At 36.7% G+C, this 144,179-nt stretch overlaps 4 protein-coding genes across 4 annotated transcripts; all 4 read left to right on the top strand.

Moving 5' to 3' along the window:
* Positions 1 to 12,574: 12,574 nt before the first annotated feature.
* On the top strand, positions 12,575 to 17,275 carry LOC139120555 (uncharacterized). Its single transcript, XM_070685029.1, has one exon. The coding sequence runs from the start codon at positions 12,575 to 12,577 to the stop codon at positions 17,273 to 17,275; it is 4,701 nt and encodes a 1,566-aa protein (XP_070541130.1).
* Positions 17,276 to 17,426: 151 nt separating this feature from the next.
* On the top strand, positions 17,427 to 18,236 carry LOC139120554 (uncharacterized). The gene has a single exon (XM_070685028.1). The coding sequence runs from the start codon at positions 17,427 to 17,429 to the stop codon at positions 18,234 to 18,236; it is 810 nt and encodes a 269-aa protein (XP_070541129.1).
* Positions 18,237 to 26,051: 7,815 nt separating this feature from the next.
* On the top strand, positions 26,052 to 46,786 carry LOC139119784 (solute carrier family 4 member 11-like). Its single transcript, XM_070683672.1, has 20 exons — positions 26,052 to 26,135; positions 30,314 to 30,545; positions 30,847 to 30,926; positions 31,557 to 31,758; positions 33,516 to 33,597; positions 34,067 to 34,190; positions 34,870 to 34,980; positions 35,355 to 35,465; positions 36,234 to 36,315; positions 36,542 to 36,664; positions 37,406 to 37,519; positions 38,048 to 38,254; positions 38,586 to 38,781; positions 39,121 to 39,230; positions 39,834 to 40,005; positions 40,821 to 40,994; positions 41,258 to 41,453; positions 41,885 to 42,054; positions 42,341 to 43,174; positions 45,792 to 46,786. The coding sequence occupies exons 2-19, from the start codon at positions 30,335 to 30,337 to the stop codon at positions 42,399 to 42,401; spliced, it is 2,526 nt and encodes an 841-aa protein (XP_070539773.1). The 5' UTR covers positions 26,052 to 26,135; positions 30,314 to 30,334; the 3' UTR covers positions 42,402 to 43,174; positions 45,792 to 46,786.
* Positions 46,787 to 52,798: 6,012 nt separating this feature from the next.
* On the top strand, positions 52,799 to 127,425 carry LOC139119783 (uncharacterized). The gene is made up of 13 exons (XM_070683670.1): positions 52,799 to 53,021; positions 53,324 to 53,780; positions 83,313 to 83,444; positions 86,054 to 86,184; positions 104,063 to 104,172; positions 106,101 to 106,290; positions 116,495 to 116,682; positions 119,383 to 120,458; positions 121,912 to 122,022; positions 122,538 to 122,715; positions 123,520 to 123,632; positions 123,907 to 123,978; positions 124,168 to 127,425. The coding sequence occupies exons 2-13, from the start codon at positions 53,738 to 53,740 to the stop codon at positions 124,470 to 124,472; spliced, it is 2,649 nt and encodes an 882-aa protein (XP_070539771.1). The 5' UTR covers positions 52,799 to 53,021; positions 53,324 to 53,737; the 3' UTR covers positions 124,473 to 127,425.
* The last annotated feature ends 16,754 nt before the right edge of the window (positions 127,426 to 144,179 follow it).

Raw genomic sequence — 144,179 nt, 5'->3', positions numbered from 1 at the left:
TGTACGCGATCTTGCCCTAGTAGATAGTGGACTGTATGTGACCTTGCTAAGACACAGCTTCACTAACGCAATTTTTGAGCAGTCTCTGATAAACCAAGCAGTTTACTCTCGAACTCGGAAGTAATGGTACAATTACCTTCCTTGGTTTTCGTTATTGACTATAGGTTGAGCCGTTTAGTTGGGGTGTATGTTAGCCTATATGCCCGTCCCCGGGTCCACTATTACATAAAAAAACATGGAAATTGCAGGAAATGAAAGTGTCAGAAGTTATACAAAAAGGAATTTTATATTCAATAAATTTTCAAGTCCCCCTTTGCAATGTCATTTTTTCAGACCCCCCCCCCCCATGGCATGTTGTTAATTTTTTATGTCCGCCCACTGAAATTTCCCGGGCCCCCTCCAGAGGTGTTTGTGAATGCAGCCTTAGCTTCAATAATTGTAACCCATGGGCTTGCGTCGGCTTTTTCGGGTAAGCCATTTTCAAGCGCCACGGGTCGCGTGCCACGTGCCAACTTTCACCATTCATAATTTGCAGTTTAAGCTTAAAATAGAGGCATTTTCACTCAAATTCAATTTATTTATTCATCTACACTTTTAAATAACCATTAGGCACCTACTATATGCATGAAGTGGTGAACTGCGATAGTTTTATTAACGAATTCAACATGTGCTGGCCGGTAGGGGACTGGGGAAAAAGTACAGGAAGGGAGGTCGAGTGTTTTTCAAAATGATGCTGCGAGTAAAAAAGTGACTCTTCAAAAGTGTTTGCTAGAAACAAGTGACCCTCCCTAATGTCAAACAAACATTGACCGTCCCTATACGTGTCATAGGCAATATCAATGATATTTTATTTGACAGATAATTAATAATTCATAATGTGACGCCTAATCCTACCAAATATGGGCGCTATTGCACTTGTAGTTGCTAATTTATCGGCAAAGTAGTTAATTTGAGGTCGAAGGTAATCCTGCGCTATTTTTGCAGCAAACTTTCATTTTCTGACTGTCCGGCAAAAATCAGACCTCTAGCCATATTGTCTAGCCCAGAATTAGAGATGTGCATAATTGATAAGGTACAGGATGTGGCGCCTTTTGATGCCGCATGTCCATAAATGTCAACGGTGTAGAACTTGTAGTTACTGATTTATAGGCATATTCGTTAAATCGAGGTTAAAGTTATTCTGGTCACTCGACATTTTAGTAGAAACCTAGGCTAACATAATCATCCCCGTCCACCAAACTTCAGACCTCTACCTCTGTTGGCGAGCCTGTAGTTTTAGATATGCATAATTAAGGTATAGGATGATTTGAGGGTCAAAGGTCAGTGGCCCATACCAGCCACTGTTCAATGGACGCCAGTCTTCTTTGACTCTAATGCAGGATAAGATATAGCCATAGCTTAGCTGTAGAGGTATAAGGCAGATCAAAGATCATGGAAATTCTCAGAAATATTATTTTTTAAATCTTCTTACAATTTAACGTGGCTAAAGACCTTGATATTTGAAATGTAGTACAACGATTTGCACGGTGACCCCCAATTGTTAGGTTCGATTTTGACAAATTATGCTTGAAATATTCCTTGAGCAAAGCTTGAGCAAAAGATGAAGTCTTTCATTGAGACGCATACTACCTTGGAGTTTACCTGCCTTACAACTGCAGTTTGACTTCAAAATATCAGTAAATCTTGGGTAATTTGTAATTTCTCTAGTACAAAAATTTGTACGGTGACCTCCAATATTTAGTTTAGATTTTGACAGAGTATGATTGAAATATTTCTCTAGGAAAGCTTGAGCAAAAGTTGAAGTGTTTCATTGAGGCGCATACTACCTTGGAGTTTACCTGCCTCCGGAGGCTTTTTACCCGATAATTGACCTGCTTGGCTGCTGTATCTTAAGAAGAGGTCAGCTACATGCTGGAATTACAGGCCTAGGTTGATCTTCAAAGCGAGTTTATTTCTTTGATAATCAAGAGAAATATGGGAAAAATTAGGCCGATTTTAGCAGCTTTGACAGCTCCGGCGGACTTCGTTTTTTTGGCCGGTTTGCTTAAAACGCCATCACACGGCCGAGTACTCGACTCTGCTTCATTCACGGGACAGCATTTTCTGAAGCTATCTCGTCACCTGAATTTATACATTCCTAGGACTAAAAAACTGTATACATGGTTTGCAGGTATATCGTGTCGGAGTGTTTAAACAATGGAGGTACCCTATACGTGGTTATCAGGTATAGGGTACAGTAGTGTTTCTAAACTGCTAGAGAAATTGCAAATTACCCAAATTTTAAGGGTATTTTGAATTCAAACTGCTGTTCCAAAGGCAGGTAAACTTTAAGGTAGTATGTGCCTTAACGAATGACTTAAACTTTTGCCCCAGCTTTCCTCAAGGACTATTTCAACCATACTCTGTCAGCATTTCTACGGTGATAACAACTTTTTATTCATAATTCAATTTATTCATTTATTTATTCATAATTCAATTTATATTCTTGATTCTGTCAGAGTATGATTGAACTATATTCGGTGAGGAAAGCTTGAGCAAAAGTTGGTCTTTCATTGAGGCGCATACTACCTTAAAGTTTACATACCTGCCTTTGGAGCTGCAGTTTGAATTCAAAATATCAGGAAATCTTGGGTAATTTGTAATTTCTCTAGTACAAAAATTGCACACTGACCCCGAACTTTTAGTTTATGTTTTTACATAGTATGATTGAAATATTCCTTGAGCAAAGTTTGAGCAAAAAGTTGAATCAACAATAATTTATGTGAAAACAAACAAAAATTTCAATCTGTCCTACAGGATGTTCCTTTACGAAGAAGCTAGCTACGATTTCGGTTTTGGCGTAAACCTGCAGAGAAATCTCCAATTTACGAGAACTTCTCCATGGCACAGATGTATGTACAGCACGCCATTACCTTATTCTGTAAATCACTGTGCAAGATTTCGTATCCTACTCAGTGGTGACATTCAAACAAACCCCGGACTAGTTCAATCTAACCGCACTCGTTCAAATTTGAAGCTGTACTACTAGAACTGTCGCAGTATTGTAAGTAAACTTGATGATTTGTCTGTGCACTTTAGTGAACGCGATGCTGATATGGTTGCACTGACGGAAATCTGGCTTCGAGACGACATTCTCGTCTCTGAAATTTTGGATCATTTTTATTTGATTCATCGGAGAGATAGATCGGCGGATAAAAGCAGAAAGCTAAGAGGTGGTGGTGTACTTTTTGCCATCCGACATGATTTTATCACAACCCGTAGAACGGATCTTGAAACAAACATGGAAATTGTTTGGGTTAAAGTTACACTTAGCAAATTCAACCTGTTTATTGCAACTGTGTACATTCCATAAAACTCTTCATTCGTTTTGTTTGAAGGGTTTGACTAATCACTCGACAAAGTAACGTCAATTTGCAAGCCCGATGATCTGATCTTTATTTGCGGCGACTTCAATTTATCGGATATTTCCTAGACCAAGACGTCTGATCTCTCAAATGCTACCAACCTTTCTTCCTGGAAAAATCGGAACTCCGACCACTTCGTTGAAATGCTGAATGAATGTTATTTATTCCAAGTGAGTACAATTAAGACTTGTAATGAACGTCAGCTGGACTTGGTACTCTGTAATGAGTGTTGTGTAGTTGTCTCTACAACTCAACAGCTGTCTCTTCTGATCATCTGGCGTTGTCGTGTTCCATCAACATACCTTACTTTGTTAATGGTGTGAATTGTCCTGATAGATGGATACACAATTTTCGGAAAGCAGATTTTGATCATCGGAGAAGCCAATGTCAACGAAACCGTGGAGAGGTTCTACGACATGCTGACAGCGTGTATTGATGACTGCTTTCCGAAGATCAAAATCCGCCCAAGGAAATATCCAATCTGGTTCACAACGGATCTCATCTGCCTACTCAAACAGAAAAATGTCGCACATAAACATTACACGGCATCCCAGTCACAAGAATCGTACGCAGTGTTCCAGGAACAACGAAAAGAATTCAAGCAAGCCAAGAAACGCGATTGCAATGAGTACCTTTGTGACATTCAGGACCAAATTATAATTTATGGTAAATGTTTTTGGTCATGTGTAAATAGTAATGTAATAATCGATCTCTGCCTACGTCTCTTACAATGGCAGTAGTGCTATAAAATCACCTGAAATGGCCGAGCTTTTTAACACATATTTTAAGTCACTTTTTAGTGAAGATGCTAGAGATGATTTTCCTGGATGCAAACATTTTATCAATGACTGTTTAAGTAATGTCATCCTTACAATTGAAGAAGTGACAGATAGTTTAGATGATTTAAATCCTAATAAGGCTTTTGGTCCAGATGGGGTTCCCATCCGAGTTGTTCTTACGTGCTCCGAACAACTTGCATTGCCCCTAACTCTGATTTCAACAAGTCACTTCAAACTGGTGTTTTCCCGTCTTTGTTTAACAGGGGCAACGTTGTTCCAAATTTTAAATCTGGGTCTCGAAATGAGGCCAGCAATTACCGTCCAATATCACTACTTCCAGTCTTCAGTAAAGCTTTTGAGAAAGCAATTTTTCCTCACATTTACAATCATGTACAGAATTCACTTGATATCAATCAACACGGTCTTGTAAAATGCCGCTCCACTGTTACTAATCTTGTTTCATACACTGACTATTTATCTACTGTTATCAATAATCGGGGTCAAGTTGACTCAATATATCTAGACTTCAGCAAAGCATTCGACTCAGTTAACCATAAGCTCTTACTTTATAAACTCTCACATTATGGTTTTAATGGCAATATTTTCAACTGGTTTCACTCGTATCTTCCAAACAGAGTTCAGCTGGTAACAATCAATGGTCATTTCTCGTCTTGGTGTAACGTTACCTCTGGTGTGCCCAAGGATCCCAATTACGACCTCTCTTATTTTTATTGTACATAAACTCATCTGTTGCCAACTACATGTCACTGTATGCAGATGATTCAAAATTATACAAGCAAGTTTTCGATACTGAGAATTGTAGGTTATTACAACAAACACATAGAGAGGTGGTGTGTGGTGTGGAAATTGAAACTAAATTGTAAAAAGTGCATGATAATTTCTTTTACCAACAAAAAGTGCCTATTTCATATACACACTTAATGATGAGAATGTAGATAGAGTGACATCAGTTTAAGATCTTGGTGTATATCTCACTCACAATCTCAATTTCTCCACTCACATAAGTGCGACCACTCTCAAAGCTTTTAAATTACCGGGTTTTATTAAACGTACTTCCAGCAAGTATTACAATATTAACACTCTTAAGATTTCATACATAACATTTGTAAGGAGCCAACTTGAGTACGCCAGCCAGGTTTGGTCTCCACACCAACATTACCTTATCAATCGACTTGAAAGGGTTCAGTGTAAATTTGTAAAATACTAGTGTGGCAAAGTTTGCATAGTTTACTCATCAAATAACTACAAGTCATTTTGCACATTTTGTAAACTTCCGCTTTTACAGGAGCGTAGACATTTTTAGATATGACTTTCTTTTATAAGTGTATGTTTTCTTTTTACAATTGTCCTGAAATTTTAGAAACTATATGTTTTAATGTACCTTCCCGTTCTCTACGCTCTGTACAGCTTTTTAAACCAACAGTATCTAAGAATAATGTGCACTCGTTTGCATTCCGACAATGATCAATGAAAATTTCAAATACAATTTTACTGAATCAGACTTTTGATATTTTTAATTGTAGCTATGGTAAATTCCGCAGATTTTTATTTAACTCGATTTAATCGTCTTAATTTTGCAAATTTTGTTCCTCATTTTTTATCAATTGTTTGTTTGTTAGTTATTTGTTTCCTGGTTGTATGTTTTGTACTGTACATATTTTTATATTATTTTATGCTGGAACTGTAATTGGGCGCAAGCTCGTTGTTCCTAGTCAAATAAAATTTTAAAAAAATAAAAAAATAAAAAAAATTTATGGATTGGAAATCTAAATAATTCTACAAAGTATGGGTAAGGCGTGGCAACAGCTTTAAGAAGGCCTGAGAAGTGATAATTTACATTCTTATGCACATTTTTAACGGAAAAATAGCTAAAACTTTCATTTATTATTCAATGTGGTTCACATGTAAATAAAACAAAGACAGCATTTCAAGAAAGTAACAGAAAGTAAACATATCGGGTTGGGCAACGCTTACGGGAGATTCATAATTTCTGTCATTCGAATGGGATAAAGTGGGTGTATTTCAAATCCTTCTAGCTGCCAAATTAATCTGGTGACGTACTGATTTTTTTGTCGTAATCTCATCCTCACATATAAGTCTTACTGTTAGAGAAAATAACGAAAATCGTTGGTAAAAAATTTAGTGGCTTGATCACCCTTAAGAAAGCTTGGGCAAAAGTTTAAGTGTTTTCATTGAGGCGCATACTGCCTTAAAGTTTACCTACCTTTGGAGCTGCAGTTTGAACAGTAAATCTTGGATGATTTGTAATTTCTCTGGTACAAAAATTTGCACAGTGACCCCCAATTTTCAGTTTAGATTTTGACATAGTATGATTGAAATATTCCTTGAGCAAAGCTTGAGCAAAAGTTGAAGTTTTTCATTGAGGCGCATGCTACCTTAAATTTCACCTGCCACCGGAGGCTTTTTACCCAATAATTGACCTGCTGGGCGGCTGTATCTTGAGAAAAGGTCAATTACATGCTATGATTACAGGTAGATCTTCAAAGCGAGTGTATTTCTCTGAATTTCAAGAAAAAAAACCGGAAAAATTTGGCCGATTTTAGCAGCTTAGACCGCTCCAGCAGACCTTGTTTCAGTGTGGCCGGTTTGCCCCAAAACGCCATCACACGGCCGTATACTTGACTCTGCTTCCTTCAGGAGACAGTATTATCTGAATTTACACATCCCTAAGACTTAAAAAAACTGTACAAGGTTTGTAGGTATAGCGTGTCAGAGTGTTTAAACATTGGAGATACCCTATACGTGGTTATCAGCTATAGGGTAAAAGGTACCGTTGAGTTTAAACAATGGAGGTTCTCTATACATGGTTTTCTCCAGCACAAACATTTGCACGGTGACCCCTAATTTGTATTCTATTTTCTGACAGAGTATGGTTGAAATATCCCTGTGGAAAGCTTGAGCAAAATTTGAAGTCTTTCATTGAAAACATGGGAAAATTCGGCAATTTCGCGACTGTTTAGCCGCTCCGTCAGGGCCTTCATTTTTTGATCTCGGTAGCACAAAACGCCCTCACACGGCCAAGCACTCGCCTCTGCTTTCTTGAGAGGGAAATCAGTTTCTGACACTAACTCCTCACCTCACTTCATACATCCCTAGGGGCATGAAACGACTTTTTATCACGTGTCTCTCACATGTTAATCTCCAGTTAAACAAGAATTCCAGCATGTCGGAAAACTAGAACTCAGGTACAACTTACTCTGCCGATTATGGATAACCAAAGTACTCCACATGACAGTGAAAGAACTACACTGTAAAGTGAAGTGTTCAAGGATAGAACACCAATTAAACGCCTTTTTGTAACACTTTTTGAACGCGTCTAGACGTTCAGAAATTTAACACTTACGTGTTCAATCAACGTTCAATTTTTGAACACACGTGTGCAGAATTTGAACACTGTGTGTTCATCAGACATTATATTGAACACCATATGTTCCATATCTGAACACACGTTGCACATGAAATGTGTTCAAAAAATTGAACGCATTTACGCGTTCAAAGGGATGTAACACTTTTTGAACGCATGGACGCCGTTCAACGATAAATGTGTTAAAGGATAGAACACATGATATGCACTTGTTGAACACCTTTAATTTTGGGCGTTCAGGGGGTGTTCAAGCCTGGAAATAACAAAACAGACCACTGATATTCAGTAAAATTATTTTATTCTAAAATTACACATAAATTCCTTGAGTAAAATACAATAATTTAGTGTAAAATGGGATAATAAATATAGCCACGTTGTAAAGTTTGTCAGAGGCAAACGCCAACGATGTTAACACCTTCCTATCGAAAACATAAACAGAAGAAAATTCCCATAAACCCTGTAGATTGTTTTAAATAATACGAACAAAGTAATGACAAAGCAGGTTTTACTTAAATTACGTTTTATGTTCACACTTGTTAAAAACGCACAAAAAAATCTTTTGAAAAAGCTCAAAACTTGGCTTACTTATTGTGTTGAAACACGTATATGAGAAATGAATACTCCACTGATGTAAGATGGTTTCTTAAAGACATTGCCTCTTGTATAAACAGTTGTAAATTTTTGAAAAGTATAGTCAAGGCTTCTCTAGTGCACATGATACATAGTTGTCGACACTAAAGTAAACACAACATGTCAAGTTGTCGATCTGTCACAGTAAGGCACAACATGAACAAATTGGGAGAGTGCGTCCTTGGCAGTGTAAAACCTATTTCCTTGTCCAAAAATGTCCTTCATAAACAAAAGAGTTTGTTTGTTTGTAATATCTTTAAATAAACCCTGCAATAAATCAGTGACATTTCAAAAAATCTACTTTTCGGAATTAAAAACATATTACCTAATTTGACTTTGTTTCATTAGTTTTGTTCTGTGTATCAACAAGCATTTGATGTTGAACCTTGGAATCTCAGTCCTTACTGAAATTGGCTTGTGAAAGGAAAGTGCCGCCTGAAACCAATGGCAACAAACAAAATACTAGCCATTTTCTCACCAATATAGGAATACAAAAAGCGACCTAGCGGTCGAAAGTGCTCGTTGTGTTATGTAGAGAATCTGCGACAGCTCACTTAAGGATTGTCTGACCAAAAATGGTAAAAAGCTGCAAAAATACACAATTGAAGTTTTCATATAATTTGAACTTATCAAATTAAGATCATCCCTAAGAACGTGTGTAGCAAATATCAAAGCTAACAGGCCGGTAAGTTTTGAGATACAAATTTTCTGTCGCTTTCAGCTTTAATTGTTCATTCCAACCTTGCATCTGATAAGTGAGACTACATGTCTGTGAAAGCTTATTCTCTAGCAACATTTAGTTGATCATAGCGTGCTACCAAAGCTTAGATTAATTAAGAACAAAAATACAAAAACTTATCAAAATTCAGTTACTGACCCTTGAAAGTTTGAGTCTATAGGGATGAACTGAGGTTCTCAAGCTTGTTTCCAGATAGCTATCTATACACTCATCTTCTTCAATTTCTGTACCACCAGCTTCTGTATAAACTCTTCGATTTCCAGTTAAATCCAACTTTTCATATCTGAAAATAATGCAACAATAGGTAATATGGCGAGATGAGACTTTAAATGAATGACAAGGGACTGATTAGGTTAAGGAAAGGGGAGAATTCCATATACAGTGCCTCTTTTCAAAACTGTTACAAAATATTGGCTTCTTCTTGTCATCAACTGGTGAAAGGTAAAAAAGCCGACTCTCATATCCTGAAACAATATAGTGTATACTCTGCGAAGTTTAACTGATGTTTTACATGCAATTGTGCCTACTGAAAGACATGTATGTGTTAGCCGTGATTACGTAGTGTTACTGTGCATGGCGTATCGATTGCACTCGGGTCAAGGGTTATCCTCACAGTTCTATTGCGATGACCCTTGACCCGAGTGCGATCGATAGGCGATGATGGCCCAAAGTACCGTTGCCTATTCACAGCTACTATATGGTATACCAGCCACTGAAAGAAAACAGGTTTCTTCGCGTATTTTAGCTATTCCAAGGTACAATGCAATTAATTTCAAAGGATAAAAATACAGATGCTTCAAAATGTAACACATTTGAAAATTTTGGAGAGAAAACTTACCCGTTCTGGTCTTGCTTCCACACGATCATGACTTCAGCGTGCGTTTAGAAGAAAAATGTCCCAACTTCCGTTTTGATGCATGATGGGATAAGAAAAGGCACCAAACTTGAACACAAAGTGTTCAGGAGTAGAACGCCTATTGCACGCCGATGTTAAAATTAAAACGTTCATGGTGGTTATCTGATTTTCTTTTCAAAATTTCAAAATTTCAACCCGTAATAAACGTGTAAAATTATTTTGTATACTTCCTTTTTTAGAAAAAGCATGCTTTCAGCAATTTTAGACCGGAGATATTTTTCACTTAGTGGGAAATTCGTTACATCAAAATCCGTGTACGTTTGCCTGACAGCGAGGCAATAGTAAATTTAATATAGCCACAGTAAAGTGAAAAACACTAAAGATTGTCAATAGTTTCACTGTATTGTAAAATTTCTGTAATGCTGAGTTTTTGAACACTATAAGGAGATGGCTGTTAACACTACGTGTTCAGGTTTAGAACATCATTGTTAATAATATGAACACTAGTGTTAACAATATGAACACTAGCCGTTTAAATTTGAACACCGACATCTACATTTTGAACGCGTAAAGACGCGTCTAGCGTCCGCTATTTTTACAGTGTAGTCTCCACAAAAGTTTCCACTGACATTAAATATGATATTGAGAGGTCAAACTGATTTATACCAACCTTTCAAATCTGAAGCTCAAGTTAGTCAAGTTAGGCAAGAGTATTGCTCAACTTGAAGACAACTGAAAGTCAGCCACTAGTTCCTTTACTGACTAATCCGGTGTTCATACGTCTTACTGCTAGAGCAGTGCATCATGGGCACGGACAGTGCTGGTTAAACAGTTCCTGTATCAAAATAGAGTACAGAGTTTAACGCGTTTCAGTGTCGGTATATAATTTGGAATGTTGTGAAGACTCCGTTAGGATGAAGAAACTCTATTTTTGTCACATTTTGATTCTTGCAGTCACTTTCAGTAACTATTTTGCTTGTATAACGTTCCTTCTATCTTATTGTCATAAAGATATGAGCCGTTGTCCATTTTGCTTTGTAAATGTGTTTCATTGGAGTCTATGAACCATCTGATAGGGTGTCAATTCTGTTGTTGCTCAATCCCTGCTTGCGCATTCTGTCACCGGTACCATAAATCAGTTGTTACAGCCAAATTGCCTTATTACCTTTTGGTGCATTTCAAGCTGGAACAGCTGTATTCTTTGATCTCCAAATTCAACTTTGTTTTTACCTTCTAAGAAATTTGTATATGGCCCTCTAGAGGCCGGGAGTGTGTCTCCTTTGATGCCATTGTCTTTGAGGTTGTGACCTCAATCAATTACATAACAGCTGGAGGTAATTTTGAAATCAGAGTGAAAGCATGCGGTGTGATGTGGCAACTTTGTTCAGAGAGCTGATAAATTTCTAGGTAATGTTTGAATGATGCTGAACCAACAAATGGAATGAAACGTCAACCGCCCGGTGGCTTTAATTATATTGGTAAGCTTTAAGCTGTTTTCAGTTGTGTTTTTTGATACAGAAATTATGAAGCCATGCATTTTGAAATGGACCAGGTTGGAAACATTCTGTATGAGCAACAGAGATTGTTGTGTACGTATTTCTCGTTCCAAAGTTTTTGTATTTCTTTATTTTGGCGTCGGAGCACATTTGACGACATTGGCTATTTGAAATGAATTTTGGTTTTTGCATGAACAGTGGGACATTTCTTCAGTCTTTGATGTACAAAATGGACACGTACAATGGAACAATTATTTGAATATTATGAACATCTTCAAATGCATTTTGGCGCTGATTGTAGGTTTTTTCTACTGTCACTGTGCATGTATTTCCTAATATTTATTGTTCCTTTTAGTTAATGTGTTAGTCCAGAGCAGTGCTGACCCAGAACCTATATAAACAGACTGAGCCAGCCTAGCAGAAATAAAAGAGAAAATAAGTAACGACTGAATGGAATACTGTGTGTCCTTTGAAGATACTCAGGTCAGATTATTTAATTTATTATCATAGAGGACTAACTCAATTAGCAACAGAGTTACAACTGGGTAGTTTTCGTCAGAAGAGGTCACCACTGCAGTACGCAGAAATGGCACCTACATTTCATTAACAATATAAAGCAATTGGTGAAGCAAGTCTGTACTCTGCAGCTGTTGCTGATGGTATTAAATACTGACCAATACAAAATTGATGTTGGAAGATATTCCTACTGTTGACAAGTGAACTTGTTTTTTCTAATAACATGGCAGACCTTAATCCTAATATCATGGAGGACTCTGTCAAACGAAAGAGAACATTGACTGAAAGGGGGCTAGAATACAACCGGGAGCAAAGGAAGCAAAAGAGAAGTTACATAGCTCAGAAACTGAGACGTAAGCAAGATGAAATTACTCGCATGATAGACGAAGTTGAAAACATAGATGTTATTAAGAAAGGGTATTCCGAATGGATGACATTATATGGTAAACTCTTGGATAGTAATCAGGCATATTATGATCTACTTGGTATGGAAGAACGAGATGCTGATTTTTTACAGTGGTTCGAAAAACTTGATGACTCATGTAGGAAATTCAAAGATCTGGTGGCTAGTAAGATTGAATATACCACTGAGAGAGAAATTCATCAACTGCTTCAAGGAATTGCTGACGTAGATATCAAGCCTGAAGATAGTGTATCCCAATTATCAAAACATTCAAGCAAGTCTCGTTCTAGTATTGCTTCTGTGAAAAGCTCCATAACGTTAAGGAGAATAGAGGAAGAGCAAAGAATGGCCCAATTGATAGTACAAGGAGAATCAGCCAAGAGACAGCAAGCCGTATGGAAACAATTAGAAGAATTAAGACATAAAGATAAGATTGAAATGCAGAAGAAGCAACACGAATTAGAAGAATTGAAACGACAAGAGGAGATAGCATTATCAGAAGCTAGAATGAAAGTACTCGAGCAATATGATGATGAGAAATTAACAATCTCTTCTAAAGCTTATCAACATGGAGCAACCCCAAAAATGAGTATACCTGGAGAGACCCTTGGTACAAACCCGATTATCCAGTCATCAGCGACAATATTAGACCAATGTCACCAACTCTTATCACCACCAGTAGCCACTGGTACATACCAGTATTTATCTAAGAATGGTACCTGTGGAGAATCAACATGTACTGGTATGCCCCACAATCAAAGTGCAAGAAGAGCATTGGATGCAGAATTTTCAGCCAATCAAAATGATGATGATATCAGTCCTACATATCCCAGTGGTGCTAACAGATCTTCTTCAGATGTAATTATGGCAGTAGTACAACAGATGAAAAAACCGTATGTTGATATACAAAAATTTGGAGGAAATCCATTGGAATATACGAAGTTTAAACGCCAATTTAATACTAGAATCATTGCAAACACAAATAACGATGACGAAAAAATGAATTACTTGGAACAATATACAACTGGAGAAGCAAATGAAATAGTTAAGGGATACAGCTTCCTGGATGCAAGCACCGGATATGTGGCAGCATTTGAAGAACTTGACCGACGGTATGGAAATAAAGAGCTGATTGCTGCAGAATACATCAAGAAAGCACAGCATTGGCCTAACATCAAAGCTGATGATGCAAAGGGTTTAGACAAGTTCTCCATCTTCCTTGCTGAATGCGAGTATGCGGTGAACAGTATGAAGTCCATGCAAATATTGGATTACTCTGAAAATATGAAAATGCTAGTCTCAAAGCTGCCATATCATATGCATGACAAATGGAGAAGAATGGTGAGACTGACTACAGTGGCTAATACTCAAGTGAAATTTACTCAATTGGTCAAATTTGTTAGAGAAGAAGCTGAAAGTATGAATCATCCAGTGTATGGGAAGGTAGCAATGCAGGCTGATCGATATGACAAGCAAAGAGTGAATACCCGGAGGCAGTCTCAATCCAACCGATTTAAGACCAGTCTTGCCACTGAACTTACCAGCAAGAATGGCGATGTAAAAGATGTAGCACGGTCATCAGAAAACGGCAAAACATATTACCCAAACAGGAAAACTTCCAAGGAACCATGTTTATATTGCAATAAACCTCAACATTCTATTGACAGTTGTGAAAGTTTCGCCAGCAGACCAGTAACAGACAGATACCAGTTTTTAAAGACCAAAGGTATATGCTTTGGATGTCTAAAGAGAGGTCATATGAAGAATGATTGTAGAAATATTGCAACATGTCAGAAATGTCAAGGACGACATCCTACAGTATTACATTATGAAGAGTATAAATCTACTCAGTTTGTTACCAAGAGAGATAGCACAGATATCCAAAATAATGGTATTGGTACAAGGGGTGCATCGGTCAGCAAAGACCAGCAGATGTATAGCCATATGGGGGCCGGTAGTGGTGATTGTACAGCTACAGTCATTCCCGTACTGGTCAAGTCAAAGAATAGCAGCAATGTCGTTGAGACTTATGCGTTTTTAGATCCTGGTAGTAGCATCAGCTTCTGCTCTGAAAGTTTGATGAAACGACTTGGTACTCATGGACAACGGGCCAATATCACATTGAACACAATGGGTAAGCCATATGCAATGGAAACGTCTATTATAAAGGGATTGAAAATAAGTGATTTGTACGGCAGAAACCCTGTGGATCTACCTATAGTGTATTCCAAGGACAAAATACCAGTTACGAGACGTCACATCCCCACTCAAGAAGATATTAATAATTGGCCACATTTGAAAGCCGTGAATATTCCCAAGATTGATGCTGAGGTGGAACTAATGATAGGCAATGCAGTAGCCGACGCTTACACACCACTGCAAACTATAACCGGACCAAGAAATAGTCCATATGTAACTAGAACCCGCATAGGATGGGCGATCTGGAACTTGGTGCGTGGTACACCCAGTGAACAGGAAGAATTTAATGTACATAGAACAGATGTAGCAACGATACAAGAAATGGAAGAACTTAAGAAGTTGGAAAAGATGGTAAAGAGTTACATAGATTTGGACTTTCCAGAACGTGTAATAGATGACAAGCCAGAATTGTCTCAAGAGGACAAAAGATTTCTGGAAAAGGTGAATACGTCAGTAAGGCGAAAGGATGGTCATTATGAAATTGGTTTGCCATTTCGTGAAGATGATGTACAACTGCCAGATAACCGTAGTCAAGCCATGCAACGATTAAGGGCTACAGAAAAAAGAATGAGAAGAGATCCTCAGTTCTACACAGATTACAAAGCTTACATGGAAGGCATATTAGATAAAGGATATGCAGTTAAAGTACCAGACAAGGAGTTATTAGAAAATGGTGGGAAGATTTGGTACATACCCCACCATGGGGTTTATCATCCTAAAAAACCGAAGAAAATACGGGTAGTGTTTGACTGCTCAGCCAAGTATCATGGAGTGTCTTTAAATGACTTACTGTTGCAGGGGCCAGACCTGTCTAATAGTCTCCTTGGAGTATTGTTGAGATTCCGACAGGAGAGGGTAGCTGTGATGTCGGATATTGAAGCCATGTTCCACCAGGTTAAAGTGCCACAAGACGATTGTGATTGTTTAAGATTCTATTGGTGGCCAAATGGAGATTTGAATAGAGATCCAGCAGTATATAAAATGGTAGTGCATTTGTTCGGAGCTGTGTCTTCTCCCAGCTGTGCTAATATGGCATTGCGCAAAACCGCTGAATACAATAGAGGTCAGTCATCACTGGAAATAATCAATACCATACTGAAGAATTTCTATGTTGACGACTGTCTCAAGTCAGTAAACTCAGAAGAGAAAGCAATTAACCTGGTGCAAGAGTTGGTAGATGCTTGCCAGAATGGTGGATTTCATTTAACAAAATGGATAAGTAATAGCAGAGCTGTCATAGAATCTATTCCAATCAATGAAAGAGCCAGTGAGGTAAAGCCATTGAATCTTCTGTATGATGACCTGCCGACTGAACGTGCATTAGGAGTCTATTGGTCAGCAGAAGAGGATACACTAGGATGTAAAACAATCGTACAAGCGCGACCAGTAAATAGAAGAGGTATACTCTCGATTGTAAGCTCTGTATATGATCCACTTGGTCTTGTGGGCCCATTCATACTACCGGCTAAGATATTACTGCAAGATTTGTGTTATCACAAAATTGGATGGGATCAAGCTATATTACCAGCACAAGCAAGAAGATGGCAGCAGTGGTTGTCAGACTTGAAGCAACTAGAGAAATTCAAAGTGGAAAGATGTTACAAACCAGCAGGATTCGGAGAGGTGAAATCATACCAACTACACAATTTTTCTGATGCTAGCGAGAAGGGATATGGTACAGTGACCTATCTACGTATTACCAATGCACAGGGGCAAGTACACTGCTGTTTGGTCATGGGAAAATCTAGAGTCTCTCCGTTGAAGAAAACTACAATTCCAAGAATGGAACTCACTGCAGCAGCACTTGCTGTCCGTATCAACAGAAGATTGCAGCAAGAGTTAGACTACCCCATAGATGAAACTTTCTTTTGGACAGACAGTATGTCGGTTCTCAGATACTGTGCTAATGAGACAACACGCTTCAAGACATTCGTTGCAAATCGTGTAAATGTGATTCGTGAGGGCTCTGAAACAGCACACTTGAGATATATAGATACCAAATCCAATCCTGCGGATTATGTGTCAAGAGGTCTGACAGCACATGAACTCCTACAAAATAGGATATGGACCCAGGGACCAGCGTTTCTATGGAAACATGAAGATGAATGGCCTAAGAATGCAGTTATTTCCAAATGTATTCCCGATGATGACTCAGAAATCAAAGGGAATGTCAATGTATCAATGGTTGATGAGTCTACAACAACTATGAGTAAGTTAATTGCCCACACTTCCAGCTGGATAAAATTACGGAAAATGGTAGGATGGATTCTAATTGGTATGAAGAATCTACAATCCTGGGCTTCACAGCGTAAAGAGTTCCGAGAAAATATGAAAAAATTGGAGCCAGATGCAATAAAACGAGAGATATTAGTAAATGAAAGAATGAAACAGACGAAGTACAAGGCTATGCTACAATCAAAGAAGAACATCAAAATAAATACCTTTCTACCAGCAGAAGTACTTGAAAAAGCAGAACGAGCAATCATAGGTTATGTACAGCGCCAACACTTTGCCCAAGAGATTGAAAGTGTACAGAATAATCAACCAATCAAGAAATCTAGTCCAATATATAGATTAGATCCAATTATGAAAGACGGCCTTCTGCGTATTGGTGGACGATTAAGCCATGCTATGCTGCCATATGAAGTCAAACATCCTATGCTCCTACCAAGAGGATCCCTAGTTTCCACTTTGATTCTACAAGATATACACAGACAGGTTGGACACCTGGGACGAAATTCAATGCTGGACAAACTTCGGCAGAAATACTGGATACTACAAGCAAATACAGCGTTAGACAGATTATTTCCAGATGTACCATCTGCAGACGTTATCGCGCACAAGTAGGTGAACAAATGATGGCAGACCTACCGAAAGATAGACTAACTCCAAATGAACCACCTTTAGTCGAACAGGAGTAGACTATTTTGGACCCATTGAAGTTAAACGTGGCAGAACCACAGTAAAGCGGTATGGTGTTGTATTCACCTGTTTGAATATGCGAGCTATTCACCTGGAGGTTGCCTACTCGCTGGATACAAATTCCTTTATTAATTCACTACGAAGGTTTATTGCCAGAAGAGGACAAGTAAAAGTTCTCAGATCTGATAATGGTACAAATTTGGTTGGTGCTGAAAGAGAATTGCGAGAAGCAATAAATAATTGGAATCAAGTGAAAATTGGAACAGCGCTTGGCCAGAAGAATATAACTTGGCAATTCAATCCTCCTTCTGGCTCACATTTTGGTGGCATATGGGAGCGTCAAATCCGTACAATTAGAAAGGTACTGTTCTCACTACTAAAAGAACAAATGGTACATCTAAATGACGAAGCTCTCCAGACCTTATTCTGTGAAATAGAAGCTATTGTAAATGGTCGTCCTATTACTAAAGTCTCAGATGACCCAAATGACCTTGGAGCGCTTACTCCCAACCATTTGCTGATGCTACAAGCAAATCAAACATCACCTCCTGATGTATTCAGTAAAGATGACTGCTACGTACGACGTCAGTGGCGACAAATACAATATCTAACAGACGTATTCTGGAGAAGATGGATAAGAGAATACCTACCAATGCTGCAGGAGCGACAGAAATGGACAAAGCCAAGAAGAAATCTACAAGTCGGAGATATTGTTCTCGTGATTGACAACAGTATACCAAGAAACTCATGGCCTATGGCAAAAATCACTGAAATCATGCAGGATCACAGAGGTCTTGTCAGAGTTGCTCGAGTGAAGACCAGAATGAATACACTTGTACGACCAGTGGACAAATTATGCATGATTTTAGAAGCTGAAGACACTTAAATCAGCTTGTGTAAGAACAATTTGAAAGTAGTTAAAAAAAAATAGCTGTTTTCAATGTCGTTTGGCTGTTTAGATAATTTGTTTGTAAATGTTCAAAAGTTTATTTTGCAACATTTAGAGGGCCGGGATGTTACAGCCAAATTGCCTTATTACCTTTTGGTGCATTTCAAGCTGGAACAGCTGTATTCTTTGATCTCCAAATTCAACTTTGTTTTTACCTTCTAAGAAATTTGTATATGGCCCTCTAGAGGCCGGGAGTGTGTCTCCTTTGATGCCATTGTCTTTGAGGTTGTGACCTCAATCAATTACATAACAGCTGGAGGTAATTTTGAAATCAGAGTGAAAGCATGCGGTGTGATGTGGCAACTTTGTTCAGAGAGCTGATAAATTTCTAGGTAATGTTTGAATGATGCTGAACCAACAAATGGAATGAAACGTCAACCGCCCGGTGGCTTTAATTATATTGGTAAGCTTTAAGCTGTTTTCAGTTGTGTTTTTTGATACAGAAATTATGAAGCCATGCATTTTGAAATGGACCAGGTTGGAAACATTCTGTATGAGCAACAGAGATTGTTGTGTACGTATTTCTCGTTCCAAAGTTTTTGTATTTCTTTATTTTGGCGTCGGAGCACATTTGACGACATTGGCTATTTGAAATGAATTTTGGTTTTTGCATGAACAGTGGGACATATGAATTTTGGTTTTTGCATGAACAGTGGGACATTTCTTCAGTCTTTGATGTACAAAATGGACACGTACAATGGAACAATTATTTGAATATTATGAACATCTTCAAATGCATTTTGGCGCTGATTGTAGGTTTTTTCTACTGTCACTGTGCATGTATTTCCTAATATTTATTGTTCCTTTTAGTTAATGTGTTAGTCCAGAGCAGTGCTGACCCAGAACCTATATAAACAGACTGAGCCAGCCTAGCAGAAATAAAAGAGAAAATAAGTAACGACTGAATGGAATACTGTGTGTCCTTTGAAGATACTCAGGTCAGATTATTTAATTTATTATCATAGAGGACTAACTCAATTAGCAACAGAGTTACAACTGGGTAGTTTTCGTCAGAAGAGGTCACCACTGCAGTACGCAGAAATGGCACCTACATCAGTATTCTGTCGTCTTTCGATTGATGATGGCCATACAAGTTACCCACTTCATCTCCGAACGATATGTTTCGAAAAACACTGTGGTCTGTCAAGATGCGATAGATTAAAGCGATTGTCGCTAATATGAGAACGCATTTCAGACTTTAATGCGCAGTGCGCAATCAAGTGGACACGGCTTCGACGGACAGAGTTATCAGAAGAGATGGCGGCGGGTTATAGATGACGGGGCTCACCAATTTCACGAAAGAGATAGGTTGATCACCATCATATTTCATGCACGACCGGGTTACAGGGTTACACAAGACTACACAAGCTTAATATTATGAATAGATTAATGGTAGAACATCATACTAAGATAAAGTTCCACATTTTTCAGGTCATTTCAGGTGACTAGTCCTCTGTAGCTTATTGTCGAGTCACCTTACGACAGAAATCTAAATGCTGTAACGTTTGATGTCCAGATTCTCCGCTGAAACGGAACACACCTGTGAACATACAGAAGTTGGAATAAAAACGTGTTGATTTTCATGGGTTTACACTTGTGGTGTTCGTTTCATGAGAGTTACCTCCCTTTTTCGTGACTGGATGTCGTCGCTTTTTGAATTCGTTCGAGAAAGGTATCTTAACTCTCTCTCTCGTGTCAGAGTACCATTGTGGAACTCATGTCACCAAAGTAATATTATACTTTCACAAAAACATTTTTGGTTGATTTTACAGAAATCTTCCCAACAGTCCTATGTGATGTCACAACTCAGTAATCCTTTAACTTTTTGTTTCTTACGAAAAATAAATTTAAATGGTCTTTAGCAAAAATATTTGACCCTAGCTCTTCAAATAAATTATTTTGTCGCACTAATTAATCAGACTTTGCTTTGCCAGCAGACGTGCACCTCAACCGCGGCTAAACTTCATATGTTGCTGGGGTCTTTGAACTGACAAAGCACTGTCAGAGGGTCTTAAGGAGGGATGCCATCAACGTCAGCTTTTTCAAAATTACATGATGCAACTACTTTGTCACAAAAGCATGTTTATTTTTCCGTAATCTTGTATCATTTGATCAGATATATATTATTTTTCCATAATTTCCTAGCTCCTGATCAGATATTTTATGTCGGTATTTCTACTGAGGGCCAATTCCCTCTCATGGTTCAACACTCTTGAAGTCAGCATACTGTCACATTTCACTGTGTAGCAAGTCTAATCGGCGTAAACCCGATGGTTCTGATTTTAATGTTTGTCAGAAAACAACAACAAATTGCAAGAAATAACCGAAATGTTTTCGATTATAAATGGCCTGAAATAATTCCATAGATATCAACGGCAAGATGCAGCTTGTGAATTTATGTCCAACTAAGTTGAAGGTCCTTTCATATTTGAACGCCAGACTTCGATGCACTACTAATGCGATGCTAAGATTTTATTGAATGATAGTTTATGAAAGCTCAGAACTAGGCTAACCACATTCTTGGTTAGTAATGTCACTCTTTGTATACATAAAGCATTCTGGATGTTGACTTAAGAGTTCTTCGTGCTATTACTTGGTGAACGACGAATGAAGTTATTTTGATAAAATGTCCATTTTAACGTCTCCAAAGTCCAGCAGGTCATCGACAGCACGACATACTTATCCATCGATTTCAATTTTCATTTACACAATGATTATCAATCATTTATACTTGAAATGTTCATTTCAGGGTTGACCTTGCCAAATACATGGTGTTGCTCATTTAAAATAACCCAGTCAAAGTGTTTCGGGTACACACCTTGTGTCCTCCAGAAGTTAAGTCGTAAATATGGCAAGTGGTTTTCTAAGAACTGGCTTATGCTGCAATCATCCTAAATTTTCGTAGAAACAAATGCTGGACAGTGGTTATACGAATGATTCGTAGTATATTTATCGAGTCGATACATAATTACGATTGCTCTTGAATATCATTTAATTCGTCATTCATTACAATCTGACAATGGATGCATTCATACATGCTGTATTGTTTGTTGTCTTATCTTTTGAAAATTATCTATCGTAACATCATCATAAATTAAACGTACCTCTGCCTTACGGCAACAGCGTTGGCCGTGTAACTAGGGCATAGGGTATTGAGTTTCACAGGGGAGCGAATGGAAGATACCCGACTCGCGATAATAATAAGCATTTTGTGGAATTGTGATGACTCTAGATACATGCATCACCATTAATAAGTCTACTCATTTTCGCTGCATCGGTATGTACAGCTATTAAGAGCATCATTTATCAAATAATTTGATAACTAAATGATTAAATATGTAACCGATTGTAGACATCACATCATGGGTAATATAAACACAGCGTAAAATGAAATATTTGCCATTTGAACTTCAGTAAATGTCGATCATTATGCTGGCTGCGGTGTTTCCGTAGTGAGTTGTCCAGCGTCCTCTATTCTCAGCCATTCGGTGCAAAGGAGAAGTGTGACGCATGGTAACTTTCCAAACATTCATCACTGAAAAGAGCAAAGAGCAACACTGAGGGTGGATATTCACGACCAATACACCTACAGGTTACTTGCGACACCTAAAACCAACATATGAAAGCTAAGAAAGCATAAAAATTATTGGTAACACCACTGCAAATGGATAGGATATGTAGAAACTATTAAATATTGATAACATGTATGGTTCAAGATCAAGGACATAGGTATCATGTACAGGGGACGCTCGTCAGGGTAAGGACTTACATAACAGTGTCTGCTCGTCGATCGAACCCAGAACACTATACGTGAGACCAGGCGAATATTTAAGAGAGGGTGTGTTCATTCGGTCTAATACGTCGTTTTTATCTCATCCTATTTAGGTACGATATGAGATTATATATTTTCGATTCTATTCTGTACGATTTAGACATGGATGTATTCAACGGTCAGCGCGTTGTTGTTATCGCGCTGGGGTCACTCGTTTTCAATGATATAAATATCGGGTTTATCAATCCTAAGTGCTTTATTTTTCTCTTTGAAGATGCCGCGCTGAGGGTCAATATCTGTTCAGCTATATCAAAATCGCTATTGTGTTCATAAAGCTTCATTTGTAACCTGAAAGACACGATACATGAGTTTAATACAAGGCCATTTAATATCCCAGGGACGAGCCATTACACCGTGGGAGGAGGAATGGTCAAAACGCCTTTGCAACGAAATATATATTCCCATTTTGAAACTAAAAATTGTGTCACTCAGAAAATAAAATAATAATGAGTTTCTACCTGCTCCGAAAAAATACATATGAAATCTTTGGGGAAGAAACAGGATCTTAAATATTTTAATGTCCTCTTCCTGACCACTAATTCCCCGAGATGCAATTGTGCATAATTTGACCATAGTGACTCAAATATGTATACGCAATGATGCCCGAGACACAGCAATGTAATGTAGCCGTTAGGCTGCCATAGAAATTCCACTCTTCTTGAACTGTCGTTGCACAAACAACAATATTCATTGAACACATAGAAAATAAATATCAATATTTTAGTCTAGACATAGGTCACACACCACTTTCAGCACGTATTCGACTGACAATAAATCCATAATCGATTGAGGGTGCAAACAATGTATCAATTTTTTATCGCTCACCTGGGCAAGGGTGGATTTTCTGATGAAGAACTTTAAAAGAAAGTAAATAAAGCTCGTAGATTCGTAAATTGTCATGTTAAATGGCATTCTAAATCTACAGCATTAGAGATTGATACAATAAAGGCTTTAGAATATGTATGGCTATCAGAGAATAAATAGGATTTTGGTCAAATCTCAAGAAACCGTGAAGTTTTCTCGATTAGTTCGTCTGCTTTGACTGTGCATTTCCGAAACTAATTTCTATCTTAGAGGCAGTCCTCGGCTAATGGACTGATTTTGCTGGTGTAAAAAAAAAAAATTGAAGCGATACGACATTTCATTACCCTTAATCCAAACTCAAGACACAGCTACAGTTGCCAGGAGTTCCGATCTATCTCAGGGCTCGAAATTAGCGGTAGTCCCGCGTCCACAGACTACAAAACTTTTCCCTGGGCCTGCCAAAGCCCACACGGACTACCGAAGCCTGGGACACGAAATTACTTAGTGGGCGACATGATGTTGATTTCTGTGAGATGACCGATGCTCATACAGTCAGCGCAGCTGGACACAGAACGGACAGACTATGTCGAATTTGTTGCGACAAACTTTCAATAACATATCATTATCTGAACTGATGCACTTGGATGACAGGCTCGGGAAATGATGACCAATGAAAATTCATTTTCATAGTTATTTAATCACAATGTATCAATCACAATTAAACAAAAAATTATTCAAACTGCAAAAAAAGTTGTCGGGCCATCCACAAATTACGCATTCCAAAGTGTACGAGATCATCCAATGACAGTGTACCATGGTGGAAAAATATAGTCAAAATTGGCACGAAAGTATTAGGAACGTAACTGTACCAAGTTGTCATCCTGAAATTCATAGCCGACTTACGTTGTGTTTACACGTGCTGAGTGGAGTGTCATGTCATGGCGAACATCAAAATTTGCGTATAAGCTCTGAGTATGTGTGGATAGGTCGTCAAACTTTGAGGCGTCACCGTTCTCCTAAGGCTATTATGATCTGCTGGTATCGATGTTAAATGACTAGAAAATTCACTTCCTGAATAGACTCATAAAAAATAAATCTTTCATTGTCTAGATATAAATAAAATATCCTTTCCAAAAAAAATCTTCATTCATGCACGGGCTACCAGACCTTGTCACTGGGCTACCAACTTCAGAAAATGGTAGCCCAATGGGACTACCAAGGAAAAAAGTTAATTTCGAGCCCTGTATCTGATGTCGTTTCGATGGAATTGAGTTGCAACTTCGAGGCGACGGATAGAACTGTGATCAGAGGTGACTCTATTTAGTCTTGACAAACAATGCGCTGTTTGATAAGCACGACAGTTGTGAACAATCCTTATCGTCCAGAATATGCTAAAGGTTAGGTCATAGATATGAAAACTTAAAACACATTTGCTTGCTGGTATCGATCATACCGCGAACTTGATTTGTTTTTACTGGCGATGATTTTCAATTTAGGGGTATTCTAGTGTTATTGGAAAGCATGACTAATTCCCTAATTTTGCATTAGAATTGAAATATTCTTGATCGTATCAGTCGTCTTCTCGCCAACATACATGAATTGTAATCTATTAAACACGTAAATCCCACTGTCCCCTGGTCTAGGTCGAACTACATCACGATCGTAATCGGCTGTGAAAGCGGCGACTGTCCTACTGATCGTAGCCCAGTTAGAGTTGTTCGTGACGCTGCTTCCAGGCTGTCATAGTTATACAAGCATCTGTACGAGCACAGTGAACTGATTCAGTGAGGTTGGCATGATTGTTGGCACGAGATACACGGCTATAAATATCAGCAAAGTCTCTTTAGGTCACAGACGGCGAGAAATTCGAGCTGACGTCGGCACTGCAACCATCCCTGGTCTGTCTTGTCACACATTCACCCGATACAGTCTCCAACAACTAACGCTGGCGATGTATACCGAAGATAAAACATCAAATGATTCGATCCAAGAATATACTTTAAGATCATTGCCGTTGTGCACCTTGCCATCTTCCTTGGACTTGAAAATACGTAGAGAAACCTAACGTGTACGTGTGTTCAATCCTGATTCACTTGAACTCTGAGGCACACAGAGCATAACAATACGTTCCCCTCTACCAGAACGAAACGACTCCTTCTAATGTAAATACTTTTTAAAAATCTGAAAACTTTTAGGATTTGTTGAGTCATACTGATTGACCAATTGCATCTTGTACTCATTCGTCATGTCACGTGATCAGAACCAAAAAGTCATGGAGAAGTTAGGAGTGGGCTGTCCTTGGAATAACTTTTGGTGTACTTTTCTACAGTAGGTCATTTAGTAACTAGCTTGTACCTTTTGAAGTAATAGGAACGTTGCCATGCCAACAGAGGCAGAGATTTTTAAAGTATTGCAACAACCCGGTGGTTCTGAAAATAATTTCTAACAGAGTGCGTTCAAAGGTCAAGCCGTGGGTAATCAAAGTTTTCGGAGATGCCGGAACATGCAAGACATTGAGTTCCACAGAACAACTCCCTGCTTGCCCATCAAAATAAATAACGCATATTTTCGACAAGTCTAGAATGAAATGTGCCATCGGTTTGTTGTAATTATATATATCTTAATTGCTGCTATTGAATTTGCGCCACATAGCAGCTATACATTAAAGTTACAAATCCATTTTAATCTGAATTGAATGATACGGAATGTATCAGACAATTTTGATATACTGATTTGCCGAGATGTAGTTAGACGAATGTAAAACCAGTGTACACTTAATAAGCAGTAGTGACTTACCCACTAACCTAGATAACAAAAGTTATTTTTAACGACTTAAGAATAGCTGCAAGGCTAAATTTTTAATTATCAAACAAGAAGTTATTAATTCGCTGTGTTAAGTTCACCTTATGGCGATACTAATGATATCGTTATGTCAGGCCAAGTTGTGAAGGCGAGTGTAGGAAATGTGACCAAAGGTGATTTCTTTTGTGACGTCAAACATAATAATATGATAATGGCGACAGTCGCAAAGAGCATTATCGCTGAAAAACAAGGCAAAGGTGAACTGCTGTGTATGGCGCAGTCGCACATTTTCAGCTTGGCGGACATTTCTCACTCATTTGGTCTGAGATCGGCCTACGGACTGCTTCTCTGTCTCCGCTGCTGTATCGCTTGGAAACAATATTCTGTTCTGAGAGAAGGTAAGCTTAATCTTTATTATTAGAAATCAATTGGAAGCAGCATTGTTGAGATTTGTACACGTTTACGTGAAAGAACATAGATTTTATCCAGAAAGTTTGGCCATCAATTTGTCTAAAAACATTTTTACTGCTTAGAAGGTACATCATGAAAGTGGTTGGTATTTCGCCAACGCTGAGAAAATTAAGGAATAGACGGAGCAGGCCCCCAACAAAATTTTAAGGATCCCCACTTTATACTAGGAAATATTAGCACGCAGTTAATAAGATTGGAAGATTTTGTTAGCCCGCTTCTGTATCATATGTATTATATTTCTTTAAAGCGGCTCACTTGTGTTTCTTTAGAATGCTTGCAACATTTAGTGATCAGCATTGCCAATAATTGCCGGTAGGATCTTGATACACATCATACAGTCAAGTCATGGGTCACATCTCAAAGCTTACACTTTGATGACTGCTTGAATGCCACTAAGACGTCGGTGTCTGAATATTAAATGAAAGTTACTATGTAGAGCGACTGACCAAACCTTCATGTCTCCCCATCCCGATTATTTCTTGTCAGTGGAATCTACCGGATATATAGGCAGTGCTAGTTATCTGTGTCTCCCTACATAAAGTTTGAGAAAGAGGGGTTGCGATTCTTAGAGTTCAGTCCCACGAACACTTTTTTCAACCTAGCTGCAGTAATTCATTCTCAGGTGATTAATCTCATCTTAATAGTAACTTTATATTTTCTGGTCTTTTACTTCAAATATATTTTTATTTCAAGTATATATTTTAACGATTAAACACAGTCGATCGACATAAACCGGGATGTTACGTCAAAGCCGACATTAACAAAGATGGCCACTGAACTGCACGTCAGTGTCTACCTGTCCCACAATGCAATGTGTGGCCATCAAGTTTGATGCCAAACTAATATTTCAGTTCGGATTATTATCAGTACGCAAGGAATCAGTCATGAGTTCGTGAACGTAAGAAATGTATGCCTTATCTTCATGAATTTAAAGCACCTACCCAGAATTTCTCCGGCAGAATCCCGATAAGATAACCGACTTGTGTGTCCTTGAAAACAAACTTAATGCAAAGTACATGTATCCACGTGGTTGGAAAAACAGGACAGTAAAGCTTTGTGTTAAACCAAAAAATTGAATATCTATTCCGTATTGAATTCAAATACTAACTTTTGAATAAATGATCAAGAGAAGTGTACCTACATTATAAATACGCATTATTAAATATTAATATTAAAATATTAGAAGAAGCAAATCTTTAAAATTTTATCATTAAGCGTTGTATAAAATTTCCTCGTTTCACACATGACCCTTGGCCTAAGGTATGTGTGCAGAACATGAACAACACGCGTCTCCGTGGGTTTCACATAACAGTTCGTTCATACTTCGTGGTATCGTTGATCCAAGATACTCTTGCTTTTACCTTGGTTTTGCGGATCTCCGAAAACTGTGCGAATTGCCGAGCAAACAGCTGCTTATATACAGAACAGAGCGGAACCCTTAGCCTGATAGACAATGGAATTTGAGTCCCACGTATTACATGTTCTAAGACTCGAACTCAATGACATCAATTCAGATATATTAATATACAGTTATACCTTGTCTTTGACTAGCCTTGTTTCTCAATTTGCTCCTTCCAAGATGTCCTGAGTAAGATATGCCACTGGTCATAATGTCACTATGTAAATATTGTACGTTGTAGGTTAACAAATCGTTTATTAAAATGTCCAGGGTTTAAAATTAAAATTTACATTTTCATTCTCTGTACTTCCGATTTCTGTGTGTAGATCATATTCTTAATCATGTACATGTCGAAGCAAGAACAATACAAACGACCAAGACAAAGGATGAAGTATGTGTCAACTTCAGTTTGGTAGGAATTCTCCTCATACTGACAGTTATGCTCGAAATAAGTTTAAAGTTTTTACAGTTTCCTTCCGGACAGGCGTTCGTTGAACAACTCCCTCTCTCACGTTGACGTAGAACACACAATCGTCTTACATTGCGATAGAATACGTTTCATATTCTGACGATGTGGGTTTTGTCAGCCAAACTATGACGATATTAACCTATTTATGTGGTTTATGCATTAGCAGATAAAGATTTAGAGTCGTATTCAGGTGGCAAGCTACGACCGCTCTCAATTCAAGGTTTCTGAGAGCGACACTTGAACAAATTTTCATATTTAAATCTCTCTTCTATCTAGTTTCTCCGGGGTATTATCTTTTGCCGGAGCCTGTTTCCTTGATTACATTTGAAATGGATACAGGCTAAAACTTCTTTGATTTTTGATTGTTTACCTGCTATAAAGACATTCCTTTCAAGCATTTGCTAGTGCCAGTGTATAAAGTTCTTTTTGATTCCCATATGTATACCTCAGCGGCTGTCTACAGAATGTAAAATTATAAGGCACAAACGAATGTCGATAGATTTCATAGAGTCTACCATGTGATCAACATCGCACCATTTTAATAATCAAAGCAGTTTTAATAGAACATTATAAATCGATACTGATTCTATTCAAGTTACAAACAACTTTGCTGTTCTACGTCACATTTATCGTTTTTTACCTGTAAACTTTTCTAAAAATCGATTACTCCGTTAACGTATTTCTGAAATGTATTTCCAAACCTGCCATACTGAATATCTCATGCCATACTGAATATCTCATGCCATACTGAATATCTCATGCCATCTGTGACGTAGGCTGTCATTTATCAACTATGTTTTCATCAGTAACTTTGCTACAGCAGGTTCTAAATAATTAACTAAGCAGTGATGTTTTCAGTCATTGAATGGCGACGCTTGTATGCTCCGAGTGTTGGATTAATGAACTTGTTTCTTCGACAACGTATGGGCAGTTCAAGTACGGTCTTTCAATAACAGATATCATATTGAGATTTAGATACACATTTTTGACCATATTCTGTCTGGGTACTTTGATTGTTACATTATTAGTACTTGTCTTCTAAACTCAAGCTAAATTTTTACAGTCCAAATAAGTTATCCATACCTAGAGCAACCCACCAGTTAGTTGATGCTTGTCTTTATGTCGATCATTTAATGAACGGTTTAAATTCTATCGGTCAGCAAGCTGATGGGTGTAAGAGGAAGTTAGTCGCTAACCAATGTTTCGCTATTACACTGACAAGACACTGTCAAGGCGACAGAGCCCGTTGAAATTTAGTCCTCAGTGCGATTTGCTAGACTTCGAGGAAGTATAGCGAATGCTGTAAGATATACTACTAAGCAACACCACCCTGGAAAGTTGAAAGTGAAAATTCATCTGCATTTCGTTTCAAAGTGTAACTATATAACAAAACGCTCATCTGTAACTATGGGCTACTTTATGAAATTGGTGGATTGAACTTAACTTGAAATTAAAATTGGTGGATATTTAAGAAATATTTACCGTTTTTACAATATTATTTTGGGGAAAGGTCACCTCACATTTAAGTGGGGTGATGGTGAAAGTTTGCATGACCCCTAAAATATCCTTTGACCGAGCTATGTGAAAAGGTTACATAGGACACTGATATAAGAGGAAATATTTTATATAATCAAAGCAAATCCTTCAGGACAAGACAAACGTCTACGATGTTATACCTTTTCAAAGTCCTTTATTATCCGTGATGTTAAAACCCCGTAAAATTTTATATTTGATGATGTATCCTTTTTCACTATTTTTGTTTTAATGTCAAATGCACGTTCTTATTGTACCCCTGAGAATGTTAAAAAACCAACTGTAGCTTGTCAAACAGTACCTATATATATACGTATAAGGAATTGTTCTTGTGTACGTTTGAATTCTAGTCGGGATCAGAATTCACTTGTCAACAATAACAATGCAGTCTGATGTATAGGCTGAGTTGACAAGCTGAATACTGAATACTGTGCATCTCAGTATGCTTTTGGAAGTAGGACAAGAAACAGTAATTTGCATAAAAGACAAAAGCAGTGAAAAAAATTATCAAACTTACTGCTGCTAGCACTTCAAATTAGAGATTCGACTGTCAGGTCAGATACCATACACAGAGTATTGTAAGTCATGGTCCCCAGAAAACAGTTACTTAAACACCCATCCTATTTTTCTCATTGTGAACGCGATGGGGTGCTTTGAAAGGAAGATTATATATTAAGTGAGGCGCTGCTTTTTCTTTTTGCTAGACATTGTCTGGAGTTACAACAATGGCTGATTCATCTGGAGGTATCGACAACAAAGGACTGCAAATCGAAATGGATGACGTCACCGACGAAGTTGCTCCCTATCCTACAGGAAATGACGTCACACTAAACTTCCAAGGTAGCCGTTCGCGGAACCCTTCCATCACAGACTTGGCTTTCTACGCATCGCAAGTCCAGACCAAACGAGAAAGAGAAAATAACGGCGACAAGCTGCGTAAGTATATAGTTTTTACTGAAAGAAATTTCGTTATATTATCCACTCAATTTTTATCGTCAGTAATGTACATTTTTAGTGGCGGCGTATGAATTTTTTGAGTGGCCCCCAAGTGAAAATGTATGATTTGTTAATTTAATACAAGTGACCGAACTCAGAGTACAACTGCAACCCTAATATAAATCCCCAGATATGGACTTACACAGCACACAATCATTAGGTGTCGTGAAACTGCCATCGAGTCTTGGTCAGAAATCAACGCAGTATATATAATATCATATTGTTCTCTTGACGCTTCCAGGAGGATGGGACCTGTTGAGAGAAATTGTCGATGGAATGAGAGTGATAAAGAGATCAACACTGATATACACTAAAAGAGAGGTAAGACCAACGCCGCGATTCGTGTAGTACTTCAATATAAAGTTAGTAATGATGTAAACGTTGAGTTGACGTACATGATAGTCGTAATTTACCACGGTAAATGTAATGATTTATGTCACCTAATGCAACGTTATGATAACCTTTTTGTTGGTAGCGATAAGCAGATAATATATAGAGCAAAAAACAATCAGGCATTATCCTTCAAATTTTCGAATACTGGAAGTATTCGCAGAATTAAGATTTGAAAAGAAACGAATTTTAACCTTCATACACTCGAAAAAGACGGTAGATAAACCACACAATGCCGGTGAGAGATTGTGAGATTTCGAGTGATCTGAATATCCGTCCCGAGGCGCATCTTGCCTTCAAAAGTTTAGCACCTATTCAATTGCACCATTTAAATGAGATTTTCAGTCATAAATGCAAAAGTTACACGAATGGAATGACCCTGAGAAAATAATGAACATTCATCAGGTGAATCATGTTTAGTGCCAAAATCGAAGAACACTTGAAAGTAATGTACTCCAAATATATTATGAATGTAATGATATCTAGTCGTCATCTCCCTTTCAGTTCAACCACACATTTCTTATCTCACCTGACCAGTTTTTACAATATTCGTATCCATAGAAACTGAGAATGAAAGACTTTGCCAAGGAACGTCGAACAGGACAGGATGTCACGAATTTACTCAACGATGCAGAGATATTCCTTGATTTGCCGGAAACAAACTTACATGACGTCATCAAAAACATGCTCAATTCGATGCTGCCAGAGGACAGCGAAGTGAGCACAAGTGACTGTATCAAGAAGTTATTTGCCGATGATCTCTGTAAGTAAATCTCCGTAAACGATCAATCAGTTTTCTTTTGAAAACGGGAACTCCAACCATATCAATTACACTACTGATTACATGAGGACAGCAGGGGTTGGGGGTGGGGATTGGGGCAGTACGTGAACTTCCCAATGCACATACAAAAAGCACATTGAATTTAAATGCTCTATATTAAAATATATAATATATATATATATATATATATATATAATATATATTATATACATCTCTCTCTCCTTATATCTCGATGCTGTTGTCGTTTTGTTCTGTTGTAGTCGTTGGACCTTTATTGTATTCAATCAAGTAACTTCACTTTACAGTTGCGTGGAAGGGTAAGGAATTCATGATAAGGGCAAGACGCGAGACGAAACATTGTCTCGTTAGGCAGAATGCGGCTATGCATAGAATCATCATTGAACCTATTTCTCGGTGTGAATAGAGCCACTCCAGTTAGAATAGCGTTGATCGCGATTTCGGATTTGTTACTAAATATAGCTGCACGCGCGCGACTTTAGGACAAATATGCTGAAATTCGGACAAATTTGGTCGTTGTATGCATGGCTGTTGTTGCAGCTTGTAGTCTCAGTCATCAATTCATACGAATAAGTGTGACGCTAAATAGCCATTCTAACACTCGCAGGTACTATTTTCGTCGTTTATGCGGAAAATGCGGAGAAATGTTTATTTATGCATATTAATGAAGAGAACAGTGACGTCATTTGCGATCAGCGCTATTGAAACCTAGCAATATTTTATGAGCCATGACTTTTACAAATTGTCGTTTTCAATAAACTCACCTTCGTTCCTCAGCCGAATCCTGAGAAAGGTGGTCCCGGAAATTGTGGACCTCTATAACCTGACTTTTGACATCAATTTTGGCATACAGTTTAGCCGACGTGGCACTCTTTCAGTTATGATGACTGAATTCACTTGACTTGTGTAAGAGAGCCTTCGCGGGGGACTAGGGGTGACTTTTACAAAACGGTTGCGGAGGGGGTTCAACTTTTACAAATGAATTATGAAAATATATGAAATTTTTAAATAGAACCGAAAATTCAAAAGAATGGAATAGAATATGGTCTACTCTGCATAAAGTCTGGAACGAAATAAGTAGGATTCTATTAGCAACAGTGCTGGTTGTAATAGTAAGTAAACCCCCAACAAACTGAAGAAATCCCGGCTTGTAGCATAATGGAGATAAAGAATACTGACTCCTTGTATCACTATGACACTTCTGGCCTGGAAAACAGAGTAAATACCCTACAATTTAAAAAATAAAGAAGGTTTTGAAAAGGCAATATGTGTGCAAGTAGTGTTTGTTAGTATCCAAATAGCATTAGGACTTGCATTAATTTGTCAACAACTATGGTCTCGTTACATGTGGAAGCTTTGTTTACTAGAAGTATACTGAATATTTTAGGATTCTGTGGTGAATAGAACAAGAAACTGGGGTTAACTACACTGGTAGTGTCCAGAGTGTAAAGTTAACTAATTGTGCTATTCGACGCTACATCTCGATGGCACATCATGGCTACATTATACACCAAATCAATAATTTTGATCGAGGGTCACATTTTACAATCGAATTCAGGGGTCATATTTTAGTCGAATGAAGTCTTTGAGGGAGTCAACTTTTACACTTCTTCCGTTTCTTAAATTCCACTGGCCCCCTCCACGTAAATACTTGTGGCTTATTAACATAATACCTGCTTTCATGTGTATAATGTTTCTTATGATGTGTGATTTCTTTGTAGGTTTACTACCTTCAAACATGGTACAGGGAAATGTGTACCACGGCGATAATGTCTACTGGGAAGAAACATGGATGTGTATCTTGTAAGTATTACAAGTCTTACAAAGCTCAGTACAGATATGGATAATGCATTGTGCCATAAATATTCTGACCTTTCAGTGTCTTTTATAGTATGATCGATTCAGCGATAGGCACTTTGTTATGTTCCAGCTGTGTTTAGGATTTAAACGTGGTTGAATGTCTTAGGTCTACCAATGGAATGACAAGTTTGGCGTCTTTTTCTTATCCATGACAGTAAAGATAAAGAAAGAGTGTATGAATGGAGCGCATCATATTCCCCTTAGAGGTACTCGATGGTTTGTTTGTTCTCTTTGTATGGGTCTTATCAATATATGACGTAGATACCGCAGGATAGTTTTCTCCCAAGCATAGTGCGAGGATAATTATAAAACCCAAGATGGTCGGCCAAAAATATGGCGTCAACTTGACGATGGCTGGTATCCTATTCCGAACGAAATCTCACGGTTTTGTGTCTCGTTCATTGATTTGCAGCACAAGCATTAACACACTCACTAGGCACCGCTATGCAATAGCTCGACTCAGGCAGCATGTTAATCTTGGCCCAGGAGCTTCCGAAATTAAGTTCGTTGTCCTCGTGGTAGCACCGTCAGAAGAGGTGGGTAGGCTACTAATCTTAGACGATTTTACATCTTGTAGGTTTTTTCTTCACTGGGTGAAAATCACCGTTACGGTCGGCAGGCGGACGAGCCACTTGCCCACGTTATTTGAAAATAGCACATGGGAGGACGGTTGAGGAACGCTGGTGGTTATGTTAAACTGAAAGATCCGTCGCTCGAGGACGCTCCCTCCGCTCCCAGAGGGGTGCGCCCTCGGGCGACGGATTTTCCAGTCGAGTGGTTACGTATATATACTCCACATATTTGCGAATATCGCGTTGGTTTACATAATCCAGTGTCAGGTGCAATTTTGTACTTTACAAGCATACTTGTTTACCAAATGCAAAATTCGTGAACAGAATGGCATTTGTCACTGCACTGTAGGATAGTCGACAGTGGCTGCAAGCTAATAAGTATAAATTTATTTTTCATGTGGTGTTCTGTTGTAAATGTTTAAGTGATCAAAACATTATATTATTATATTTTCATGCTAAAAAGTCACATGACAATTTTGAAAAGAAATGATGGAAATTGAACGCTTCAGATGTTTGTTCGTGTAAATTTAAGAGAAACGATATCAGCATAGAGATGAGAACGGTCATTGTGTATTGGTGTGATTCGTTTATCAAGCCTCTGTGGATTCACAGTTTTTGCAATATTCTCAATTCAAACTTTCAGAAAGAAACCAAAAGTGCCAAGGAGACATCGCTGACCTTCGCCACTCTCTTCTCCGACATTGAGTTCCGATGGAAACTCAGCGAAGCGAAAAACCAAAAACAGTTCAAAATGGTAAAACAATATCATTGGCTCTATAATCCCTTTAATACTGTCTCTATGATAATATCCAATATCATACTCGATAATGTTAGCCTTTCAGATGTTCTTGAAGCAATGAATCACTATTCATGGCTGCGAGAAAGCGACAAAGTCCAAACTGAATTAATAAACTGGGACAATAAAGATTATATTGTATTGAAAAAGATAATTTGCAATTGTTCATGCATAGAGTCGCAATTGTTGCGTAAACTAAAGTCTTGTGAATGCAGCAGTCCAAAACCTTTGCACATTTTGTTATATTTTATTTTATTTTAGTTCCTACGTTTTATGAGTCCATCGCACGTTTAAACCCTACCTATTAGAACATGGTCCTATAAAATTTTCAGGCAATAGATGAAAGGTATTCCGACTTAGCAGACCATAAAGTAAGGAATCTACTGATGCGTAAAATTAGTATGGATGCAGCTGGAGCCAGTCCCTTCCTTGAAGCCGACCCGGTAAGTGAGCTTAAGGTATAGAACGCGCCTCGGTGAGATATTCGGACTCTCAAATTTCTACAATTCTTTACTGACATACCACTTGTGGGGGTTCATTTTAAAGTTCTTGGAGAAACTTTCACCGCCTTAGTTTTTCGAAAATCGAAAATTTTATTTTTCCTCATAGAGTTAACACAGGGACAGCGGCCATTTTGAATTTCAAATATCGGGAACCAAAGATTGCACGGTGACCCCTGATTTTTATTCTTACTTTGGTAAGAGAATGGTCGAAATTTTCATCAAGGAAAGTTTGAGCAAAAGTTTAAGTCTTTCACTTTCGAGGCGTATACTAGCTTAATGTGTAATCATTACAAACAAAAGAAAACCGTAAACTCGATATAGAAATTACATGTATGTGAACACATTCATGAATTTATCCCTTCTGATTGTTTGTTCTTGATACGAATGTATTTATTTTCTGACCGCACATGTCAGGAACAAATGTTATTTGTTCTGTAAAAATTACTACACGAAGAGGAGGACAAGAAAGGTATCACATAATATACATGTAATGTACATCATTCAACACAAAAAGGAAAGCGTGGAACAGTGGAACGAATGTACATACTCAAGTTAAAAGTACATTTTGTTGTACAACTTAATCTTATATTCTGAAAGTATAATTAAAGGATAGAGAGAGCATAAGACAGTAGCGTTCAAACCATTTCCATTTATGCTCGATGCTACTTTCCAAACATGTACAACTGACAGTATTTTCTTTTCGTCTAGGGTCCCGGATGTGGTTTCGCAAGAGGAATCAGAGGTGATATCAAACGGAGACTGCCTCATTACTTCAGTGATTACATCGACGGTAAGAAATCTGCGAACACATTACATGTACTTCCGAAGACAAATAAAATATAATGGCTCTAGTATGGGGATATTCTGAATGATGGATTTAAACGGTTCGTCTAAATACTTTTCACAGTGACTGAGCCCAGAGTGGATACGCGTGAGGACGACACGTTTTGATAAAACTAACATGTTTGCAAGTTATGGTAGAGTGATTAAAATGATATAATTCTTTTTTCTTTCAGGTTTCAGAAACGCCAATGAAATTAAAAAACTCATCACAACTATTGTCTTTCTCTATTTCTGCTGTTTGCTGAACACTCTCGCCCTGGGTGCCCTCAACGACAAGAACACTGAGGGCGCTTTTGGTAAGAAAAAACTTGCTTTTCAAAAGTAACCACACATTTCTCATTGTATTAATCTAGATTTGTCAAAAACAAATGGTTGTCATGCCTGTTCGGTCCACGTACATGTAACTTTCTTATAATTTAATTCTAAACATAAAAAATTGAAGTTATTGTCCATGGGATCTTGTGAGACGGTGGTCAAAAAAAAAAAATCTGCAATGCCAAAAAATAGCTTTGTGGCTTTTGCAGAAATATATTGATAGGCTGTCGGTCGAAAAATGTGTGAAATTGCAGATATAGTATTCTAAAAATGAAACTCCCAAGAACTGGCCGATCTTGGAACCAGAACAAACGCATTTCTGACTTCTAACATTCGGTACTTTCCGAGATTCAATGTACGATCCCTGAGGTCTCGAGATTGCAAACAATCCCAAAGGCCGCTTTACTATACATGCTGTCTATTGATTAATTAACATATTTTCTGCTGAGCAATTCAGCTTTAAGGGATATGAATGTACTGAAGCAATTTCTCACTTGGAATACATTAAATGTCACATGATTTAACAGCAAACCCCTTATATTGAACGGAAAAGTTGTTGCTAACACGCTTGAAAAGCTTAAAACAGTTTAAAATGTGAATTCTCATAATTTCTCTAAATCTTACCCGAAAGTAAACTTAAACCAGTATTAGAAAACGCACTGATAGCTCAAAAATACTGGACTATCAGTTGATGAAATTTTGACTGTTTTTTATTCAACCAGGTGTAAAAGAAGCAATGGTGAGTCTTGCAATAGCTGGTCTTGTCTACGCCGTGATAGGAGGCCAAATTATGGTCATTTTATTGACCTCAGCTCCGCTGGCCATCTACGCAAAGCGTAAGTTTATTTAATATCAAAAGTATCTGTTCATCCATTGAATCATACACTCTAGATTCGTACTGTCATTGTACCTCAGTTTCTCCCGTGTTTAAATATTCACCTTAAGCGATTTTGTAGTATCAAGGTGCCCCTCCGGAAACTAACCTGTCTTCTCGTCATTGAGATTGCATAGCTATCATTATTACTTGTCACTGAAAAATTTTTTAAAAGACCTGTCCTTCGATTATACCATTAAAAAGAGAAGAGACGAGGTTTCTTTACACGACAACTTGAAAAAAGGTGTACGATTTTTGGACTTTTAAACAATTATTATCAACTTTTGAAATAGAGGTAACCATCCTTACTTACAAAAGAGATAAAACATTAAGTAAAGTATCGAACATTGGCTTGGGTCTTGGTACAATTATCCCGAGTCCGTTTATTTGTCTTTTCATATTAATGCATCTACGGTATCAAATCAGTCACACAAGATGAAACGTCACTCAACAGATCAGTAGAAGTTGTTTTGATATTTGTATTTTGCAGTTATTAAAGAGATGTCTGTTGATGGTGGATATGAATTCTTCAGCTTTTATGCAATCGTCGGATTCATCAGTTCGGGCCTTGTTTTCCTATTCGCCTTGTTTGATGTGAGCAAATACATGAAGTATTCAACCAGAATGGTGGATGAAGTTTTTGCCCTTTTCATCTCAGCCTCCTTCCTGAAGGACGCCATATTGGATACTGCTGACGGTTAGTCAATGATGCAAATTTCTCGTTGACATGTTTTTCAATCATTGAAGTAAGGCAGTGCTCCACCCGAAGGGTTTTGTTAAGATTACTTTGGAAATGGAGGTCTTAATTTCAGTCTATTTGATTTCGTTAATATTTATTCCCTGCTATGCCACGTGATGTTTTTCACAGATATTGATGTTGCACAGCATCAAACTGGATTTTTCCCCTTTTAATTTATGCGTTTTTACCGTTATGTTTTATTGTATCGCCCACCAGCGTCGGTGCCCATGAAATATAAGCGTCACCAATCACCTGACGACCCCACTAACGGGTTTCCTTCTTCCCACAGACTTCACGGAGAACTACAACTGTCTATGGGACGGTACGCTGGACGAACCTTGCATAGTTTTCAATGACACTATGGCTAACCTCACCGGCAGTGCCTGCGAATGTGTACCATGTGCGCCCGAAGAGTCTATTCTATTCTTGTTCATGGTCCTTGCTGTGCCAACACTTGGATTGATTTTGCATTATTTCAGAAACAGGTGAGTAACCCGATATTTGTTGTATGTTGAGAGAGAGAGAGAGAGAGAGAGAGAGAGAGAGAGAGAGAGAGAGAGAGAGAGAGAGAGAGAGAGAGAGAGAGAGAGAGAGAGAGAGAGAGAGAGATTTGATTTGCGTTGAAAATTGACCAACTGCGCCCGGCGGTATGTAACGTCGTGGATTATACTCATCAAAAATGTAAGATAAAAACCAATGTGTAGTTGCAACATGCTACTCAATTGCCCAAGTTCACTGTCCTCGGAATTGGAAGTATCGACGCTCAGTTGTAACCACGATGTTCTTATGCATCTGTTGTACCTTTTCCGTCCATTTTCTTCAAGTCCATACCTTGGGAAGACCGTCCGCGTGGTGCTTTTGGCCGACCAAGCTTTAGCCATTACCACAATTTGGTGGGCGTTCGTGCACTCCTTCTTCTTCAGACATATCGAAGGTAGGTCATCAAAGCAATCATTTCCTTCAACAACTTAAAAGAGGAACCGTAACCATTGAAATTTCTCTGAAAAAGATGTCAACTGTAAAACCTAATAAGCAGGAAGGTTGCCAATGGGGAGGTTGGTGGGCAGTTCCCCCTTGGAATTGTCCACACTGACAATATGTAAATGTATCTAAGTTAGTCTAATCGTAGCTGAGTCTGGTCCCCCCCCCCGGCAATTTGGTCAGGCTACAGCCCTGACAAGAGCGACCGACGAAAAATACCGATATGAGAGAAATCATACTCACGAAAAATTTCACATTTTAATAGTCAGCTTACGGAACTGGAATTCAAATTGCAAAGCGATATTTTGAATTGTCACTTAGACAGAGATATTTCTTCGATATATCAAAACATGGAATTACGAGGAGTTCACGTCAATTGTTCCTTGCGATTTCCTTTTTAGAAAAGCCGGATAGTAGATAACGTATCGCAGACTGATATCATTATGCGTTATTCTACAATCGAAGTTCAAGAAACTGGACATTGAGGAGCAATTACACGTTTCTAGTTTACGTTCTATGCTTTCATGTCCCTGACTTAACCTGTGTTTCTCTGTAGTCGAACCATGGAGCTACACTGAAGCAGGTGTGTTTCGTGTTCCCGACTTCGCAAACAGTGGCTTGGACGCATCCGGATATATTACTGCAGCCTTGCTTGGCTTTTTCCATTCTCTCCTTATCTTCGTGGATCACAGCATTGCTGAATCAGTAGCATCTGCACCAGAAAATAAGTGAGTAAGGCCAGAAAGAAAAATAAATTGTTCATCGATATTGCCGCTTCTACTTTGCCCGATTTGGATTTTTTTTGATTTCGGCAAATTCATACTTCTGCATTGCAAATGATTTAGTACCGCCGCTGGCGGCGCCCTACACTTCGCCGGGTTTTCGCGGGCATGTTGGATTCTGAATGACACTGCTGTGCAAAAACCGACTGAATATGTAATTCCCTATGTTGTTGTTGAGAAACATACTGTTGAATTCAATAACCAGTATCAGTGTATCTTGTCTTAGATATTTCTGGTTAGCCTAAAAAGGGAAAAGATTATTTGCCTTGTCCGCGGTTACCTTTGGCGTAAAAAAAAAAAAAAAAAAAAAAAAAAAAATCGCTCGCCATAAAATCCGATGAACACATTTTTTTTCTCTAGCCTAAGACTATGGTAAACTTGTTGCATTTTAACCACATGGCATGTCTGTGCTGTCCGTGTGTGGGAATGTGATCAATGCGAGATCCAAATGGTATACTGGGAATCTGCTTCTCTGAGAGGCAATAAGTTTTGCCAACTGACAAGTTATGAACTACTGGAAACAAAAAAAAGGTATTTTATGTTAATCCAAGAACGAAGATGTGTTTTGCTCCGTCTTTTAAACTCGTAAACTTTGTTTGAGTAATTTTCACACCATGAAATAGTTGTGTAGACTGAAAGATCCGTCGCTCGAGGGCGCTCTCTACGCTCCCCCTACGGATCTTTCAGTCTAATAGTTATGCAGAGCAATGCAATTTTCAAGACGATGCGGTAAAAATTTCTACAACCTTTTTTTCTCGCAGACTGAAGAAAGGTAGTGCTTTCCATTGGGATCTGGTAGTGGTTGCTCTCCTTAATGCACTGTCGTCGCTGTGTGGCTGGCCAATGGTACACGGTAAACTCCCTCACACACCTATGCATGTGAAGAATCTGGCCGACACTGAAGAACGTGTGGTGCAAGGATATGTCGTTACTACGTAAGACCACTCAGCATTTTAAAATATTTTTGGGATAATTTACGCAGACAATCGACATTCTATCACCATTCTTCTAAAGAAACTCGTAACTTGAAACACAAAAGTATATACTTCGATCTTCTCAACGATCTGGTCCATGTACACTAATATCATAAGCGAATTACTTTAATTTTATTGCCTTTGTTTAATATAGTTTAATTACTGATGGTGATATTTCTGATTTCTCTTTCAACGTGCTTATGATTCTTGTTTCGAATTTTCAGAATCGTGAGGACCACTGAGACGAGACAGTCTACTTTGATTTCCCATATTCTGTTGGCGCTGTCATTGTTGATGTTGCCGTATCCACTGCAGTACATTCCCCAGTCTGTCTTGGATGGCATTTACGTATTCTTGGCAATTCGGGCTTTCAGTGACAACCAATTCTTTGAGAGAATGCTGCTGCTGATCACCGACCAAGTACGTGCCTGACACTGTGAATCAGTGTAACTTACTCTCTAGTCCATCTTTGCTAGTTGCTGATCAATATACATGTTTCCCAATACGTCTTTCACTGACACGTTTTCTCGAGAATGATCGTCTCCATTGATGAGATTTTTGTCCAACTGTCTCGAGATCTTTGTGTGTGTGTGTGTGTGTGTCTGTCTGTCTGTCTGTCTGTCTGTCTGTTTACAGAGTAACTGTCACGTTTAATTCGATGGTTAGTAAACACAGGCTGAAACGAAAATCCATTTTCCCCTGTTACATTTTTGTTATTGCAACGATATGAGAGAGGGAGAGAACTACGTTTTTCGTTCTTGCAAAGGGACCAACTTCTTCCTTCCGTGAACCAATAAAAGCTGCCTTTCTTTTCTTTATCTTTACTTTGATTTCCTTTTTTCCAACAACAGACAGCATATCCGCCAAATCACTACGTCAGAAGAGTTCCACAGAAGCAGATGCATTTCTTCACTTTCTTGGAGATGCTCTGCCTTATCATTGTCTGCGTGATCGGTCTTGCCTATGAACCGTTGGTGAAAATGTGGTTCCCGATTGTCCTTCTCCTTCTAATACCCCTCAGGTAACGACCGCATTATAATATACTATAACTAGCGTATGCGTGCACAATGGGCTGCAAAGGGTGATATGTCAATATCTAGCTATGTTCCGACGTTTGGCATGGGTTTTACGGCTTCAGTATTTACAAGAATACGACTTTAGTTTTACTGTTCTCAAGACTCAGTTGTAATAAAATGCCATTCATGAAAATGTTAGAAGATTAGTTAGAAACACGGCTTTCCTAGCAAGAGAAAATCGACTTCGGAGTTGACTAATGACTCAATATTTACACTTTCGTTTTTCTCCAGGCAACTTCTCTTCCCGAAGCTCATCGATGACGACTACCTACACGTACTCGACGCTCATTGATCGATCTACGGTCACATGATGGAAGTTTCCGTACAGAAGAGGCGATCCCGCCAAAAATTTGTTGTACATAGAATTTCTTGTAAAATGTTGCCGCCAATCTCACAAAAATCATCTCTTTACTTTGGATTCAATAATTGTGTAATATCAGAACATGTCTGTTGTAATTAGAAGATCATTTTAAAATGATGATCGATTGCCGAGCTACACATGTATGCAGATCACCGTCTGCATCATCAGAACTGCACATCTTGTCAGTGATTGTCACAAATTCAAAGTTCAAACGGCGCCATATAAAGAAGTCAACTGATCGTTTTCCTGTGGCGGGTAGAGATTGTTTTGAAGCGCCTTTGGGCGAAACGTTTTGATATCCAAGGGCAAATATTTCGACCGTAGGGTAATTTGTAGGGAGAAACTCATTCTAGGCCATACAGCCGATACACGATCTCAACACGTCTTCATCACGTGATTCATGTCATAATGTAAACAGAACTTCTCCGTATTTATGAGCACCAGGTGCCGAACGACTGTCTGTTGATTCGTCCAACTAAAAACAAAGAGACCCTAAGGTTTCAAATCTTCCGCTCACCCTCGTCAATATTTTTCCTCGCGTGTTTTGTCGTTATATTTATATTCCATGGCAACAAGGACTATTTGTTCCTATTGTTTAAGTGCCAACTTTTTGTCTTTCGCGTAAATTTGCCGAAGTAATGATATCAAGTATATCGTGACACCGGTTTCATTTTCACAAGATGGCTTTCCTGTGCAGACTTGAAGTCCCATTTGATCGCTTGTTACATGAAAAGCTATAATTGTGATTGAAAAACCAGTATGACCCAACGATTTTCCCGATATTTCATGTACAATACTTGTAAATGGAGGCAAAAATAAAAACGCAAAATTAAAAATATGAAATAATGATTGATTCTCAGCAGGCACACTGTACCTTACTGCATTATGCCTTTATGTTTTTACATGTAAATATGTATCACTTCTCTACTGGATTGTTGTATAGAGAGATCTGGAGTATCCAATTAGGGCGTTGCTATCAGACTTTATTAAGCCAATGTTCTATTTCTGAGATCTTCCTTGATTGCTTTACTTAAGTTTTGTTGTCAATGACCACTTTCTTTCAATAAATATATCTGCTATATTAACAACAGTCTGGGCTAAGATCAACGCAATATATTATATAGGGTTATTCACAAAATACGGCCCTGTATTGACGAGGGCTCAGTGCACGTGAGTGACGTTCGGCTCGTCCAATACGTCACTCACTGAGCCCTCGTCCATACAGGGCCGTATTTTGTGTATAACCCTATTATTAGACACCGCCCTCCATTAATCGTCCATATAAACTAATTCTATGGTAAATTTTGAGGGACACGAATGCGTGTATGTAGCGTCCAACCAATTTATTGAAAATTGAAAATTCAAATGAGTCGTCTTTCGACCATTTTCAAAAAAATGAAAAAGGTTGAAACTTACAATTTTCAATTTTCAATTTCTAATTTTCGCAAAGTAAAATTGCAAATTCCTCTTAAATCGGTAAGACATGATTTTATTACAAAGAGTTTCCGTTCTCTTCATTTCGTTTTTCATAAAATACGTACAATGTCCCGTAATAAATTTTACGAATCTTGAAAATAGTACTATTTTTTTATTTTAAGATTAGGTAATATTTTGTTACTGGTAATGATTTTTTTTTGCTTTGTTGAAAATGAAAACATCATTTTAGGATACAAATTATAATATGAAAACAAGCAACTTTCCTTAAAAATAATCCAGAACACGTGATTTTGAAATTTAAGAAATAAAATAGAATTAGGCCTAATAGATTAAATTTTATTTTGTTTTCACTGATAATTGCATTTCGGATTCAAAATATGAAAAAGGCGAAACAGAGTTATGTTTCATTAATAACCAAATAATAGAAGCTTTATTAAAATTGGTCTGTCAATTGGTATTTTCAATTAAGATGAATATGAAAAATAAAATTCTATTTCAATCATTTAAGTAACGCTTTTTGTGCTAAAATGCATTTTAATATTTTTGAGAATTGATTGGCCACGGAAACCGTACCAAAAAATCGGTAAAATAAAAATTTTGTCTGAAAAAACGAATATTAAAAATTGGTTGTTATTTCATTAAAATGAAAATTGCATTTTGAAGGTGATTTCAATTTTCAATTTTCAATAAATTGGTTGGACGCTACGTACACGCATTGACGCGGCACGCGCGATATGAGTGGAACGCGCGCGATTGTTGAAATAATAATAAATTCTACAAACCCCTGAAAATTTGCATATTACACCTAAAAATAGAACGTCCCAGCGCGTTGCGCGTCTCCCGTATTCGGGACTCCGCGTACTATACAAAATACGGAAAGTTATTGGACGGTCAAACTCCCATAGGTTACGTTAGTAGGTGTATAATATGCTTATTATATATGGGCATTACGAGGTTATTACGAAAATACCGCAAAGGATGCACGAGGACATTGACGCAGCGTATCGCGCGTCGGGCGATGCGCTGCGCCAATGTCAGAGTGCATCCTTTGCGGTATTTTCGTGATAACCTTATTATTATACATCTTACATTCCTGACTGGGGCATCAAATTATCAGAGTAGTGACCGTTTTCGTGCAATGTTAACGATTTTTCTTCTGATTTATACAAATTATAGCGCAAGAGTGCAACGCTATCTCGGACGCGCTTCTGCAAGATAGTAGGAGTGTGACAGTTTTCGGACAGGGTAGTGAACAAAGCCGTTTCATAAGTGACGAGCAGTACGAAATCTTATTACCATACCTTTCGAAACTTTGTGTTTAGGCCAAGAAAAATAAAAAAAGTTTGTTTCTCATCCTAGACATATTTCAAAAATGATGCGGTGACGCGGTTTTTTTACTCAATTTTTTATATTGTTCAATCAACAAGAACACGCAAAAACATGAAAACAGCATAGGAATGCACGCAGAGATAAATGAACAGCAGCGTTACTTTAGTTTTTTTGTATAGCAATAGTTCTGCGGTTTGACTTTTAGTGAAGCAATGCACAGTTTTGACAGCATAATATAAGTGACATGTGTACAGTATTGAATGGAATCATTTATTAGTGTCAGTTATTTTGTTTACAGTTCTGCCTTATACAACACTGTGTTATGCACTTTCTTTGCGTATTTTTTACGTTTATCTTTTTATTTTATTTACTTTTGAGCAGAAAAAAAAGGTTGACGCGGCGGGTCTGAATTGACGCGCGAGGATGAGAAACAAACTTTTTATTTTTCTTGGCCTTATCCTCAAACTGTTAAAACGACGGAAGTGGTATTTAGGGGGTCAAAGTTGCAAAATTTTTGACCCCATTTTGAGGGCGTAGTACTTGGAATGTGATTAGGGGCTAAATATTGATAATTTGAAACTTCAAACCCCCGATTTTCAATTCCGATATGTTTGGAAAACTATATATGAATATTTCGTGATAATTAGTTACGTTTAATCCATGGACGACTCAACCATATTTCGACGTGTGTGGCGCTCTACCGCACATGGGCTAAGTAAGCAAGGGTAAATTACTAATTTGTGGACAGTGTTACCAGATTATCACCAGATTAACTTTGACAAAGTCAACAACGAACGCACCAGCAAGGTATAACTGAAGTATATATATATATGTATAACTGAATCCGGTGATAATCTGGTGACAGCGTCCACAGATTAGTAATTTACCCTTGCTTACTTTGGCAAATAAGGCACTCAAACTCATCAGATAATAGACTAAATTACTACCTTGCTTGCTTGGCGAATTAGGCAATCAAACTGGTCAGATAATAGATGCAGCATGCTGATAAAACGTTTACGCAAGATTGTCAAGGGCATTGCAAGACAGAAACACCAAAGTTTACTAGAATAAACCTTTATTAGCAATACAACAAAACACCTACCCACCCTTGGGGACGGACACGTAGGCGACCCCTATGTATGTACAGAGCGCGCGAGAGACATGTTCTGGCACTCGTCCAATGAGTGCCTTGAAACCGTTCGACAGTGAACGCGCAGATACAGCCGCAGGGAATGGGGCCGGCGCACGCAAAATTCTATTGTTGTCGATGGTAGATGTATAATAACCGGTCATTCATGCTTTCAACATATCTATTCTAGGAAGTGCATTGCTCCTTGCACAGATGGCTTCGATAGGATGGAACTCTTTTGAAAGTTACGTTCCATGGAGCGACTGCAAGTGTTTTACGTTCAGTTAGGCTCAATAGGTTTCTTAAGGGATACTTACCAGTGGATTTGACAGTTTTTGCCATACATTTGAATATCCTTATGCAAGGAACTTTGAACAAATTGCAGGCAATTTTGAGAGTGAAATAAATGTTTTTTCGGAACGATCATTTGCTGTGTAAGTCTATTGACATCCCTTCCTACCTAATGCCAGTGAGACCATGATTACAAATATTACCAACACCGTTCTCGCAGATGACTTTGCTCGATAATTACGGGATGTTATTTGCTCATTTGTTATTTATTTGATAAATCATATTGAGCTGATGTATGACTTCAAAATACTGTTTCATCGAACATGCGTACGTTATTAGGTTTGTTTTCCGCAGGATCTGTGTAACTCTTCAACTTTACGTATAGGGTCTAGTGCCAGTAATTTTTAGGCTTGTTCCTCGGGTTATATTTGAACTATCACAAACTTTTTCAATTCTTTTCCGATCTACCACTTGTGGGGGTTCATTATGAAGCCCTTTGAATGAGAAAAACTGTCACCGTCTTATTTTTTTTAATCGAAAAACTTTGCTTTTCTAGCTATACAGAGTTAACACAGGGATGGCGGCCATTTTGAATTTCAAATATCGGTAAATCATGGTTAATTTTCTTCTCTAGTGCCAAAATTTGCACGATGACCCCCGATTTTTATTATTGATTTTGACAGAGAATGTTGAATGATTCCTTGAGGAAAATTTGATCAACAGTTTAAGTCTTTCACTTTCGAGGCGGATACTACCTTAATAGAACTGCAAATGTGATTAGTTTCCCTTGGTTTCCACACCTGCAAGTTGTTTACGAGTTTATAAACAAGTCTTATTCATTCATGCATGGAGTTAGTAGATTTTGCACACCTGTGGCTGGTTAAAAATTGCCGGAAAGGTAATCTTGCGTCTACTTCTTGGTGTACGTGAGTCCTAGGTCCCAAATGAGTGCGCACCTTAGTTATCATGGTAGCGAAACACGTCTTTATTAGGCCTACACATCAGTGGAGTCGGGAGTGGTTATACTACAGATCTTTTCACTTTGTCCGTATTTCCCGCCGAAAACCGGTGATTTCTTGTTTGTGGCCATTCCACTTTTTTAAATACAGGTCTTTTTTCGGTAGAATTTCATGTCGAAGCCAAGCTGTTGCCGTGCGGTAAGTGGTAAACGACAATTTGTGAAACGAAGAAATGGTGAGCAGTGTGCGCCAAATGCAAATGCTCCTTTTTTGCGCAAGTATGCGGAGCTCATAACGTAAGATTGGGTTAACGTTGTTCACCGTTTTGATATGCCAGAGTACATTGTACAGCGGAATTACTCATAGGGGAAAATACCAAGCTGAGGACACAAATCCATGTATTTTTTGTCGCCTTTTCTAGTCGAATTTTGTTCTGATGAGAATGTCGTACAATGCGTCCCGCTATGTCGAGCAGACTGGGGAACTCGTTTAGCGCGTCCGCTCGCCAGCACGAAGGCGCAGTGCATGTGCAGTGCACCGGCAGCACAGGTTTTGGACCGACCACCATTTACTGCTTGATTTTACGATTGTTAGATGTGTATTTTTTATAGATATAGTAAAGTTTTGTTTTGTTTTCTCGTGCTTACATACAGCTGTCAAGAGGTCTAAGTTCAAAGTTAACGTACTCCGCGACATAAAAGTTTTTGGACTCCGCGTCCTTCATACCGGAACTTTACTGTACGATGAAACTTCAGAGGTTACGGGTGTACGCATGGTAATAATAATCATAACTTGAAATAAACAGGGAGATTCTCTGAAATTCGAATGTTTAATCGTCCTTCCGACCATATTCTGACTCCATAAGGTGCATGGTGTGTCACGTCACCGTGCATGATGGAGTCACAGCTTTGCGGCAAATGATGCCGGAGAATTGACATTTCAAATAGTTATGAAGGCATATCATACATCCCCTGTTATTAGATAAGGGAGCATTTGTTTTTCTTACGGGGAGGGGGTCGACTTGTACAAAAGAGTTTTTTTTAGGGGGGGGGGGTTAAATTTTACAATCAAGGGTATTTTGGTTTTTTTGCGTGGGTCAAATTTTACAAAGGTTTGTATAGAATTATGGCAAAAACACCACAATTGACCTAAAATATACACAACAGAATGTGAACATGGCTTTATTCTATCTTAACGGGAGATTAAAAGTAGAAAAGAGCACTTTTGTTCACAAAAATAAAATGTTCAAGTTGATTAAGAGAAACACGCGTCATGGTAATGTTCACGATATAACTTTTTTTTAACACTTTGAAAACTTGGGAAAATAGTTCCAATTTTTGAAAATATGGTGTTCTATAGAGTGTTTGCAAAGATTTTTGGACTTTATAATTACATACATTTGAATAAACAAGATTAACACAAAAGAAGAATACCGATGGGACAAGTGCTGTTTTTAATAATTATAGCGCGATATTTTGCTATACATAATATAACTATACCGTAAAGTAAGAAAGTTGAAGAGAGCGCAAAGACAACTTGCTGCCATCACACAGCACCCGCTCGCAATGCTTTATGACGAACTTCAGCCATTAAAATTTAATCATTATTTTCATTTTCTTTCAGTTTAGATTTTCAAACCATTCTATACAAATGACATTCGGACGTTAGAAGAAATAAGTGAGTTGCTGACCAAGCAATAAAGATGCATAATGACATGTTTATCAATCGTAAGAACCCTCGAAAAATCTACTTCTGAATGAGAATGTTTTTCATAGATTCTTCATCGGGGCGAGTATTCCCAATATTTTCATGTAGGGGTATATCGCCCAAGTTGACAATATCTACCCATGCTACCCATGAATATTCCACAAAGATGAAAATTAAAAATCGTCGACAGTTTCGCGTGTCCAGTGCACCTAGCCATTTTCATCTACTCATAATTAGTATTCTAACCATGACGTGAAAAATCCGAAATACACGTGAATCAGTGTAAATGCAGTCAACAGTGACTATGCTATGTCAGTAGGGTGAGTCACCCCCTGAAGTCGTTCAATGCTTGCCAAAAGTTTGGGTGTATTTGATAAAAGACGACCATTCTGTGAAAATTTGACGAAAATTATAAAATCCACGATCCGTTCCGACACTTACATGTAAAAGGTCGCTTATACTGGTCCAAAATTATTACACTCCTGTGACCAGAACGTGAGATAGAGAAGAAATGAGATACCCTCGATGCGGCATGCGCGAGTATACGATATAGTTTTCCCTCAGTTTTACAAGATGCTTTACGGAACTCTGCTGAATGAAATAGTTGCCGACTGAAATATTCACATCAGATTGTGCAATTTTGACATGGATCCCTTTTTCACCTCTCATCTCATGAACTCAAGATAAATGTTCACATGGTGCAAAATATGGCGCGTAATCCAGGCCAAAATTAACACCTAACATTTTGAGCCAACCTGCATGTAACTCTCACGAACCTGCCTGGATTACGCGCGATAGTAAAATGTTTTACAGAATTGGATTGGAGACCATGACATAATAAGCTCTTCATGCTTTTTACAGTTATTTTATTTTTGTTCAATTCATTCCACGGTGATCTTTAATTATTTAATTGTCCGAAAATATAAAATAGGGAAGGATGGAAAAAAATGATCAAATAATTCTTGTTCCCCGGCATCTTGTGTCTAATGTGTTTCCATAGGTGGGGCTCAGTTAACTCGTGGCTAGAAGGGTTAGATTTAGATGGGTGAGATTCCTGAATCTCAAGATAAATACATGATGTTGTAGCTGAGGGACAACGTTTGAAATAGGGTCATTTATAGATCTAAGGCTTGCTGATTTTTACCTGGGTTACCAATGTCAAACTGTGGCCCGTAACCGCAACATGATATTCACAGCTACACAAAATCATACTAAAATGTCACTTTACTTCCATTCATTCATTCTGCATCAGTTTTGTGAAAAGCATACCAAGCAATAATAATGCTTACTCAATATTTATTTGTCCGCACCCTAAAAGTTCAAGTAGATGCCAAACTTATTTCACTCTATATTTGTACACTTGGTATTTCTGGATACACTGGTATATTTCTGGTATCAACATGCGACAGGCCCTGTACAGACCCTAATTAAACCCTGTGGAACAGGTATGTGTCGGAAAGAGGTTCCATTGCTGTGACAGGGGCTGATGTGAAAAAAATTGGAAAACAAACAAACAAAATTGGAAACAAGGAAACCGCCGAGAAGAGATCAAGAGCAGTCATCCTAAAAGACAGTCGAACTACAGTCTGGACCGTGCCGCAATTAAAGTGTTGTCTGTGCATGGAGGTAGTCATAGATTTGTCATTTGACGGTCTGCAGATTGAATTTTTCAGTGAACTTGCCAATTTTAATGACCACTTAATATATTAATAATATAAAGATCAACTACTGAATACACATAGGGAGTTACGATTTGTTTCACAATATACTTGAAAATGTTAAAAATAAAGCTCGATTAATTAAAACATTCATAGGCCGGTTGAACAAAATGACATACTTTATTGAGACAAGTAAGACATTTCAATGTTACAGGCATTCATGCATGACCCATGATGTACTGTGTTATTCAATGGAGCTTTTGAAAATGCGTATCAAAATATGAGTGTTCATTGTCTAAAAAGCTAAAAGGTTTTATTCATTTTCCTTTGTCTATCATGAAACCATTCATCATTTCTATCCCCTTAAAAATCATTCATTGAGTACCACAAGTGCTTGTTGAAAATTGGTGGGCTCAGCATTACATAATTTGTGCTACTAATATTTTTGAACCGAATTCGTAAATTTACTAACAATTTAAGTGGCTGTTTCACGTAGAAAGCGACTGCCAAACGACAAGAGAATGTGTGACATCAGAACATGATAAGAGCGCGAAGAAAGTGATGACGTATCCGTTCATATCCAGATATATTAAATTACTCACATCATATTTATCCTGATCAGTGTGCGAAACTTACGCAAAATCTCTACTGGCCATGCAAGCGGGCCAGCAACTTTGAAGAAAACAAACTGTTTCGATCCTCTGGTCAAATCCAAATATAATTCAGATTTTTTGCCCGCGCTCAGTAAAGGGGCTTAGAACATTTGATTGAAAAAATAATAAGACACCACTTCAACATCCTAGCATCAAAATGTTTTTTGTACCTTTTCAATTCTTTTAAAGGAAAACAAATGAAGATGACTATCAAAACCAAAAGTTTGGGCGACTGGTTTCAGTGCCCAAAAAATATGAACTCAGCGAAAGGTTAAAAACAAACACATAAAACGTTTTATTTCTTAAAACAGCCTTTCACAACAAATATTTCTAACATGGAAAAAACGAGCACAAGCGTAGGTTTGAAATATGTGCAAACACGGAAAGCTTAGACTTACTTCAAGTCTGTGGGCATATTAAAGGTAAATATCAAACCAGAATAAAAATACAGTAACTCAGCTGCGGAGAAACGCCAGGCGACTTGGGTGCCAGTCTAAACTACGCGTCCACAACTCCGATCAGGGAGTGGCAGGTTTTTTTTGCATTACAAACACTTGATCACACGAAATGGAGTCAATACAACAGTTGACTCTCTCAAAAACGATTCTGGCTTCTGCTCTTTGAAGGAAGATGGCCGCCATCAAATCCAAAGAAGGGAATACAAAAAGTTAGAGCAACCGATTTAGAGAAAAATGCTCAGCCTGAAGTGTCGAAACCAACGTTAACAAGACGAATCAGAAAAATCTTTACAGATGACCATGGCAAATCACTATGAACGCACGACTTTGCACAATGTCTACATATCGGACATTTAGTATCAAAATTTGATGTGGTTCCCAACAATTTGTAATTACACAATCATGTTGACAATAATATTGTCTGCAAGCTAATTTTGAAAACGATTTTCTTTTTGGATATCAATGTTGGTGACAAATTCCACCTTTTAACCCATCATGTCTAGGCACTTCAGCAATTTTGGATCTGACACTTCGCTTCTCAATCATTTTGGTATCGCAGAAAGGTCTTACACAACATAATCGGAACCTTTCAAAGTTTCATGCAGGAGGGTTGTGTGCATGGGAAGGATCTCACAAGTAAAATGATATTCCTCCATGCTGCCGGATGCGGGCGCTATATTCGCTCGATTTTTTTTGGAGAGTCCACGGAAGAGGAGAGGCAGGCGATCGTGAACGGACATCATGCGAGGCTACAACAGCACTCCCTGATCATTTGAAACTACAGACGCCTACACTAAATACGAACGTCTAAGACTTTGGTTCGGTCGACTTGCCGTCGTTACTCTCTCAAGTTCTCTTAACAAAGCCGTATAAACCGTCATAGGCATCACGTGCGTGCCCGGCCCGCCGACGTCTAGGTCTAGTCTACGGGTTTGTTTGAATACTATTTAATACTACATTTTCATGATGAAGTCACGCGTTTTCTTGTTATTCCACACTACATGCACTATTTATGCGAATGACTTAAACACTGGATGTTGGCGATCGACGTAATTTCTCTTGGCAGTAGTCTACTGTTATGTCATACTCAATTTAGCGTCGGTTAGTTTGATACGGAAAAATGGTGTTGACCCCACAGTGGTGTGTATCACTGATCAAATATATCATTACGTAAATAGTTTCTGTACCTCATGAATAATGTTAATATACTGTCTTATGTTTGTACTTTATAGATCGTAGAGGCCGATCAGTATTTTCCATGGTACTTGGTGGAAAACAGGGTTGAGAACTGATTCCGCACAAATGGGAGTGCGGGATGTTGATCACCTCCCCTCAACAATAACCTCAGTCGACGCAGATGAACTGCATTTCCTGTCGCACTAATTGGTTACCAACGCAACGGGATGAGACCGAAGTTGCCTGAAATATGGAGACGTGAGTTTGATGGACGTCAAGCAGGGCTTGTATCAATTATTATGCGATTTCACAGTGTTTCTCACTCACCATGCGCTGATGGTTTGCGAGCGACTTGTGTGCTTACCGTTTGAAACACAACTGAACCCGCAAGACTGCTCTCAGCGAAACGCGGGGATAATTTGACGATGGCCTTCACTAGAATGTCGTCCGACATATTGTGAATATAAACTATGGAGTTTCCGTATTCCCAGGTTGCGGAACGGTACGAACAAGGTAAATTGTGTTGTTTTCTCGTATAGCAATTGCTGTTTATAAGTATCATCTAGCTCTTTCAAACGGATATATAAAACCATTGCTTTTGGCTAGAGACGGTTGTGTCCACCGTCACGTTTTTTTAGTAATAATGAACGTGTAGACTGTGATCGTGTGAGTAAATTCGTTGTATTTCAGATTTGTGACAAGTTTTTAGATTTCAACTGTTATGACTATATTGCCGATACAATGTAGACGGTACGAGACTTGCTCCCCGAGCTTCGGTTGATGACCCGTGTCAACATCGGCAGAAAGTCTAGATCTAAGGCGAGAGAGTCACTGACTCAAGCTGCAGCGTGGTGATGTAGCCAACGCAAGGGCATGATGATGTTTCATATTCCGTTATAGTTACATCGGGGATCTGGCGTTTGGTGAGGGAGTACGAGAACGGGCGATTTCCAAATACGCGGGGAAAACAAGGTTTTATCCACCGCAGCTATAGATGCACTTACATATCCCCTGTAATTTGCCGTGAGCGCAAGGCCATACTACAATAAAGACCAATAATAACCATTTTTAGATGAAAGATCGAATGTAATGTTCAACGTCTTGCTCTCCATCATAAAGACGAGTTTATTCAGTTCTCAGAATCGTGGACATAAATTATATATGATACCTCAAAATATTCATGACAGCAGTGAAGATCAAGGCTTTTATAGGAACCTTTCAGTACCCCATCACAACAGTAGTGATGTGTAATTACTCTACTCATGTGACAGAATTTTCGATGTGATATCAGAGGATTTGTAACTCACAATGACATAATGGATATTTAGCAGTGATAATTCTCTAAGAGTCAGAAAAGCACGGACAATGTTTGTTTTGATATCTAGTGTGATTAGGCTATCAATTAACCTAGATCACTTGAATACCAATTTAATTTTGAAGTATCAAGTGGACATGCTGCTACTCAGTGTCAACTAGTTATGTTTCCAACCATATTGGGCAATATTTCCTGTGTTTTTGCATGAGATTTGACCTGAAGGTTGGGTTGGCCACACACCAGAAATTTTCCTGTATTTCCTTATTTAACTTCATCATCCAGCATGTGTGGTTCTGTAAATTTCACTAAGGACTCCTTCGAGTATTGCAGGGAAAGGAGATTTTGCACACTTTGCTTGTTAACATAGAAAGTCAAGGTCAGATCAAGGTTGAATGATCTCCTTAGAGGTATCTCTACGGAAATGATCGTCCCTGAAATTACTAAATTTGAAATAATGCTGATTGCCTGTGAGTAGATATCTCTGAAAAAAAGAATTCTCTTCATTATATTACTACATTCATAAAATACACAAGTTTTCTTTATGACTTATCCTCTCACTGATAGCCAAGAATTGTCGAAACCATATATATATAATATATATATATAATATATATATATATATATATATATATATATATATATATATATATATATAATATATATATATATATATATATATATATATATATGAATGATTTTTTTACATGTGTTGAAATATGAGTTATATATAATACATGTAGCAAATTATTAAATCCTGTTTTATGTGTATATATAAATAAATATATATATATATATATATATATATATATATATATATATATGCATATATATATATGTGTATATATATGTAATGCAATTTACTTCAATTACAAAGTAATAATATTTCAAATGTCATTTTAACAATTTTCATCACACTGAGTCTGTCATTACCGAGTCTGACGCACTGATGGCTTCTATTAATCATTGGTGTTTCAATGTCAGGAGAGAGATACAATCGGTGAAAACAGCACAGAATACAGCTCAGAAATTTTTTGCAAATTTTTAAAACAATGCAGTGTGAGATTTAATTTTGTAAGACTTTTTACAACCATTTCCATTGTGTGAAAAACAGAGAAAATGTTGATAATTTGATCACAATGTATTGTTCTAAATGACTTAGAAATTGCTTTTGTCATGCAAATGAAGTTAATGTCACATTAAAGGCTACTTTGAATTGGTCTGCAGGGCCTTGGGTTATGACCTTGAATTAACGACCTTGAAGGAAGGCATGAACAAAATGCAACATTATGTCTTAGGAGACTACAGTGGCAAAAATAAATCTTTCCTTGCAATGCAGCAAAGATATAACCACATATGTTTTCTTTGGGTTGGGGTTTAGACAGGGTGGTGGGGATAGGATGGGGGCTGTCACTGTCTGTTTCACATTGCAACTCAGGCATAATATATCATATTGAAACGAGAGACACATGAAGGTTGTAATTTGTGTATGTTTTTAGGATTGTCAAAGTCTGTTCTGACACAGTGACCTCTGAGAGTGTAAATTATTATTCTCTTTTTGATGGTGTTTTGATTTCTAGTGGAAGGGTCTCAGACTCAGTACAGTAAGAGAATACTTAGTCAAACATGGTTGCATAATATTTGACTCCTTCCACAAAAAACAAAATTGTCCCAGTGAAGTGCCAGCTTTATGTGTAAGTCATGATTTGAAGATGACAGTACATTACAAAAATAAAAAAATTGCAAGAAAAAAACGAGAGTGCGTACAAAGAAAGATACAATAAAAGATGAAAAAAAAGGAAAGAAATTATCCTAAGGGTGAAATGTTGTATTCCCTGGTGAAACTGAAGTGTCTGGAGTAAAACACTCTCCTAATAACATACATACATGGAATAGCTCAGAGTGATGGGACTGCATATTGTGCCGGATTACTCAGCAATAAATGCAGATCTATTTTTAGCACAAGCAGTATAATTAAAGTCTTGGATTAAAGCCTCTCTTTCCAGCAGCTTCTGAATAATGATTGATAGCATTCAGTTGCCAGGGATGATTTGAAAAGAGACAAATAAGCCCATCTGGTTAACTCTCACAGGAAATTTTCAACACCGTAGAACTGCAATTTCCAGCAAATACACACGAGTGGATATGTCTTTGAGCTGGAAGATGTGCCATCAGTGATATCGTTGAACAGTGTTTTAATTAATCACTCTTTGAACGGCAAAAGTGATCGATGGAAAAATGTCAAAATGCGATGACATACCAGTAATGAAACCATTATTGAGAATTAGAAAAGCCAGCAAGAGAGTATCAATTTAATAGTTTAGGATTATTTAAAATGACCAAAGCCAAGAGGAAGAGAAATGAACATTACTTATCTACATCTACCAGTATTTATCTATCAACTGTCTGTCTATCTTTCAGCCACATCAGCCTGTCTCTATCTGTCTACATGTATCTGTAGCATATCTACATGTACATATCAAGCTATCCATATTCTAGACAAACAAGAACACTTTGTTGAAAAAAGTTAGATGTGGTGTATGTATACACGTATGCATTAAGTATTAGTATGTCTTCACAGAAACAAATTGTATCATTTATTGAAATGCGTGACCTTGAATGACCTCCACTGGTACAATGTCCTTTCAGTGTTCTTTGCACTTTTTGAAAAAGTCAAGAAATTTGAAATGATATGAATTGCTCAACTAACATTTGCCAATTCCGTCACAGAACAATACTGTTAAATGTAGTACCAGTATGTGGGTTGATCATTCAATGGTAAAATTCAAAAAACTTTCAGAGAAAGTAGGAGTGTGATTGTTCGTCAGCAAATTACATTATTGCATGTCTCATATATCGAATGTCGCATGCTCCATAGGATTCAATGGTAACTTGTTGATGACGTCGCAGGCTGCATAGTCATCATTGGACTGAAAGTGAACCAGAACTATTTCCAACTTGACAACTTTTGGATTTGAAGATTATAAAATTACATGTTTTACAAAGCTAGGAAATACCATTTTTACAAAATTATAAAGAAAAAATTCAATAAACAATGTAACGGTAATTTAAATATATTAATGCGCCGTTTGATGATGAAAATCGTTCTATTTTTAACAGACTTTCATCTGACACGGTTATAAAGCTTATTTTTGTATGTAAACCCAAAAATTTATAGTTAAAAATACATAAGAGAGGCATTTACCAAAAACATAGCCCAAACAAGGGACTATGTACTCTATAAGCAGGAGAACATTTGCTCTCTTTACATCGGGCAAATGGTCACCTCACCTTGGGCACATAGTCTCAAGTGTGGGCTCATTTGCTTTTCATTACTTTGCAGTGTTTTTGGAAAAAGATGTGGTTGGTGTGTACTTTAATATTTCAGAAATTAGTGCTTTACCTGGAGATTTTATGTATGTCATACTTTCCAATCCCAAGGGAACTTTAACACAACTTTTTCCAGACTGTAATATCTAAACGGCAATCTCAAATATGCCCCATGCTAGTTTTATGTTCATGAAATCCCTTAAAAGCATGTGCATATCTTTACATTCCACTCTTGTCTGATAATTCAGTTATCTGTTCCCAGGTATCTGCCCATTGGTCATTCATCATTTTTATCATGTATGTTATCTTTGAGTTACATCAATGTTTTGTCGCATCTGTATTATTTATATCGGACCATTTATCCATCAACGTGCCTTCCTCCTTGTGTATAACAATCTATCATCTGTATATTATTGTCTTATCTTCACAACATTTTAGATGATGTATCAACCTTTCTCATGAATTATATAGAAATATATGGCATCCTTGCATTATGTGTAAAGTTTGCACCTGGATGGTTTGACAAGCATCGTGTTGTACCTGTATTGTTCATGGTTTGGTCCAAATGGGGACAAATTTCATTGTTTCTTGCTAAAAAATGCAAAAAAGGAGAAATGTAATATTACTAGCTTGATATTATGTGCTCTACGACAAACATACTTATCACTTTTGGAAAAAAATTGTTAGATTACATGTACATTTAGAAGATGAAAGAGGTACTTTCTTGCAATTTGTGCGATTCTCTCATCAAATCTCAACACTTTTAGTAAGAAAAGCTGTATTCTCACCAGCATATGATCAGAATTTTCCTTCAGTATCAATGTTGAGAATCTGCATGCCAAACTATGGTATGTGATTCTGATTTCCAAGCAGTGATATATTCTCACCATTCATTGGTGAAATTACAGATTTTCTCAACAACACAAAATTTTGGGTAGCTACATGTAAGTCCCACCTTTGACATTCTTGTTTACAAGTTGTAGGTGGGTGGGATTTCCAAAAGTTGTACGCTGTTGATGTTGGTATTTTGTATGCTGAGATATCACAGTGGTAGGCAGACATTTCTAGAGCTTGAATGTACCAAGCAGAAAAGAAAGAACATGCCATTTTGTGATCCTGTCGATTTTTTGGAACTTTTTCAGAACACTCAGTAAGAGAAGTGATATAAAAGACTGTATGACATAAATGGTGTGTCAATGTGCTAGGTTTTCAGCTCAAATGCCAGTATTATTTTTGCTTATAAACAAAATACTACAAAAGATTGCTGACTCAGCAGTTTTTGATGCCTACATCAAGGAGTCCACTGGTCTCCAGACACGAGTTGCAGCAATTGATGCAAGAGCAAACCAGACATAACTTGTTAAAATTACCGTCGGCAGCTGCCAAGCTCACACATGTGAGGCTATGTGTAGTCACACCCCAACAATTCTCATGCATGCTATGCTTAGAATATTGTCTGGATGAACAGCAGTTGACATGTGGTTGCAATCAGTCAGTGCAATCAGTCAGTGGTATCAAGTTAGGTTGTTTGATTTGGATAAGGTTGCATTTCTGTTGATCTTCAAGAGGTATGGTGGATGCATTTTACAGTTAATTAACATTCAGGCATTCTTACTGACCTTACGAACCCACAGACTTTTCAAGACTCTTGCTTGTCCATAATTGAGGACTAATAATAATAATAATAATAATAATAATAATAATAATAATATTTTATTGCTTGCTTGTAAATATAGGATTTACATCACATTTGTGGCAATAAAAGTGTGATACAAAAATAAGTTCCAACTTTTCTCCAATAAAGATAAAGTAATACAGTATAGTAATAATAGCTAATAATAAATATAACTAGGTATTTCTTTGTTTATATAAAGTAATAATATAATCTGCAAGTTGTTCATTAAAAGATAACTCTTGTTTTGTTAGTAGAAAAATAAGCTTGTTTTCAGTTGTATCATTTTGGAAATTGATTTTACTAAAAAAGTTCTACCTTTGCACTTTATATTTCTGACAAGTAATAGCAAGTCCTGTGAGCTGTAATTAAGCAGGTGTACCAGGGTGCTTTCTTTCACAAGTCTTCCTAGCAAGTAACAAAATATTAATTGGTTGGTAAGAGAGAGAAAGAAACCAAGCAAACAGAGTTGTCCTTCCTTCTAAGCTAGTTTGAATTCATCTGTCGATATGCAATTCTGCAAAGTGTAGGACTCAGAAGTTAACATATCTCTGATGCTTTTTATAAGATTGTTAATATCATCATCATCATCAAATGATAAAAACTCCATAATACTTCTGCATTCACTAGTCTTCCTACTAAAAATTAGCAAAAAATAAATTGGTAGGTAAGACAGTACTTTGGTCACTTATTTTCAACATAGGAAATTCAATATTTTTTGAGCTTGATATCAGAGATTGTTCAAAGTCATTCATCTGTGATATCTAGAAATGGGATTTGTGCACTTCTTTAGGACCATCAACATTTCTACATTGTTTTGTATTCAGACATGTTTTGTGTCTGTTGAATTGGTACATCATCATTTATCTACAAAGAGGGCTGCTTCAGTATTAAAGTGTCCATTGATAGAGATGAAAACAGCTAAAATACTGTGGATTTTCAGGACTTTCTTAGCATGTATACAGTCTTCACAAATAGATGGAGAAGTTACAAAATAGAACTTTTTGCACATGAACGTTTTCAACTGATTGAACAAAAATCCAATGGTTTTGTTTGGAAAAATATAGAACATAGAACAGAATCAAATTAATATTTACCATATCACTTGATAGATACCCAATGCAGTGACATGATCAAGATAACATGCGTACTTTCAATGCAAGAAAAAAAAGAAAAATTTCATATAGTCAACTGGCTTCTGATCAGATTTTCCCTATGAAGACGTATAAAACTGAAATTATGTCATTCTTTACTCAAATTTAGGAAGATTGTTTTACCTATTGTGTCATCGCTATTACTAAAATTTGTTTTATATTTATGATCTGAAATACTTTGTAAAGTGTATCCATAGAGAATTGTAGTGAATGAATTATAATTGTATGTGATATTTAATAATGTGAATTTAATTTTCTAATAAAGAAATTCACATTTCAAAGTAAAGCAAGTCATTATTTTTTGTCAAGGAATGCACTTAAATATTATGAACATATTCTAAATGAAATATTTCAGAATGTCATCGCAATAATAATACGTAATTGATAATTCTTAATTTTGTGTGCAGTAATCTGCTCAAACTGTCAAGTGCTTTTTATTTTTGTGACCGTTTCTTACACTGTGCAAAAATATTTGTCTATAGTGTGCATAATATGCCATGTCAGTGAGTAAAAGCTTTGTGTAATTAAATTTTCAGATGTTTTCACACATTTCTTAACCCTACTTTAACAATCTGAAATTACTTAAAAGCAGTTTGTAAAGCAGCTGTTTTTTTTGAAAGAGTGTGAACTGGGAGTAACCATGGCAACAAAGGCTGTGCAGGTGACACTGATCATGATCAATAGCCTTCGATTCAAGGGCAGCCATTTGTAAAATTACCCATGATTCCTTCTTGATTACTATCCTTGGTTTATGCTCTTGCATTGTGCATATCTATTGTGAACAGGAACCGCAACTTCCTCTGCAGCAAAGCTGCTCCAGATTTTGATTTTGCTAAAGGTTTTGGAGAGTTTGCCTGGTGTTTAGAAATTAGAAACTGTGTGTTCTGTGTAGATTATGAAATTTATTATAACCCGTATTTGTAATAAATCAGTGGAGATCATGTATTTTTTGAAATATTGGTCAGATTACCTACTAATTAATTCAAGTCAAACAGTCATTGTCAAGTCAGATGACATCACTCCAAGGCTGTGATACAGTTGTTTGCAGATGTGGCGTATGATAACAATCAATATACTAAAAATACAGTTCATTTGAAATCAGTTTTATTAGAGTCACAATTCAGAAGTATTGTACTAAACTTTAAGAGATGCAATGTTTGCGTTCGATTGTGGTCAATGCAAGCATGGCCATGCTAGGAGACATAAGAATTCTAAACTAATTGAATTAGTGTGTTGCTTTCCCCACCTTATCAATAACGATTTGCCTCTTCTATTTCATTGAGGTAGTTGTATTTCCTGCAATGCTGTGTGCCTCATACTGTATTACAGCCTGACAGATGATAGATGGTTCCTGTGCAGCAGAATTGAGCTGACTGCATGAATAAGTAAATGCCCATAGTAAATTGCCACTCCTGAATAACAGCTGGTTGCTGAGTAAGCCAGTAAACTAGATGTAGATATGTTTGTCTTCGCAAGGTATGTCTGTATTAAAACTGGATAATACGTGTATGCTTTCAATAGAAAATAGCAGTGCCTATCTGTGTCATATCAATTAATAAGGTTGATTTTTTTCAACAGATTTTTGAGGGTGGAAGGGGAGGTGGGCCTCTCATACAGCTATGTAAAGTGATATGAAAGGATTTTCCTTCAAAATATTTAGTGTTTCAGCAATTCGTCATATTCCAATCCTTTTGGGTCCTAATAATTGTGATAATAGTTGAAATTAACTTACTCCTTACTTTAGTGCTTCTGGATTGCAGAGTTATGCATGATGGGAAGAAATAGAACAGAATTGATAAAAAATAATAGATAAATAAATAAATAAATAAATAAATAAATAAATAAATAATAAATTTACATACACAAATCAACAGGCATATATATCTCAATACATACAGTATACTGTATTTATACATGCTTGTACGGTATTACAATATACTTTATAAATGTAGTTATTTATGGTTACACATAATTATATGTATTATATGTACACTGTAATACTTATAACAGCTGATTGAAGAAGTAATTTGTAATACAGGTATAGTGGCAATTGCAGGTATGCACAATTCATAGACAGTAGCTTTTTTTTAATTTGTAATTTGTAATAACACTGCTTTTAGCATATTAGCAATACGGCGTCGGGCAAACTTCGGAAAGCCGAAAAAAGTCGACTGGAGAGGCTTGGGGGACACGCCCACATTGCATTTTTCTTTTGCCATATTTCATAATTGCGCGTGGTAAACGAAAAAAGAAATGAGCATAACTGTTTTATAGACCATCAACTGTATTTCTATGATTTTGCAACATGGGCATTTCACCAGACCTTTAAGCATGTTAGCATCGAGCACTGTAATGTCCCAAGAGGACGTTGGTATACTGTGTTATATAATATATATATATATATATATATATATATATATATATATATATATATATATATATATATATATATATATATATATATATATACCATATATATATATATATATCCTAGAAAGTATATAATATTAATATTACTTTCAAAAAGTGGTTATGCATCCTATTCATCTCACTTTCTTCACAAGAACATGGAAATAGTGTGAATATCCACTCTAGTTACATATGACCCAAATAGGGGAATTTAAGATTCTGTTCACATTTCAACATCTGTATCAGTCTGCAAGTTGTTACCAAACAAGCAAACCTTTATCAGAAGTTACGCTTTTGTCCATTCAATTATTTTACTTCCTTGGTCTTTGCTCAGAGCGTCAGACCACACACAGAATGGTAATAAATTGCACAGTGTCTGTGTTGTAAGTATATCACCTGTGCCAGTCGACTATCATAATTTATCTGAAATTTGTTTCCAAAGAGAGCAATAAATTTTATGGTCCGTTATCAACAGTAGACACACTCCATCAAAATTATGAGCTTTTTCGTTTTTTTTTTGAAGATTTCAAATGTGATTAGTTTGAGGGCAACTCATTGGTCAACCATTAATCAAACCTCTTTTGATTTCTCCCCGTATTTAATAATCGTGAGCCACGACAAGCAAAGACTTTTCTAGGATGTTATACTGAAGTATTAATAACTGCTATCACATCCCCCATTATGTTATACTTTTGTTTTATAGGTGCCAATGCTTACCACCACTTTTATTTTGTTTTTATTGTGCAGTCCATAAATTGCTTCAAATATTATCAGAGCTTCTTTTGAATAATCAATTGGTGTTTTTATTCTGATAGCATTTTAATAAAAGATTATCTGTGTGTTTTGTATTTTATTATTTATATTATTCATATCAGTAAAACCATGAAAAACATTTGTGAGAGCTGCAGTATCTCATTACATGTTTTATTTTGTTATGCCCCGCTGGGTGTGAAAGGTACTTGAAATATTATCTGAGGTTCTTATTTGCATGAAGAAGCCTCCTGTGACAGTGTGTTAGAGAAATGATCAAGTTAATAAGTTTTCTTGTTCATGATTTCAAAGTCATTGCCATTTTCATCAACCCTTTTTTGAATTTTAAACCATTTAAATATTCAATTTAGCTTTGTAGAATACCAGAATTTCTCAATCTTTCCCAATCATTAGTATTTGCAGATTTGCTTACAAATGCAGTTTTGAGACAGATGATTCCGTCATGGTATTTTCAATACATCATACAAATTTGCATTAATTTAAATAATCTATTAGGTTATGTTTGGCGTACCAGTATTTATAAATATAAAGGCACTTGCCTTTTAACATCATATAGGAATTTGTACAAGCACAAGGATATTCCTCTACATATAATTAATCTCTAAGAAAACTTAAGTGTGGAGTAAATTAATCAGCCAATTTAGCTGATGAAGTGGACCAAAAGACATTAAAGCATTTAATTAAAAAAGTAGGGGACGTTTACCCTTTTAATTCATAGCATTAAGGGTTTTTAGATGCCTTTGAAATAATCGTTACGTCAACTTCTCTGCTTTTCTCTTTTGTGATTTGTAGAGACATGTATGTGCATGTATAGATGTTTTGAACAATTCAAATTGTTGATAGGCTAAAGTTTTGCATTTTAAGATTCAATATACTGGACTTGTATGATGTAGATTGTGTTCATACTACTATCAGCATCTCAAGTATGCCAGTGGTTCATTCTGATAGGAGATGAGCGGAGATTGGCTGTGGTAATTATCGTAAATGATATACGGTACCTGTGCTAAACAGCTACAGGCCTTTCAACAGCTGCTGAGAAGGTTAAGCCAGAAACAAAGAGCATTTAGATTATAAGAGTATCAGCATTAGATGAAATGATTAAATACACAGAGAAAATTTAAAAGCAGCATAGACTTTTTGAAATGTTTTAAAACTGCCTTATTAGGCCAAAAAAAATAAATTGTACTATTCCGACAACATGGTTTTTCATAAATAGGGTAGGTAGGTCGGCAGGAATTTTTTTTCCCCAAAATATTTTTATTTTTAAATATGCATTTTTCAGGGGTGTAGGGCGGTCAAATGCTGGCCACAACATTTCCAGAAAAATGTTTCATACTTATAAAAGGAAAAAAACCCATAAAAGACATCCTCGTTAAAGCAAAAATCAAATGCCAAGTAATGAACGCCTGATTTTACAGATTTTTTCTTTCTTTTTAGCTCCCATAGCCATATGTATATATGGCAATGGAAGCTATTCTTATAGGCTAGGGAAATGTCTGTATGTATGTATGTCTCTATGTCTGTATGTCTGTATGTCTGTGTGTCTGTATGTCTGTATGTCTGTCCGTCAACATCAAAAACTCCAAAACCGCTGTACATTTCATCTTGATATTTGGTGTGTACATGGATGATGGGCTGTAGATGAGATTTTGTTCAAATGAAGTTGTCATTGCCAAAAATATGCAAATTAAGTGAAAAAATGTAAAAACAGTCAAAATTGAAAAAACTCAAGAGCCACTGAGCAGATTACATGAAAAATTAGCATGTAAGTACTTTAGGCTGACATGAAATGATTGTGCACATCTTGGGTCAGTATCTTGGACTTGCTATTTTTCATGAATTTTTTTGTAATTTCCTCCCATTTTTGGTCAAAAAATCTCCTGCTCTGAAACCACAAGTCCGATTGATTTGAAACTTGGTATGGAAGTGCATAGGAGTGACCTTTCCCAAATTTGGGCAAATCGTGGTGAAATTTGCATATTTTAGTTTACACGTCCATAGACTCCCATGTATAAGGCAGATCTCCATAGACTCCCATGTATAAGGCCACGAAAAATAAAAATTTAGTTTCTCATTGTATTCATATTGCAAAAAGGATGCAGTGACACAATTTTTAGTCCCCACGGATGAAGTCCAGTGAGCTTATAGATTGGGTCATGTCCGTCTGTTCATCCATCCGTGAGTCCATCCGTTCACGCATATATCTCGGATATTTTGACAAAATGTCACGTGACCTTGATGACCTTTGATCTCAAATATACATATTTGTCCATAACTCAGTAACCACAAGTGCTACCACCCTTCATATATGGTATGATGGGACACCTTATGATGCCACATATTGTACCTCATTAATTATGCACATATCTAATTTTGAGCGAGCCAATAGAGCTAGAGGTCTGATTTTTGGTATATAGGGATAACTTAGCACAACAATTTTTTTGACAAAATGTCACGTGACCTCGGTGACCTTTGACCTCAAATATACATATTTGTCCATAACTCAGTAACCACAAGTGCTACAGCCTTCATGTATGGTATGATGGGACACCTTATGACGCGACATATTGTACCTCATTAATTATGCGCACATCTAATTTTGAGCGAGCCAATAGAGCTAGAGGTCTGATTTTTGGTATATAGGGATAACTTAGCAATACAATTTTTTTGACAAAATGTCACGTGACCTCAATGACCTTTGACCTCAAATATACATATTTGTCCATAACTCAGTAACCACAAGTGCTACAGCCTTCATGTATGGTATGATGGGACACCTTATGACGCCACATATTGTACCTCATTAATTATGCACATATCTAATTTTGAGCGAGCCAATAGAGCTAGAGGTCTGATTTTTGGTATATAGGGATAACTTAGCAATACAATTTTTTTGACAAAATGTCACGTGACCTCGGTGACCTTTGACCTCAAATACACATATTTGTCCATAACTCAGTAACCATAAGTGCTACAGCCTTCATGTATGGTATGATGGGACACCTTATGACGCGACATATTGTACCTCATTAATTATGCGCATATCTAATTTTGAGTGAGCCAATACAGCTAGAGGTCTGATTTTTGGTATATAGGGATAACTTAGCAATACAATTTTTTGACAAAATGTCATGTGACGTCGGTGACCTTTGACCTCAAATATACATATTTGTCCATAACTCAGTAACCACAAGTGCTACAGCCTTCATGTATGGTATGATGGGACACCTTATGACGCCACATACTGTACCTCAATAATTATGCGCATATCTCATTCTGAGCGAGCCAATAGAGCTGGATGTCTGATTTTTGGTATATAGGGATAACTATAGGAGAGAAATTTTTTGACCAAATGTCATGTGACCTCGATGACCTTTTACCTAAAATATATGTTTATGTCAATAAATAAGTAACCACAAGTGCTATGTCCTTTATATTTAGTAGGATTGGAGACCTTATGACAACACACGCTTTACCTCATTAATTATGTACACATCTTATTCTGGGCAAGCGAATAGAGCTAGAGATCTGATTTTTTGGCATATAGGGATTAATTAGCAATATAATTTTTTTTTCAAACTGTCATGTGACCTCGATGACCTTTGACCTTGATTATACATATATATGCATATTTCAGTAACCACAAGTTCTATACCCTCCAATTTTGATAGGATATTAGACCTTAAGATGTCACATCTTGTACCTCATTTATAATGCGCATATGTACATGTATTTCTTGGCTGACCAATATACTGCTAGAGGTCTGATCTTTTTTCCCGATTTAGAACCATAACTTAGACATGCCCCATGTGTTTCAAATTGGGAACAACGACATAGACCTATGTGCCCATAGATCTCAACATATACACTCCAGTGATACTTCTTAATGACCACATTTTCCTGCCCCATCAAGACTAATACTCCTATTACAAGTGGGGACTATGTCATTGTAAATGACTTGTTGAGTTAATGGTTGTATCACAGTATTCGATATATCTAATTCTGTATTTTTTCCATTTTATATTCTGAATAATTACATTAAACATATTTCACTGTCTCCAGTACATTTCATTTAAGTATTTTCACTTCTTGCACTTTATCCCTTTCACACATGTTCAAATATCTGACCAGAGAACAAACACTAAATAGTCCAGGATGGGAGCTACAGTGTCATTGACGCTATTTTTTTTTACTTCCATTTTTACGTAGCTCTAAAAAGTTAGGGTCGGCTGGTAAAAAATAGCGTAAGTTGGGTTATCGGAACAGCACAACTTTTTTTGTTCGGCCTTAGAACATTGGGCTCACACTTCATATCAGTGTGGGAGCTTTTTGTCGTCTGCTTCGATGTGCTATTTATGTATCTTTTGTTTAGGCCGCTGCAAATATTTCATGCCATATGATGCTTGCTCAATATGAAAATCTGCTTCTCCTTTATTTTTTGAATTTTGAAACTATTGAGAAAACCTTATGAATCACCAGGAACATATTATGTTGGATGTGATATTATATGCAATAGCAACAACCCCCTTCCTAGGCCAGCTGGTACATGTACAGAGTTGATTTGTGTTTGATTTGCTTCAGCACTTGCCCAGTGGCTGACACCATATGTGACAATTGCTGGTCAATATTTGAATCTGCTTCATCTGTTTTGTTTTTCATGCTATAACCCTTGAAGAAACATTGCTGTGAACACCGTAAACACAAATGTTGATATAATACAATAGGGATAACCCCTTTGCAGGTGGGTATACCACGCAATAAAAGGTATTAAATTGCTCCAAAAACTGTGATGTAGCATTCACATAGTGGCTTGTGTTTATTGCACATTGTACCCATATATTGTGTCTATCCGCCTGCAGCAGGGGTTAATATTGCCCAATTACATACTGTTATGATATAATAGCAACAAACCACCTCAGGAATGGACCAGCTCAATCCATACATTGTATGCACACACGTATATATGCCCTAGCTTTGCTAGGTGTGGTTTGTTATTGTAAAACAACACTGCAAAAGAAACCAGATTACTGAACCATATCAGTGATCCAATTACTGAGTCTGAACTAGTGGTATATTAGTAAGAGAGTCATTCACCTGTGTCAGCATGGCTTAATTGCCTAATCAAAGTTTTCAGATATTTCGAGTTGCCTCTTCCTAGTAACCATAGAGCTAGTACTGGATTACATTGCAAAAGCTTCACAAACAATGCAAAACCTGAAATCGAGCGTACCGTTAAACTTTCAGATAAATAACTTAGGGGTGGACGATTTGATATCCTGGGGGGGGGGGGGTCTGGAAGATTTGAGAGGTTGCATTTTTTTTTTGTACCTGATCCACTGTTTCTTTTTTTCACTCTAATTACTGGTAACTTTTTTTTTCCTCGCACTCCTCATTTGGATACTTTTTTTTCCAACAGCAAATTTTAGTGCATGTTGCTTTCTACTACTGAATTCTCATAGTGAAACAGAAAAGTATCAGGAACTTGTCATGCTTTTCATATGAACTGAAGATTTCATTAATGATTAGTACACTTGGCAAAACAGACTTTCAATTAACAGACATCAAGATATTTCTGACATATATCTCTGATATATTTAAGTACCGCATAGGGGTGCTGAAAAATATTAAACATCCGGATATCTCTGATATATATACATATCTAATATATGAAAGTCATGTGGCTGAAGGGCATGCTGAAAAATATATTTGATATTTTAAAGTAATGCGCCAGAAGGGTGCGCTGAAAAATGTGAAACATACAGATACCTCTGATATATATATGTCTGATATATTAAAGTTTCTGGCTTGGAGGGGTCTCTGAAAAATTATTATTAAAGTTATGCGTCTGAAGGGAGCATTAAAAAATGCAACTGAATGATGAATTTGTGGCTCCCCAAATGTATTTGGCCAAAGCACCATTGTGTATTTGACACAGTCTTCAGTTTGCCCTCGAAGGGTGCCCTGAAAATTAAAAAATGTGTTCCAGAAAGTAACTTTTGTTTGATTTTTTTTCTTTCACCTTATTGAGCCATCTTTTTTTTTTCTAAGCCCCCTCTGACTGAATTTTTTTCATTGACATTCGCTGGGAATATTTTTTTTGAAAATCTTCCAGACCCGCCCCCCAAGGATATCAAATGGTCAATCCCTTATTATGAAAAGTTTATGAGCGTAATCAGACTGATAATGTTTCTATCTGTACTGAGATATTTACAAGAACCTTCCAATGTCAAAAGTTAAACAGGAACTTCCCCTTTAAAAGCTGGATCATCGTAAATCCATGCAAATGTAAAAAGCTACGCTACTGATCGGACGAGCTGTGTTTGGTCCCTGAATCCCATAATTTTGCCATGTTTCAGACGTTCGTTGTCATTGAATGTTGCATATGATGTCTGTGAATATATATCCACTAAACTTTAGTCGAAAATAAACTGAAAAAATGTTCCGATTTTTGTCGGAGAATGCATATGCTTCAAAATGTGTTCCCTGTACAACTATTTGACCCCTCTTTGCATATGTCACGTAAGTGCCGATCTATGATGATTATTCAAATTTCTCATATGGTCAAAGTGATGCTATGAGAATTCTAAAACTCCCGCCTAGTGTATGCAAATTTCTGCGTCATCAGTAATCCCCCTATTGTGCGCTCCCGGTCCTGTAACTTCCCGTTTAAATGTATCTAAGTTGTTGTTCATCCTGTGGACAATCTTTGTACAAAGAGACTTGCTTTGCTAATGAGCAATTTGTGCAATAGTTAGGATGCATGATTAACATAAAATGAGGTGCTGCAAGCTGAGCTGTAAAAATCCCAAAACCAATAAATATTGTTAATGATCATATTACCAGTATCTTAATTAGTAAAGTGATCAATCAGAGGGGTGAATATTTATCATTTAGCTTGATTAATTAGTCAACCTATCATCAATTAGTTGAGTGCTTCCCAGTCAATTAGTTTGATGCTTCCCAGTCAATTAGTTGATCTACCAGTCATTAACCACACCTAGCAACAGTATATCACGAGATATGACCAGTTATCGACATATATGCATGAGCAATAGTGAGTGCATATATGGAGTGAACTGGTCAAAATCCAGTGGTGTATCCATTGCTGAGGTGGTTTATTAGTTCCCTCGGACACAGTCCGGGGGGACTTATAGGTTTGGTCATGTCCGTGTGTGCGTGCGTGCGTTCGTGCGTGTGTCCGTCTGTCCATCCGTGCGTCCGTCCATTCACGCAGATATCTCAGATGCAAGGAGCGATTTCATTCAAACTTGGTACAAGGATTACTTCATATGTCATACTGATGTACGTGGATTTGTTTTGTGATACAATCCAATATGGCCGCCAGGCGGCCATTATATTACGATTTTTTTATGTACAGAGCCATAACTCAGACATGTTTCAACCGATTTTATTCAAAGTTGGTACAAGGACATTGACCAATGTCATAGATATACACATCGATTTGTTTTGTGATACGATCCAATATGGTCGCCAGGCGGCCATTTTATTACAATTTTTTCATGTACAGAGCCATAACTCAGACATGTTTCAACCGATTTTATTCAAAGTTGGCACAAGGACATTGACCAATGTCATAGATATGCATGTCGATTTGTTTTGTGATACGATCCAATATGGCCACCAGGCGGCCATTTTATTACAATTTTTTCATGTACAGAGCCATAACTCAGGCATATCTCAATTGATTTTATTCAAAGTTGGTACAAGGATATTGACCTATGTCATACATATGTACGTCGATTTGTTTTGTGATACAATCTGATATGGCCGCTAGGCAGCCATTTTATTACGATGTTTTCATGTACATAGCCATAATACTCAGACATGTATCAAGCGAATTTATTCAAAGTTGGTACAAGGAGATTGACTAATGTCATACATATGCATGTCAATTTGTTATGTGATACGATCCAATGTGGCTGCCGTGCGGCCATTTTGTTACGATTTTTTCATGTACAGAGCCATAATACTCGGGCATATCTCAACCGATTTTATTCGAAGTTGGTACAAGGACATTAACCTACGTCATACATATGTAGGTCAATTTGTTTCATGATATGATCCAATATGGCTGCATGGCAGCCATTTTGTTACAATTTTCATGTCCTTAGCCAAAACTTTGGCACGTCTCAACTGATTTCATTCACCAATTTTATTCAAACTTAGTACAACGACATTGACCTATGTCATACATATGCACATTGATTTGTTTTGTGATACAATCCAATATGGCCGCCATGTGGCCATTTTTTTAGCTCCCATAGCCATAAGTATATATGGCAATGGAAGCTATTCTTATAGGCTAGGGAAATGTCTGTATGTATGTATGTCTGTATGTCTGTATGTCTGTATGTCTGTATGTCTGTACGTCTGTATGTCTGTATGTCTGTATGTCTGTCCGTCAACATCAAAAACTCCAAAACCGCTGTACATTTCATCTTGATATTTGGTGTGTACATGGATGATGGGCTGTAGATGAGATTTTGTTCAAATGAAGTTGTCATTGCCAAAAATATGCAAATTAAGTGAAAAAATGTAAAAACAGTAAAAATTGAAAATCTCAATAACCACTGAGCAGATTACATGAAAAATTAGCATGTAAGTACTTTGGGCTGACCTGAAATAATTGTGCTTTTTTGATTTTTGATATTGTTGAAAATATACAAATTAGTGCCAAAAAAGGCGTTTTTGGTAAAAAATCTCCTTCTTCATAACCGCTGGTCAGACAGCTTTGATATTTGGTATACAGGTCCCTATGGATAACCCAACTTGGATTTGTTCAAATTGTGATGAAATATGCAAATCTGTATTTTTAAGGAATTTTTTGTCATTTTGGTCAAAAATTTATTTCATCAAAACCGCTTGTCTGACAGCTTTGATATTTGGTATACAGGTCCCTAGGGATAACCCAATTTGGATTTGTTCAAATTGTGATGAAATATGCAAATCTGTATTTTTAAGGAATGTTTTTGTCATTTTTGGTCAAAAATTTATTTCATCAAAACCGCTCGTCTGACAGCTTTGATATTTGGTATACAGGTTCCTACAGATAAACTAAATATGATATATAGAATATATGATGAAATCTGCAATTTTGTATTTTTTGTGCAATTTTTGACATTTTTGGTCCAAAAATGTGTTTCTCAAAAACTACTTGTCTGATGCCTTTGATATTTGGTATACAGGTTCCTGGGGGTTCTCCAAGTGTGATATAGTGAAATTTGATGAAATCTTCAATTTTTGTATTTTTGGGTCAATTTTTGCCGTTTTTGGTCAAAATATTTGTTTCTCAAAAGTTACTCATGAGATAGCTTTGATATTTGGTATACATTTTTATACATAATTATGATGAAATCATCAATTTTTTATTTTTGCAGCTAATTTTACCATTTTAGGTCAGGCCATCCTGAAATGAGCTATCCTAGATCTCAACCATCTTCATCAATACATATGTCACAAAAAGTTGCTCTCTACATAACACAGCAGAGCTCTGTCGACTATTGGGTCGCTTGTTTTTTCAAAACCGCTGGTCAGACAGCTTTAATATTTGGTTAACAGGTCCCTAGGATGACCTTAGTGAGATGATTTCATACAGTCAGGAAATACTTAATTTTGTATCCATGTCTATAGTAGCTTCAGGGACATTGGCCCTATGTTTAAGATAATGTTGTGATTCAGTAAGCATTTGAAATGGTAAACTGTATTTGGTGTTGAAATGCGGTAAAAAATAATGAGAAAACATAGCTGAGGTGATTCAGCAGGTTTGGTTTCCAACAAATATATTCAAAGTTTTTTTCAATGTTAAAGAGTGATGGAGGGGGGGGGGGGGGGGGGGGGGGTCCTGGCAGATTTTGAAAAAAATCCAAACAAATGTCAATACAAAAATCAGCCACAGAAGGTTTGTCAAAAAGAAAAGGTGAGATAGTGGGAAAAAAGAATGTACAGTGTATCGGATAAAAAAGATGTTCCTCATCAATCTTCCAGACAACCCCCTTTTATCAAATGGTACACCCCTGATGTATTTTTGTGTGCCATTAAACATGCAGTGTATTTTAGTTTAAGATGTCAATCAAGTTAGGTAAGGATTTGAAAGGAATAGTCAAGTTCACCACAGTTTAACTTTATCTCTTGTGTCATCATCCTTGTGTAATTGGTTAAGTTTGTAAGTTGCTCCAGATGTGGATGTACCAGCTGTTCTGGAAGAAAACAATGTTTACTTTTCCCTATAGGGTTTCTGAGTTAATGATTGCATGTTGAAATCTCTCCATGTATCTGGTGCATGGGCAAAATGTAAATATTGGTTGCATGTTATGTATTTCAGTCTATGTCAAATATTGTAAATGAAAAATCAAGAACAGTTTGCTGTGTGCTTGTAAAAGATAACATGTATGTCAATACATATTAAAACTGCCTTGCAGTTTGATTGTCTTAAAAATTATCACAGAATTAGAAAACGAAAGGAAACTAATCAAATTGCTGTAACATATTCACCCTCAGTGTCTGTAGGCCTATACTTAACTATTTTATCATTACATTCAGCTTTTTGTTATATCTTTATCACTCTCCATGGGCCAAGGCACACTTGGGGTCAATGTCATCACTCTGTGCCAGTCTGTGAATGTCAGTCTGTCTGTATTTAGGCCCATGTTTCATACAATTGGAAGTTTGTTTTGATAACTTTATTTGGTATATAGGGATAACCTAGCAATACAATTTTTTCGACAAAATGTGACATGACTTCGGTGACCTTTGACCTCAAATATACATATTTGTCCATAACTCAGTAACCACAAGTGCTACACCCTTCATGTATGGTATGATGGGACACCTTATGATGCCACATATTGTACCTCATTAATTATGTGCATATCTAATTTTGAGCAAGCCAATAGAGCCAGAGGTCTGATTTTTGATATATAGGGATAACTTTAGGAGAGAATTTTTTTTGACAAAATGTAATGTGACCTCGGTGACCTTTGACCTCAAATATACTTATTTGTCCATAACTCAGTAACTACAAGTGCTACACCCTTCATATCTGGTATGATTGGACACCTTATGATGCCACATATTGTAGCTCATTAATTATGCACATATCTCATTCTGAGCAAGCCAATAGAGCTGGATGTCTGATTTTTGGTATAAAGGGATAACTATAGGAGAGAATTTTTTTGACTAAATGTCATGTGACCTTGATGACCTTTTACCTAAAATATATGTTTATGTCAATAAATAAGTAACCACAAGTGCTATGTCCTTTGTATTTAGTAGGATGGGAGACCTTATGACAACACACGCTTTACCTCATTAATTTTGCACACATCTAATTCTGGGCAAGTGAATAGAGCTAGAGGTCTGATTTTTTGGCATATAGGGATTAATTAGCAATATAATTTTTTTTCAAAATGTCATGTAACCTCAATGACCTTTGACCTTGATTATACATATATATGCATATCTCAATAACCACAAGTTCTATACCCTCCAATTTTGATAGGATATTAGACCTTAAGATGTCACATCTTGTACCTCATTTATTATGCGCATATGTATTTCTTGGCTGTCCAATACTGCTAGAGGTCTGATCTTTTTTCCCGATTTAGAACCATAACTTAGACATGCCTCATGTGTTTCAAATTGGGAACAACGACATAGACCTATTTGCCCATAGATCTCAACATATACACTCCAGTGATACTTCTTAATGACCACATTTCCCTGCCCCATCCAGACCTAATACTCCTACTTACATACTGTCTTTACAAGTGGGGACTGTCATTGTCAATGACTTGTTTAGTTAATGGTTGTATCACAGTATTCGATATTTCTAATTCTGTATTTTTTCCGTTTTATGTTCTGAATAAATACATTAAACATATTTCACTGTCTCCAGTACATTACATTTAAGTATTTTCACTTCATGCACTTTATCCCTTTCACACATGTTCAAATATCTGACCAGAGAACAAACACTAAATAGTCCAGGATGGGAGCTACAGTGTCATTGACGCTATTTTTTCCTGATTTTTTTATGTCCGTAACCATAACTCAGACATGTATCAAGCGAATTTATTCAAAGTTGGTACAAGGACATTGACTTATTTATACATATGTATGTCGATTGGTTTCACTAGATGGTCCAATATGGCCACATGGTAGCAATTTTGTTATGGTTGTTTCATGTCGAGAGCCATAACTCTGGCAAGTCTCAACTGATCTTATCCAAAGTTGGTACATGGACATTGACTTATGTCATACATATACGTATTGATTTTTTAAACAGTAAGATCAAATATCGCTGCATGGCGGTGATTTGTTACAAATTTCTGATGTACCAAGCCATAACTCAGACATATTTCCACCAGTATCATTCAAAGTTGGTACAAGGACCTATTTCATACATATGCTCGTCAATTTGTTTCACGTCATGTAGCAATAACATGTCAATTATTGAAGTTTCGTAAGTAGGCTGATATGTCAAGAAATATTGCATCAAATTCATGAAACTTTGTACAGATGTTAAGCTCACATTGCTTTAACATTGAAAAAGACATTTATCAGTGTCATTTTAATTAATTTGTAATTGCATAAGTAATGAACTTTCGTAATAGCCACAAATTAATACAACGTCAAATTTGATGTTATATATATATATATATATATATATATATATATATATATATATATATAAAATATATATATATATATATATATATATATATATATATATATATATATATATATATATATATATATATGTAAAATAAATATAGTTATATATATATAAAAAAGCATATTTAGAGAAAAAGCTAGGGTGGCTGAATTAACAGGAAGAGTGGTTGAATTGATAGGGTTTTTACGGTATACATGTATACATGTATATGCTTGTGTAAATTATGTACATGCATGTAACTTTAAAAAAATAATCGCAATCATACCAATCCATAATCCAATAACACTAGGTCAAAATTTGTAAGACAATAGTTGTAAACATAGACACAAAACAGCACAGAACAGACAGTAAATAGACGGTACACAAACAAAGTCAAATTCATGAAAGAAAGATATATGGACCTCTGGCCAAAAGACCAAGAAGTGATGTCAGGTGTTTCGAAAATAGTAAGCGCATCCTGCCCCACATGTGGCACCCTCCATATATCAATCTGTAAGTCAGATAGGTAGTGGTCACTAACTAAGGCCCCATGTCACCGATGCCATCAGTGATCATTTGTCGTAGAGAGATATGGTATTTATCAACCAGCTTGCGATACCTGCCAAAAAAGCGTTTGAATGTAGAGACAAGTCTTGCTCTGGTGTAACCTTGATTTAACAGTTTGAAAGAGAGATGGCCATGTCTCTCTACAAAATCACCATATGAACTGCATGCTCTTGCATATCGAATAAGCTGGGAAATGTATACCCCATAAGCAGGTGAGAGTGGAATATTACTGATGAGGTGTACGCATAAAAAGTACGCATATACCGTAGATATATAGCTGTATAGATGTATATATAGATGTTATGCACAGATAGTGGGAAAAGCTTTCCTAAGGGACAACATCAAAAGTTCAATATAATAAATCTAACTTAATTGCTTAAGTTTGGCCTCAGACCCCCCCACCCCCCCTTCTAACTTAACTGACCTAAAATTGAAAAACATTTCGGACTCATACCCTGTACTTATTCCTTCAAACGACGTACCAATGTACCATTGAATTAAATAAAAATTTAAAACCATTATAAAGTAACAAAAATACAGGTGACTGGATTGGTTTTAGCGTACAAAAATCAGCCTTGAAATCGTAAAATTTGCCATAAAGACGTTAAATCGTTTTTGACTGCACAGAAATTAATTTGGCCAAAAACCCCCCACCCCCAAACTTAAGCAATTAAGTTTTTTTTCAAACATCGATCTTTTGACGTCGCCCCTAATACATGTAGCTTCCACAAAATCATAAATTAAACCAGAATTTAGACAGCAGTCATGGTTCAATGTATTAAAAACTGTTATCAAGTATGTGCTTAGACTCTTACAGTCATGTATACAATCCATTGTGATTAATTGCCACTATATTAGTATGTTAATACTTAATGTTATTCTCCTTAAGTGCTTATTCATGTGTCATAAAAAGATAAATTCATAAATTGTTTGTCCCCTGATGAATATTATATTGATTAAAATAGTTTATCATTGACCTGCGGCGTAGATGTTGAAGTGTTTTGATATTAAGTCAGTCCTTTCAGACACAATCGTGTCTTCTTTTAGCAAAGATTGCATCTTGTCACCACAATATTGCATGATAAGCTCAACCCAAACAATCCTCCCCTTTCTCTACAAAATATTCCACTATAAAGAGGTCCAGGCTTGCAATAGAAAATGATGGGATAAAATTATTGTTTTGACAAAGGGTTAAACCAAAATGGTGAAGATACTGATGGATTTAGGATTTACTTTCAGTGTGATACATGCAAGGGCTCTGTCTAGCTGTATTGTCTGTGCATCGCTAGCATCATCAGGTCTTGGATGAAAAAAAGCAATATATTTTCCGTAATTTTATACAGTTTGTTGTTCTGCTCCCCAAATCATGAACTGTGTAGCATTCGGCTTGCCAACATACTGTGTATGTAGGTATGCATGGATGTATGTCATGTCCAATTTTATTGTTTGTTTAATCAACACAATGTGTGGTATATACATGTACTTGTATTATACTTTGTTTTTCTGAAAAGTAATGAAAACATAATCAAAATAATGCTCTTCATATGTGTTCCAAATATCCTTTTACAATTCTGTAGTTGCAGGTGATTCAACTCTGGCAATTGGACCATCGTTAGTTGATAATTAAATTTGCACCAAAACTCAAAAGTTAGAAAAAAGAATATATGAGACTGGAAATAAATCTCGTAGTATCTGCTGCTGTTTTTGATATGTTAGAAATTTTCATTGCATGAAAGTCTTAAATTGTTTCCAACATCTATTACATGTACATGCAAAGGCATGGAGATTATGGAAGAAAGTGAGTTCCAGATACGTGTGAAGGTCAATGTGGCTTCTCCCCCGTAGTAAATGTCATAGTCACCCAGAAATGACTGGTCGACATTTGATGTGGGACTGTGGTAGCATTATTTTGTTGAACATTGCTGTGCAGTGCGACAAAGATTAATTGGTGTGTGCATTTTCAAAGAATAGCGCTGATTGCAAATGATGTTATATTTTCTGTCATTAATATGCATAAATAATATTTGTCCGCATTTTCCACAAGAACGATGAAAATAAAACCTGCCAGTATTACAATGGGCTCTTAAAGTCACACTAAGGGACTGGACATAAATTACAGGGGGGGGGGTGGGGGGGTGGGCGGTGTTTTTCGAAAAACCGCTGCGTAAAAAATAGTGACCCTTCAAAAGTTCATGCACAAAAATTAGTGACCCTCCCCCTTATCCGTGCATGAAAATAAGTGACCCTCCCCTGTTACTCAATACCCCCAAAAAAACCCGCAATGTGTTAAAGACCCCCTTCTGACTTGCTATACTTTTTAAGTCGCCCTCCCGAAAGGAAGGCAAAATGTGGCCGATATAACGCGTTGTCCAAGAAATATCAAATCATATGTGTGTGATAATTCATGTAAATGTACTTTGCTTGAAGTGGCAGGTAAAAAGTGCATGCCTGTACAAGAAATGTAATTTTTAGATTTTATCGATAATGTTGATTCACTATACATGTAGTCGACTATAAGAAAACTATGAACGTGTATTTTCCAGTATAAAACTAGCTATATCTGTTCATATACAGATGTTTAATAACTGATATAGATATACTTGATTAGCATGGGTTGTTTACAAGTGCACATGTGAACAAGATATTTGATTTTGGAATTTCTGTCAAAATGTTGATCCACTATACATGGGAGTCTATGACAAAACTATACATGGGAGTCTATGACAACACTGTCAAAAAATTTTCAGAATTAAAAATTTGCACTATTTGTGCATATATGGACCCTCAATAATTGACATAATTGTGCTTGATTAGAAGAGGGTGGTAAAATGTGTATCTGTGTACAATAACTTTGTTTTTGGAATTTCGCATAAAATGTTGATCCACTATACATGGGAGTCTATGACAAAACTGTAAAAAAATTTTTTCAGAATTAAAAATATGCACTATTTGTGTATATATGACCCTGAATAATTGACATAATTGTGCTTGATTAGAAGAGGGTGGTAACACGTGTATCTGTGTACAATAACTTTGTTTTTGGAATTTCGCATGAAATGTGGATCCATTATACATTGTAGTCTATGAAGAAACTATGAATAATTTTTTTTAAATACAAAACTTGGCAAATCTGTGTATTTATGTATGCTTGATTATTGATATTTATGTTCTTGATTAGACTAGAGTGGTTACAAGTCCATGTGTGTGTAAGAAATTTGATTTTGGAATTTCACCGAAATGTTGATTCACTATACATGGCAGTCTATGGTGAAACCCTATGAATATTTTTTTCCAATACAAAAATAGGTAAATCTGTGCATTTATGTACACTGAATTATTGGTACTAATGTTCATGATAGACTAGAGTGGTTTCAAGTCAATGGTTGTGCAAGAAATTTGATTTTGGCATATCACTTAAATGTCGATTCACTATACATGGCAGTCTATGATGAAACTATGAATAATTTTTTTCTGATAAAAAAATAGGAAAATCTGTGCATTATTGTACACTTGATTATTGGTATTAATGTTCATGATTAGACTAGAGTAGTTTCAAGTCAATGGGTGTGCAAGAAATTTGATTTTGGAATTTCACTGAAATGTCCATTCACTATACATGGCAGTCTATGATGAAACTATGAATAATTTTTTTCCAATACAAAACTTGGTAAACCTGTGCATTTATGTAAACCTAATTATTAGTATTAATATTCATGATTAGACTAGAGTGGTTTCAAGTCAATGGTTGTGCAAGAAATTTGATTTTGGAATTTCACCAAAATGTTGATTCACTATACATTGTAGGCTATGAGGAAACTACAAATAACTCATAGGTTATCTGATCCTAAATTGTTATTCAAAAGTTGTTCGACCTGAAGCTTCCAGTTGTTATTGATGACACTATGCACTATTCTGAACAGTTTGTTTTCTGTCAATGTCCTCAAAAAATTATAAAATGTACATACAGCGACATGAACGTTTGACACCGACCTATACCCAATGTATTGTCAATGGGAGAATGATGTCAAATAAGTAATCTCCCAAACTGTTATTGAGAGAGTTATTATAGGGGACAGTTATGCACAATAGTGTTGAATAAGTAGAAATCATGACAACTTAAATCAATGTGGCTGCTTGGATCATCAATACATTGTTTATTATACCTGAAATTTGCGCCCGAAGGGCGCACCGAAAATGGTAATGGCAGAAAATGAAAGTGCCAGGAGGTATTTTTCTTTTTTCAGTATTCCATAACGTGCACATGCAATTTCAGCTTTGCTGCATGAAAAAAGGTGACCCTCCCCCATAGGCTTGCACAAAATTTTATGACCCTTCAAAAATGCTTGCGCGAAAAATGGCGACCCACCCCCAAAAAACACCGGCCCACCCCCCCCCTGTAATTTGTGTCCAGTCCCTAATTCGAATGAATTTATGGCTCAGTCTACAAGCTGTAGCATCAGTCTTGCATACAACAACAAAATTTGTCTGAATTTTAGGCAGTGTTCACTGTTGTCTGAAGTCGCGCATGCAGCTATATTTAGTAACAAACATGAAATCGCGATCAACGCTATAGGTTCACAGTACATTTTCAGAAATGACTGTAGGTGTGCTGCAGTGCAATACGATATTGAATACCTTTAACAATGGAGCATTTACATTCACTAGGATTAATAACCCCTTTTACCACCATGGTTTGACCCCAAACCTATTACTATCAATGGTGATTGTGGATCTGTTTACAGGGCAGAGGGGTGAACGCAACCCTCACCACCGGAATCTAAGTATACCCCATTGTTTTAAAATCTGTGAGTGGATCTATACACGGGGATATGGAGATGAGAAGGTGAATTTTGCTGACTATAGCAAATGTCATTATTCTTAACATAACAATATTCACTATATTATTACTTAATTCATTACTTTCATTTGTAATGGTACTGGTAGATTCTAAAATTATAATAAGTTATGATATGAGTTATAATTAATAAATCTCAAATTATGCCTATTAAACCAAATCAGTGTGACAATAATGAATAACTATATAAATTATATAAAGTTTACAGAACCAAAGGTTATAGTTGAATGATAATTAGTAGGTCATGAATTATACAGAAGTTCAGTGCAACACACATGAACTGAAGATGACACTGAGAGACAATTGTAAGTGTCTTTGTATCGGTACATGTGTGGATCAATCACTGTACAAATTGAGTCTCTTTAGACCACTATAGAGTGGGTATGATAATTCCATTCACAGCCAGGCTGAGCATGCTGTGCTTCCCAACACTGATATGTAACACTGTCAATTCCTTTTGGCATGCGTTATCTTCACTTAGCTAATAACCCGACACCGTTGTCACGATTTGTTCACATGAGGTTTTAACAAAAAGCCACACATATCATACAGTGGGCCCTTGGGTTCGAATTTCAAAGACCTTAAAAATTTCTTTTTTATTTCCATTGTTGAGTGAGCTCTGATATTTTTATCCTGATAGTGGCTCACATGTAATTACGATGTATGCAAAGATTTTTTTTTTCAAAGATTGCTTTCATATTAGGCTAGTTCACTTATAGCCTGGGTTTTCCAAGCATCATTTAACCCTTTGAGTGTTGTAATTTTTCCCACCAAAATTATAGTGGAACATTTCACCAGTTTTTATGAATTTTTCCGTAATTTTTTGATAATTTTGGACCAAATGGACATCAAATTTCAGTGGCTGCAATTTTTTATCAAAATTTTGGCAAAAATCTGAAAAAAATTGAATGGCCCAGGGATAAGGTGACAAAAATTGACTTTGGGGCTCAGAGGGTGAAGGATGTACCTCATACATGTAGGTGAGCTCAGCAGTAAATTAAATATATATATATATATATATATATATATATATATATATATATATATATATATATATATATATATATATATATATATATATATATATATATATATATATATATATATATATATATATATATATATATATGTACATGTATTATATGCATATACTGATCAATTTGAGGAGAAATTTACAATCCTCTAGGCAAATATGAAGATCTGTATTTTAATCCAAATTATTGGAACATGGGACGTCTGCTGTTTAATGTTGCTAATTTTGATAGAATATAATTAAGACTTGTGATTTTTTCCCTGATGTAGATGATGATGAAAGTAGCGACAATGAAGATTGGTTCTTTATCGCTCATCAGTCCGCCGGAACAGGAGATATTCCCACCCTAATGGAAGCTATCAAGCATGATCCCAGTGTCTTAGAATACCAAGATAATGAGGGTCAGTATTTTATATTTCCCAAAGAATTTGAATTGTTTTAAATTAGCTTTTTATGAATCTTAAAAACTGAAGGTAACGTGGAAGTACTGTTATTTCACATAGTTGTAAGTAAGCTGCAATGTACCGTGGAATGGGATGAATATTGTGTGTGCCTTGAGCTGTCTTGCATGTCTACCTTTCAAACCACAGTCAGCGATAGCATCCAAAATTGGTGAACTTATGACAATGAATCATCAATTATCAGTTGTCATCTATGCCTTGTTATTATCTTATCTGACCATGTCAGAATGATCACACAAACAAAGAGAATACTAAGGCAATGATTGTCTTAATTGTTTTTGTGTCAATGATTTACATTCATGGTGTAAGTTTTGTTGCAGATAATTTTGCTTGATAATACTGTTCACATTCTTCTTTTTTCATACATCATCATTACCTTTTCAACTCATTTCACTAAATCAAAAATACTTTAAACATGTTGAAAATCAGCCAACATAATATGCAGGGAGCAAACAAGGACTACTAACTTTCAGGAGTAGTTCACACAGCCTGGCATTAAAGTAATTTCAAACCTTCCCTGGTTTACGTTACCATAGGGAAAGTTTGGGGGAAAGTTAGGGCTTTAATGTCGCACAAACGTGCCTTCTACTCTATTGCATTAACATGCTACTGCTAATAGTTTTTTGGCAATTTTGGTGCAAAATACCTTTGACAGAATGCCTATTGAATGGCTTAGAAAGTAAACATATAGTTGCTCTGCAAATCGAAGGGAAATTGTCTTCTTGCATCCATTGGGGTCCATCTTTAACAAAATCAGTGCACTTACGCACAAGTATATTTTTCAGTTTGAATCCAAATGCTTTTTAGTCCCCACGGACACCGTCCGGGGGGACTTATAGGTTTGGTCATGTCCGTGCGTGCGTCCGTGTGTGCGTCCGTGCGTGCGTCTGTCCGTCCGTTCAGGCAGATATCTCAGAGACGCCTGGAGCGATTTGATTCAAACTTAGTACAAGGATTATCACCTATGCCATACATATGCACGTCGATTTGTTTTACGATCCGATTCAAAATGGCTGTCTGGCAGCCATTTTGTTTCATGTATTTGATGTCGATGCGTATGTTCACGCAAATTTCTCAGTGATGCTAGGAGCGATTCCATTCAAACTTGGTACATAGATTACTCTATATGTTATACATATGCACATTGATTTTTGTTTTGATCTGGTCTAAAATGGCTGCGTGGCGGCCATTTTGTTTCGTATATTTTGTTTTGGTCTAAAATGGCTGTTTCCTATATTTGACGACTGTACATTCGTTCACGTAAATTTCTCAGCGATGCCGGGTGCGATTGCATTGAAAGTTGGTACCTATATTAATCCTTATCACATATATATGCTTGCTGATTTTTGTAACGATTCAATCATAAATGGCTGTGTTACGGCCGTTTTCTTTCCTGTATTTGATATCCATCCACAGGGTCCCCAGGTATGATCCACAGGCGTTCCAGGATGAAATTAATACTAATGCTGTGTCTGTGCATAGGGGCTCATGAATGCAGATATCTGAGATATTCCTGTGCCAATTCTTTTTAAACTTGGTACAAGGATACTACACTATGGCATACATATGCATGTCTATTTATATTGGTGTGGTATGCATAATTAGGTCTAATTTGCATAATTCGAGATTAGAGCGCTGTTTCTGATACAACTGTACCAAATTTGGTGAAACTTTGTGCAGATGGTTTTAGTCCCCACGGACACCCTCTGGGGGGACTTGTAGGTTTGGTCATGTCCGTGCGTGGGTCCGTGCGTGCGTGCATGCATGCATGCATCCGTCCGTTCATGCAGATATCTATGAGATGCAAGGAGTGATTTCATTCAAACTTGGTACAAGGATTACTTCATATGTCATACAGATGCATGTCAATTTGTTTTGTGATACGATCCAATATGGCTGTCGTGTGGCCATTTTATTACGATTTTTTCATGTATTGAGCCATTACTCAGGCATGTTTCAACAGATTGTATTCAAAGTTGGTACAAGGACATTGACCAATGACATAGATGTGCACACCAATTTGTTTTGTGATGCAATCCAATATGGCTGCCTTACGGCCATTTTGTTTCAATTTTTTTCATGTACAGAGCCATAACTCAGGCATATCTCAACCAATTTTATTCAAACTTGGTACAAGGACATTGACCTATATCATACATATGCACGTCAATTTGTTTTGTGATACGATCCAATATGGCTGCTAGGCGGCCATTTTATTGCGATTTTTTCATGTACAGAGCCATTACTCAGGCATGTTTCAACAGATTTTATTCAAAGTTGGTACAAGGACATTGACCTATGTCATACATATGCACATTGATTTGTTTTGTGATACGATCCAATAAGGCCGCCATGTGGCCATTTTATTACGATTTTTTAATGTCCTGAACTACAGTTCAGACATGTATTAAGCGGATTTATTCAAAAGTATTTTTATCACAGACCTAATGAAGAGGACTGTATCCTCTCTGAGGACCTGTAATCAAAGTACCCATTAACAAGTGGGGACTGTGTCATCAACGATGACTTGTTCACAATGTTTCTTCCAGGGATGACACCACTGACCCATGCTGTAGCCGGTCATCAGCTTGAGACGATGAAGTTACTTGTAAAGATGGGTGCCTCAATCAACACTGTGGACACACAGGGCAGAACACCACTCTCTGTGGCAGCTTATCAGGTATGAATATGACCAGGAGTAAAAATATAATACATGTACCATTGTAAATGTTCTCTCAGCTTCAGTCTGCTTGTTTCATCTCAGTAAAAATTGAAAGCTCATGTACAATATTGTGAAAAAATAATCAAAATGTGAGATTGAGGCATTGAAATGTATGAGAAAATATAATTTCAGAAAATATAATTTCAGAAATCTAATTATCTTTTCTTGGAATCAGTGCCTTTCACGTGACATCTTCTTTGTTTCAAGGTTTCAGAACATAACATGTAAAATATAAGTATAATGGTGTGAGAACCACGAGACAATTTCTAATGTTCCCCAATATGCTATGATTGTATTGATGATGATACAACATGCAAAATCCCGGTAAAATTTACCTGCACTGTAGGTAATTAATCGTAACAAAACCACTGATCACGGTACGCTGCAGGCGGTATTTCAGTCACCAACAGTACAAACACAGTGACCTTGGACTCTATACATAATAGTGTCATTATATATGTTGCATGACTCCTACAGGAAAACGATAAGCGGAACTTTTAATCATGCTGGTAAACAAATCATCCCTGCTAGAAACTCTGATATTATACAGTGTATAAGGCTGTCACTCTGTATATCAAACATTTTTACTCTGTAAATATTTTGGTACAGGTTTCCAATCCTTCACCACTCACATGTATGATAAGAAATGCTACAGTGTATTATTCCATGAATTATTGAATAAAAGTGCAGGATTATATTGTATCTCCTCTTTATGACGCACAATTTTGATGAAGCGCATTAGTTCATATAGATCCCCTGCTAATGTCACAGACTTACCAGGGAACAAATTGAAGTTCTGACTTTTCTAGGTATATATATTCATAATGTATATGCGATGACTCACATACGTAATGGTGTATAGTACCGTACTTTGACATGTACTGGTCATATTTTTATGATTTCAATAGAAGAGACTCACATTTAAAACATTTACAATAATTAATTTGTAAAATTCTGACCAGTTCACATCGTCTGTATCAAGACGATGTTACTGGGGAGACGTCAATACATGTACATTGCAAAGTGAATCGTAAAGTTGTTTGAACAGTGTCAGTGGTGTACTAAAACTGCTTTTGAATTGACAGGTATTGCTCATAAGCCAAGAATTTACGTGTCAGTGAGCAAGCTACATGGTCTGCTAGGTATTTTCAAGACATTTATGGATCAGAAATATGCATTATGCTTTGTGAAATGTGGTATTTTGAGCCCAAATAATTTTACTTCCACAAGCTGTCTGGTGCAAATTGTACAATTGCCATACAAGAGTACAGTTTCATGGCACATCAACTCTGTTCTATGTTACAGTCTTTCAAATTTGGAAATGGTGCTTTGCAGTGATCTTCAAATGAGCTGTGCAAATTTAAAATCCATTCCGTGTGAATTCTGAAAATCTGTTTATAAAAATATCTCATCTCTTTGGCGCAAAGTCTAGGATTTTTCAGTCAAGTTTTCTAGTTTAACTCTTTGAGCACAAAAGTCAATTTTTGTCGCCTTTATAAAACATACCCCAGTCAATTTTGGAGATTTTTGACAAAATTTTTATAAAAACCTATGGCCAATAAAAAATTGTTGTACATTTGGTCTAAAATTATCAAAAACATTTCAGAAATATTCATAAAAATTGATAAATGTTGCACTAAAATTTTAATGGGAACATTGCAGCAATCAAAGACTTAATAGTTAGAATGATGAGTTTTAATGTATACAATTTATGCATAATACACTGATATGACTATCAAAACGTCTTTATAAATATCAACAGGGATAACCATGCAGTTTTATAAAATTTTAATAGGCATCCTTTTATATAAAAATGAAATAAAAAAACTGTTTTTTGTCAGCTAAAAATCCTTCCCGCTTCCCGTAGAAAAAGTTGTGAAGGAAAATTGAAAGTAACAGTGAACTACCGGTATATACAGTACTGCAATCTCTACATAAGAATATGTAAAAGAATTTTGAAATTAGCGTTTAAAATATGGTTTTTAAAATTGGCATTATTTGTCATACAATAATTTGAGTAAAGTTATGATATTTGAAATCAATTTTATGCAGAGTTTAGTCAGTGTGTCCTTGTCCTAGATTAAGTGCAATACACATGAACTTCTATGTGTCATGGCTATTGTATATGTGAACTTCAATGCCCTATTGCTTGTAGCATGTATCTACCTGCATTGTTATGTACGTTATATGTTTTGCAGCACCAAATAACATAATTTGATGCAATTTAATTTACAATGTCATATTATTGCATGTTCAGATCTCTTTTGAATTACAAATTTAACAAACACATTACAGAAAACTACAACACAGGGAAGCCTGTGGGCAAGTGTTGATCTACAGAAACAAGAAGTTTTTCCTTGGCATATTTACATCAATGGCACATTTGAAAAGCTAAATACACTGGTACATATAGCTGAATTGTACTCTATATTATTTTTTTCATGTATTCATAACAAGTGCCTTCAATGTTAGAGATTTATTATTGACAGTTTTAAATGGACTATAATTCGTTTGTGAGCTGGACTTACCTCACAATTTGCAGTAAATAGTACCAGAATATTGAATTCCAGTGAGCTAGAATTACCCACAAGTCCCTCTGACTTGTATCATTTTGCTCAGCTCCCAATATATGAGGCAATCTGACTCTATAAAAATACTGCTTTAAGTATTAAGATGTGATTGAAACAAAGGTTATTGGAATTGAATCGCTCAGGTCAAAATTAGAATAAAATCAATATGTACATGTACATTATTGTTAAAGAATAAACTTTTCCATCACTGTCACTGGTTTATATAATTAGAAGTTCATCGTAGTTAGTTACTTTCAGCAGAGTAGCCAAGATTTGATTCATTTAGCTGTAAAATCAATGAACACAGTTATAGTTAGTTTTAAGTTTGAAGTATTATTATGACAGACAATTATGGTGTATCAATTAGAATACAATATACATTTGTATAATAGTATTAGCAATGTCTTTTCAGAAAAGTGTAATTTCTGACAAACATTGAACGTAGTGCGGTTCCTACAGGGAGGACAATTTTACACAAATGCTGGTAGAAAAGTGGTGTGGTTGTTGAGTTGAGTAAAGGGAGGGGGTTTATAGATTTTCAAAAATATTAAGTCAAAGATTTTCATCAAATTGATGTTTCTCAGTGAAGAAAAGATCCTGCTTATTTGACCCTCATTGTTCTGTGTGTCCTGAGATGTTTTAAATTGTACATGACATCTGTGTACATAATCATTCATTAATATATTGTGAATTAACCGCAGTCATTGACAGTGCATAGATCACAGACATGTAATATCTGCTGCATATTTATGGAAATTGAGAATAGCATACAGTATTTTCTAAAATACTTTCACACCAATTGTCATCTTTGCTGTCACTCATATACTTATTAGAGTTGTGTCATTGAAATGGTATTATACATTGTAAATTCAAACTTATAATCAAAAATACAAAAATTGTACCATCATGTGATGTTTTTAGCTCCACTGTCAGCGATGCGGAGCTTATCAAATAGGTTGATTTTCCGTCATCGTCAATCGTCGTCGTCCGTTGTCTGTCAACAATTGCCTTCTCCTCTGAAACCGCAAGTCCAATTGCTTTGAAATTTTTATATGCAGTTCACTTGGGGTGACCTCACTTAAGTTTGTTCAAATCGTGGTGAAATTTGCATATTTGTATTTTTGGGGCATTTTTTGGTGTTTTCGGTAAAAAAATCTTCTTCTCTGAAACCGCTTGTCTGATTGCTTTGAAATTTGATATGCAGTTTACTTAGGGTGACTTCAGTCAGATTTGTTCAAATCGTGGTGAAATTTGCATATTTGTATTTTTAAGGCAATTTTTGTCATTTTTGGTAAAAATATCTTTAAAAATCTTCTTCTTCAAAACTACCCGTCAGATAGCTTTGATATTTGGTACATATGTCCCTAGGGATGATCTATTTTAGATTTGTTCAAATTGTGCAGAAATATGCAAATTTGCATTTTTAAGGCAATTTTTGCCATTTTTAGTCAAAAAATATATTTCTCAAAAAGTACTGGTCTGATAGTTTTGAAATTTGGTATACAGGTTTCTATAGATGCACTAAGTAATATGTATTGAATTTTGATGAAATCTGTAATTTTGTATTTTTGGGGCAATTTTTGCCATTTTTGTCAAAAATGTGTATTTCCAAAACTACTCATCTGATAGCTTTGCAATTTGGTATACAGGTTCCTACAGATCACCTTAATAATATTTATTGAAATTATGATGAAATCTGCAATTTTGAATATTTGGGGCAATTTTGCCATTTTTAGTCAAAAAATATATTTCTCAAAAAGTACTGGTCTGATAGTTTTGAAATTTGGTATACAGGTTTCTATAGATGCACTTAGTAATATATATTGAATTTCTGATGAAATCTGTAATTTTGTATTTTTGGGGCAATTTTTGCCATTTTTGGTCAAAAAATGTGTATTTCCAAAACTACTCATCTGATAGCTTTGCCATTTGGTATACAGGTTCCTACAGATCACCTTAATAATATTTATTGAAATTATGATGAAATCTGCAATTTTGAATTTTTGGGGCAATGTTTGCCATTTTTGGTCAAAAAATGTGTTTCTCAAAAAGTACTGGTCTGATAGCTTTGAAATTTGGTATAGAGGTTCCTGCACATGAACTAAATGATATTTATTGAAATTATGATGAAATCTGCAATTTTGTATTTTTGGGCCATTTTTGCCATTTTGGGTCAAAAAATGTGTATTTCCAAAACTACCATGCCAGGAAATCCCAAGAGAGTTTGACCGGTTGACCTTGCTGTTAATTTTATGCAGGAAATTACAATAACAATGCTTGGTCGAATGACGCAGTGCCTTGAGGGTTGGATCGCCAGTGGTATAGGGGGAGGAGTACCTTCCCGATGGTGATAAGTGGTGCAGATTACCGTCGCCTAGGTGACTGGCGTATACGCATGCCAAAAGACACCTATGGTTGATTTCCTGTTGACCAGTCGAATGGCAGAGTTGCAAATACCTGGACTGAACCATTTGGTTTTTTGTGGGTGTCGGTGGTACTTTGACAATAAAAGTAAAGATGCACAGATATTGAGTTTGTTGTCTTGTTTATGAGCGGCCAGTATTTCCAACAGCATGAATTACGTGCATTTGCCCTAGAAGAAATAAATAATTTCGAATAAAACATCGCGAATGTAACCATATTCCCTAAGCTTGACGTACAATTAAGTGCCCCAAAGAACCATGGAATCACCAGACTTTCGATCGAAGAGATGAGTTTTGCCAAACCGCGTATACAGAAAAAGTGGCAGATGACTTTATTTTTAGAATCATAGACAGTATAGTGAGATGTAAAACATGTGAAAGAGGCTCTCCACGTAACTATCCTAAATGTTTTTGTGTCGAGTTTGTGTTTGATTCGTTTCGAAAATGTGTTCCTACATTCTTATCCGATTGTTGTGTGTTAATAAAAATGTTTGTTTTGCTTTGGATATTTGTAGAGAAGTTTGGATTAGTGTGTACGGTAATGTTTTGTTTGTGTGGGGAAAGCTTACGGCGAGACGCAGCCGGACCTATGTTGTTACAAAAGTTGATTAAGTCGCCCTTTGACGCTCGCGTTTCGAAACCCGAGTGTGGTTTTTCATCAGTCGCAGTGTTGATTCATTCCTTAGTTTGTGTATGTGAAAATTTATTTTAATGCATTTTAGTGGTCTTTGTTTTCGATTAGCGAGGCAAGTATATTAATTTTTAGTCCCCACGGACACCGTCCAGGGGGACTTATAGGTTTGGTCATGTCCGTGCGTCCGTCCGTGTGTGCGTGCGTGCGTGCGTGCGTCCGTCCGTTCACCCAGATATCTCAGAGACGCCTGGAGCGATTTTTTTCAAACTTGGTTCAAGGATAGTACCCTACCTCACACAGATGCACTTCGATTTGTTTTACAATGCGATCAAATTTGGCCGTGTTAGAGAACTTTTTAGTTTTCACCTCCATAGACTCCCATGTATCAGTCCGGGTCAGCTCCAAAATTGGAGACTCATTAAATGTATTCCGGCATTCAGCCAATCATCGACCAGATTACATCATTAATAAAGTACAGGTCACGCTGGGTCACAAATTACCCACCAAGTGTGATCGGCAGTTTTGGGCCGCTTATTAAGCCCCTGTCTTGTGAATTTCGACGAATTTCGACAGTCAACATAATCCACGTGTTCTGCAGAAGGTCATGTCCAACAAGGAGTCCGATTAGTGAACAAATATTCGAAATATTGACGATTCATTTCTACCCCCAGTTAATCGATTTCGCTCAAGTACCGAGAATCATTTTGTGGATGTGCGTCATCTCTATTAGAAATACTGTTATAAAGGTTATTTGTGTAGGTACGCGTATAAAATTTTGCAAGAAAGAAGAGCAATGTCAAAGCTTTAAAACGATACGTGTTTTGTAGTTGTCAAACGCAGACTAAAAATGGTACGCGATTTTGAAAATGTGTTGACAGAGTGGCCACACAACTGTTCCCATACGGTAGAATTTGTATCGCTGCCATCTCCGATACAAATGGGGTATTCTGAACGATCTGTGTAGGTACACGATTTATATTCGCAGGACTTCAAGCCAGAGTCTAGGAATCACAGCGATATATGGGGTTTGGTTGTCTTAGCCAGAATAAAACTGGTACGCGATTTTGAAATTGTGTTTTGACAGAGTGGCCACACAACTGTTCGACATTATGACAGAATACGGCGCGGGAGTTCGACACAGTATGGCGTACGTAACGAAGGACGCATGTGGAGGTTGCCAGGAAATATAATTTTTACTGAAGGCGCGCTGGTCGCTGATTGGCTAATGAGAGGGGGAAAATATTATGGTATAGCGTCTCCAATTTTGGAGCTGACCCGGACTGTGTATAAGGCAGTCCATAGACTCCCATGTATAAGCACAGGCAACCCATAAAGTATTACTGAGATTTTCACACTGGCACAGGCAACCCATAAAGTATTACTGAGATTTTCACACTGTTTTCTCTATCATTTTTAGTCCCCACGGACACCGTCCGGGGGGACTTATAGGTTTGGTCATGTCCGTGCGTCCGTGCGTCCGTCCGTCCGTGCGTCCGTCCGTTCACGCAGATATCTCAGAGACGCCTGGAGCGATTTCGTTCAAACTTGGTACAAGGATAGTACCATACCTCATACAGATGCACGTCGATTTGTTTCACAATGCGATCAAATTTGGCCGTGGTAGAGGACTTTTTAGTTTTCACCTCCGTAGACTCCCATGTATAAGGCAGACCATAGACTCCCATGTATAGGCAGACCATAGACTCCCATGTATAAGGCAGACCATAGACTCCCATGTATAAGGCAGACCATAGACTCCCATGTATAAGGCAGTCCATAGACTCCCATGTATAAGGCAGACCAAGACTCCCATGTATAAGGCAGTCCATAGACTCCCATGTATAAGGCAGTCCATAGACTCCCATGTATAAGGAAGTCCATAGACTCCCATGTATAAGGCAGTCCATAGACTCCCATGTATAAGGCAGTACATAGGCTCCCAAGATAAATAAAATTTAGTTTCTCATCGTATTCATATTGCAAAAAGGATGCAGTGACACAGTTTTTAGTCCCACAGATAAAGTCCAGGGGGCTCATAGATTGGGTCATGTCAGTCCGTGAGTCCATCCGTTCACGCAGATATCTCAGACACTTTGACAAAATGTCATGTGACCTTGGTGACCTTTGACCTCGAATATACATATTTGTCCATAACTCAGTAACCACAAGTGGTAAACCTTTCATATATGGTATGATGGGACACCCTATGACGCCACATATTGTACCTCATTAATTATGTGCATATCTAATTTTGAGCGAGCCAATAGAGCTAGAGGTCTGATTTTTGGTATATAGGGATAACTTAGCAATACAATTTTTTTGACAAAATGTCAAGTGATGTCAATGACCTTTGACCTCAAATATACATATTTGTGCATAACTCAGGAACCACAAGTGCTACACCCTTCATATTCGGTATGATGGGACACCTTATGACGCCACATATTGTACCTCATTAATTATGCACATATCTAATTTTGAGTGAGCGAATAGAGCTAGAGGTCTGATTTTTGGTATATAGGGATACCTTAGCAATACAATTTTTTTGACAAAATGTCACGTGACCTTGGCTCGTTAATTATGCCCATATATAATTGTGGGCAAGCCAATAGAGCTAGAGGTCTGAATTTTGGCATATATGGATTAATTAGCAATACAATGTTTTTTTTCAAAATGTCACGTGACCTTGATGACCTTTGACCTTGAATATGCATATATATGCATAACTCAGTAATCACAAGTTCTTTACGCTTCAATTTTGATAGGATAATAGACCTTAAGATGTCACATCTTGTACCTCATTTATTATGCACATATGTATTTCTTGGCTGGCCAATACAGCTAGAGGTTTGATCTTTTTTCCCGATTTAGAACCATAACTTAGACATGCCTCTTGTTTCAAATTGGGAACAATGACATAGACCTATGTGTCCATAGATCTGAACATATACACTTTAGTGATACTTCTTAATGACCTCATTTCCCTGCCCCCTCAAGACTAATACTCCTATTACAAGTGGGGACTATGTCATTGTCAATGACTTGTTGGTCACGTTGTGAGTCCGTTTGGTGGTTCGGTTTGTTTGTTCTATGTTTCTTTACTTCAGTAAATTTTGTTTTGACTGGTGTGTCTTTTAGATTTTTGCGGAGGTTTGTGAATTTTTAGGCAATAACCACTGCGGGGTACGGATTTTATGTTTATTTGATCAAGATACTTCCAAGTATCCTGGTTGATGTGCTTGTTCTCGTACATTTTGATTAATAGTTCGTTTACTTTGTTTACTGTTTGTTCTGGCTTGTTGTGTATAATACTGAGTGTTGCGTAATTGCCTTTCGCATTTGAGTACGTAATCGTTTTTGTTAACAATGTCGAAAACCCGACCCTTGTCGAAGGGTTTTATTTTCCGAAATTTGTCTATTGTTTGCAAGCTGGTTTATCGCGATTCTTTTAGCGCGCGACATGTTTTGTTTCCTTGTTTGAAAGGGTATCTCTAGAAGTGCGAGTTTAGCAGCTTCAGATAGCTTTCAAGGTTTTGTTTTTTGTTGTTCGTGGAGCCCAATTTGACTTTTCTTTGAATTGGTGTTGTTGCGATTGTTTGTGTCTCACGACGTAGCGTAGTCATATTTTACGACTTTATTTGTTGAAATCCTGAGGTGGTTTTATTCTGTTTGGTTTTGTTGGTGTCCGAATTAATTTTAAGGCTTTTGCCTAGTACTGTTTTACGGAGTTTCATAGTTTGAGCGATGATAGGTTGTTGTTGAATTTCATGTTGCTGTCGGCTTTTCTTTCGAAACAGCTGATTTATTTCCACTGCCATTTTTTCTGTTACGTTACGGTGATTGTTTATTTTGTATTTAATGTTGTGTTACAGTTGTTTGTTATGTGTACGATTTTTGTTTGTGTGTTCTATGTTTTTTTAGTAGTTCTCTTTTTGGAGTATTTGGTGGCCCTGAAAAGGGCCGCTTGGTATGGGTTTTTATTAGCGCTTGGCGCGTTTGTTTTGGCGATAAGCCTAGCTTTTTTATGCTTCTTTTCGCCGATTCGATGTGCTTGGTGAGTAGGTATTTGCCGCCTTCTTGTCACTGTGTGTGCGTACATGGACGGTCTGCATAGCCCTTGAATGTGGTCTCGATTTTACAATCAAACTTACAATTTAGGAGTATATATCAAAACTGATAAATGATTTATGTTTTCACATGGGTTCACAAAATTTTACGGCTCGGACTATGATTTTACAAGTTTCTATAAAAAGTATAAGGCGCGGGGTATTATATATTGACTGATTACTGTAGCTATGATAGGCTACATTCAGGACGGGCAGTAATTAGTAGGCAAAACAGGTGGTTTTCACCGTGGGCAGAACTGGGTGCAATGATACTGAACATTATTAATAGTAAGCCTGTCACCTTGAAGGTAATGCTGTAGGTGAAACAAGGACTTCAAACGCACGATGGTACAAACAACACCACAAGTGAAACGTACACATAGAAATACACGCGTTCCTACGTTGTGCCCACCCGGGCCACGCGATTAAAATATGACTGATACTGCTGGATAGTGTTAATTGGGTCGGTAAACAGTCAATTAATAGTTTAATTGACTACCTGGGTGATTGGCAGGTCGTGTCCAACGACGCATATGCAAAGCAGGCCAAAAGACAAAAGCCCCCAAAGATATTGACAGCTCGCCAGGGGTCACCATGAATACGTAATGACGCTTCACTACGCAGAAACTGCGTAGTCAAGCCCTTCTTAACCGGTCAAACTCTCTTGGCATTTTCCCTCATGACTCATCTTATGCCTTTGATATTTGGTATACAGGTTTCTACAGATCACCTTAATGATATTTATTGAAATTATGATGAAATCTGCAATTTTGCAATTTGGGGCAATTTTTGCCATTTTTGGTCAAAAAATGTGTTTCTCAAAAAGTACTGGTCTGATAGCTTTGAAATTTGGTATACTGGTTTTTACAGATGAGCTAAGTAATATATATTTAATTTCTCATGAAATCTGTAGTTTTGTGTTTTTGGGGCATTTTTAGCCATTTTTGGTCAAAAATGTGTATTTCCAAAACTACTCATCTGATAGCTTTGAAATTTGGTACACGGGTTTCTCTAGATGAACTAAATGATACTTATTGAAATTATGATGAAATCTGGAATTTTGAATTTTTGGGGCAATTTTTTCTATTTTTGGTCAAAAAATGTATTTCTCAAAAAGTACTGGTCTGATAATTTTGAAATTTGGTATACTGGTTTTTACAGATGAGCTAAGTAATATATATTTAATTTCTCATGAAATCTGTAGTTTTGTGTTTTTGGGGCATTTTTAGCCATTTTTGGTCAAAAATGTGTATTTCCAATCTACTTATCTGATAGCTTTGAAATTTGGTACACGGGTTTCTCTAGATGAACTAAATGATACTTATTGAAATTATGATGAAATCTGGAATTTTGAATTTTTGGGGCAATTTTTTCTATTTTTGGTCAAAAAATGTATTTCTCAAAAAGTACTGGTCTAACAGCTTTGAAATTTGGTATACAGGTTGCTATAGATGAACTAAATTTGATCTTTTTGAAATTATGATGAAATCTGCAATATTCATTTTTGGGGGCAATTGTTTGCCATTTTTGGTCAGAAAATTTTTTTCTCAAAAAACTACTCATCAGATAGCTTTGGTTGACATGTTCTTGGGGATGATCCGCTGTGATATATTCAAAGTATGATGAAATCTTCAATTGTGTATTTTTGCAGCAATTTTTGCCACTTTTTTCTGGCCACTGCATTAAGCTATCAAAGATTTCCACCTCCTTCATCAACATGTGTCAAAAATAGTTATTCTCTAACACAGCGGAGCTATATCGGCCGCTAGGTCGCTTGTTATTATCTCAGACAGGCAAATCACCTCAAATTCATAGATGTGTAAAGTTCATTTGGCCAGCCATCTTTTTATGTAAACTCTAATACAAACTATCAAATTCTTAAAGTTCATAAAAGAAAGACAAGCCTCAACATCCAAACAATTTCAGGATTTTCAGATTTCAAATTGAGGTGCATTTCTGTCTAGGTAGGTAGGTCTTCAAAGAAGATTTCAGGCATTGTACATGTAATAAAAGTTGGGTTTGTTTTGTGTGTGCAAACCAATATGATGTACATGTAAGTCTTTTGGCAAGCATAATGTAGGCATGCAGTCAGTTGATTTCACCTTTTCTATCTATAATCCTTTAAACCCTGTCTTGTTGGATAATTACCATGTGCATGGCAGGTACAGTCAACTGACTGTATAGCGTGGTTCCGTCCTGACCTGTCACTCCACAGTTTCTAATGATAGTGTGACCTTCGGGAAGGGGGGGGGGTATCAATGCCATGGTTGATAATGATGATCATACATGTATCTGTAACCAGGGTTGTCAATTGAAAACCGTACATACATGTATGTTGGACTACATGGTTAACACTGTGTCACGGTTGATATATAGTCAGCATGATGACTGGACATCCTTATTTACTGAAACAGTCTATTCTGCACATGATTCCTGTAATATATTGATAAGATGCCGGCATGATTTGAACATCTAGTTGCACTGACTGTACATGCACATCAGAGCTACAATTTACATGTACAGCTAGTGCAATGACCTGGAGATGTGTCATACCCACACAACACAGTACAGTGTATCACCAGCCATCCAGCATTGTAATTTGAAGTATTCTGGCATGATCACCATAGTAACTACAGAGTAGCTGCAAGATGATCTCAAGATGTAATTCACTTGTCATAGTCTTGCCAGTCAATAGACACTGTGCTGAATTGTCCGTGTCTACTCATTGCTCTCTTAGTCATGCCAACATGAAATGTACATTAAATTTCCACTCTCTCTCACCTTTTTCACTCTAAAATGTTTTCCACTGTGCTATCTATGAGTTTCATCATAGAGTGTGGTATAAATGATGTTATCTATACATTGTAATGAAGTAATGGAATAAAACCATATAATGCCAGGGATCTCATACTTTGCTTGCTGTAATCTTTTATGTCACGGAGGAACATTTATTTTTTTCAAATTAAGGGTACATCTCTAGTAGATAGTCAAGTCTGAATTTTCTACTGTGTATATCATCACAGGAACATGCCCGTAAAAATTGCTAGCAGAATCACTTTGTGTTGAAACATGGTTTATGTATTATACATCATTACACTGACGGCTGCCTAGTTGCTGATCGTGACCCCTGACCTGTGTTTCTATTCAGTTCCTTGACATCATGTAATGTTCTTTTTTATCCAACGCATTATCTGGAACTCAATCATGTGTAACATGATGAAGCTTTCTGTCATCTACATCAGTTACCTGTGTGTAAGCTGTCCATTGTAATGTTGCCATGGCAATTGGAATGAAAAGACCATCGATATAGGCCTGTCTATTTTTTCATTCGCAGCCTCGATCCTTATACTGTATTTTGCATGAAAATATCAATCTTGCTGTATTTTGTAAATAAAATGTACAGCGTCTCAGGTATTATTCACCATTACACAAGTCTGTGGAATTCTCATTAATTTGTGATCATTAAGTATCACAGAGCATTAACATGTATTAATCTGTTTATTTACATAAATAGTACAAATACACATATGGCTGATAGATTCAAGCAACTGGCTCTCACGAAATGTCAATAAGCTCAAACCTAATCCCCAAGAATGACATAGCCAAGAAGCCAGAACAATGAAGTATCAATTTTCTGTGAATCGTAATTCAAAACTTTTACAAATAATCAGATGGAAAGACAAATTTATAAGAAGTGAATTCAAATGTTAGCTAGTTACTGTGACATGGGTTGTACAGGTGTACATAGTTCGTATTCATGTACAGGCGTGTGATAGAGCTGACTGACTGGTATGTACAGTACAGTACCCAAGTTGACTTCAAAATGCACCTTGGTGCTTACATATGTATGGTGGCCTAGAGTTGTCACTAACAAAAATACGTCTAAATTATAAGTGTAATTTGTTGTTATGTCAAATATTATTTAAAAGTAATTTAACAAACAAATTCGTGCGTAATAAGTCATATCGAAACAAAAACGAAAAACGATTGCAAATAACTCAAAATAAATTTGAAGAGATCAAACACTAGACATTGGAAACAAAAATTGTTTGTTTCATGATTTTATTTTGATTAAAAAAGCAGGAACATTTCATTTGAAACATTTTTTAAGAAACAAAAAATTAAAAATATATTTGAAATGAAAATATAATAAAGTTAAATTAAAATGAAAAAATTTCAAGTGAAATAAAGAAATTAAAAGTTAAATAAAAAATGAAAGTAAAATTCAAAATAAAAATTCAAAGTAAAATGAAAATATCCCCACTCTTTACTTTTTCCCCACTCTCCCACCTTTTCTTTTTGTCAAGCCTTCTCTGGCTAATTTTTTGTTGACATTTGATTATGTATGTAGGATCTGCTTGTCCAATTGCTATAGAGGTTGATATGCATGTTCCTAAAGATGACCTCCAGTACATGTACCTGAGTTGCAGACCTTGTTTGCCATTGTCATTCTTGTTTTTCTGGTTTAAATATTTCTTGAATTTACCAATTCAAACCGAATGTGAGCACATTGTCCTTGACGGTATTTTTGTTTCGATATTACTTATTACGCACGAATTCGTTTGTTAAAAAATCGCTTTTAAAATAATATTTGACATAACAACAAAGTACACTATTATAATTTAGACGTATTTTTATCAGTGACAACTCCAGGCCACCATACATATGTACATAAACTTTACTAAATTTACTTTGCATACATGTATTAATTTTTGTATACTTTAGTACAGATATATTTTGTATACTTTAATGTAAATGTGTTGATTCCCACTATCTACAGTATATTGAAACTATTTTGTCAAGTGTATATATTTATACATGTACATCTGGAATATGGTCGAATTGTTTTTATCTTTGATTCCTTAAAAAGTATATGTACAGTACCGGTATGTGTTAATATTAGTATTTGTACAGTTTATAATGTTTGAACATAGAATATTGCACCTCAGAGACAGATATGTCGACTCTCACTCTTTTACAATACTTTTCTGGTCTAAAACTTTTATGACCTTAGTTGTTTGAGTAAATATGGTTTTTCAGCGTCATAGTGTTTTTAAAATCAAAAATTTAATTGTTCCAATAGGGTAAACAGGGATTCAGCCATTTTGATTTTCACATATTGGTAAATGTTTTGATAAAGAATGTTTTAAGGTTTCTTTGAGGAAAGTTTGCACAATTAGTATGGTAGCAGACAGATTTGTGTAGGGTTATCCTGGGATCACACCCACAACAGTATGGAAGCAGACAGATTTGTGTAGGGTTATCCTGGGATCACACCCACAACGGTATGGTAGCAGACGGTTTTGTGTAGGGTTATCCTGGGATCACACCCACAACGGTATGGTAGCAGACAGATTTGTGTAGGGTTATCCTGGGATCACACCAACAACAGTATGGTAGCAGATAGATTTGTGTAGGGTTATCCTGGGATCACACCCACAACGGTATGGTAGCAGACGGTTTTGTGTAGGGTTATCCTGGGATCACACCCTTGACAATAGGTAGCAGACGTTTTGTGTAGGGTTATCCTGGATCACACCCACAACGGTATGGTAGCAGACGGTTTTGTGTAGGGTTATCCTGGGATCACACCCACAACGGTATGGTAGCAGACAGATTTGTGTAGGGTTATCCTGGGATCACACCCTTGACAATATGGTAGCAGACGGTTTTGTGTAGGGTTATCCTGGGATCACACCCATAACAGTATGGTAGCAGACAGATTTGTGTAGGGTTATCCTGGGATCACACCCTTGACAATATGGTAGCAGACACTGATTTGTGTAGGGTCATCCTGGGATCAGACCCACAATAGTAACACTGGGAGACAACCCCCTACGAAATTGACAACACATGACATCACTTACCTTAGTCGCTTATTCAGCTTCAAAAATTCAAATCACATATACTGTACCGTAGTTGAAGTAGATATAGACGGTATTTGTGAATATCTGTTAGTGCAGTGAGTGAAAGAATTTACATGTTATTCAATCTTGCATCCAAGCAACTCTATTATTCTGTTTAAAAAGGTAAATATTATTTTTCTTAGCTAAAGTTTTTATCCATCCACTCAAACTTGCTCAGAGCTGACTTTGTAGAAGATAACGCAGCTGATTAATGATACGATCTACATGTAGGACACCTTACAATGACGGAAGTAAGGACATTTGCAAATAAAAAAATCCAACTGCGTCCAGTTATAAAAGTACAGTGTACCTTTATAAAAAGATTTTAAATTGCTTTTTCAACCACGCTTTGCTTACGGTACAGGGAGTATTCAATTTCCAGAAATACAGTAGTTTTTCTTATTCCATCTTTGATTTCTTTCTAGTCCCTCTGAAGCTGAAGCTCTGTACATACATGCTAACCATACAGATATTAAAGTAAATCAAATATTCCACTCTCACTTTTCATGAGTTGGTCATTGACTTGTTTAGGGACAACATACAGTATTTAACCCAGTGATACATTTACAGGCACCCAAAATGTATTGGCTTTGTTGTAAATGTATCAGAGATGATGAAAACCAACAATGCAATCATGAGAATTACACTGTCAGTAGATTCTGGCCAATCTGTGCTGCCAGTAGATTGCTGCCAGTAGATTCTGGCCAATCTGTGCTGCTAGTAAATTCTGGCCAATCTGTGCTGTCAGTAGATTCTGGCCAATCTGTGCTGCCAGTAGATGTTAGCCAATCTGTGCTGCCAGTAGATTCTGGCCAATCTGTGCTGTCGGTAGATTCTGGCCAATCTGTGCTGCCGGTAGATTCTGGCCAGTCTGTGTTGCCAGTAGATTCTGGCCAATCTGTGTCGCTAGTAGATTCTGGCCAATCTGTGTCGCTAGTAGATTCTGGCCAATCTGTGTCGCTAGTAGATTCTGGCCAATCTGTGCTGCCAATAGAGTCTGGCCAGTCTGTGCTGGAGGTAAATAAAATGAATAAGGACCCACAGGTATTCCTTGTGTTTGGATTGTCTCAGGGGTCAAGATGGCTGGTTTGAAAATACCCTGATCAAGGTGTTTTAAGGTTTGCATAATAACATGCTAATTAACCTGTACAAATGTTATGCATCCGGTGGGTCACAACCTAATGTTTGGCATTTTTATGTCTATACTGGCCATGCTTGACATGTACATTTCTGTACCGCTTTGTGTATTAATTTATACAGGCATGACCAGTACAGTACAGAAACAAGGCCAAACAATTTCACTGAAGCACTGTCATAAAAGCAGAGGTACATGTACTCCATCTCTAGAACTACATGTACACCAATTTCCTCAGACCTACGGTATTCCCTACTTTACTTTGGCTTATTCTCTCAGAAAGCCATATCTCTGCATGTTTTATAACCATACAGATAACAAATTATCCTTTTCTCTTTCACATTTTATGAGTTGTCCTTGGGCTGGTTTAGGTCTGTTCATTTCCATTCATGTGTCATATCAATTGTTTCTTTTAAAAGGTCACTTTTACAATGAGGTAATAACAACGAGTGACAAAAATAAATGGATTCAACACAAACATTGCTTTTAAACCACATACAGGTTTAAAGCGTATGTACATGTTTCACTGTTGGTAATACCTACATGTACAAACATTGTGCCAGGTTATTTTATGTTGTATTTCTTTTTTGTGCGGTGATAATTCCAATCCCAAAATTGGTTTTTATATCACCCCAGGCAGTTGAAACAAATTTCACATGCACAGCTCTTCTTACAGTGATAGAGCCACTGTAACCATGGCAACAACCTATAAATAAACATTGTAGGCAAATCAATTGCCTCCTGCTAATTGAAACCGTGAAGTAACATTCTGAAATAATTGTTGGTAACCTGTGATAGTTACCGAGGTCCAAATACTGGCTTGTTTCCCCCTAGTTGCTAGGAGACCAAATAATCATCTCTTCTGTAGATGCAGATGTGTAATTCTGCATCTACCTCCATTGCGTAAAATTTATTTGACGCTGAAAAAACACACACAGGAGATTGCTTTCTTTCCTGCAAGAGCATCTCCATTTTATTTTTCCCTGTTTTATGAAAACATATTTCATACCCTCTTCAAGTACGTTATGGCTAATAAATCATTATTTTTTGATGCGTATACAGGGATGGTATGATGGTGTCGTGTTTCTCATGCGAAATGGTGCTAAGCAACACATCGCTGATAAAACAGGAAGGCTACCATTGCATGCAGCTACTTATGACAATGATACCAGGTTGGTCTTAAGTTTCATCAGCAGCAGATTATGTAGACCCTGTACTATAGTGTTACTGTTACAATAACTCCACTCACATCTTAGATATATTTTTATGTACCGGTATGTACATTTATACAGTACATTTTATAAAAGTATGATACAGCATACTTGTTCCTAGTAGACACCAATTAAGTTATATTCACATACACACAAGTACGTACATCTGAGTCACAACAAAAGTACACAGACATATATATATATATATATATATATATATATAATATATATATATATATATAATATATATATATATATATTATATATATATATATATATATATATATATATATATATATATATATATATATATATATATATATATATATATATATATATTTATTTATTTATTTATTTATTTATAACAAAGATGACAGAAATCAGGTTTAGGTGGACAAATTGCTTTGGAATTCATTTGGCTTCTGTCATTTGCCTTATACCCATTCACCTTTCCATGTGAAATTTTTGAAAAAGCATGTGTCAAAGCAATTGAAAATGTTTGCTCTGCATAAATCTGGCTGCTAGTAACATTAATTTATTTGCTTAGAAAGTCTAGTATGCCATATCCCTTGTGATAACCATTGTATTCAGATTTAATAATTGATGTCACTATCATGGTTTTTCTGAGAAATATGTCTACTTCGTTGCCATGGTGTTCTTGTTTTTGCTTGGCAACGCCACTAACAGTACAACCCAGGAACTCCAAGGCGCTATTAATGTTTATTTCCAGCATTTAAAACAAAATGGCTGAACTCAAAGTGTGATGGGTCATGTCTTCAGATTTTCCTGGTGTTCTTTTATAGAGAGACTTTTTAGTTTTATATTTGTATGTGAGGCAGACATATGAGCCAGTACCTGCTACTTTTGATATCTTTTTCATGATTTTCGGTTTTTAAGTCAATTGTAAGTTCTTATTCTACTTTCCAAAACACCTACTGTTCAGCATGCCAACGAAGCATCTATATGTCTGAAAGACACTGTTCTTGTTTATATTTGATTCTAGTCTGGACCTGAATTCACTTCTGGACTGTGACAATGCAATCTGTACATGTACAGGCCAAGTTGACAGGCTGAGTACAGTGTATCTCAGTTTGCTTTAAAGGTATACAGTCACCTGTAATCTAATTATGCCCATATATGGTCATAGGGGCGTTCCTTGGTTATTCAAAATGCCCATGTGAGGGCGCTGTTTTTAAAAAGTGGCCACCCGCTTAAAATCTGTGATTGGTTAGATTTTCTCTTTCTATGGTAACTGTGGCAAAAGTGTGAACAGGTGACAGTATACCTTTAAGGAGTAGAACAAGAAACTACTGTAGTTGACACTGAAAATGAAATTTGTAAAAAATCAGCAAAAGTCACAGCAACTGGCCCATTAAGATTGTTGTCAGATGTCTATCATGGAAAAATCATCATGTGTGATCTTTCAGAGTATGATTGGATGTTCATTGTCAAATTTCAGTTCAGGTCTGTCTCCAATGGGGATTCATGACTTTTCTTGACGGTGAAAGGTCATTAGATGTATCTTTCTGCATGTTACTTACCAAAACTACCATGATCCAATATTCTGAATATGTGTTAGATGCCTGTTAATAAGCCATCTTGCCTTAGAAAATGTCAGTTTCAATCCTAATGCAATGGAGGTCGATTAAATTCTGGCAATTACGCATACATTTGTGGCGGCGATATTTGAGTTACAATGCAAAATTTGTTTAAAATCTAAGTGGTGCATTTGTTGCCAATGTTTGAAAAACGTTCTGTTGTCACACCTTAGTACCAGTAAGCTCTTTTACAGAAATTGCCTTTCATTTCAAACCATCCTATCTAAAAAATGCAAGAAGATGTAGCCAGAGGGGCTTTAAGAATATACTCGCATGCTGTTTCATCCACAGAACGATTTCAGTATTGCTTCAAAATCTTGGCATTGAAGAGGTGAATGAGCAGGACAATGAAGGGATGACGGCGTTGCACTGGGCAGCTTTCCACAACCGTCCGGAGCATGTGCAGCTACTCATGTTGAAAGGAAGCGATATTTACAGCGTTGACATTGACGGCAAAACTCCGCTACATTGGGCAGCACAGGTATCACACTTTAAAATTATATTCTCTGTGTTGTAAATTTACAATAACTTTTGAAAATTTACCCTTTCCAGAGGTGCATTTTTGTCTAATACTTCTCCCAGACTCTGTTGAAATACAAAGTCAGTCTTGCAACCATAACATAGATGTATCAGGGACAAAGGAATTCTAATCTGGACTAAAATTCATGCATCAACAATTACATATTTGACCATGTACACAAATACAAATGAATGTTGACTGGTTAATACTAGGCAAGTATGTTGGAGGAGAACAAGAAATTGTATCAAACAAACAGGCAAATGTTATGCAAAGTTAATGAAAAGGTGCAGCTTATCTAGCTTCAGCTGAAAACACTTTTACTACTGTCAGTACTGTCAGCGGATGCCAATACTGATTAATGTGTGTTAATTATCTAAGTATTACAATATCCCAGTAATTTTGCTATCAGTGGTCAAAATTTACATGCCAAACAAAACATTTCTGAGGCGGCCAAACTGGTAATTCACAGTAATGGTAATAATATCATGAAAAGTTGTATTCACACTTCTTTCAAAAAGTTCGGCCTGCCGTTATTCTTTGACAAAGTTTTGCCTCCCATTCTGTCTCTCACCTTAATCCACTCAGAGGCAGTGTTCAATTTTTACGCTCCCATACATGCATATGTATATATGCAAATGGAGGTATTCGTATAAGGTGACAAAATGGCGTCTGTGTGTATGTAAGTATGTATGTATGTCTGTTAGTCCGTCCATATCAAAAACTCCTAAACCGTAGCACCTACTGTCTTAGTGTTTGGTATACAGGTGCACCTAGGGGTGGAGATGTGATTTGTTCAAATGAACATGTCAGTGCCAAAAATATGCAAATGAGGGGGAAAAAAGGAAAAATCCTGCAAATGGCTAAAACTCAGTAAGCATTGGTCAGATTTGATTGAAACTTAGTATGCAGATTTCTTTAGGTATTCTAAATTATGTGTGCAAAAATTGGGATGAAATTTGCATGTTTGTATTTTTAGGGTATTTTTTCCGTTTTTAGTCTAAAAATCTTGTTCTCTGAAATCGCTCGTCTGATTGCTATGAAACTTAATATTCATGTTCCTCAGAATGACCTCAGTCATGCTTGTACAAATTGTATTGATATTGTCATATTTGTAATTTTGGGGCAATTTTCCCAATTTTTGATAAAAAAAATTTAATCCAAAAACTGCTGATTTGATAGCTTTGATACATGTATTTGGTATACAGGTATCTAAGATTAATCTCAATATAATGTATTGAAGGTATGTTGAAACCGGCAATTTTTCTTTTATTTTTGGGGCAATTTTTGCCTTTTTTGGTCAAAAAATTTTTCTCCTAAAACTTCTGATCTGGTAGCTTTGATATCTAGTGTACAGGTTCCAAGGGTTTAGGTTAATTAGACTATATTTAAAATTAGGATGAAATCTGCAATTTTGTATTTTGGGGGCAATTTTTCTCATTTTTGGTCAAAAAATGTGTTTCTCAAAATTTACCAGTCTGATTGCTTTGATATTTAGTAAAACAGTCCTTAGGTTTTTTGTTAATAAGATACATTGAAATTAAGTTGTAATCCGGAATTTTGAATTTTTGGGGCAACTTTGCGAAACTTTCAGTTTTACTGGGATATCTTTCATTTTGTATTTTTAAGATTTTTTTTGGTAATTTCATACCTACTGGAACTAAGAGTATATAATGTGGTGATTTAGTAAGCATTTGATATGGTAAACTGTATTTGGTGTTGAAATGCGGTAAAAAAATCCTGGCAGATTTTGAAAAAATTCCAAAGAAATGCCAATAAAAAATTCAGCCAGAGAAGGTTTGACAAAAAGAAAAGGTGGGAGAGTGGGGAAAAAAGAATGTGCAATGGATCGGATAAAAAAGATAATGTACCTCATCGATCTTCCAGACACCATCCCTTATCAAATGGTCCACCCCGATGTATTTTTGTGCACAATTAACCATGCAGTGTATTTTAGTTCAAGTTAGGTAAGGATTTGACAGGAATAGTCAAGTTCACCACAGTTAAATTTCTTAACTTTATCTCTTGTGTCATCATCCTTGTGTAATTGGTTTGTAAGTTGTTCCAGATGTGGATGCACCAGCTGTTCTGGAAGAAAACACATGTTTACTTTTTCCTGTAGAGTTTCTGAGTTGATGATTGTATGTTGACATTTCTCCATATATCTCGTGTATGGGCAAAGTGTAAACATTGGTTACATGTTATGTATTTCAGTCTATGTCAAATATTGTAAATGAAAAATCAAGAACAGTTTACTGTGTGCTTGTAAAAGATAACATATTTGTCAATACATAAACTGCCTTGCAGATTGATTGTCTTAAATATTATGACAGAAGTAGAAAAGGAAAACAAACTATATAAATCAAATTGCTGTAACATATTCACTCTCAGTGCCTGTATAGGCCTATACTTAACTATTTTATCATTACATTCAGCTGTTTGATATATCTTTATCACTCTCCATGGGCCAAGGCACACTTGGGGTCAATGTCATCACTCTGTGCCAGTCTGTGTATGTCAGTCTGTCTGTATATGTATGTCCATGTTTCATACAATTGTTGACTTGTTTTGATAACTATATGGGAGCGAACAGTGATGTTGTCACTATTTTAATGGTGTTTCTGTTGTCTAAATTGACAGCAATCTCTCACAGATTTTACTGAAGAGGGTGAGACGGAAAAGCTTGCGGTACAATCATCAAATTTCACTTGTTGTGGTGTTTACTATGGTAGAGCAGGTTGTAGAGCCATACGAATACACATCATAATTCTACAAAGTTTTAGCTCAGTTGTCAGTTGTGTAGACTGCAATATCAGCAATAAATTGTGAAATTTTGAATTGTGAATTTGGCTATAAAATTATCCTGTAGCAGATCTTGCCAAATCAATTCTTAATTGTGTATTGCAATTAGGCAAGAGGGCCAGCAGTGGTACAGGTACATGTACATGTACATGTACCATGGATTTGTTTTGTGCAGTGTTAATAGCCGTGCTGAGCCTTTGAATTGCCGATTATGTGGTCTCGGTTTTCAATATAAACAGTGGATTCCATAATACAAGGCATTATGCCCACACTCCAAAAAGCAAAGCCCATTCAACTCACTGCTCCACTATCATGATTCAAGTTCAGCTTGTTATGGCAAACTGTCAGTAATATTACACTTTGCCGAAGGTTTTACAAACATTAGCCATTCATTGTGATTGTCCTTTCACATCTCACTAACTGAAAGGTGATTTTTTTGTCACAGATATACCTGGTGATACAATTTGTGGCTTCAACAAAGAAGAAATGCCATGTTGTTCCTCATTTGTGTCAAACTTTGTAGTCCATGAATGATCTGTCAGTACTGTATCGCATGTTTATTTCTCAAGATGTTTTGCTACACTGGGAAAAAATTATTACATTCTAAAAAGAGTTTATGAACGCTTCTTTGTTCAGAATTTCAGAAAATATTAATCTCCAGTGAGAGGTAATTTTGATAAAAAAATTCTTCTCACTGATATACTCACAAACATCTATAATGTCAAACGTTGCTATGACTTTTTGAAAGGCCATGGCTTTTTTCTAATACTCCCTTTTTCAATTTGACGTGCCAGTAATTTTCACTCTATGGAAAGCATTAATGGAGCCCACAACTATTATTTCTCCTCAGCAAAGATTCAATGAATAATGTGCTATCATTAGAGCTCCATTAGCCTTAAATTTTAGTGTTTTGCAGTCCTTTTGCTCTCCTTGTGAAATAATGTTTCTTTTTTAACTCCTATGGCAACTACTTCTATGGCAACTATTTCTATGGCAACTATTTCTATGGCAATTCAACATACCCAGTGATATTCATCTGGGTGACCCTGTGTGCGTGTAATGTCCAGCGTTATTGTTAGCAAGTGAATTTTAGTCCCTAGTAGAATTCATTTGTCAATTACAATATCGTATATTTCACACGATGGATCTTGTTCAATACAAGGAAACTAGTAGTACTTCATATTTCAACATGAGGAGTTAACTGTTGAACAAAATGATAAAAAATCGGAAAATCTATATGGCAAACTGACCCTATAGCTATGAGTTTAGGCTCAGTCAGATCCGACTTATTTTAACCTATCTGTTGTCTTGTAGAAAAAGATCGATACAGATATAGGTATATATGTATATTCCTGATGATGTGTTGTATGGTGATATGGGGACCATTACGGGAAGGCTCCATTAACTTAGGAATACCCTACTTCCCTAGAGGATCAATTTCACAGACCTGCCTTTCCTACAATGGCACTACAATAGCACCAGCTGGATTAGATAAACATAACAATAGAACATTCACACCCTGGGGATTAAAAGTCTTCTGTTTGTCACCCGAGTTGGTCAGGCAAGGACTCAGGTTTCAGATACCATGCAAGTTAATGCAGTCATCCCCTAATGTTTTTGCTGCATGTATTGTGCTCAATGACAAAACAGGCAACGGAAAATGTGATATGACTGGCATTGATGCTGGTCATGAATTCAGCAATATCTAAACCCAAATCAGACTGTATTGTGAAAATCGTTCTCAGAGGCAAAATTGATGAAATGATGTGTGATGTCCGGTGAAGTGTGTACCATGGTTGGTTTTGTCCGAGCACAATATTAACCCACACATGAATCAATGCAGGGCAAACAGATGTTTGAATAAATGGGAAAAAGTAAGAGATGCATACTCTTCTCAAAATTTACAGTAAACATGATCTCCGCATTGATTTTTTTCGGTTGCAATCAACATGGGTATTGTTCTCATGCCTTGAATTACATAGAGTCACGCTGGAACAATTAAGCAATTTCCTTGAAATAGATTTGACAACGTAAACACTTCCAAATGTCACGACAGGTTGTACATCTGACATTTAATTGTAAGGTGATACTTCTGGGATTAAAAAATTGTAGATAGAATGTCATAACCTTTGAAATATCTGTCGATGCTATTGAGCTTGTAAGTTCATCAATGTTATTGTTGTCAGTGCAACTTTGACAGGTATCAAACTAAGGAGTTATGACATTTCAGATCTGATATGGACATTTTACCCATTTATCATTATCATCACTGTCGTTTTCGCAAAGGCATCAACTGTTTCTAGTTATACACTTTTTATCCACTGTTTCTCTTGAATAAACATCCAACTTTCCTCAAAGAATATTTTAATCATTCTCTTTCAAAATCAAGAGTAAAAATCAGGGGTTACCGTGCTAATTTTGGAACTAGAGAAACAAATTTTTCAAGATTTACTGAATTTGAATTCAAAATGGCCACCATCCCCATGTTAACTCTATGGAGGAAAAACAAAATTTATATTTTTGAAAAAGGTAGCCTGTGAAAAGTTTCCTTACACCAAGAGCTTTATAATGAACCCTCACAAGTGGTAGATCAGAAAAGAATTGAAAAAGTTTGAGAGTCTGAATATCTGTCTGCAAGTTGCCTTCTACCTTAATAATGTGGAGTAAATGCCACTCCTTGCTTGACAATCACCTTTCACTGGACATGAAAATTTATCCCAGCAATTACAGACAGCTGAGCGATCTTTATGTTAGTTTCTGGTGATTACCCTTTTATCATGTGATTTGATTATACAGGCCATATTCTCCATGCTACTGCAGCTCAGTGTACATGTAATTGTGTTTCTGTTGAAAATCTTTTGTACTTTAGACCCCTTTTGGAAGTGTTGATCAACAAGTTGAAGGAATTTCTTGGTGATGTTTAGAATCTATGTTTTAGTAAAAGGGGGTTGAACCACATGATATGTTACGTTTCCTGTTATTTTTTCTCGTTGGTGATTGGTTGGTCTTAAATCTGTTCGATGTAACCACTGGACTTCAATGCTGTGTTGCTATGACCTTTGGCTGTATCAATGATACCCTTTTCACTTAAGTTTATATATATATATATATATATATATATATATATATATATATATATATATATATATATATATATATATATATATATATATATATATATATATATATATATATATATTATATATATATATATATATATATATATATATATATTATATATATATATCGCACAACGAATATATATATATTATTATATATATATATATATATATATATTATATATATATATATATATATATATATATATATATATATTATATATATATATATATATATATATATATATATATATATATATATATATATCTATATCGCACCACGAATGAAAAGCCCCATCTAAGGTCAGGCCGCCCACATTGGACCGATCTGATCCATTAGCTCAGTTGGTAGAGCATCCGTATGTCTACGGGGGGTGTGGGTTCGAGTCCCGCATGGGTCACTTTTCATTCACCACTATATTAATAATATATATATATATATTATATATATATATATATATATATATATATATATATATATATATATATATATATATATATATATATATATATATATATATATATATATATATATATATATATATATATCTATATTATATATATATAATATATATATATATATATATATATATATATATATATATATATATATATATATATATATATACACTTCATTCGTCACTTTTCATTCACCACTATATTATATATATATATATATATATATATATATATATATATATATATATATATATATATATATATATATATATATATATATATATATATATATATATATATATATATATATATATATATATATATATATATATATATATATATATATATATATATATACACTTACCCACACAAGGAAAAAATGAGGGAGGGATATAGAACAACTCCCACATTTGCCATTATGTATGCCGTACATGCTGCCTTTTAGGTGAGTTTTACAGTGATGTGGTCTGAAATGTTAAAGTTCAGTGAAACCAAGGTCTAAAATGGGGTATGATTTAATCAGTCAATTTGAAATTCCAGTCGAATGGAATATTAAGATTTAAATTATTTAAGTTTCAATAAGCCACATGTACTATACATGACTTCCATGTAGTACATTTCGCAACTGGCACGCATATGACATTTTAGTGTTTGCAAGCATGTGTGTCCATAAACAGGTATATAGCCATTTGCAGGTGACATATTTCACCATGTACAACATGCAACATCCAATCACATCATATAGATTTTGTGCTTCTTACAATAAATACTTCAAAATTCTACCTCTTTGTCTCATGTAAGCAGTGGCGTAGGCTACATGAACATTTTCTGTATGTCTTGAGCTCTCATTTACATACCAGACCTATAATACAAATTTAAAAATGTTACCTGTACGTTGTGTGATAGAAAACCTGTTTGTGGGCGTATGGTGATGTGCTCCTGTCTAATCCAGGATTACCTGGAGCTTACATTTTGCCATCGGTTATTTACCAAGAACCTATTCAGGTACATGGCAACAACAGCAATATTGTTATTTCTAGAGGGCCTAGAGGGATAATCCCAAATTAATCCATTAATGTAGAACCCTAGATTTCTATTTTTAGTGTCACTTTACCCAGGGTTCATAAGCATTTCAAAATATAACATATGCAAGATTGAAGTCCTCTTCACAGTTTCTAGTACTGGGAGTTATTTCACAAATGAAACTTCAAGTGTTTCTGACAATACTTTCGTACCTAATAATAATAATTTCTTTTCTCAGTTTTGAGGATGCTTTGATACTTGCTGTGATATATTTAACCACATTCACAGACCTTTGTCTACCATTCCTTATATGTGTAAGATGTGAACAATTGAAAGTTGTTTTGAATTTCTGAAGAGTATAGCCCTTGTAAAGCCAACACTTGTACTGTCAGTTCTCTTACTCGCCGCCATCAAGCACTCCACTCCTAGAGTACATCTGTGTCGTGGAAGCACTCACAACAATGCAGTTTTCTTCAATAGATTTATTACTACACTTATCAATGATTAAATTTTTCATCATATGTCAATACAAGTTGAAAATATTTCTTCCGCGGCTTAACTCTCCAGACTAGAAAATGTTGGTGAAAACTGTACATAGCTTTATTTTGGTAGATTCTCCTTCTGTTACAAAGTGAATATTGTTAATCTTCCATTCATATTCATGTAAAGGCAGAACAGTAATATGCAGATAAATTGCTACACAATGATGCATGCTGTGCCCATAATAATTTGACAAATTTCTTTCTTCTGTGATCATAATAGACAATTTTGAGCTTCAATGACCTCAACAATTTAAGAACAATACCCAAACACTTTTACTTTCCCTGTGAATCTACCCCAGTAAATTCTATAACAAGTAGCACAGATAGGTTCTTTGTTGGTAATTGTATCTCTGAAAGCCACACACGAGTAGATATAAACAATTAAGCATCATCATTCATACTTGCTGTGCTGCATTCATTTAAGTTTGATGCATTGCAGTGAAGGTCAATACAGTGATCAGGTCTCATTCAGAAAGTAATCTTGAGGTCACAGCAAGTTTTTCAGTTTGAGAAAATTTGATTTTCCCAGGAGTCAATGCAAAGAGAAGGGTCAGAGGTCAGGAGGCTAATTTCTTTATGTCTGACTCTCCTGAAAATTTGTCAGTTTGTTTACTAGTATTTTACTAAAAACAGACCTTTTTTTACAATCTAAGATTTCAGCAACAACGTGATTACACTGCTCAGGTAAATTTATTGTGGCTGGAAGTTTCATTAGGATGAGTCAAACTGTTAAGTTTCCATATTTGTGGTAACAACGATGTCTGCAGACATCGTTGTTACCACAAATACATGCAATTAACTTAACATCATCAATTGAGGTGAATCAAACATTGATTGCAAGAAATTAAGAGAGATTATTTCCCTAGTAATGTAATTCAGTAATGTAATGTTGTAATCTGTGAATAGTTGTGTTCTAATCAAGGCGTCTTATAATCGTCGTGTCATGAGAAATTTAGCAGCTGATAATACCGTCTGATCAATGCCACCATTTTGAATTAAAAGTCTTTCTCTCTCAGTAATAGAAATCAGTGTGACTCTATTCTTCCTTTCTTGTATCTTAATGAGCCAGACAGTAGAGAAAATTGAACAGTTGTTGACTCTCAATATATCATCATCAATTTCAAGACTAATTTCAATATCTGATCAGGAGTGAAGTCTGAATTTGTGTAATTTATGTCACATTAAATATTACTATAATCTAGCTGTCACCAAGAAAAAGGACCCAGATGAGTTTCTTAACATGTAATGACAAAAAATGTCATGAGATGCATGGAGGGTGACTTCAACAGGCATAGGGTCAGACAGAATGGTCACAGGTCACACGTGTGTGCCAGGGCTGGTTATACGTATGTCTGATGAGTTCATCAAATCACAGTGGTGCAATTGACAGCTGTCTGTCAATGGGATGGAATCTTGACTGTCCCAGCTGTTATCTATGATATCATGTACTTGAACATGTGCATTGCACTCTTACAGTTACACTCTAATAGGAATTCATTTTCAACTTTGAATGTTAAAATTGAGTTGTCAAAGAAAACTGATAACTGCTTTCTACCTATTTTGAATAATTCATTTCTAGACATTACGGCAGGCAACAGGATAAACCTTTCAATTTGAGGATATGTGCATCGATATTCCCTGCCTCTGGTTGTCATGAAGAAACTTTATCCATAATTTTGATAACACCTCTCATGTGTGTTTTTTACAACAAATACATTTCTTATACTACTCCTTTAATAGTGTGTTAAAATGCAAATTATTATTAGCTTTGCAAACAGAGTCTTTGTGTACACTAAGACATTTTATTGAGAAATAAATTCCAGCCCAGATTAAATTCAGTGATCAACAATAATATTCAATGGAACATTAACCAAATACATAGATACATGTAATATTGACAGGTTGAAAACTTATAAAGGAACATGATATTATTTTGGGAGAAGAACAAGAACATGTATTTCATTAACAGAACAGATATCTGGAAAATGCATCAAACAGGAGCAACTAAGGGGGCTTTAATTGTTTGAAGTTACTTTTTGGCAGTGCCTTGAATCTGAAGTAGCACTGAGGGCATGCTTATGAGAATATACCACAACTTTATCGTTCTTATATTTATGACTTTCCCTATTTTAGTGTTCTAGCTTATATTACATGTGTTATTTGCATTCATAGTCTGCAAAAACCAATTTGTAACTCATTGAGATTTTCATTTTTTTATCACAGAACGGTAGCACTCCGTGTTGTTCTGTTCTGGTTGGCTGTCAGAGTGGAGGAGCCAGACTTGTCAATATCATCGATGCGTCGGGAAAGACGTGTGTGCACCTGGCCGCCGCTGCGGGTCACAGTGACGTGCTTAGAGAACTCTCGAAAATTCAGCATGTCTACTTCGAAGCTGGTGACCCGGATGACAGGTTTGTGCATGTATTTAGTTACCCGGTCATCCTGCTTCCTGTTTATTGCATATTCAACTTGCCTGTATGCATATTGAAAAGAATGGGAAGAAAGAAATGAAGGACGATGACAAAATGACAAAGAATGATAAATGACAATTTACTAGCCACAGACAGACCACTACAGAGCAACCCAACCGTTAAATTTCAACATTTGTGTATTATGGATGATAAAACCTTTCAGACTTTTACAAAAAGATTAGAAAAACAATGTACAAGGTAAAATGTTTTTGTCTGTGTTTTAAATTGCACCAGGGTCCCAGGCTGCCAGGGACAATTGAAAAAAATTGAAGTCTCTGAAAGCATTTCATCATTTCACTATGTACCAGCATAAGTTTTCAGATTATCTTATGAGGACTGAGTACACACAGTTTTGTGGAAGGAAAATTAAATCTGAATATATACAGTGAAAAAGTTAAGGTAATTAAGCTGAGGTAACTAAGGTTTTCTGATAGAAAACTTGATCACATGACCCTGATTTTTAATTTTGATCACAAAATAGCGAAGTAGTTCAAAGTTTCTTGGAGGCAAAGTATGGGCATAAAGTCAAGGATATAAAACACATTGTGTTACTTGCCTGTTAAGAATAAATATATTCCCGTTGAACTTGAAGATTTTACTCACATTCATGCCAGTATGTGAATTGCAATATCTTTGACTGTTCGATGTGACATTAATTGTCCATATGATACATACATACTAGGAGGTTATTACAAAAATACCGCAAAGACTGCACAGGGACATTGGCGCAGCGTATCACCTGACTTGTTATTATATATATCTTACATTAGTGACTGAGACGTAATGGGCGGAGTATCTGGAAACAGTAAATATTACGGAATAGGCATTCCGTACAGCGTTTTTAGTGTGCACAAAATTCTATTGTTCTCGATGGTAGATATTTAATAATATTATAGTGTATGTACACTGATCTATATTTGAAAGGATGATGGTAACTGATGATGATCAATGTTGAATTTCTGAGTAGATATGTTCTAGCACTGACAAAGTGATCCAAATACTCATATTGATCAACAGTATAGACACAGTTATACACGTTAAAGGGATATTATGGCATTTCATATCAACAGCTGTTGCAGTGAAGTTAATTTAAAGGTGCAATCTGACTGTGGCAGCTAGCGATAGCGTATTACATCAGTGTATTTCCATTTTCTTGCTTGTTCAAGACATGTTACCATTTACAGAAGCATTTAACAATAGTTCCTTGGTTCCTGAAAGATCTCTGCTGTAAAAAAGATTGAAGTGAAAGCCTAAAAGTGCATGTGACTTTGACAGTCTTTCTAGTGTCATTGTTCATTTGTATCAGCAGCAGAGTTTTGTTGTGTGGTCTCTTAGAATCGTGTTCAACAGTAATGCAGCATGCTAGTACAGCCTGGAGGCGTATAACTCCATGTAGCTTTGCTGTCATTGACTGTGAGATTTCTGTCTGTATTGAAATTCATGTATGAGTAGTACCGGTAACAGTACAATTTTTCCATACATTGAGTAATTTGCGTTGATAAATCCAAAACCGTAGGTGGTGAACACTCTTCTTGGATTGGTATGACAAAAAAAAACTGCATTGTATATTATCTTGAGCAAAAAATATGTCAGAATATGTGCCTTGGGCTTTTACATTAAATTGAATGCAATTTCTTTGCACAAAACTGTCTTGTACAATTTGTTATTGTTTTTTTATTTCAAAATGTGTACAGCTATTGTATATGCATGAATGTGTTGAAGGATTTTGTACACCTACATAAATTTGTACTGGTATAACATGATTATGATGGGTAAATATGAAATTCACTTACATATAATAGCTTTTTTGATACGCCGTCTATGCCATAGAACCTTGACTGTGGATTTACGGTAACACTGTCAAATATTCCTGTGATAGACTTTTGGACAAGTTACCTCAGTAAAGATTATAACAGTTAATCAGTATACACCAGTATCCCTCTCTCCATTCTCAAATTCTAGACATAACGTAACATACATGTATTGTTGAAAATGCAGCCCTTATTTGTGAACTGATCTGGTGTTCTTCGTGCGTAGTGTTCCATGTCTTGTGTATCTTATCTAGCTTTCAGGCATATGGAAAACCTTTATACGTACAAGAAAATTAATAGGACACATAGGCGTTCAGGCTAGGCAAAATATATCAAGCACCAGATTTCTGAAAGGCTGACTGGTACTCAGGTTTCCCTAGAAATGCGTTGTTAATTTGACACCTGTAATCTCATCATCAAGATGTTGCAGAATCTTTGATGGTTTTATACTGAGCTGTTCTGCGTTCCATTTCTCAGGTCAAAGGTCATCCATGCTGTAATCACTGGGAGGTGCTTGGTGTTTTTAATTTTGTAGTGCATGCATGGACATGAAATAAATGGTAAATGAGAGCGTAGAATATTATACACTATAATAAGAGGATATTTGTTCATTTTCTCTCTCATTGATTGTGTCTACATGTATATCAGCAAGAGTGCAGTAGCTATTTAGTTTATTTCAATAATGCTCAAGCATCTGTCTGAAGAACAGCTTATTGTTTCGTGATGAAATCACTGTATGCCTTGCACAATACACCAGAAACTGTACTATGACTTCAAGACAGTAACACCAGAAAATACATGAACATGGTTGCCTGTTGTTTCTCTGTAGGACACCATTACACTGGGCTGCAGCTACTGGCCAAGCAAGGTGTGTTGAGATGTTGCTGTCACTGAATGTGAACAACTCGGCTCAAGACTGCATGGGAGGAACTCCGTTAGACTATGCTAAACAGTCTGGTCACGAAAACGTGGCTGCAATCCTGCTAGCCCACAATGCCAAGTATGGCAGTATGAAACCAGATGTCAGTGAAGTGGCCCAGACTCCAATGTCAAATACAAGTGCCAATACCTCAAATAAGAAGAGCAGATTTGGATTCTTGTCAAATCTGTTTTCGTCTCGAAAGGGAAAGGACAAAGGCCAGGATGGAAACAGTAATGATGAAGCCAGCGTGGCATCCGGAGAAATGACAAGTGAGGACACAGATTCTGCATCCGGAATGGCAAATAAAAGTTCAAGAGAGGCCAAGATGTCACAAGGAAAGCCAGAAATGAGGACTAGGGCATCAAGGTCAAGTGTGATATCCGCACATGTTGTCAATCTGTCAACACAGGAGTCTAGCAACCAGCTCAGTCAGATGAGTGCTGTGGCAAACGACACCAATGGCATGCAGCAACACAACATTTTGGATCGACGGAAGAACCTGCCACCATTGGATGAACAGCATCCTCCTGACATGGCCCTCCAAAAACATGGTAAGCATGCCCCTCCACTGTTGAGACAGAAACAGGTGGTAACCCGGTCGCCAGGGGAACAGAGAGCAAATCTTCATGTGCTGTCACCAATTCCACCTGTAACAAAGAAGAAAGTGAAGTCTGCAACGTCGAGAGTAGATGATTTGTCACCAGCAGAAGAATTTGCTAAAACTTCACCAACACAGTCTCTAAATACTGACAGTTCACCAAGAGCTACTCTGCAGAAGTATTCGCCATTGCCATCTCCGGTTGCTATGAGACGCGGACACAGCGATCCAACTTCAACATCGTATACCCTGAAGACTGGTAACCAAGGCAACAGTGGTGCACCAGGAGCTCCGTTGAGACCATTAGGCAAAGGAGCATCTGACCTTGCCACACACGTGGAAACTACCTCCCAACAAATTCTTGCTGCTCAAAGGGCAGATAAAGGTAAATTTTAAATTGGTGATACATCGTCACATTAGAAATAAAATTCCACAAATCATTGCCACTTTGTATTCTTCATTTACTTAGATTGGTTGTTCTGCTAGATTCAGTACCTGGAGAAATTCTTCTGAGAATTACACTATACGTGTACCTGGGCTGTGAATGTTGCTCTTTGACCTTTTTCACTTGTACGTGATGTCAGTGGTGAGCTTTGCAAGTTCTCCATTTGGTCACTCATTACAGCAGAATTTACATGTTACTCAGTTTTCAAAGAGGAAGTTTATGTTGTATAAAGTATGATACATTCATAATCTCTGTGTTCATCAAAATTTGTCCGAGCTATACGGGATATCTGTCTAAGCTACAGGATTTGGCTAGTTTTGCTTCAAATTTTCCATTAAACTTAAGTTTTAAAAGAAAGTCCCTCTAACCAGGTAATCAATAGTACACGTGCATTACCAATACAACCTCTAGTAATATCGATTGATATTCTATGAGAAATGAAAAAGAAAATATTTCTTCAACAATTATATTTTTTTCCATCTAACAAATCTTTTGTTTTCCTACAATACCAAATCATCTTCCTAATTGTTGACATGATATAGTGAATGCACTGAACATCAATAAACATGTTTTTGAAAGGAGAACAGTGAAGTTGCTAATTTCCAAGGAAGAAGAGAGTTTTTCAGTGTGGCTTTTTGCAAAAAATTATGTCTGCTTGGCCTGGCAATGAGTCAGTTTACATTAGGGGACGACTGCATTATTAAACTTGCATGGTACCTGAAACCCGAGTCCTTGCCTGAGCAACTCGGGTGACAAACAGAAGACTTTTAATCCCCAAGGTGTGAATGTTCCATTGTTATGTTTATCTAATCCAGCTGGTGCTATTGTAGTGCCATTGTAGGAAAGGCAGGTCTGTGAAATTGATCCTCTAGGGAAGTAGGGTATTCCTAAGTTAATGGAGCCTTCCCGTAATGACTGTTATCATTGAGTGAAGAATGTGATTTCATATGGCATAGGTACATTGTAGTTTAAAAGTAATATGACCTTATAGAATTCAAAGCCAAGACTTCATCTTTTGACTTGTAACCTTCATTGCTATATATATCATCAATGTTGAAGCCATATATACTTGCACTGTACAATCAAAGAGTTAATGCAATGTGCCTTATAATGTATGGTTATACTTTGTTCCATTTGTCCTTTTTCACAAAATCAAACTGCTTCTTATGAGGATAGATTCCATTTTCTAAAAAGTTGTATTTAGCTGGTCTAAGTTCTCGAGTGATAGTTCAGATTTTGGAATTTTGCAAACTCTGCAGGTGGCCATTGCAGACTTGCCTGTGTTAGCGCCCCCAACGACAAAATATATCAACTTTTGTTTTTCACTGCTTGATTACTTCACAAGTAAGGGACATAATTAATAGCTCTCATCAATTGTTTTTTTTTTTGGCAGGAGGTAGTTTGCATCCTCTACGGAGTATGTCACCAATTTCTTTAAGTCAAGGAGCAACGCCACATGGAAGCCCTAAATTAGCTCCATTGAAAGGTGTCAGAGGAAAGCTGGGTAAACCACAATATATTTAATAATTTTGCCTGGATTATTAATTGTGTTAAGTTACAAAAGTACATAATTAGTCTGTTGCAAGCGGTAAATATCAAACAATGTGACACAGCACTTTTTTATTCCAATAATGGAGAGCGATTTTTCAATGAAAGAGAGATTGTGTATCAACAGACAGCAATCCAGAGAGTATTTGTTGTTGTTGTTGTTGTTGTCATCAAAACAAGTAACATCCCTGGTTGCCCTTATGATTTCTGCATTATATTTTAGAAGCAGCTTGTTTTCAGTTTTGTGTCTCTCAGTGATATTCATGCCATCATCAAAGTTATTTTCTCCTGAAGTGTTCAGACCTGCAGCAATTTATCAGATATTTTGAAATTCCAATAATCAGCAGTCGTCAGTCCCACATCAAGCTTTTAGATGTTCACATGTATCATGCTTAAATATTTTTCAGTCAACTCTTTGTCTAGTCTTACCAAAGCTTGACATTCATCTTTTATCTTTTTTACATTTTCCAGCAACACCAGCAAGTTTCCAACCGTCATCAAACCAAGCACCATTTCAGGCCAGTGCCAGCGAAGACAGAAGTGACTATGAAGACGATAAGCAAGTGACCCACATTTCAACATTTGATAAATTTCTTCTCCAAGACAATGCGCTGAATCGACCCAGGTCGAAATCCTTGCAAACGACAGGGTAGGACAATTACTCACTTGTCTAGCTACCAATTCTGAACAACTGACAGTCCCTCTTGAATTTCCATCCGTCTGATTTCATGATTATTTTTCATTTTATAAATGTTCAGTTTTTAGGTGAGAAATTGACATTCTTGCTCGACACATGTTGTCTTACACCCATGGCCACTTTACTGTTGATAAAGCCAACTTGATGCAGTCAGAAATTCTGCTTGTATAATGATAAAACAAACCCTGCCAAGGTTTGTAAATGGACATTTAGTAAACAGCGCAATCTGTGCAATACACAACATTGAGCCGCAATATGCAACATTGCGCCAACGTACTTAATAATTTTGTTAAATGCATTGGCCCCAAACTGAGTTGGGTGACACTACGAATGATTGAGTTGGCAGCTTGGCAGTCCATGGGGTATTTTTCATTGTAGTGTAGAATAACAACCAAATTACTTGTCAACTTGACAGAAAAAGTGTGATGTAGGCTTAATGTTAAATAAGTTCAAAGTATGAATAGAAATGAAGTTAATGAAATCGAATTTAGGACGATCGGTGCTTGGTGGTCTCCGTTTTTAAAGTGCACCATTCCTGGTCTGCCCTGCGAGAAGTTATAGCTATCGTCCCTATATTGTCATAATACATAGATTTGCAGTTTTAGATATTTGCCCTCTTACAGCATATATCAAAATGAGGTTAATAACTGATAGAACGCAAACTAACAAAGTGAAAAAAAACCAGTCAACAAAATACCCAGTCCCTACTCACATGACACTTTGTCAATAACTACCGTTATAATGTTTCTGTTACAGCGATGTCTTGGAGAGAAAATCTGCATCAGGAACGTACAAGAATGCAAATCTGAGTGGAATCCCACACAAGAACATTGATCCGTTACTACTGCCAATATCCCCACTTGTCACAGGTCAGGATAATTCCATTTAGTTTATGCAGTGAGATTGTTAATCCTCGGAATTTTTCAGATTCCTTTCCTGTAATGTTGATGGAATGTAATTAAAATATTTGGACATTGGAATATTGTTATGACTGTGCTGATTTATGCTACTGAATATGTTATATACAGATAGGCACACACACACATATATAGCTATTCTATACATTACACACACACACACACGCACACACACAGCATAATTAAGTGCTTGTTAAGACTTTAATACATGTTTTGTGTTCCTCAGAGAAAAGTCACAAAAAGAAGAAAAAGAAGAACAAAAACAAGAGAGCATCTTCGATGGAGGAGATAAAGAAAGGTACGCAGTGTTTAAGCTGTTCACCCCAATTCCCTTTAAATAGTTCCACATTCACCATTGATAGCATTGGGATTTGGGCCAAACCAATGTGATAAAAGGGTAAAGCAACACTGAAAGATATTGACTCGACTACTATGCCTACATGTACACTGTATACACACAGGATGAAACTTGCTCTCTTGTTTTCAGGTAACTCTCTCGCTGTAATGCAACCAAGGAGGCCGTCTGAAGAAATTTCCTCCAGTAAAGCACCAATGGAGGATGACTTTGAACTTGCCGTGGATGACCGACCTCTGACCCTGAGACGGGAAGTTCCCAAACAGCCATCCATGGAGCATGCAAAGTCCAGACCATTGGAAAGACACGGAAGCTGGAAAGAGCAAGATGATGTTTTTGCGCCGGAAGAGCCGGAAGAATTGCAATCTGGAAAATTCAAAAACGACAGCGCCCATTCCAAGTACCCAAATTATAAAGAGATTGAATCTGTCACGTAGATTTCACATCAGGTGTCACGGGTCACTATCCATGGCAACAGGCAGGTGTCAAAGATTGCCATCCATGGCAACAGGGAGTTGTCAAAAGTCAGCCTACTTTGAATGAAGCACCAGTGATTGCGACCCTCAGAGAAGGGCAATTGATGTACATCTGAGAAGTGACGTTTAATAACGCAACAGAATGAACAATGTTTTAGAAAGAAAGTCGTCCATGAAGTGTGCTTACTGAACTCCAATATTTTCAATTTAAATCAAGAGAGAATACATGTACCATGTTGTAATTTCACAACATATGCATGTTGCAAGTAAATTACTGTTTTAGGTTAGAAAGAGATGTCGTTGAAAAATATATTAAGATATCTTATGTGAAGCTGCATTGATGTTACTGGTACTATATTTGTGACAGAAAATCAGCATTCAACTAAAGAACCAAATTTTACAGCATATATTATGGTAAATAAAAAAATGGAGGCTGTCTTCATTGTCAAGCAGGGCATAATAAATTTAGATAAAACATGGGGAAAAGCGACGGGAAACTTGCAAGTTTTCATTGTATTTGTATAATTATTTACCAGTCAAATTCTGTAGGGATGAATTTAAGAAATTCCTCATTTAAATTTACTGATTAAACACGGATGATGTCTAGACTTTCTGATGACAGTATCTGCAACAAGGTAATTCACATGTTAACCCTCTATTATTAGGAATCATCCAGTGATCATGTCAGATTATTTAAAGATTTGCTGTATGAATTTGCTACAGTTGATCACTGTGGCAACAACAGTACTGCCTTTTTGACTATAAACGCTGCCCAAGTTTCATGTTCCATAAAACTTTCAGACTTTCTGTGATAACCATTACTGTACAATATTGGTGTAAATTTAAAACAAAAGAATAGATAAAAGTAATTTTGTACATTGCTAGCTTTTTTGACTGCAACATAGCAACAGACTGTCTGGACAAAAAGAGACGGCAAATAAACAAAAGAATAAATCCAATGTTTGTAGAGGGCAGTGTGGTACATCTGTGGTTTGCCAGTTTCAGCAGCCACTCATGATTAATATTGTACGTTAAATTACGTGATTGCAACTTGATGTCCCGGAAACATTAACCAGATTTGGATATAATGCTGAAAGATGACACTGAGCCGGATTATCTTGCCTCAATCAAGTGAAGTTTGTGTTGAACTACAGACTAGCAGTTCAAGAGAGATTTCAGCTGTGGATTTCATCTTTCCAGTGCATTCCAGCAAACAAAGAAAGCATTCCACATAAAACTGGTACATCTGAAGTTCATCATTTCAAGTCATAGGTTAGCTTGAAAAGCTACAAACTTGTTACTTCTTTTGTTATTTACCTTGACCATAGCTCAGTTTAATTTGTATCTTGGAGGAAATCATTATTTACTTGTACTTTTATCGTCTGTTTTATCAAACTCAGATTTTGCAGTGATCTGCTGATACTTAACATAACTTTGCATTTACATTGACACTATTGGAAACGTTGTTGTTGTTGTTGTTGTTGTTGTTGTTGTTGTTGTTTTATAATTTTTTGCATTCAAGTGTTCTAAACTCTCACAAGTATTGCATTAAAATGATACAACTCTGAAATGGAAATATTTCCGTGAAATATATTCAAATGAGGTAATATTTTGACTAGCAAATATACACCATCAGTGTTATTGTTGAATGTCACTTTATACTTCATAGAAACTGATCAGTCTGTCTGTCTGATGAACATCTTCTTACACTGTCATGCAATATCATGTTTGCAGAAAATGTTAATAAGATAATATTAAGGATAAGTGTGCTTGCTGAACGAAGGCAATGCTTTCAGGAAAATTATAGGCCTGTGTGAGTTTACTTTCACAACAAAGTTGTGCAAGATAGAATTACATTTACTTAATGAAGAGCGGGAAAGCCCCTTCCTGGATTTGTTTTTCAGAGTTTTCACAATTGCCAACAGGAAAAAATTACTGAACTAGTGAAAGAAATGCATACAACATTACAGCTGTTCTGGTGAGCAGAAAGATGAACTGATTAAGGTAGTATGCCCCTCAAACTTGACAGACTCCGCTTTTACTCAAACTTTCCATGAGAAAACTTGAAACCATTCTCTCAAAAATCAAGAATAAAAATCAGGGGTCACCATGCAAAATTTGGTACTACAGAAACAATGCATCTCTGTGTCAACTGTATCGGCAATGATTATATTTTTGATTGGCACAAAATTAAGGCAGTGAAAACACTATTTGTTCCTGAAGCTTTGAAATGAGTACCTACAATTGGTGGGACACAGACGCATTGTAAAATATTGACTCTGAATATCTGTCCCTGAGGAGCATTCTATGCTAGATAACTCATCTATGCATTGACTTGTCTCAACCCTGTCATGACCTAGCCTTGCTTTAGTCCTATCATTGGTCAAGGCAGGGTCAAAGCAATCTTTCACCAGTAAGTTGTAGGCAATAATTGATGTTCCCTTGGAAGGGGGGGGGGGGGCATATGCAAAAAATGCACTGCCAAAATCTCTAGTTATACTGACGTTTCATAGGTAAAATGTGGGCTTTCTTACCATATATGGAGATACATATGCAGATTTAATATAACTGAGTAACTATAATTGCTATTGAAAACACTGCTGGACATTAAATGAATTGTATACTGGAAATGATACAGACAAATGTGAGATTAAACAGAATAACTGCAGCTTTGACATTTTCAATTTCTGTAGCTGCAGTATCTAGATGAATGACATTTATGAATTGTTTACTCGATACATGATGTATCTATAATTGCTACATGATGCCATGCAAGACTAAGACTTGTTGTCAAATCCTTAAATTCTGTTAGTTGAATGCTCGTACTTAAGGAATATGTAGCTAACCATATCTTACAACTGGGAAAATAAGACAGTGCTGTAATAATACTGGATTACACGGCCACTCTCAACAACTCAAACCTTGCTTCTTCTTTTTTGGACTGGAAACATTATCTTTCTGTTTACAGCACATTTACCCATTTCCAGTGTCAGTTTTAATGGCTGTATTTTCAGTTTCTTGTCTCCTTTATCTGGTATAACTAGATTTTTTATGTGTCAGTCTACGTGAAAGTTTAGATTCTAAATATGATTCTAAAGTGGCCAAAGACAGGGCCATTATGGAATATTAGAGTTATCAAAGTCCATTCGTATAAGTTACTATAATAAAAGGATGGAGTGATCACCCTTACACACTTTTATCGATCAAAGTAAATTTAATGTTTTTGCTGTATTGAGTAATTAGTTTTCATTTGAAATTTAATGTGTATATGTTAGCCTTTTTTATTGTTTGTAATATTTTTATAAAAGCATACTCTGCACACTGTGTAAACTTGTCATTTGTCACTGAGGGCGCACCCATACTTAGATAGCTAGTTCATTAAGTTGCTACTTGCTGTCCATGGCAATGATCAATTTCAAATTACTTGTGTTACAGAGCACACTAACCTGTTGGGAGAGTCTTGCATCCTGTCATACATAGAGGGCGCTCTCTTACTTGCCATTCAGCAGTTAAACACACCAACATTGGGTTGCGATTATTTATGCCTTGTAATTGATGAAAGTCAAAATTTCTTTCCCTTGATGTCATGAGATTGTACTGCTTAATGGTACAAAGTTCTGTTATTTCTACCGAAGATACTCTCTCATTTGATGACAATTTCAGAGTTATGTGATGCATACACAAGAGTGTCATATTTGTTTATCGCCATTGCTTATAGAGGCAATTTCATTTTGGACACAGATTTTACAAACAAATGACTTCATAGTAAGTACTGTAACTGATCTGAAAAAAAAAGTGTGCAGTTGGTTTCACTTGAGATCACTGTATTGCAATCATTATTTAATCAATGTCATTTTGTTGTTGAGCTCAATTCTTGTGATGGATACAGATCTGCAGAGTTTGCATTTCCATGGTTCACACTGTTCATGCCATAGAAATATGTACTCTCAATTCTAGGTGTATGTACAAGCAATGGAACATACAGACATGTCTACACACTGTAAATCATTTTGTAAACTTTGCTGCCATTGTGTTTGCATTGAATCTTCTCAAAGACATCAGAGAAAGGCTTTCTTCTGTGAAATACTGTTTCATTTTCTGTATTTTGGTAGAATGCACCTCTGGAACAAATATTCGAAGTGTAAATTTTTTTCAGTAGTTTGCTGGCCAACTAATATTGACTCATTTTCAAGCCAATGTAGAAATGAAATTTTATTTTCATCATTATCTGGTTGAGAAAATCAAAATTCTGATTTTACCCCATAGTGTTTTAACATAGGGATAGCCATTTTGAAATTCAAATATCAGTAAAGTTTTGGTAGTTTATTTCTTTGATACCAAAATGTGCATTTTGACCCTTGATATTCATTTTTATCATGAAAGAGAATTATTTAAAAGTTTCCTTGGTCAAATATGAGAAAAATTTAAATCGTGTCAAGGTGGCTATATTGCCTGAATACTGTGACAGAGAACCAGCAGGTGGACAAAGAGTTGAAGCATTGATCTGTATGTATGATGTATGTATGGTGTATGTATGTATGGTGTATGTATACCAGCATAAGTTTCCTTGTCAGTAAGTGTTACAGTGCTACAGGTCATTGAGTTTGTGTAATCTCATCCAGTGCAAACTTTAAACACAGTGATACCAGATCCTGTAAACATAATACTATTCATTTCAGCTGAATTTAGAATTCTGTAATCTGTAATGAATTTCATTAATTTATTTTGGTAAATTTTTTCCACCATATAGTCAAGATAATTTGTAATTACGGTATCCCAGAGGTTAGGTTTTACAACAGAATCAAAACAGGTACTCAGTCAACTAGAATTGCATACTTGGAAGTGTATTATGGTGCAATATGTAACAATGTGTTCTGTCCTTTCCTTTTAATTGATAATTTAAGAAATTGTTGTACGATATATCATAACTATAATAACTTATTACAGTTGGCATATTTTTAAAATTATTTATCAAATAAAAGATTCTGAGAATGATTACATTACCAGGTTGTTATCGTGTTTTGGTTGTCATGGTGATATGTATGTATGCTGACATTGTACTTGTGCTATCCTAGGATCTCTCTCTCTCTCTCTCTCTCATATATTTCTCTGGAGTAAGATACATTTAATATTACATGTACTATGCCTGGATGAGTTTTTCATCTGTATATTTGTGAAATGATAAGCCAACATTGCTGACTAGCTGTTCAAATATTCTACCTTAAAATCAAGAGTTACCAATCAGGAATTGGTAAATATGGCTAAATTACAGTGAAAATTCAAATTACAAGGTGTCAGGTAACACGAATGTATACATGTCAGTCGAAATTGATGATCTCCATGGGTAGTTCAGTGTTTGTTAAGGTTATGAACTTTCATGTCACAGATATGCAGGAAAATGTCATTTTAATGTTGCCATTTAATTGAAATTTCACAAAAGTCTTGGTAAAAGCCATTTCGAAAAATGTGTCCAAACATTGTGTCAAATGCTAGATTTCATATGACTTAACAAAATTATGTTTCAGTAAGAACCATGACAAATACTAGCTCAGCAGTTTGAGCTTTGCGTAAATGATATCATTATACATCTATATTACTTGGTCAGAAACCCACTTATTTTTTCCTACATCTGAATGTCACTTGTCAAGGAATGTTTTGGAAATCTTCCCAGAAAGGAAATGACAGTGCTTCACTGTTAATCAGCTCCGTACTTTTTGAAGGTTACAATTTGTCCGTGAGCGGGGCGGGATAAAATCCAAGGGTACAATTCACTTCTACGAAGATGAATCTCAAATAGTATAATTGGATCACCCACATTTCATTGTTGCCTACAACGTATGGTTCCCTGTACATGATAGAGTTTTATACATATCTGATAAAAGTTTCCAAGCAAACACTGTTTTTAATATTCTCCCTCCTCATTCAGCCTCCATTCCCTTGACACCACGGTGTTACATTTCAAATATTACTCTTCCGATCGTGCAAACAATCCGCAATTCGATCTCCAGTGTCGTTTTCCAGATTACACCATTGTTGCTGTGTGTTGGTGTTGTGTACACCGCCCTCAACGGTAATTTCGTTTGACAAACAAAGCAACAGGTGGTTGCTGTCGACAACTATCATCGCCGCCTGCTCACATGCTCCCGTTTGTCTGCGTATCCGGAATGAATTGCGTCATGTTTGCGGAGCAAATTACATCCGAGTGACGTTTACCAATGAGTACAATACATATGTCTGAATTTTACTTTCTTTCCATTGACGAAAGCAAAGACAATATTTTTTGAAATGTAAATGTCTTGATAGGCCTACCTTTTCCTAAATCTCTCCGAAAAACGGAACCTATTTATGTAAGATTAAAGTCGACATTCAATAATCATTTTTGCGGCCGTCAGTCGTAGAGGAGATTGTTTGAAATTTAATGAAGACTAATGGTTGCTGAATATATACACTATGCGCAATCGCGGACTCATGTTCGGTGCCAGACGTGCAGTGCCTATGGAAACTTCATTCAATTTTTGACGGCGAATTCGTTTTCGCATCTCACTCAACGAATCTATGTTCATTTGACCGCAAATATTTGAATTAGATTGTCGATGAAAGTAAACGCACCCATGGTCGCATAATAAGCATTATTCCTAAGCGGAAAGTCGGGTTTATATTTCGCAAAATGATGCAGATGGTCGTGGAAAAAACAAAACAAGACAAAAAACCGGAACACTGCACGTTTTCCAATTGAGTCATCGATTCTGATGACCCGTATACATTCTTGTTATACTGTACGACTTGAGGATAATTATCGTTTACTATCGCTTAATCTAAATGCAGCACTATCGAGGCATATCATTGATGATATATAAACCTGATACGGCAATGGCTCTGGTGAAATAGGACAAATGTCAAGCTTGAACAGTTTTATCGCCCAGTGCTTAACGCATGGTATGAAATATTAACTGCTGGATTCCTTTGAGAGAATAACGTGCGGTCGTTAAATTCGTGAACAATAAGATTAAAATTTGCAACTTTTGTTTATACCCGTTTTAGGCAGCTGCTTGCTCGTCTTTCCTCCAAAAGCAAGTTCTACTGGTCAAGGTGGCAATTACAAAGTAGACCACCACAAAAGTTGGAAGAAATCGGGTCCAATTGCTGTAATGTGTATATTCTATTTAGAGGACAAAAAGACCCCGCATTTGCTTTTTCTTATCACAATTTGTTTTTAAAACAAGAGAGAAATTTAAGCAAATGCCAACAAGATTGATCGTAGAGGGTATACGTGTACATGAGATCCCTTTTCCGCGTTTTTTGAATATTAGCAATTATTTTCGTCATCCATTCATAAATGAATGCAACACACACACCCCAAACAAGTACACACATAAACACAAAAACAAAAGCGGTTTGCTTGAGCCGGGAGGATTTCAATCATATTCAACATGACGGCTAAAGCGGATTGTTCATTACCGATTCTGTAGCGTCTCTGTAACCAGTGACGTAGATGACTATCACGCATTCAAGCAACTCGTGTTTCGCACAATTCAAAGGATTAACTGCGTGGGATCATTGTTCCACTGACATACACACCGCGAGTTTTTCTTACAGCTATCAGTAGCCATGGTAGCTCAGTTCGTAGTCATATAACTTGTTTTGAATAAACTTAGTGAAGTTTCTTTCATTTTTTCAAGACGTCTTAAAGTAACAACAAATTTTAGGAACTGCCATGGTCATATTTCAGTCAGAATATCAAAGCAAGTTCTACTGCTATAATTACAAACATTCTTCAGATGATGAAGATCATCAAAGCCCTTCAATTAATTATCAGTTTAGAATAATTAGCAGAAGTGTAGTATTTGAAATACTTGTTATTTGAATTTGCTTGAAGGTCCTAAGATAATAAAAACAACTGCAGTCACTACATGAAACATCGACACTAAATTGGTAAAAGTTACAGTTTGGGTATCATAATGACTTTTTATCAAATTGTATGAAAGTTAAAGTATTAAAAGAGTCTGGAAAGCCTTTCTCTGCACGACGTTTATGAAAATTACTTTGATATTAAAACAACCTTGCGAGTAACTTTCATTTTTAACCTTTAACCTTCACGAGTGACGTAATTCGAAGAACTAAGAGGCTATGTGGTTTATTTAAGGTTTCGCTTGGAGCAACAGGGATAGAAATTTGAAGAAAGTACCTTTAAGTTTGTAGAAAATTCAAAACTTACCGATACAGAATGAGAATTCAGCTAGACTGCCTTTACTAGTAATGATTCAGTGGGTTCTCTACCACGGCAAGTTTCTTTTTAAAACTCGAAGTCCAAAGATCTCACGAACTGGCCTACATTCGATATATAGATCAAGGTCACATTCGATGTTGAACAACTTGATTTAGATGCACGATGATATATAGGCCAGTCGTGACGTGCTCTTGGCTCTGAAGTGGGCGATGGATAAAACTTGCCGTAATTAATCCGGCCAGTCCAATAAAAACCTACCGTTGTCTATCAGTGTAGTCCAATAAATCAATAACAATGACTATAATCAAGGTAAACATTCAATGATACCTTTGTTCAAGCATGGCATATGTAATGCATGAAGTGCATTAAGTATGATTACTGTCATTAAAATGTGGCATGGTCAGTTAGTCAGCACGATAACCTCGTCAAGGTCAGTTAATAGAGCGATGAGACTGGTTATCATTGGTAAGCATGCCGGCTTTCTCATATGCCAAGGTATTTCGCCAACAATAAGAGTGCGACAGATTCATAAACAAGGCAACAAATAATTCACTTCTCATAAAATTCAAAATCTATCATTGGATTATTCAAGTGTTGCTGAACATTTTTCTTTCAAACAAAATCATGTTGCATATTGTTTTTACGTCGATGGCAATGACCGGTTGACCCGTATCTAAAACGGCCAGACCTACAATTTGCGAACAGACGGGTGCACTTTCCTCTGCCAGTCAATATTTATGCGTTAAATCATAGGCAGTGTATGGGGAAGATTGTTTATGGTTAAATTTGACATAGTTTTCAATTCTAGTGGGTGACGTGTGTCCCACGTGCCACGACTATGTGTTGAGGTAATTGAAGGGCTTCACAGGTACACGTTTCATCGGTTTGTTTGGCCAATAGGAGGATTTGTAAGGCTTTGTTGTGGCTTGGCTGTTGTCATTTTTCACGACTGGGCAGCCCACTAATCCGCTTTCAGTAAAAAAAATCAATAATTTGTTTTGTTCGAAAAGATTTCACAATTAAAGTTGGATTATGCTTCGTGTGGTGTCACACGTCTCCGTGACACACACAGTAAAGAAGCCTTTAAAATAGGTCCTCTCTGATTGGTCGAAATCGATGGAGATAATTAATAGAAGCTATTCCATAATAATGAGGTACACATGTATACGTCATTATGTTGACCTGAGTTGTAGCGAGGTGTTCACAACAAAGCCGTGCGAGCCGCAATAACGTTACACCAGGTCCATTACTTTGGGACCTCGTTGACTTTTTCATTCACCGGGACAATAGGGCTATAGCTGCACCAAAGCAAAGGCCCAAAAGCCCAGTCAACTGCTCAGTATAGCTCGTACGCACTCACTGTCGTGTCGTATACAGTTACGGTAACCGGGGTTGACTACTTGTACGCAGCGATTTCCAGCCGTCAACACTGCCACACCAACGGTACACACCTCTCCGAGAACCGAAGTGTTGTTGTACATTACCGCTAGTCCAACGACATCCATCAACACATAACGGACACGCAGAGTATTTAGTTTACGTTAAAACTGTCTCTCCTCAACCCACCCTGCTGAGTCAAGCAAAGGAAACACACTGAAAAATGACTTCACCACCAGCTAGCGGTTTTTACAGCAACAATCGAACGATCGACGCGAAACTATCACAGCCTCATGAAATAGTCAAGGTGAACCGACAACAAGAGAAAATTCTGGAACTGAATTTCCAGCAGTACAAGAATATTGATGAAATTACACTGGAAATTACGGCGGCAGAAACTGGCTTAAGTGTTCGAGATTGCGAGGTAAAATAAACGTTATACATCATTTGTGAGTCGATTTTAATTGACAACATTTTGCACGTTGTGATCTATCGCCATGTTTTCTACGTTCGTCTTTATGTTGAAAATCTAGCGTGGTGCACAGCATAGTCCGATACCTTATACCATGTCAAGCCCGTCCCCGGCATATTTAATGGCCTCTATTGTCCTTTTATCTTCATTCCCGCTTCAGAAATGGTTCCAACATCGTAAAGCATTGTGGAGGAAGAAAGAGGGGCTGTCACCGAACAGTCATCACATCACAGACTGATCATCACACAACGATCCAAAGCTAAAACGACGATTGTGTCGGGTGTTTAGTTCCGTCACGTTGTATTCCAAAGGCTGAAAGCTATTATAGTGTATGCTGTCAACACTAACACCATAGTTCAGACATGTGTATCGCCTATCCATCTCCAAAATTAAAACCTCTAACAAATTAAATCTGGGACACTGAAAGGGACTGCATGTTATTTTATTGCGTCAGCGTCGCACAACACATAGATGCTAAATATGTGTCCGTTAATCGCCATCTGTGTCTTTCCCGTCTATTTTGATGAGTTTATTTGCATTAAATTAATACACAACACGCGAGCTTACCTGCAATCTGTCCTGCACATCACGCAGAGACATGGAGAAATTGATGTAAGGCAATCAAGACTGCAATAGCCTGGCGGAAATAGAAGGGATGGGAAGGCACGGGGATGAGGATTTTTGTGAATTTTATTTAAAAAAACAAGAGGCTGAAACATTTTCATTTACGGTATGACTTCTGTTGGACAGTAAGCAACAGAACTGAAAGACTTAAAAGTTTTACATTTCGATATTTTTGTGGTGTACATTTTCGTTTCTGTATATATTTTAAATCAAAATTGATATTGTATAGTTACCGAACAAAGACCCTTTTGAAGAGAGTCGGCCATTTTTGTTGAAAGCGATGACTATCTTGAATGTGTGGATTACGCTGTGTTATTACGCGGTGAACAAAGCTTCAGTACAAGCTGCATCGATCTGTGCTACATTGAATGCATAATTTATGAATTTAATTTGCATATATTGTATTGGACCTATTTATTTTGTCTGATTTTCCCCATTGGGGAAAGCAAACGTGTTGTTGTAATGCCTGTTACTTTCTCAACGTGCAATATTCGAGTTGTTTGTTTCACGAGCTCACGAGAGTTGTTTTCCTTCCTTCCTACGGGATTTGTCTTGAAAGCCTGCGGGCTTATGAACTATGAACTATTGTCCTCTGTTCAAACGTGTTTGACATAAAAATTGGAGTTTTCAGAAAAAAAACTGTCAAATAAATCTATACATCGAAGACGTAATTGCCCTCTCTTTTTCTCAAATATCTACTTTGAACTTTTAGTGATTATATTTCTTTATTATTTTTGATCACGTGAGACATCCGTTCCTATCTTGAAAAAAGCCTAGCGTGTGTGTGGCCCCACCAATAATTGGATTAAGTTTACCTACATTTGTGAAATAGTGAACGAGGTGAGTAGCCATACAAATGGTCAGATACCAGTAACGTTGAAAACAAACGTCGCCTGCGTCTAGAATTTCAATCTGCGGTTCATATATACTGCTGGTGCAAAAAATAAAAACGAAACTGTTTTCTTCGTAATCGTCAGAGAGGACTCCTGATACTAATTAGTACAGCCAGGTCATATTTGCTTGAATGTTGTATACCTACAAGTCATGTCATAGGGAATTCTCTGAACCTTTCTGTTGTGAACGAAAGCACTACTATGAAGCGACCACATCTGCGTTCTGTATGTTTCCAAATATGGCCGCTCTGCTCAGAAACACTGACAGTGCATGCAGTTTGTGCCTTATCGTAGATCATGCTCCTTTTGTTCCCGCTCTTCATTATCAAACTGTCGAGTGAAATCCAAATCAGACTGGGACCAGCTGCCGGCCGCGCCATACGTGTTGCTAGGCGCCAGTGACGAGCTGATGCCAAACGGTGCAAACACGGATAACGGTGAATTGGTGCTAGAAGTAGCAACTACAGCAAAAAACAGGATGGTTGGACAGTCTCATATACATTACGTTTACTTTTTTGTAGGTGGCACACAAGTTTTGTTGATAACATTGTAGATAAAAAGAACCGACTCATTTGAATGTCTGGATAGAATACACAAGGGAATTGCTAAATTAGTAAAGCTACTGCAGTGAACTGCAATAAAACTGCTTACACTAATTAGTTTCAGCTGTAGCCAGCTGGCAGATTGGCGTGTAGTGTGTTATAACTGGGCAGTTTCTGTTTCACCCGTGGCTACTTTAGTGTTGACCAAGGTTACTTGATACAGACAAAAAAATTCTGCTCGTCCAAAGGCAAAACTAGCTCTGTCTGGGGGTTGTATATAGAAGTTTACGATTGGCACCCTGTGTCAAGATTAAGATACAATGTAACATTTTACGGTGCACTGGTCCATGTACAAATCTTGTTTATTTCAACTTCTCCAGACAAACTGTCTGCATGGGACATACAATGTTGTCGACTTTGCAAGCTAGGTACAGCTGAAACTAATTAGTGTGAGCAGTTTTATTGCAGTTCACTGCAGTAGCTTAGTAATTTAGCAATTCCCTTGTGTGCTCTATCCAGTCACACAAATGAGTCGGTTCTTTTTATCTACAATGTTATCTACAAAACTTGTGTGACACATACAAAAAAGTAAACGTAATGTATATGAGACTGTCCAACCTCCTGTTTTTTGCTGTATTTGATGCGATATTGAATCGATTTTAACATTTTACGTGCTCTTTACAGATATGGCTATTGCATAAGTGTTTCACATTGACAAAACTCTGAAATGAAAGTAGGTCGTGATATTGGTGACTGAATGACAGTGTTTTGATTTTTGGGAAGCACGTCAATGTCAGAAAGAGACATGGAATCACGTGATATCAACAACACAATAAATAGGGGAAACCTACGATCTCTTCGCTGATGTTTTCAAGCCATCCCGATTAATTCGCTCAGAGATTGTTGTTTGAAAAATACACGAGTACTATCCACAGACAACTTTACATGCAATAGATATCAAAGAAAACAAATATTTGCCTGAATCTCCATGTAAGCCCTTATATTTTACTGTAAATAAAGGTGGATCCTGATTTCTCTCTCCATTTACCTTAATTCAATTAAGATAATTACATCTCCCTGTCTCCTGAAAATAGACCCGTCCACACAATAACGCACCCGATCATAAAAATAGATGTAGAGCTAGCTACGTTCACATCTTTTCTTGATCCTTGTTGTTCTTGTAAGCTGATAGTAGACACACTACCGATAACAGCAAAGAACAATAAAAGGTGAAAACGTCGCCATTTCTACATTTGAATTTAATCAGCAATCGAAAATAAGGGTAGCATTTCTATTACATGTAATTCCCGGACCTTATGTAAAAATTCATGGCGGCGTCGCGTTCGAACAATATGAGCGAAACAGTTTTAGAACACATGTGAGTTGCATGATGATGCATGATGTTTTACATACGTAAAAAGACATTATCAACAGAGACAGACAATATATAACAAGACAGACAGACAGACAGACAAACAGACAGACAGACAAACAGTCCAAGAAACAGACAGATAAAAACAAGCGAAGACAAAGTTACCGAACGGATCGTATGCATGTCATGGATTGATACAGTCAAGATTGAAACTCGAAGATCATGCAGACTGCAGACGTTATTCCATACGAATGGCAATGGGACAGAGAACGGGGATTAATGCCAAGAGATTTACAGAAATGGGAAAGTTGGCAGTTAGCCGAGCGACACGACGTCAAACATGCAAACACTGTGACACAGACATGCAGATAGTAACAGATTGAAGAACACTTTAGTCATTGAGAATGGACAACATAACTCTCATAGATGCCACGTAGAATTGTGATAATACGGAATAATTGTCCTTTTTGAAAAAAAATTATCTTAACATGGAATTTCGTTGTATAACAGTTTGTTTTAACCTTAGCTTGCCATAATTTTAACTCATTAACCTTGTTGGACAAGCTTTGAACGCTTCATTGCCCCAAATGTCAACTCTATTGTCACTTTCATTCATATTTACTCAGCCATACGAAGTAATCAGTGTGTACATAAATCTGGACCGACAGGAGTTTGAGGAGCGTGGTCCCACTTTATGAGTCACTGAAATGCGACCGTACCTAAATCCTTAGGTACATCTCGAACGTCTTGAGACAACAAAGAAAAATGCTTTCTTGGTATTAAGTTTACTTTTATCGTGAACATTAAACAATTACGCCGTGCATACCAACGTGTCCGAAGAAAATATATTTGAGGACCTAAGATGTGTCAGAAAGTTCTTGGCACATTTTTAGTACACGCGTCTCATTGGCTACTGTATCACTTTTGAGTAGCATTGACGGTTGTGACACCCTAGCTTACCTATTCCGGAAAGAAGTGGTTCCGGAGGGTCCTACTGAATTTTGTGAACCTGGTATAGTATTTTACGTCAAATGGATATTACTAGACCAGTTTTTGCGTCATATTTTGATGCCGTGCATTATAATGAATACCTTCAGTGAGCAATTCGATGCCCCGATGAATAGTAAACTATAATAGTTTATGCTACCGGTGGCATATCAAGCGTGACGATATACATATATCGCGTGTTTGTTCTACCCTATTCACCCCGAGGGAAAGCAATTTTGTTTTATGCGATTAATTTTCACCGACACGCCGATGTCGCATTGCCATTCATTGTGTGATAGGGCATGCGGCAATTTGCAATTCCTCCATTTAACGATGACGTCATTGACGATTTCACTTGCCCGAGAGCTTTAAAATTTACACATTTGAATCACCTTGACTGTTCTGGAAATATCGTGCCGTGATTGTATTACGCCATCATTAAATTTTCTGAGAACTGAGTGAACTACCAGCGTGACTGAAAAATCAATTAACAATTATAACAATTTTCTACAGGGTCTATGATTAAATACACGTAAAGAATCAAGTTGATAAAACGGTGTAATTTACAAGCTCTTGCAACTATACTTTGAGTTTCATAGTTCGAGTTGTTCTCCCGTCAAGTACACATTTTACGACTTGCTATCGCTACACAAACCTGAAGTGTTATAACCTTGGATATGAACATGGCAGCAACCGCTTGTAAAGTTAATCATGATGATATCTACAGAGATCAAAATAGACCTGATAGAATGGTGGGGCTAGCTCTGGAGTATTAATGGCAGTCAATGATTATATACTGCCCCCCCCCCCCCCACACACACACACACTCTCTCTCTCTCTCTCTCTCTCTCTCTCTCTCTCTCTCTCTCTCTCTCTCTCTCTCTCTCTCTCTCTCATATAAACAGGGCGAGGGGCAAAGTATAAAAATAGCCCGACTGCTATAATTAGAACGAAACATGATTGTAGCCAACACCCTGGCCTTTGAATAAACCTAAAGGTACCTGATCATAGCATCCACGGCTATTTAAAAACAGGTCACGATGGCACGAAGTACTGAATTCTTTTTCAAGTTCGTTGGAGTGAAATGTATGAAAAAAGACTGACAAAAAAGTGTGCTGCAAATAAACCGATGCAATGTATATAAGAATAGTGCGGCACATTCCACGAGTGTCAACAACGCAACTCGGCAAAACAACCCAACCAAAAAACTCCGAGCAATGCTTGACCACAATTTTAAAAATTAGAGACTTCAAAGAAGCAATGATTCACAAGGCCATGCTTACTGAAGTACAGTTACTTCTTGAAATACAAAAATACCTCGCTTGTTCAGAGATGGAGTATAGACGAAACACATATGGAGCACAGACCTAATCTGCCAATGGTCACGAAAAACGGGGGTAATTGCGATTATTAGGCCAAAAAAGAAGATTTGTTTCTGGTCCTATACGTTCATGTGATGCGATGACGTGATTTTCTTTTCTTTTCTTTTTTTTTATTCCTAACAATGTTGGTTTGGCATAGTGACGCAACAGTTATTGTCTTTTATCACTGGCTGCAAAATACTTCCGTTTTCTTTTTAGCATTTTTGGACATGCATCTCATAATTGAGGCCGGTCACCACACGTAATTCTGACTCACTCAGAATTTTTACGAGGCGCAGCTCCTGAAATGACGCGCGCGCTGACCTGAAACAAATCTACTTTTTGGCCTTATCGACTAAGAAGGTTCGAATGCGAGCTTGGCAGTGAAGATCAAAGCTCTCAGCCGATAGAGAGCAGTATCAGCAAGATTATTACGGAGATGGACCACAGTTTTCAATGTCTGTCATAACGTGGGGCCTTAGTTATGAAAATACGATTCAGATAATTTCCTGCGGAAATTTGGATCAATATGAGCACTTAAAGATTGGTCACTCTAAAATGTGATTACACTGGCTCTCATCGTTCCCTCTCTTTAGTTGACTGAACATGGTCGTCCGAATGACCAGGTATAGGTACTAGTACTGACCCGTCGAGTGTGGCCTTGTGAATATCTGATACAGCCTTTTTTCCAGGGCACTTAAATCGGTAACGATAACACCATTGACCCTGTTTTAGTAGATGCAGACATATAATATCCATTGAGGCTTGAAACAAGAATTGCTTTTATTGTATTTCAAGCCTTTGATATCACACCATTAACGCTGCATTGATTAATCACAAAAGCACACGGATAAACAGAGATTTTGTTACAAAATAAGGCTAAATTAATTCACCGACCGCTACAGTAAGTACATTTACAGGGGGTCCGACTTTCGACTCTGTTATCCTAAAAATTAATCTAGGCTATAGAATGTTAGTCATGGTACATCAGATTATTTCATCATGGTAGTCAGCTTAAACTATTTATGCAAATTAATTTTGTATGAAAGATCATCTCAACTAAAATAAGGTCAATCAATCATCATTATACCAAATATGCTGGCACTTCTAGCCTCTCTGTGTGGCGGGTTTATGCACCGGGGCGTGTTTGTGAACACGGTGTACTCAACGTGACGGTCCCTGTGATAGAAGGACCGTGGCGTACTCTTTCCCATGTGCAACTCAACAGTCTCCGTATAGAATTAGAGTCACGGGGTTCACTTCATGGTCGGTAGGGATTCACTTCATGGTCGGCACAAGCAATTAACAGGCGCGCTGAAGCCTAGCTGTTGTCAGTTACGCTCTGAAAGTGATCCTACCGCCATGTCCATTTCTGCCGTGACAGATCAAGGACACACTTGTCATTGACTAAACGCCGGGCAGTCAATTCAAAGACAAATTCAAAAGTCACTTTACTTTACTATTCTCTATTATTCACATTATAGTAGGTTGTGCTCCATTCGAGCACAAGTAAAACTGCATCTTCGTGCAGGTCAACATTTCTGTACAAATTGTCGGACCTATTCTAAGACTACGATCCTTGGTAAGTTTGCGAAAATGGAACATGAACTGAACTTTCAAACATTTCAATACTGTGGTATCTACGATTGCATCTGTCAATACTGAACATTTATTCTGAATAAATGTAATCATGATAGCCTTTCCTCATGCGTACAGAATACGTATTCTAACGCAAAACCATAGTTTTTTTATCCAGCTCAGTAAGATACTGTCTCATCGCCTGTGGCTACAGCTAATAACGTACAGCATGGATAAAAAGTCAGTGGTTAAAAAAAACTACATATTCTGAATAGTTGGAAATCCAGTAATTGATCATTACGTTTTGTGTATAATTATTATTTCCTTGACAAATAGTCCAGACCTCTGGAGATTATGTCTGGTATTTATGACCCCATGGTGACCCCATTGTGTCCTCATTTCGGTTCTCCCATCATGCCCGTGTCCAGCACTCATTAAACTTGGCTCGCTGAATGCGATAATTTCCCAGCAATCGATTTCTCGCAAGACGATTTATTGATTAGTTTACTCAAAATGACATTGGATGTTGTTCAGATAAAATGATATGGCCAGGCTGTACGTAGATGTATATATCACCATCACTGCGTCATTATTCTGTGTTATCATCTGGCAAGCTGGGTAATCAAGCGAATGCTGCACACAGACGTTACAAATGATACTTAATAGACTTTGTTTTACAAATATTACAGACTCAGAGGAAATAAAGGCGATATTCTATCATCAGTAGGACTCCCCGGAAATTTACCACACAGACATTCGCCTGCCAGCAGTAGAGGGGCCGGTATAAGGGAAAGTGTCCGAAGAGCTAGGAGTATCTGTCACAGCACTGTTTCATTGTCTCTAAGGGTTTACGCTGTTCTTATCTGGACGATTACTGGGAGGTGATCGTACCAAGATGCATTAGGGGACACTTACTTGTACAGCACAGAATGTCACCTGGAGATGTAAGGAGACACATTAGCCCATTGCAAACGGATCAACATTTAAAGATGAGAAAAAAGTTCATTCCGATATCACAAAATTATTATTACATACGACAATTATTTGTAGAGTACAATTCATCATCAATGAAAAATCAACTAAATGAAAATGAATGTACGGTTAACATATTTGCTATAATTTGTTCTCGTCCTTTGGAGTTCTGTACAATGGCATGGCCAAGGCATGGCACATGGCAAACGCTCAATTGACATAGTTTGAACCTTGAGAGGCTTATAGAAACTGAAAGGCAACATTGCATATTTAGAACACTAGAGTGAAAAGTACTTTGTCATCATTATGCATTATGTGTAAATTTTACCTTTTAGTCGATGCGAAACGCTATACAACTGTTTTAATATACGTGGATAAGAAGTCTCTAAACCATGGCCAATCCTTAATTTCTAACCCAACGCATTAAGGTAGTATGCACCTCGAAAATGAAAGACTTAAACTTTTGCTCAAACCCTCCTAAGTCAAACTTTCACCCATCCTCTTACCAAATCAATAGTAATAACCAGGGCTCACCGTGCAGGGTACTAGCGAAACAAAGTGCCGAACATTTTGCGATATTTGTAATTCGAAATGGCCGCCATTCCTGTGTTAACTCTATGGGGAAAGTAAAATTTTGGATTTTCGAAAACTGAGAAAGTGAAAGTTTTTCTTTCTCCAAGAGCTTTAAAATGAACCCCCGAAAGTGGTATTAATCAGAAAAGAATTGTAGAAGTTTGATAGTCCGAATATCTGTCCCCTAGGCGTGTTCTACCTTAATACAGAATGCGTCACAGTGACAGATATTCGGAATCTCAAACTTTTTCATTTTTTCCCTTATTTACCACTTATGGGGTTGATTTTAAAGCTCTTGGTGTAAGAAAAAATTTCACCATCTTAGTTTTTCGAAATTAGAAAATTTTACTTTTCTCCATAGAGTTAACACAGTGATGGCGGCCATTTTGAATTTCAAATATCAGTAAATCTTGGGTAATTTGTTTCTCTAGTCTAAGTACCAAAATTTGCACGGTGACCCCCGATTTTTATTGTTGATTTTGAAAGAGGATATTGAAATATTCCTTGAGGAAAGTTTAAGCAAAAGTTTGGTCTTTCACTTTCGAGACACATACTACCTTAACGGAAGGGTTCAGCCCTACAGTGAAGGGGCAGTCTCATCCATACTCGGAGATATCTCATGGTTTTCTTACCTGATCTGCACAGGCGAGAGATGAGTGAGAAGTAATCGGACATCCAGTTCACTATTTT

The sequence above is a fragment of the Ptychodera flava genome, chromosome 20 (genome assembly GCF_041260155.1).
Source record: "Ptychodera flava strain L36383 chromosome 20, AS_Pfla_20210202, whole genome shotgun sequence".
In the NCBI taxonomy this organism is placed as follows: Eukaryota; Metazoa; Hemichordata; class Enteropneusta; family Ptychoderidae; genus Ptychodera; species Ptychodera flava.
This window is presented reverse-complemented; position numbering and strand designations above follow the sequence as displayed.

What these genes read in the sequence shown, in the direction of transcription:
- LOC139119783 (XM_070683670.1), top strand. Translation starts at nt 53,738, where the DNA reads ATGGAGTTTCCGTATTCCCAGGTTGCGGAACGGTACGAACAAG. An exon ending in AGAATACCAAGATAATGAGG is followed by an intron (nt 83,445 to 86,053) that starts GTCAGTATTTTA and finishes TGTTTCTTCCAG; the next exon opens with GGATGACACCACTGACCCAT. An exon ending in AAATCCTTGCAAACGACAGG is followed by an intron (nt 122,716 to 123,519) that starts GTAGGACAATTA and finishes TTTCTGTTACAG; the next exon opens with CGATGTCTTGGAGAGAAAAT.
- LOC139119784 (XM_070683672.1), top strand. Translation starts at nt 30,335, where the DNA reads ATGGCTGATTCATCTGGAGGTATCGACAACAAAGGACTGCAAATCGAA. An exon ending in CTTCTTCAGACATATCGAAG is followed by an intron (nt 39,231 to 39,833) that starts GTAGGTCATCAA and finishes GTTTCTCTGTAG; the next exon opens with TCGAACCATGGAGCTACACT. An exon ending in CTCCTTCTAATACCCCTCAG is followed by an intron (nt 42,055 to 42,340) that starts GTAACGACCGCA and finishes GTTTTTCTCCAG; the next exon opens with GCAACTTCTCTTCCCGAAGC.
- LOC139120554 (XM_070685028.1), top strand. Translation starts at nt 17,427, where the DNA reads ATGCGAGCTATTCACCTGGAGGTTGCCTACTCGCTGGATACAAATTCC.
- LOC139120555 (XM_070685029.1), top strand. Translation starts at nt 12,575, where the DNA reads ATGGCCCAATTGATAGTACAAGGAGAATCAGCCAAGAGACAGCAAGCC.